The sequence below is a fragment of the Megalobrama amblycephala genome, linkage group LG17 (genome assembly GCF_018812025.1).
Source record: "Megalobrama amblycephala isolate DHTTF-2021 linkage group LG17, ASM1881202v1, whole genome shotgun sequence".
Classification (NCBI taxonomy): Eukaryota; Metazoa; Chordata; class Actinopteri; order Cypriniformes; family Xenocyprididae; genus Megalobrama; species Megalobrama amblycephala.
The window spans coordinates 11,508,427-11,632,514 of NC_063060.1; the positions used below are offsets into that span (position 1 = coordinate 11,508,427).

At 37.5% G+C, this 124,088-nt stretch overlaps 9 protein-coding genes and 2 pseudogenes across 23 annotated transcripts; 6 read left to right on the forward strand and 5 right to left on the reverse strand.

Annotated features, from left to right (window-relative positions):
- The first annotated feature begins 2,531 nt into the window (after nucleotides 1-2,531).
- LOC125250945 lies at nucleotides 2,532-5,491 on the forward strand (annotated as a pseudogene).
- A 9,022-nt stretch (nucleotides 5,492-14,513) lies between these two features.
- Nucleotides 14,514-34,038, reverse strand: cspp1b (centrosome and spindle pole associated protein 1b). Of its 10 annotated transcripts, XM_048163412.1 has the most exons (28): nucleotides 33,572-34,038; nucleotides 32,675-32,773; nucleotides 32,536-32,593; nucleotides 32,355-32,449; nucleotides 32,178-32,205; nucleotides 30,291-30,350; nucleotides 26,014-26,165; nucleotides 25,766-25,825; nucleotides 25,549-25,637; nucleotides 25,156-25,283; nucleotides 24,953-25,077; nucleotides 24,755-24,852; nucleotides 24,403-24,493; nucleotides 22,354-22,456; nucleotides 22,039-22,186; nucleotides 21,892-21,954; nucleotides 21,677-21,789; nucleotides 20,130-20,279; nucleotides 19,276-19,422; nucleotides 18,655-18,723; nucleotides 18,500-18,560; nucleotides 18,013-18,139; nucleotides 17,048-17,160; nucleotides 16,801-16,835; nucleotides 16,557-16,617; nucleotides 16,161-16,255; nucleotides 14,914-15,025; nucleotides 14,514-14,842 (listed from the first exon to the last, which is right to left on the reverse strand). In XM_048163412.1, exons 4-28 carry the CDS (start codon nucleotides 32,417-32,419, stop codon nucleotides 14,679-14,681), a joined length of 2,457 nt encoding a protein of 818 aa, XP_048019369.1. In that variant the 5' UTR covers nucleotides 32,420-32,449; nucleotides 32,536-32,593; nucleotides 32,675-32,773; nucleotides 33,572-34,038; the 3' UTR covers nucleotides 14,514-14,678. The 10 variants fall into 10 exon arrangements, 9 of the variants coding, with proteins under 9 accessions (XP_048019369.1, XP_048019367.1, XP_048019368.1 ...); XR_007180842.1 differs by lacking the exon at nucleotides 32,178-32,205 and having other exon boundaries at nucleotides 14,914-16,034; nucleotides 33,572-34,037; XM_048163410.1 differs by lacking the exon at nucleotides 32,178-32,205 and having other exon boundaries at nucleotides 25,766-25,822.
- Nucleotides 34,039-35,182: 1,144 nt separating this feature from the next.
- vcpip1 (valosin containing protein (p97)/p47 complex interacting protein 1) lies at nucleotides 35,183-43,038 on the forward strand. 2 transcript variants are annotated; one of them, XM_048162901.1, is made up of 4 exons: nucleotides 35,183-37,958; nucleotides 38,268-38,354; nucleotides 40,300-40,972; nucleotides 42,455-43,038. In XM_048162901.1, the coding sequence occupies exons 1-3, from the start codon at nucleotides 35,369-35,371 to the stop codon at nucleotides 40,947-40,949; spliced, it is 3,327 nt and encodes a 1,108-aa protein (XP_048018858.1). In that variant the 5' UTR covers nucleotides 35,183-35,368; the 3' UTR covers nucleotides 40,950-40,972; nucleotides 42,455-43,038. The 2 variants fall into 2 exon arrangements, with proteins under 2 accessions (XP_048018858.1, XP_048018857.1); XM_048162900.1 differs by having other exon boundaries at nucleotides 35,184-37,958; nucleotides 40,300-43,038.
- Nucleotides 43,039-46,355: 3,317 nt separating this feature from the next.
- Nucleotides 46,356-55,194, reverse strand: si:dkey-97a13.12 (jouberin). The gene is made up of 5 exons (XM_048164948.1): nucleotides 52,339-55,194; nucleotides 52,215-52,255; nucleotides 51,952-52,110; nucleotides 47,335-47,420; nucleotides 46,356-47,257 (listed from the first exon to the last, which is right to left on the reverse strand). The coding sequence occupies exons 1-5, from the start codon at nucleotides 52,403-52,405 to the stop codon at nucleotides 47,107-47,109; spliced, it is 504 nt and encodes a 167-aa protein (XP_048020905.1). The 5' UTR covers nucleotides 52,406-55,194; the 3' UTR covers nucleotides 46,356-47,106.
- Nucleotides 55,195-58,035: 2,841 nt separating this feature from the next.
- adhfe1 (alcohol dehydrogenase iron containing 1) lies at nucleotides 58,036-76,216 on the reverse strand. 2 transcript variants are annotated; one of them, XM_048163209.1, is made up of 15 exons: nucleotides 76,099-76,216; nucleotides 68,708-68,843; nucleotides 68,167-68,216; nucleotides 68,042-68,094; nucleotides 67,670-67,723; nucleotides 67,289-67,443; nucleotides 66,989-67,185; nucleotides 65,875-65,952; nucleotides 65,578-65,683; nucleotides 64,960-65,112; nucleotides 64,715-64,813; nucleotides 63,258-63,336; nucleotides 62,510-62,606; nucleotides 62,037-62,194; nucleotides 58,036-58,718 (listed from the first exon to the last, which is right to left on the reverse strand). In XM_048163209.1, the coding sequence occupies exons 2-15, from the start codon at nucleotides 68,758-68,760 to the stop codon at nucleotides 58,635-58,637; spliced, it is 1,416 nt and encodes a 471-aa protein (XP_048019166.1). In that variant the 5' UTR covers nucleotides 68,761-68,843; nucleotides 76,099-76,216; the 3' UTR covers nucleotides 58,036-58,634. The 2 variants fall into 2 exon arrangements, with proteins under 2 accessions (XP_048019166.1, XP_048019165.1); XM_048163208.1 differs by having other exon boundaries at nucleotides 68,708-68,880; nucleotides 76,099-76,205.
- LOC125250948 lies at nucleotides 70,298-71,693 on the forward strand. The gene is made up of 2 exons (XM_048163796.1): nucleotides 70,298-71,628; nucleotides 71,681-71,693. Exons 1-2 carry the CDS (start codon nucleotides 70,571-70,573, stop codon nucleotides 71,691-71,693), a joined length of 1,071 nt encoding a protein of 356 aa, XP_048019753.1. The 5' UTR covers nucleotides 70,298-70,570.
- LOC125250572 lies at nucleotides 71,639-74,640 on the forward strand (annotated as a pseudogene).
- Nucleotides 76,129-76,862, forward strand: LOC125250575 (corticoliberin-2). The gene has a single exon (XM_048163212.1). It carries the CDS (start codon nucleotides 76,129-76,131, stop codon nucleotides 76,543-76,545), a length of 417 nt encoding a protein of 138 aa, XP_048019169.1. The 3' UTR covers nucleotides 76,546-76,862.
- Nucleotides 76,707-83,396, reverse strand: trim55a (tripartite motif containing 55a). 2 transcript variants are annotated; one of them, XM_048163211.1, is made up of 10 exons: nucleotides 82,966-83,396; nucleotides 81,930-82,102; nucleotides 80,444-80,621; nucleotides 80,236-80,331; nucleotides 79,953-80,098; nucleotides 78,442-78,529; nucleotides 78,248-78,270; nucleotides 78,025-78,149; nucleotides 77,676-77,935; nucleotides 76,707-77,002 (listed from the first exon to the last, which is right to left on the reverse strand). In XM_048163211.1, the coding sequence occupies exons 1-10, from the start codon at nucleotides 83,128-83,130 to the stop codon at nucleotides 76,922-76,924; spliced, it is 1,335 nt and encodes a 444-aa protein (XP_048019168.1). In that variant the 5' UTR covers nucleotides 83,131-83,396; the 3' UTR covers nucleotides 76,707-76,921. The 2 variants fall into 2 exon arrangements, with proteins under 2 accessions (XP_048019168.1, XP_048019167.1); XM_048163210.1 differs by having other exon boundaries at nucleotides 80,444-80,624.
- An 8,355-nt stretch (nucleotides 83,397-91,751) lies between these two features.
- LOC125250943 (cytochrome P450 7B1) lies at nucleotides 91,752-106,315 on the forward strand. Its single transcript, XM_048163787.1, has 6 exons — nucleotides 91,752-92,059; nucleotides 93,883-94,019; nucleotides 94,769-95,371; nucleotides 102,906-103,112; nucleotides 103,359-103,537; nucleotides 105,498-106,315. Exons 1-6 carry the CDS (start codon nucleotides 91,983-91,985, stop codon nucleotides 105,813-105,815), a joined length of 1,521 nt encoding a protein of 506 aa, XP_048019744.1. The 5' UTR covers nucleotides 91,752-91,982; the 3' UTR covers nucleotides 105,816-106,315.
- Nucleotides 106,316-108,935: 2,620 nt separating this feature from the next.
- Nucleotides 108,936-118,735, reverse strand: slc39a6 (solute carrier family 39 member 6). 3 transcript variants are annotated; one of them, XM_048163689.1, is made up of 11 exons: nucleotides 118,588-118,735; nucleotides 115,656-116,348; nucleotides 115,428-115,572; nucleotides 115,219-115,326; nucleotides 114,159-114,328; nucleotides 113,050-113,226; nucleotides 112,781-112,868; nucleotides 112,363-112,704; nucleotides 111,969-112,049; nucleotides 111,627-111,817; nucleotides 108,936-109,437 (listed from the first exon to the last, which is right to left on the reverse strand). In XM_048163689.1, exons 2-11 carry the CDS (start codon nucleotides 116,337-116,339, stop codon nucleotides 109,285-109,287), a joined length of 2,139 nt encoding a protein of 712 aa, XP_048019646.1. In that variant the 5' UTR covers nucleotides 116,340-116,348; nucleotides 118,588-118,735; the 3' UTR covers nucleotides 108,936-109,284. The 3 variants fall into 3 exon arrangements, with proteins under 3 accessions (XP_048019646.1, XP_048019644.1, XP_048019645.1); XM_048163687.1 differs by having other exon boundaries at nucleotides 113,011-113,226; XM_048163688.1 differs by lacking the exon at nucleotides 118,588-118,735 and adding an exon at nucleotides 118,367-118,535 and having other exon boundaries at nucleotides 113,011-113,226.
- Between the last annotated feature and the right edge of the window lie 5,353 nt (nucleotides 118,736-124,088).

Genomic DNA, 124,088 nt, shown 5'->3' on the forward strand with positions numbered 1-124,088 from the left:
CTGAGAGTCTCTGACCCAGTTTGTTTGCTGGTTTCCATGGCTGCAATAAGTGGTGTTTTCCGCCAACTATTGGATAAACTGGCAGCAAGTGGTTTTGTACAGACCAAAACAAAGACAGACATTCCGACACGGAACGCACATTTCAAAGTAGAATATCTGGCTGTATCATTGTTTTTCTGAGAAACAAGTAGGTGAACTTAGCATGTTTCCTAAATATCTGCAAACATATTGGGGTATTTTTATGCTTTATTAAAGTAAAAATCTTACATATAGCCCCTTTAACAATACTAGCCCGATGCTAGCGGACAACTCCACTGTTAAACAGGATCAAATTACACTCAGAAAGATCGCGAAGCATAAAGGGCATAAAGGCAGGGCCGCGTTATCCTAATGGGCAACATGGGCTGCAGCCCAGGGCCCCGAACGCTGGGGGGGCCCCGAGACAATCCTCTTTTGCGTTTTAAAACGAATCGTCGTCACACACCTGAATCAAGAGTCACGGGCGCAGCGGACACGCACGCAGGAATACAACCAGGGGTGCGTTTCCCAAAGCTAACTATGGTCGCAAGTTCCGTCGTTACCAATAGAGTTCAATGGGACTTACGACCATGGTTCACCAACGATGCTTTCGGGAAACTCACCCCAGGACAGTGTCGTGGCGTCTGGGTATGCACGTGCATATGGGCCTGGGTGGATTGGTGCCCCGCTATTACAGGCTTAACACCAAGGTATACTTCGGGCGTTCGCATCGCGTAATTTTCGTCATCAGGAGAGTTCGCGGTCGTCCGAACTCCCCGTCCGCGTGCAGCCCAATTTTCGTGATGGCACGGACCGTGTGTGTACTCTACAACAGCCCATGCGAGAGTGAATTGAGTGATTGAAAACAAAAGTCCACTAGATAGTGCGCAGTGTACACGCCGAACGCATCTTTCCGCAGCCACATACTTTTAAAGGCTCACACGCGTCTGTGCGCGACACAGAAGCCGTGTGCGTGTTCATAAAAATGAAGCATAATAGAAATAATGTTGTCAATAACTTGCTAAAGCCTATCTATGTTAAATGTTACTACTAAAATCATTAAGAAGCTGAATAAATTGACAAAAAAAGGGTCCATACAATGTCTTAACGATGATCTATTGCATGACCGTCATTTTTAAAGTGGGTTTCTGAAACGTATGCATGCAGTAATGTAAGTAGTACAGAATTTTAAATGAGTCATATTGGTTTTCAGAAAAAGAAAAAGAAAAGAAAAAACGCTACATCTGCACATTTTAAGATACAAGATGTGAATAAATGTAACTTGTACACTCGTTGGGGTGGATACGTTTTATTCAACGAAATAAAATGCACATAAAATGTGATGGAAACATATTTAGAGAAGAAACTAACAGTACATTTATTAGGTATAAAACGTGCATTAAAAAAAGTCTGTGACAATAATTAATCAACTAGAATAATCTTCAGACACATCGCATCTGAAATGATGATATGACCATTCTGAAATTCCAAAGCCAAAGTCGAATCGGTCGAATTTAAACTTGGACTTGTTAAAAAGCCTTTTTTAATTTTAATTTTATTTTTTACATTTTTAGATCAGCAATGCAAAGTCATAATGATGGAGGAGCGCACATGAGCCTACTGTAGTAGACTACAGTTGTTGTCAATCATAGAAAAGTTTTTACCATTTTTGTCTGCATGTTTTAAATTGATAATATCTTATTCATATTAAAATCTTCAGACTCATTCGCATAAGACGCGCGATTATGGATGTCGAGGGGGAGGGGGGCCTTGCGATCGTTAGCCCAGGGCCCCGCAAAGGCTTAACGCGGCAAATGACATGAACACTGTGAAAGCTAATACTGCTGCAATACAGTGTAACAATATGCATTAACAACAATATACATTGAGTTAAAACTTACTTGTCATTAATTCTCTTGCACATAAATGCTGCACTTTAGCGAGAGCATGTGATCTGACTGCTCCGCTGGAGTGATAGTGAATAAGCAGTCACGCTAAGCTCGTACATGCTGGAAACACTGCCCTACGTTACTTACGCAAGTCATAACTTAAAACGTCACACACATAGCGAACTTTAAACTTAAAAGGAGAGAATTCACAAAAGACTAATTGTTTGATTTAGCTTATGTTATAGCATGCAATCACAAGAACCCCCCCAAACATAGCGGTGTGTTGTTGCTTGGATTGTTTTGCTATTGTGTTATTTGAACCCTTATTTTTTATTTTTTATTTTTTGTTATTTTTCGGGAACATCCTAAGAACAGTGGGGCGACTAATGAGAACGTTTTAATAGAAGGTCACAATGTTTGCGATTTGAAAGCCAAAACGCATTATAACGATCAGATGAACGTTTAAATATTGCTACTTTTCATTGCTGGAAATGTTAAACATATTGTCTATTCAGAACACACGTAACTACAACCATAAAGTAGCTAGCCTACCGACTTATTGATTACATCTGTTTATCAATTTCTTTAATAAATGAGCTTTAGATTTAAATATGGGTTGTAAAAGCTATTTTAGAAACGCTTCACATTTGAGACTTTTGAACTTAAAGCAGTGTTTAATTGTTCAGCAACATAAAAATACTATTTTTACACGCTGTAAGAATCTCTGCTTTTAGAGTCATGGCGTGTGGCGGCTTCATATCCGCTCCGGTGTGTCTCATTGAAAACGATGAAAATCAGAAGTTGCTTGTGAGGAAAGAGGCGAAAGACATTTTGGATGGGATCAAGGAGCCGCTGGTTGTGGTGTCTGTGGTGGGACTCTATCGTTCAGGGTAGTCTAACCTTATGAACCGCCTTCAGGACAACAGTCCGGTCAGAGAAACTGATGAAATGTCCAGAACATGCTGATATGATATAATGAGGGCAGTGTGAATGAGTGTGTATCTGTTAATATTTGAAAACAGTAACTCTAAAAATAACATAAAACAATATAATAATAAAACAATATTGGTAGGCTAATAGGCTAATTAAAGTAATATAATAATTAAACAATAAAAGAAGATTGGTAAATTGGCTACTTGATGTGTGTGTGTGTGTGTGTGTGTTTAGAATGAATGCTACTATATCTTGAACTTCATACAGACAAGCATACATTTTCATACATCTTGCCTCTGATTTTTCACTATCACGTTTAAAAGGTTAGTTCACCCAAAAATGAAAATTATGTCATTTATTACTCACCCTCATGTCGTTCTACACCCGTAAGACCTTTATTCATCTTCTTAATACAAAGTAAGATATTTTTGATGAAATTTGATGGCTCAGTGAGGAAATGTCACTGAAACTCTCAAGATCCAGAAAGGTAGCCTACTAAAGATGTTTTAAACAGTTCATATGAGTAGGCTACAGTGGTTCTTAACCCTTTAACACGTACGATCACACCGGTGTGATTAGAACGTTCAGTGCATTACGTGATCAACTGCCAAATTCAAATGTGCGTGCGCGCTTTAACTGGCGCTAAACCAGAGACGGACACGCGCAGCGCTTTTCATATATCACATATATGCAGTGTTTTCAACCAAATAATGTTCATTTCAGGTTTCAGACATTTAAATACACATGAGTACTAACAAAACAATATATTTAGAGTTTGTAAAATACACAATGATGTCTATAGAAGCGGAAATAACAACCCTTTCCATTATAACTTGACCACACGTTTAATTCATATCAGACACATTGTGAAAGTAACTTAAAAGCTTACTCTATTTTTCCCCAGTTCACCGGCACACTTACTTTCATGTATTTCGGGAGAAGTGGAAAAATTCACGGGTTGTAAATCCAACAGATCCGATTCTCTGCGCGGTGCAAACTAACATGGCGGCGCCCATCGCTCATATGGCTCAACTAACGCGATCGTTATAAAGGTGTTTAAACAACAAAACACATCCACTTGCACATATTTGTCAATCGGAATATTAGATATTTCATGCTATAGTTAACAAATTTGTGAATATTTTGAATAAAAAAAGAAAAATTAAATGAAAGCAGATCATCATTCATACAGTGCTGCGGTGTGTCACGTAACAAGCAATGACGCGTCACCATGGAAACCATAAAGTGATATGTTCTAAATAACGGTCGCCTTAAAAAACTCACGCTGGGGGGTCAGCCAGAATATTTTAAACTTACGTGCGAAAGGGTTAAAGTACAGATGAAATCAAAGTCGACTCTATTTACTTTGTTAGTGCATATTACTAGTCTTGTGGTGAACAAGTAAGTTAAAACACAGAAAAAAATTGTTTGTCGTGGTAATCTTTAATCAAAATCTGAAAAGTTACTTCCGGTCTGGAATGATGTTCCTTCTCTGATAACGTCAGTTTGACGGCTTGGGTTGAAAATTCAAAAACCACTCCTCTGCAACCGTTCGTCTGCTATGAGTGAGAGATGGAGAGGAGGAGAGCTAATGTAAAACTCTGCCCTCTATTCAATATTCTGTTTCACTTGGAAATACGTCACAACACTGGAGAAAAGTCGTTTGCCACTTCCGGGTGACACGGACTTTAATAATAAAAAGTGACGAGAATACTTTTTGTGCAGAAAAAAAAAACAAAATAATGACTTTTCAACAATATCTAGTGACGGCCGATTTCAAAAGCTTCAAAGTTTTACAAATCTTTTGTTTTGAATCAGTGGTTCAGATCGCGTAAACGAAGCTGCATTTACTGAAATCAGTGAATTCTCTGAAGCACTCTGAAGCAGTGTTTTGAAATTGGCCATCACGAGATATTGTTAAAAATTCTTTTTGGTGCACAAAAAGTATTCTCGTTGCTTAAATATTAAGGTAGAACCACTGTAGTCACATGCACTGTTTTAAATATGTTTTAGTACCTTTCTAGATCATGAGAGGTTCAGTGACCGTTGCCTCACTGAGCCATCGGATTTCATCAAAAATATCTTCATTTGTATTTAGAAGATGAATGAAGCTCTTACGGGTGTAGAACGACATGAGGGTGAGTAATAAATGATATTACTTTCATTTTTGGATAAACTAACCCTTTAAGTACTACTTTCTTCTTATATTTATTTTTGAGATATATATGTATTTGTAATCTTTGACATCCTTATATGTCATTGTGATTGTCTCAGGCTTTAATCTCGGCAGCACTATAGAATCAAAGACCCTATAAAAAAGGACACACTTTGGTGCTGCTGGACACAGAAGGCCTGGGTGATGTAAAGAAGGTGACCATCCAGCAACCGCAGTAATGTTTCCATAGCAAAAACCTCCATTGCAACAACATGTACTATCATTTCAGCACAAGTAATTTTACATTCGTGTGAAGGCAGAAGTGAGTCGAGACGAGGATGAGTCAGCAGATTTAATGCGTGTTTTCCCATCGTTTGTCTGGGCTGTTCGTGACTTCACTCTGGAACTGAAAATGGGGAATAAACCAATAACATCAGACGAGTATCTATAGAGTGCATTGACATTCAAACCAGGTGAGAAAAAGAGTTGGCATTAAACATAAACGGTGCACACAATATACACACATTACCTACATGCAAGGCCCCCCTTTGTTCAAAAAAAATATTCACAGGCCCTCCAATCTAAGTTGATATATATTTCTCATACTTTTGTAATAATAATTATTTTTTTTTTATTGCAATTTTTAGTGTTTTCTGTCCTCTTGGTTGAGAGCTTTAGCAGATTCTGAAGAATAGAGCAGAATTAGCTGGTCTAACCAGTGAGGATTAGAAATTGTTGTATGTATAATATGCTATAACAGTTTCATTTATTACAGCTTTTATATATATATATATATATATATATATATATATATATTTATATTTATTTTTTTATTTTTTTGCGTCATTTCTTTGCGGTGAGAAAGTGCTTTGTGTTCCCTCGGCCGGCTAGTACACAAAACATGAGGAGAATGGAGGAACTGACTGAGGAAGAACTGGAGTCAGAGTTCCTTGAGCAGGTAAATACCTTCTGCCATTACATTTATGACAATGCAAATACAAAAACTGTCAGAGAGTGTGAAGCTGTTCTGCTTAATCTGTTTGATGAACTGGAAAAAAGCATTTCTGACAGATCATACCTGAAACTAGGAGGATACCGACAGTACAGAGACATGCTCAGACAGATTGCTGAGGAGTACAGAGCAAGAACAGTCACAAATTATGGTACAGAACACACATGCATGCTCTGCTTGTGCTTTATTGTTTTAGGTAGCTTGACAGCACGAACAGCACTGATCAATAACCTTTAATACTCATAAATATTCAAAATAACATGCAGTTTTGAAACAAACTGTTTCACAATGATTGGAATAATTTATTCCATTGGGTGAGATATAGACAATGTTCGCAGGAACTCTTAGTGATCACTCTTGCAGCACTATTCTATTGTTCAAAAATGTCCAAAAAAATCCTACCATAAAAGTGGTCCATACACCTCAAGTGCTATATTAGCCTACACAAAGACATAAGATAACTTTGCATGAAGATAGCCGTTTCTCAATATGCGTTCTTATCTTTACTTCTGTTCTTGTGGACTTGTGAATTGTCATCAGTTGCTGCCCAAGTACTGTTCTAATTCAAAGTTTACATCTAGCCAAGTACAGTTCAAACCCCCGAATGTGTTCTTGATCCGCCTCTTTTATTGAGGATACATCGAGAGGTGACTTGTGCAGACTTGAGACAGCCAGATATCCCAGAATGCATCTTGCACTAACCAGCACGCGTCAATAGTAAATGAGAAAACCCACTTAATTTAAACATATTACTGTTATTATGTCATGATATTTAGTTTTAAGAGTTTTCAGGTGAGAATGTACTGGTTTGAAGCTCAAATTTGTGGTTTATTGATAAAGATAGCGCCTTTCTGAAAATTTTGTTCTAAAATTTTATTGTGAGATCCAGGCGATCACCGGCACTTAGCGCTCATGTGCCCAGCCAAGAACAGCCTTACCTCAGCGAGTCCTTCTGATGTTTGCCGCTGGCTCTGATGTCTCTGTAGCGGTTAAACATGCATAACAAAATTCGCAATTAACAGGCCATCTTTGGTCTCTTTGGAATCTATAATTTGTTCCATGGCAAATTGTTTTGGCTGAGGGCAGTGACGTTTCATAACTTTATATACAGGTGCTGGTCATATAATTAGAATATCGTGAAAAAGTTCATTTTTTTATTGTAAATTATTTTTAAAAATGAAACTTTCATATATTCTAGATTCCCTACATGTAAAGTAAAACATTTCAAAATTTTTTTTTTTTTTAATTTTGATGATTAGAGCGTACAGCTCATGAAAGTCCGAAATCCACTATCTCAAAATATTAGAATATTTCCTAAGATCAATCAAAAAATGGATTTTCAAGTTCAAGTTCTTTAAAGTATGTTCATTTGTGCACTCAATACTTGGTCGGCAGCACGTATTACAGCAAATGACTTGCTCCTAGCACAAATTACAGCATCAGTGAAGTGTGGCATGGAAGTGATCAGCCTGTGGCACTGCTGAGGCACTATTGAGCCTTCAGATCATCTGTATATTGTTGGATCGACTGTTTCTCATCTTTCTCTTGAAAATATCCCATAGATTCAGGGGTCAGGCACGTTGGCTGGCCAATAAAGCACAGTAATATCATGGTCAGCAAACCACTTGGAAGTGGTTTTTACACTGTGGGCAGGTGCTAAAGTCCTGCTGGAAAATGAAATCAGCATCTCCATAAAGCTTGTCAGCAGATGGAAGCATAAAGTGCTCCAAAATCTCCTGGAAGATGGCTGCATTGACTTTGCACTTGATAAAACACAATGGACCAACACCAGCAGACGTCACGGCCCCCCAAATCATTACTAACTTCAGAAACTTCACACTAGACTTCAAGCAGCTTGGATTCTGTGCCTTTCCAGTCTTCCTTTAGACTCTGGGACCATGATTTCAACATGAAATGCAAAATTTACTTTTATCTGAAAAGAGGACTTTCGACCACTGTTCACTGTCCAGTTTTTTTGCTCCTTAGCCCAGGTAAGAAGCTTCTGACGTTGTTTCTGTTTCAGAAGTGGCTTGGTAGTCCTTTTCTTGAAGATGTCTGAGTGTGGTGACTCTTGATGCGCTGACTCCGGCTTCATTTGACTCATTGTGAAGCTCTCCCAAGTGTTTGAATCGGCTTTACTTGACAGTATTCTCAAGGTTGTGGTCAACCCTGTTGCTTGTGCACCTTTGCCTACCCAATTTCTTCCTTCTAGTCAACTTTGCATTTAATATGCTTTGATACATCACTCTGTAAACAGCCACCACATTCAGTAATGACCTTCTGTGACTTACTCTCTTTGTGGAGGGTGTCAGTGATTGTCTCCTAAACCATTGCCAAGTCAGCAGTCTTCCCCATTAGTGTGGTTTCAAAGAACAAGAGATACCTGGAATTTATACTGTAGGGATGGTCATTTAATGAAACTCAAATGTAAATATTCTAATATTTTGAGATACTGGATTTTGGACTTTCATTAGCTGTATGCTCTAATCAACAAATTTAAAAAAAAAAATTTTTTTTGAAATGTTTTACTTTACATGTAGGGAATCTAGTATAAATGAAAGTTTCATTTTTAAAAATAATTTACAATAAAAAAAATTACTTTTTCACGATATTCTAATTATATGACCAGCACCTGTATTTAGGTTGTTTAACTTTACCGTTGTGTAAAGCGATGATTTTGTACGCTTGACTGAATTGTTTGCTTTATTTCTTATTGTATATTCTTATACCTTTTATAATGGATATTATTGATCATTAAAACTGACATTTAACAAAAAGAGATGGGGTTGTGTTTTATATTTCATTTTATCACAGTAAAGATAATCAGATTATGCATATATATTATTATTTTTTAATATTTTTTAAATGAAAACGAAAAGAGGCAGGGTTGTTTAATATTTCGTTTTGTTATAAATACTATACATGCAGACATTGAAGATAATCAATGAACGCTTTGCCTAAACATTTGTGAGTATGTAGAGTATGTGAATCGTATGTAGAGATAAATCGTATTGCAGAGGTGTTGTGCGCTGTGTGAACATGATGGTTATTGTAGTTCTAGACTAAATGTAAGCATTTACTCATCTCACTTGCACAAAAACAGATTCAGTATTTCTCAAAATTATTAAAAACGGTGAAATGCAATCTCAGAATATTGCACAAATCTGCAAAAATTAAATATATTAAAGGTCCCCTATTATGCCAATTTTTTAAAGATAGAATGTGTCTGTGAAGTTTCAGCTTAAAATACCTCACATTCCCTTCAAAAATAAAACTAATCTGCTGCATTCAGTGGCTCAGATGTATAATAAATGAAGACTGTTATGTTCACTCTTACATCCAACAACAAAACATCTTAATTACTTACCAGACATTGTTGTCACTACAGCTGCTCGACCGTGAAGAAAATGGCGGACAGAGTACAGCTAACAGAGGGCGGAAACTATGGTAATACAGGACTGTCAATCAGCGGCCGTGTGACCTCACTCAGATAAAGGTTTAATGGAGATTTTTAAAAAAGTAGTGGGTTGATTTTTATAATTGTGGGGTGGTTGTGTTGCCAACACACATTTATATCCAAACACCTTGTAGAAGTGGATTTAACATAATGGGTAACCTTTAAATTAAACAAATATACTTTATGTATTTAAAGGATTAGTTCACTTTCAAATGAAAATTACCCCAAGCTTTACTCACCCTCAAGTCGTCCTAGGTGTGTATGACTTTCTTCTTTCTGATGAACACAATCAGAGAAATATTAGTCAAGTCAAGTCACCTTTATTTATATAGCGCTTTTTACAATGCAGATTGTGTCAAAGCAGCTTTACAGTGATAACTGGTACATAATTTTGGCTGCACAGCAGCTCTTAAAGAATAGTGTCAGTGCAGGCAGATCAAAGCACTGTTGAATATCAAATGTCAAGTCAAATGTCAAGTGTCCCCAACTAAGCAAGCCAAAGGCGGCAAGGAACCTAAACTCCAACAGGTGACATCAGGTGGCAAATAGGTGTTAAAATGGAGAGAAAAAAACCTTGGGAGAAACCAGGCTTAGTCGGGGGGCCAGTTCTCCTCTGGCGAACAGTGCTTTGTTACGATTTAGGTTGCTATCATAAGTCCGATAGGATCGCAACATTCAAAGTATTTATTTCAGTTCCATCCAGTTAAGGATCGTATTTGGTCAACAAATACAATCCGGTATGGATGGTTTGTTGAGGAACTGTGCTACTGGCTGTGGAGTCGATGAGGCCTTCAGGATGGATGATCTAGTTGACTCGATCTCTGCTGATACTTCAGGGCTGCGTTGTGGTCGTGTCCAGTTGAGGATCGTATTCATCACGCCGGTATGGACGGTTATTTTATTAAAATATAATAAATATTATAAGTAATATTAAATTATAATTTATAATATAAAAAATATTTATTAAATATTAATAAATATCCTGACGTATCCGAGCTTTATAATGATGGTGAACAGGGTTCAGTATGAACTGAAGAAAGTGTTTCCATCTACATCCATCCATTATAAATGTGTACTCCACATGGCTCCGGGGGGTTAAATAAAGTCCTTCTGAAGTGAACTGATGTGTTTGTGTAAAAAATATATATATCCATATTTAACAAGTTATGAAGTAAAATATGTAGTTTCCACCAGACTAAAGCTTGGATGTGTCAGGATATTTATTAATATTTCTCAGATTATGTTAATCAGAAAGAATAGTCATATACACCTAGGATGGCTTGAGGGTGAGTAAAGCTTGGGCTAATTTTCATTTGAAGGTGAACTAATCCTTTAATCTCACTTTATTACCAATGTCTTTGTTGCTGACCAATTCAACCATTCTAATAAGCAAAAAATGACTTTAGATAAACACACACATTGTTATTAAAAACAAACAAACAAGCAAGCCCAGCCCAGGTGAGAAAAAGTAACGCAAAAGTAATGTAACGCATTTTTAGGGAGTAACACAATATTGTAATGTAAAAGTAAAAGTAACTTTCCCCAACACTGGTTATGGCAACTGATTATCCACATGTCTTGAAGTAAATTTACATTACAATGATGTATTAAAAGTTTCTTTCATGTTTTTTTGTGTACAGACAACAACATTATCAAAACGATCCCCATTCACACAGATCCATGAAAACTACTAAAAATGCTATATTATGAATTTCAAGCTAGTAGTTGGCGATGTTACTAAAGAAACACTACGCACCTACAGACTAAACACTTAATATGCATCAACACTTAATATGCGTCAACATGACGTCACCGTTTTCACAAATTTGCATTTTTCATTTTCACAGAGTTGATAATGGTATTGTTTTCAAAAATTTGCATTTTGAAACCTGTTTTCATAAGTTTGTATTTTTTTGGGGCCCCTAAAACTCCGTACTTGTATAAATGAATGGGCAAAACAAAAAAAGTTTTTTAGTTTTTAAAACCAAGTTGTGTAAACACCCCCTAAAATGCATACATACACACTTGCATACATCAGGCTGGCAGTGTATGTGGTGATAATTTGTGCAGCTGTTATTCAAGAATGAGTTTATTAAATATCTCTCTTTCTCTATACAGTGCAGAGATTAAGGAATGAGGTCTTAGAGCAGCGGCAAAGAGGCCTAGAGGAACAGAACCGGTTACAGGAGCAGGTGTTTCAAAACATGCAGAGAACCCATAAGGAGCATGTTGATCAGATCATTCCTCAGATGGAGACAGAGCACGAGAGAATGAGGAGAGACAATGAATGAGTCTTGGAAGCCAAACTGAGGGTAAAAACTGTACACTACACTTTCTTTCAAAAAATGTTCTTTGTTGTGCTCCAGAGAATTTAAAAGTCAAGGATAGCAATTTTTTAAAGGTGCCCTAGAATCAAAAATTGAATTTACCTTGGCATAGTTGAATAACAAGAGTTCAGTACATGGAAGAACATACACTGAGTTTCAAACTCTATTGCTTCCTCCTTCTTATGTAAATCTCATTTGTTTAAAAGACCTCCGGAAAACAGGTGAATCCCAACATAACACAGAGTGTTACATAACAGTCGGGATCATTAATATGTATGACCCCAATATTTGCATATGCCAGCTCATGTTCAAGGCATTAGACAAGGGCAGGACGTCTGGATCTGTGCACAGCTGAATCATCAGACTAGGTAAGCAAGCAAGAACAGCGAAAAATGGCAAATTGAGCAATAATAACTGATATGATCCATGATATCATGATATTTTTAGTGATATTTGTAAATTGTCTTTCTAAACGTTTCGTTAGCATGTTGCTAATGTACTGTTGGTTAAAGTTACCATCGTTTATTACTGTATTCGCGGAGACAAGAGCCGTCGCTATTTTCATTATTAAACACTTGCAGTCTGTATAATACATAAACACAACTTCATTATTTATAAATCTCTCCAACAGTGTGTAATGTTAGCTTTAGCCATGGAGCACAGCCTCAAACTCATTCAGAATCAAATGTAAACATCCAAATAAATACTATACTCACATGATCCAAAGCATGCATGCAGCATGCATGACGAACATCTTGTAAAGATCCATTTGAGGGTTATATTACCTGTGTGAACTTTGTTTATGCACTGTACGAGATTTAAAGGGGCCGCAGCCTGAATCAGTGCATAGTTAATGATGCCCCAAAATAGGCAGTTAAAAAAATTAATTTTTAATATTTTGAGCTGAAACTTCACAGACACATTCAGGGGACACCTTAGACTTATATTACATCTTGTGAAAGAACGTTCTAGGGCACCTTTAATTTGTGACCGTTTGTGTTGTATTGCAGGAGAAATATACTTTTAAAATTATATACTTTTAAACCACAAATGCTCATCTTGCATTAGTTCTCTTCTTCTCCTTATTACTATTCCGGCAGTGTAGATGCTGCTAAGTGTATTACTGCCCTCCACAGGTCAAAGTTTGAACTAAATCTTATATACTTTCACTAGCATAGTATAAGAATTTAGTTAGACCTTTGATTGACTTTGACCTGTGCAGAGCAGTAATACACTTAGAATTGTAAAAGAAGAAGAGAGCTAGCGCAAGATAATAATTTTTATATATTTTTTTTTTTTTTTTTAAATGACCAATCGTTTCGCTAGATAAGACCCTTATTCCTCGTCCGGGATTGTGTAGAGCCCTTTGAAGCTGCACTGAAACTGCAATTTGGACCACTAACTCAGTGGTAACTGTTGAAGTCCACTATATTGACAAATCATGCAATGTTTTCTTCAAAAACCTTAAAAGGGACCTATTATGCCCCATTTTACAAGATGTAAAATAAGTCTCTGATGTCTCCAGAGTGTATATGTGAAGTTTTAGCTCTAAATACCCCACAGATAATTTTTTATAGCATGTTAAAATTGCCACTTTTAGTGGTTGAGCAAAAATGCGCCATTTCAGCGTTGGCCCTTTAAATGCAAATGAGCTGCTGCGCTTGTATATCCTTGACGTATCACAGTTTTAGCACAACCTCTGTTTTGTATTGTCCTTTTGTATTGATATTCGTTCACTAAGCAGTCCAGTGTGATGATGATCAGACATAAACAAATTTCGGCAGAATTTTCCTGGAAAACCAAGTTAATCCACCTCGTTTTCAGCAGCTCAGATTTAGGTAGTAAATGAAGAGAGATATGTGGATTAACCCATCCAGCTACAGAACACCTAAAACGCTTGGGAGTCATTCTCATCAGTGCAGCCATGGCGGACTCGCTGTGAACGCGCTCAGGGCGGTTCTATGTTCAAACTTCAGTGTCTGTCAACATTCGTGAGCGGGGCCTGTGGCTTTTGTGACCTCACACTGCCAGGGATCTGGAAACGGCTTGTTCTGAGACACTGCTTATGATTTATGGGGATTAAAAAAAAAAAAGGAGTGGGTGGATTTTTATCTCTATAGGGTGGTTGCTCTATAAATTTTGCATAATAGGTCCCCTTTAATTTCTTTTCGACTGAAGAAAGACAAACATCTTGGATGACATGGGGGTGAGTAAATTATCAAGAAATTTTAATTTGAAATTGAACTAATCCTTTAAGGGACTGTTTATACAACACCATTTTCAACTAAAAACGGAAAACTTTATGCGTTTTGGCTGCTAATGTACACAACAGCGCCGCTTTGGGGGCCTGAAAATGGAAACTTTTGAAAGTGCAAGTTTATGAAAACAATACCATTATCATCTCAGTGTAAACTACAAAAACATGAATTTGTGAAAACGTTTGACATCATGCGCTTGCATATTACGTGTTAAGTCTGTGCAAACTATTGGTCTGGCATTCATACTACAGTGATTTTAGTCGTTTTGCGGATTGTGTTGACAACGCTGTCGTCTATATGCAAAACTTTTCAAAAAAGGAAAGGGAAAAACGTTTCAGTTTTTAGTACATCGTTGTTGTGTAAACATACCCTAAAAATTTACTTTTTTTTTTTTTTTTTGTTAGAAAAAAAAAACCTCTTCACTTGATATCATGATTCCACCAATCAATTTACAGGACAGATTCTGTAATTCAGTCAAGCAGTTGATCTCATAGAGATTCTGCTGATCAGTCTTTATTTGCTCAAGAGATCTGAACATTACATAAAATATATACTGTTTTACAATAATGCGCACACACTCTGAGTGTGTGTTATTGTAAAGCAGTCATGTATGTTACATGACATCCATCTTAGTGTTCAGAGCCAGACATCAGCCTAATGAGCGTGTCTGACGACTCCGCTCGAATCCAGGGCTCTGTAGCTGCTGTATCAATGGAACTGGGCCTGCCAGGAGACGGCAGGGTAAAACGCTCATCACGACGACCATCTTCATCTTCATCATCAGAGCAGCCTCCTAAACACATCATTGAAATAAGTTCTGCATCTTAAAAGAATTACAGAACATACACAGAGACAAACACAAACCTGCTGTGGTATGATGACCAAAGGCTTGTGATCTCTTCATCCTGAGAGTGTTTGTGTCTCTGAGTTTCCTCATGCTGAAGGACTGCTGGTGCATCGGCTGCTTTTCTGCAGCCTAAACACACACATATACACTTATACTGAAGTCATCATATGCAAAACAAAAGAACTGGTATCATGCAGTGACAAAATCTAAACTTATATAAAGTAAGTTACTTCAAAGTCATAACACATTACCTAGATTAGCCAAAATTGCATAATCTTCTGAGTAGGTACTTATTTTGAATAAGTAATTACTTCACAACCACTTAAAATGTATGTTCTATATAGTATGAATGTAATCTAGTCATACTACATTTGTCATGTTGTCATTATGTGACCTACAGTACCATTGTCTGTTGTGTCGCTTCACTGCCATTCACAAATCCTCTCTCGTGGCCTCATGGGATAGTAAAGTGTTCATAGTATGCACACTTCAGAATCTTGGCAGAAGCAGTAGGTCATCCAGGTACATTTTGCTTAATCTTTTATGAGTACTGTGAATTTGGACATAATTCTTTTGTCACATACTGTTTCTCACCTAGTAGGAAAGTATGCGATTTTGGATGCAGCCAGCCCCTCATCTGACTTCATGAGGTACATTCTGGGATGCCATCAGTATTAAAAAGTACTCAAACAAATTTATTTAAAAACAACAAAACTAAGCAAATATAAATTGTGAACAATATTTTTTGTGTATCATTTCCAATCAAGCTGTAATTTTGAATTTTATTTAAAAATACTTCAAACTAAAACAAATTATTCAAAAATATTTATTTGTATTTGGGGTACATAAAATGCTGACTATAAAACAGCAAAAGAGTCTGACACTTGCACAGTGTTCACAGTGTTATTTTCAGCAACGTCAATTCAACCACAGAATCCTTTCTCAGAAAATATAATGCAAGACGCGGTTGATGTTGGTTGAGAAAAATTATGGTTCAGCAAAACAAAACAAAAAAACAATTTTGAGTGTCAGAGTGTTTAACATTTACTTATCATGAGTTGTGTGAAATGTAGTTGAGGTCTTTTTAGGTATCAGACAATTCACATGCTTTTCCAAAATATCTGGAATAATGAATCCACTGACATGTGAAGAAAAAACATTTGACAATAAAAATCGCATGCAATTTTGTCAGTATAAATTGTACTGTCTATATGAGTTTGAAGTCATGTACAGACATATGTTTAGCTGTTTCAATGTGAATTACCTGAAGGTTTGCTAGTCTGCGTCGCTCTCGTGCAGATGGCTTAGCCGATTTCCTCTCGACATCTGGAGGAAGTGGGAATGCAACCCCATTCTGATCTAAAAATAAATAATAAGACATCTGTACACCAGTAGAAAGTGATCAACAGTGTGTATGAGAAAGTGGTATTTAACTCTTAAAAAAAAAAAAAAAAAACCTTGTCAGATGTCATAAAATTGTGTTCATATTTTTCTTTAAAATAAATATCACTTGGTTCGATATTTTGTTGTACTGTATAATGCAAAAACATGCATACATTTTTAAATGTGCCTTAAGTATCAAAATAAACTTTGGGGCCACTAAAAAATAACTTTTATGTTTATACTCATCAAACAATTAAAGAAATGTGTGTAATCCCACCAATAAATTCACTCTCTGACAGAAGCACAGATCCTCGTCCCCCCTCAACATCTCGGTTCCTCTGTGAGAAACAGAATAGAAAAATAGAACTGCCATGTTACACATCATTTAGTCTTAATTCATGATTTAAAGGGCATCACAAGTACTGCTTGGGCTGCTTCTGGTACTCCAGAATACAACGGAAATAACAAGCACAGGAAGCAGCAAACACGTCTTACATTTGTAGTAAGAGAAGTAGACTTACAGACTGCCGTGTTCTAGGAAGAAGCATAAAGGCATCTGAGAAATATTAAAAAAAAAAAGTGTGTCAGAATTTACATAAGACCAATATATTATAGTGAGCTCTCATTTCAGACAATATTTGACCTGCTTTATAGTAAAGGAAATACCAACACGTCCACGTACACGAACACTCGCAAACTAATATTCATTTCAGTAATTACAATCCTCATAGCTCAGATTTATATATTAGTATAACAGCCAATTCTTACCCCTGTACATGATGTCATCAGTTTTCTTTGAGCTGATTGGCTCAGTGCCACGGGAAGAGGGGCCTCGAACAGGCATACGCAAACGAGCCATGTCAAACACATCCACCCTGGACCTATAAACAAACACACACACAATGCTATACTGTGAAAATAGTCAAAGTTATTCACAATGCTGCTTATATAAAACAGCAAGTGCTGATAAAAAATATTATAGACAATTAATTAAAGTGTTAAATTCATTAAAAGTAAACCTTTCTAGAGGATATAAAAAATTATGTTTCTAAGTGTTGCACAGTGACAATGTAGTGAAGAGTTTTACTAGGCTGAAATGTCATATTGTATTACTGTAGCCATACTAACCAATCAGCGTCCAGGACCAGAACTATTCTTTAAAGTTAAATCATTTTTGTGAATATGATACTTTTGGATACTTTAAGCATTTCTGAATGAAAACAGAATGAAAACCTTTGGCTACAACCAGAATACATGAACAACATGCAGCCTACTTGTGTCAGCTAAGCTGCCATTTTAATTATTTGTATTTATGTGTTTATCTTTTAGATCAGTTCTGTACTCATGAAATCCTACAATTCATTGGGCGTATTTCTGTCACGTAAAAAAAATAAATAAATAAATAAAAATTACGCAACACATTTTATACAGCATACTTCCTAAGTATCATTTCCTTCCAGACAGCCATATTATAAACCATTAGTTTGAGAGATCACAGACAATTACGGATTCTCATTAACTACCGGAAAAACAGCTCATTTAGTAGAACCAGTCAAAACCAGCCAAGACTGGAAAAGACTGATGCTTATGCCTCTGACACAGTACAACTGTAGTGACCTGCTGTATTCATGTACAGTAGGTTGATAAGGTCATGTGTGGCAAATGATTAAAACATTCATTTAGTTTCAGACTTAAATATTAAACATTATTTCACAACACACTGTATGTATCACCTGTCAGTGAAGGGGGAGGGGAGAGGCTCCCACTCTGTGTGCAAGAGCTGCTCCTCCAGACGCCGTTGTTCACTGCGTAGACGTCTTCTTAACACACTCAGCTCATTAAAAACCTCACTCCTGTCCTCTGAAGAGAAGACCAACAAATACAGTAAGTCCTCAAAAATGGACTTGTGAGGATGACATTAGCTAATTTATAAGCAGACCAAACAAATATTCTAAAAAGTTAATAACCAGATCAAAGTTATAATCTAAAAATGAAATGTATTTTAACTTACTCTATAAACTAAATTTAATACCTAAAATCATCTGCACTGTAGGGATTTTCCATAATTAATAATGGCTTTACAACGGACTAAATAACTCAAATCTAAAATTTACATATGATTTCTGTAAGGGTCAGGTTTAGGGTTAGGGTATAGCAAATTTTATTAGCTTAATATAAAAAACAATAAAAGTCAATAGGATTTTCTCATCATGATATTACTCTCTGTTCTCTGATGGTTTCTGTGTTCTGGAGATGGAGGCGCCCGAAATGGAGAGAAATCCTGAGAAATATACAGAAATAAATAGGTGAGAAGTGAACATGAGTTTTTGCAATATTTGTTTGTTCAAGTAAATGTTTAATGGAGTGTTAGTTACTATAGCGTTTGAAGGGTTGCGGTGTTTATTCTGTAAGGTAGGGATGGGAGGGGATGGTGCACGTTGAACCTAAAAAAATCAATAAAAAAAATCAGTGGTGACAGTGGTCACACGCACTCACTACATACATGGACATTTTTCTGTCATGGCAACTCTTAGAGTGTTTGGCATGGTAATGTACAATATATGACAATGTTTGTATGTTTGGTTTTGGTGGAATAGATCTGCTACGCTGCTGCTGCAGAGCAAGTACGGGACTTGCTACTGCCAATGCATACACAACATGCTTCTGTGAGCAAATAAGACATGCTGCTGCTGTACAATACAGCAAACAGTAGCAGATTTATACAGGTGGAACTGGGGAAGGTGGAGGGATTCTGAAAATGCATTGCAACTGCCACAGAAAATGCAGACCAAGTATTTGAAGGTTGAGCAACAAGCTCATTGGCTACTGATACAGCAGGAACCATACAGTCATAGAGAATGATGTGATTGCAGCATGCTGAGTTAAGCCTGTGCCATCTAGAGCTTCATGACAGAACTTTGTATCTATGCTTAAACACACATATACAGCTGCAAACTGCAGTAAATTCACATCCACACTCAGAGAAAACCACACACCTGTTGCAGCCGTATTTGTCTCTCTCGCTCTTCTTGTTTTTGGAGAGCTGCTCTCTCTTTTTCTTTTTCTTCTTCTTTTTTCTTTTTCTCTGCATCCCTCCGTCTCTCTTCCGCCAGACGAGCAAGTTCTTCATTCTTCAGTTTTTGCTGCAAAAAATATCATAAGTTTGCTTAAAGTCAGCAGTGCTGGTCACTGAGATGGCCTTAGATTGTTAGGAGTGATCATGCACTGGAAAATGAGACACGACAACATGCATTTGATGCCATTTCTTTAAGCACTTAAATTTCCTTAAATTTAAATCCACTTAAAGTGTGATTTAAAGTTAAATAATCATGATTAAATCAATTGTTTAGATTAGACTGTTAATAATTATTTTCATGTTATTAAATATATACTGAAAAACCAACAGAGGAATCCGCACACCAAACAAATTCAGTTTACACACCTATAGAATACTTTTCATATATTTGTGCAGAATCTTTTCATATTTTTTGCAAAGAAATATATATTAAATTCTATAACATACTATAGTAAATCCAGTTCTATAATATAAATCTAAATATATTAAAAATAAAACACTAAAAACTAAAAATCAATCATTTTTAATTGAAAAGCAAATTTCATTTCAACGGACATTCATTTTTTCAGTACATTTAACGGTTATTAATTTATTATTGTTTTTTTTTACATTAACTTTCATTACAAAAGGTAATCTAAACATGAAAAAAAATTACCATGCACAATTTAATATCTAATATTCACTAATACTGAAATTGACTCCTAACTGATTTGGGACTGATACATTGTGCATCCCTAAAAATACGACAGGCAGGAATGTATGTGTCAGTCTGACCTCCATCTCTCTGCGTTTCCTGTTCTCCTGCTCCTCTTCATACTCTCTCCTGATTTTTTCTCTCTGTTCTGCCAGTCGTCTGTCCTCCCTCTCCTCCTCTGCCTTCATCCGCTCTCTCTCCTCTGCTTGCTTCCTTCGCTTCTCTTCCATCTAATGCCACACAGAAAAACACACACAAAGATCGTTATAATTATGATGTTTATATACAAGTACAGTGGGGTCCATTTTTTTTTAAAGGAGCCATCGAACGTTTTTTTACAAGATGTAATATAAGTCTAAGGTGTCCCCTGAATGTGTCTGTTAAGTTTCAGCTCAAAATACCCCATAGATTTTTTTTAAATAATTTTTTTAACTGCCTATTTTGGGGCATAATTAGAAATGCGCCGTTTCAGGCTGCGGCCCCTTTAATTGCTCGCGCTCTCCGCCCCCCCAGAGCTCTCGACTCTATCATTGCATAAACAAAGTTTACATTCAAAATGGATCTTTACAAAGTGTCCGTCATGCAGCATGTCTAATCGCGTAAGTACAGTGTTTATTTGGATGTTTATATTTGATTCTGAATGAGTTTGATAGTGCTCCATGGCTAACGGCTAATGCTACACTGTTGGAGAGATTTATAAAGAATGAAGTTGTGTTTATGAATTATACAGACTGCAAGTGTTTAAAAATTAAAATAGTGACGGCTCTTGTCTCTGTGAATAAAGTAATAAACGATGGTAACTTTAACCACATTTAACAGTACATTAGCAACATGCTAACGAAACATTTAGAAAGACAATTTACAAATATCACTAAAAATATCATGATATCATGGATCAGTTATTATTGCTCCATCTGCCATTTTTCACTATTGTCCTTGCTTGCTTACCTAGTCTGATGATTCAGCTGTGCACAGATCCAGACATTAATACTGGCTGCCCTTGTGTAATGCCTTTCATAATGTTGGGAACATGGGCTGGCATATGCAAATATTGGGGTCATACATATTAATGATCCCGACTGTTACGTAACAGTCGCTGTTATGTTGAGATTCGCCTGTTCTTCGGAGGTCTTTTAAACAAATGAGATTTATTTAAGAAGGAGGAAACAATGGAGTTTGAGACTCACTGTATGTCATTTCTATGTACTGAACTCTTGTTATTCAACTATGCCGTGGTAAATTCAATTTTCAATTCGATGGCACCTTTAAATTAATGCATTTAATGATCAAAACAGTATACAGTTAAAAATAAAGTTTCTATTTAAATGTATTTTAAAATGTAATTTATTCCTGTGATGGCAAAGCTGAATTTTCAGCAGCCATTATTTCAAGTGTCGCATGATCCTTTAGAAATCATTCTAATAATCTGATTTGGTGCTCATTTCTTATTATTATCAATGTTGAAAACATTTGTAAAGAATTTTTAAAGAATAGAATCTTCAAAAGAAAAGCATTTATGTGAAAAATAATTTTGTTGAAATGTAAAATAAATTTCATGTGTCCTTGCTGAATGAAAGTAATAATTTCTTATTTAAAAAAATCCTAGAGACCCCAAACTTGTGTGTACCTGGAGTCTCAGGCAAGCTTTGTATTGGTCTTTCTCCAGTAGTTGCTGGGGTGACAGCATCTGATTGAACACATTTCCTCTTGAAAACTGTGGAGTGTGTGTCTCAACAAAACCTTCAGATACACACATATACAACTTAGTTAAGAATGTAGACATTTGCTAAAAACACATCATACTCATTTGTACGTAAACTAAAACGTGTGCTAGCATGTTACCTGGCCTCTCCGTTCTTTGTGCTCCTGCTGCTGCATTCAAAAGGTGCATCTGCTTCAGATCAGCTACACACACAAACACATCATTTCTATAGCCAAACATTCCATAACTAACAGCTAGAGATCTAAGTCATAGTAAATAAGTCATACTGATTAGATTTCCAGTGCTGTCTCTGAGTGGTGCACCAGCTCCACCCCTTCCCCAGGGTTCATATGCTCTCATATCGGCTTCAAGTTCCGCATCCAGTCTTCTCTTCTCCTCTCTGTCCACTCTCCTCTGTGCAGCCCGCTCCTCTATCTACTCACAGGGCACACACACAAATAAATAAACTAATAAGCTGGAAGCCTTCATTAAGAAGTGTTCTAATGCACTTTTCCAAGAAGAAAGTTAGACTAAACAGATAAATGCACACCCATATTTTAAGGACCTTATTGCACATTTAATATGGAATAAGGAGGACACACCTGCTTTCTGAGCTCCTCTTTATAGCTGAGTCTGTTCTTCTGTGCATGATGTGCAGGAAACACTGAAAGACCTGAACCCACACCTTCATTCTCACCCAGAAACCTCCAGAAACACACACAAGCACAAATTAAGATGTGTATTAACTGTCTGCATACAGACATATGGTTTAAAAATGTATCTTTGATGGTGCAAAAAAAAAAAAAAAAAGAAGCTGAAGAAAGGACCATTAAAAGAACAAGTTTTTGGCTGAGGGTTTGGTGGTAAATGCTTTTCAATTAAGGTTACAAGTTGTAGAGATATTGGTGGCACTTTGTTGGGTAGCACCAGCTCACACCAGATAGTTCACCCAAAAATAGAAATTCTGTCATCATTTACTCATTCTGATGTTATTCCAAACCTGTACAACTCTCTCTCTTCTGTGGAACACAAAAGAAGATATTTTGAAGAATGTTGGTAACCAAACAGTATTGGAGCCCCTTGACTTTCATTGTAAGGACAAGAGAAAAAAGAGAGACACTTCTCTGTTCCAAAAAAGAAAACATTTTTATGGTGAACTACCCCTTTAGGTTGAGATGTTTTGATGTACAGTACACAACTAACTAACTTGTACCTAATGTGTTTGTATTAGCTGTTTCTGACACACGATCTTCATAAAGAAAGCAAGTAGAAGAGTTGATGCCATTGGTTTGCTGCCATTGTTGTCAGCTGGAATCTTAATTGTCAGCTCTTTTAATACATGTCACAAAGTGGCTCTGGAGAAACTGGATATTGTTTGTGTCTAATACTAAGTTAAGTTCCAGATTACTCGGACTTTGGATTTTTTCCCACCTCCTACTTGGAAATAAAGCCTGAAATACCGGACATCTTCAGTGTGGCAAAATAAGAGACACCCATTCACGGACCCCCCGTGAATGATACCTTTTTTCCTATTCAGCTCTATATCTGGAGAGCCTCTTGCATTCAAAGGGTGTATGTGAGCTCGACATGTTTTTATAAAACCGCACAGGTTTACATCACCTGTTCTCGAGACTCTGTCGCTATGGAAACAGAGCCGCTAAAATGAAATGAGCTTCTCTACTATTTATTTGTGAAACTGATTTCTTTATATTTGCTATTAGTATTCTCCACACTGCAAAATCCTTATGCGTTTATTCAACTATGTGTGGGTCTAAAATCGCGTCCCGTAATGATTTGATATGGGACGCATCATTTTACCTGTAAATATGGGACGCTTCCGTATTCCACGGGACGGGTGGCAACCCTACCTTCGTTCATCTTAGGAACACAAAGTAAGATATTTTTGATGGAAATACATAGAACCCGGAAGCTTGCACTGTCTATACAACAACAGCATTGGACAATGACGGGGAGAGAAGAAATTATTGAATAAAATCGTTATTTCTGTTTTGTTTTTGCGCACAAAAAAGTATTGTCACTTAATAACATTAAGATTGAACCCCTGTAGTCACGTGGACTATTTTAAAAATGTCGTTGTTCCTTTCTATGGGATAAAAAACCTAAAAATAAATCTGAACGAATATGAACGAAGGTCTTATGGGTGTGGAACAACATGAGGGTGAGTAATTAATGACAGAAATATCCTTTTTGGGTGAACTAACCCTTTAAGTTTATGCAGTGATACATTAATTATTGCTTTTTCATCAGCTGTCAAAGCAAACTGCAGCATTTGGGTTTTTTTTCCGTTTGTTTTTGCCATATATTTGACACAAAAACACGAAATGCTCTTGTTGTGTCATGGCGACATCGTGTGGTCAACGTGAACAAGATGTGTGACTAACTGGAACTCATTGATGTCAGAAGTGGGATTTTGCCACTTCCAACCTCGTCGCAAACGTGGCATTATACATGATACATTGTTATGGAAAGAAATTATTTGCCAATCTTAGGAAGGGACAAACAGAAAGCTGGAAACACTCAGACTGATGCTGGTGTTAATGCCTGCTTCTAAACAACCACAAATTACAACAAGTAATAATGTGTCTGGAAAATTGCATTTGTGTGAGTGTCTGTGTCAGCTGAGCTCTTACGGTCTGTGAATGTTTCTGCTGTGCTCATGCGGACTGAGTGGGTGTGGCTCTGCTGATGATGCTGGAAAAGAAACTTCCGCTATTGGGCCATCTGTGAAAACACAAACACTCATGATGTAGCACCAGTGGGAATCCTATGTTGAACGTATTTAAAAACTGGTTTTCCTGCTGAATAGATTTATCTGGTTTTGCTGCAATCAAAAATGTCCCCTGAAATGCATTATTCAGTTCATAAGTATTGATGTTTCATGCTCTCATCAGCCAATAATTCACTGCACAAAACCATGTTTATCCTCATTGCAATGAAAACTTATATTTAATGTAGTCATAATGGGTCATAATTGTGTCTTACAGGCTCTGCTGGGGCTCGGCAAACTCTCAGAATCATTATTTCGAGGCTTATAGGCATCTGCAAGGAATGGGAGGTGGGTAGGGACAAAAGGCATCCTGCTGAAAAGGAAAAAAAAAAAAAAAACATGTTTGGGAGTTTAAAGTACAGCATGTGTGGATACGTGTTTGTGTGTGTGCACTTGTGTATATCCAGGCATACCTGCATGGAGACAGAGGGTCTGTCCTGTATTGCAGAAGACCCTCAGGAGGCTCAGCAGTGTCCAGGCGGGTGATGTCATCCCTAGGTTGCTTTCTGTATGCAGATGCCTCACTCGCAAAGAGCTGCTTTAAAGGAACAGGCCAGAAAATTAACACAAGAACAGCACCAAATATGTACACATTTACAAACGCACACCTCGTTACCTTTTTATCAGCATCCGTTACTCTCGGAACTCTCAGGTCCAGTTCTTTATCCCTAAAGACAGTTGATTTACAGGGATATCTGTAACGCTCTTTTCTCATCTTCTGCGTCACCTCCAGATCTGTTTCACCTGTCAATCAACATCAGCCATGTCAGAAGCCTAAGCCTCAGTTAATGTCAGTTAAAGGGATAGTTCACTCAAAAATTACAATTCTTTCATCATTTAACCAAATAGTTTTGGGAACAACATGAGGATGAGTAAATGATCATTTTTGGGTGAACTATCCCTTTAAAATCAAGTCAGAATCATTCTCTATCATTTCTCCAGATATTGAGCCAGTCAAAACAGTAACAAGGACCTTTAACCAATAAGAATCGCAATACTGAACTCTTACCTATTAAGAGTCCAGTGGTGCAAACTGTGTCCTGACTGGCCGCAGATACAGATCTTTCATTGGCTTGGGTGGCAACGGATGTTGACATTCTACAACAGTGAAGGAGTGGTGATAAATGCGGGTTCAAAGCATTTTGCCATTCAAAATACTAATAAATAAAAGCTGCCAGCTTGCCAATACTGTAAAAGAAGAAATTTAATCAGTGTATGTCTTTTACCTGTTTCTGTGCTGTAGTTTGCTTATGTGATGCCCTGTCTCTGTGTACACTTCTTCTCTTCTTATGAAAAAGACAGAGATAAAGATAATACAATTAATACCTATATTATAATATATATTAATATATAATATATACAAACTAAATAAATAATATACACAAAAAAGGGATTTCAAAACCAGCCCTTAGAGAACACGAAATGGGTTCATGAGTCACCATTTATAAACATCTCTCCCTCTCTCTATCCTCACCTGTTTGCTGTCCTGATGTCTCTCTCTTTCTGATGCCGCCTCCCTTGTAAAAGCATGAGTTCTTCATCACTGCAGTCTTCCTCTGAGCTACACACACCCCATCCCAGACCACACACATCTGTAAGGGTGGCCACATGCCTCACACGGACCGTCTGAAAAAGAGAGCAAGCGTTTTGTGAGTGAGAGACTTCTTGCCCTTAAAAAAAAAACAGTACTCTGACAGAACCATGGTACAGTCAAAATGGTAATATCATGATAATTTATGATACAGTGGCAGATGATGAGGATTTTCTAATGGGCAGACAGATATCAGAAGAATGGGACAGTGGGGATTTGGGTAGCATCAAAAATATAGTATTACTATTTTGGTATATAAAATGAAAATACATTTTGCTTTACTGTGTATCAAAAGATTCCGGCATGACAGCAGATATAACCAACAGCAAGAGGTGAGAGCGACAGACATGGAAGTGAAATCTTAACCTCACAGAACAGTAAATGTGTAGTCCCTTGTGAAAAAGAAGTACACTTTAGCATATTTTTAAAAAAAGTACTTATTGTGGAAATAATATCCCTAAAAAGAATATACTGTGTGAAACTGAATGTAATGTTTTCTGACACTTAACTGCATGTTATTTGCAATTAAATGAGAATGTATTATAGTTTAAATTTATACTAACTGCAATTAGTTATTTAATTAGTTACTTAAGGGTTTTTGACATACCTAAGAAGGACTTAATGCATCTTTATATAAAATTTCCTAATTACTTCTATTGTCTTTGAAATATGGTTAAAGGTGCCCTTGATTCAAAAATTGAATTTACCTTGGCATAGTTAAATAACAAGAGTTCAGTACATGGAAAAGACATACAGTGAGTCTCAAACCCCATCGTTTCCTCCTTCTTATATAAATCTCATTTGTTTAAACGACCTCCGAAGAACAGGCGAATCTCAACATAACACCGACTGTTACGTAACAGTCGGGGTGTACGCCCCAATATTTGCATAATGCCAGCCCATGATGTTCCCAACATTATAAAAGGCATTAGACAAGGGCAGCCAGTTAACGTCTGGAGCTGCACACAGCCGAATCATCAGACTAGGTAAGCAAGAACAACAGATGGAGCAATAATAACTGACATAATCCATGATAGCATGATATTTTTACTGATATTTGTAAATTGTCTTTCTAAAAGTTTCGTTAGCATGTTGCTAATGTACTGTTAAATGTGGTTAAAGTTACCATCGTTTCTTACTGTATTCACGGAGACAAGAGCCGTCGCTATTTTCATTTTTTAAACACTTGCAGTCTGTATAATTCATAAACACAACTTCATTCTTTATAAATCTCTCCAACAGTGTAGCATTAGCCGTTAGCCACAGAGCATATAGCCTCAAACTCATACAGAATCAAACGTAAACATCAAAATAAATACTTTACTCACATAATTCGAAGCATGCATGACGAACATCTTGTAAAGATCCATTTGAGGGTTATATTAGCTGTGTGAACTTTGTAAATGCGCTGTAATATAGTCGACAGCTGGTGTGGCAGGCAGCACGCCATTTAAGGGGGCGGCACCAAGTGTAAATCAGTGCATTGTTAATGATGCCCCAAAATAGGCAGTTAAAAAAATTAATAAAAAAAAATCTATGGGGTATTTTGAGCTGAAACTTCACAGACACATTCAGGAGACACCTTAGACTTATATTACATCTTGTGAAAGAACGTTCTTGGGCACCTTTAAAACGTACTGCCAAATGTACTGACAACAAGAATTTATGGTAAACTACAATTTAATGTAATTTCTATTGAAACTTGTATGTCATGTATTTAAAGCTGCAGTCCACGATTTTTCCTCTTTGTCGCCATCTCTGTTTGAAACATGCGATTGCAGTCATATGCGGAACAGTTATCTGTACGTGCATTGTGCCTCGGCACAGCTCGTCAGCGCAGATGAATCTAATGTTTACTGTCAGTCACCGCACCGGTGTGGATACTGTACTTCAGAATCACAGATTCTACGTCTTGAAAGTATGACCAAAATAAGAATTTTCACTGGAAAATATCATCTGAACAAGTAAGTAATGATGATTAAATCTAACGATGGCTTAGCTCGGATCATGCCAAACCGTGCAAATCATTATTACTGTTATATTGTTCTCAAATTGTTAATGTTAACAACATCAGCATTGCGTGACTGTGTATTTAGTGTATATTAGCGTTACCTGTAGATTTCAATTTCTGTAGCCACTCCACAGTCCAAAGTCTTTTGCTTTTTGGCTACGAGTGAATCTCCAGTTTTCACTGATGATTGTCATTTGGATCTTTCTGGATTACAATCCACCATCAAAATGATAAGTTTAATTATTTCAGCTGCTGTGAGAAAAGGCTATAAATGTGCTGCTACCAGCAGCATCCTCACATGATATAACTGACTAGCCTCTCGAAGGGACTCCTTCCTTTCTGTTTACAGACATGATGTAATGACGCACAGAGGAACTGCTGCATGCTCGAATTTCCCGCGGAAATCCACCATATCGCTCTTATTATAAAACATTATTACAAGCTTACCGTTGTGAATCGAGACAAGATAATGAGATTGTTTTGAACACTGGCTGGTTATGTACTTGCTCAAAAATTGATTTTGGATCATTTTTAACCAAAAAAAGTTGTGGACTGCAGCTTTAAATATATTTGTAATTACACATTTTTTTAATGTGCTATTTAAGACATTTAAAACATATTTACTTTACAATATTTATAATGAATATCACACTACAGTTAAAATTAAAACAAGTAATTTAGTATGTTAGTCACATAATTCTTTAAAGCATGACAAACAATTTTTAGAACATAATGATTTAAAATATACTTTATACCTTTTAATTTTACATTATTACAAAGTGCACTTTATAAGTGTAACTGTGTAAGTATACTTGAAGGCACAATATGTAAGATTTTTGGATTAAAATATCCAAAAAACACTAGAACAATGTTATATATTTTGTTGACTTGTGTACTTACATTATCCTAAATGTTTCCAATAAGCAATTTTAACCAGGACAGTGTCCGTGCGTCACCTATCAATGACATCATACCCGCGTTACCCTCTGTTTCCGTTTTTATTTTGTAGAAATCATGGAAACACCAAAGACACTTTAATATATTATGTGTTTTACTAGACAGGAGTGCAACTGTTTGGATACATTCATCAACAGAAAACGAATCATGTTATATAGCTCAAAAAAGTAAGTCTTATTGTTAAAATCTCATTTTCTTGATTTACCGTGAGTACCATGTTTACCATGCCTAATATCAATCTAGCTTACTGCAGTGTATGTCTCACTGTAGCCGCAGAGCGAACACAGAGTAGCACTATAACAACTTTAAACACACTCTAATGTATCTAATATGATAAAACAGAGCTGTTTTACTCCACATACGCTTGACTGGAAGAAGCGGAAGCGGCATAATAAAAGTTCTACTGCTCTCGAGACGTGTGTCGCATTCGTCTCTCATTAGCAATCGCTCCAGTGGCCTCATTTCTGTTCGCACAGCACTCGGCCCTGCTCTGCTTCATACTACAGTAACGTTAATAATCTTATCCATGAACATGATTTCTGCCCAAGTCCTGTACCAATTCTTTTCCGCCAGCTGTAGACGTGAAGACAACACCTCCCATGATTCTGCAAAATCAAGGCGTCATCAAGCTACGCCTTTGTTTTGAATAAGCGACCTCTAGCAGCGAAATTTTACATAGTGTGCCTTTAAGTGTGTTAAGAAATGTCCTCACTCCAAGTTCACTTAAATGGCCTTTTCTTTTATTAATATTATATTATCTGCGAGTGCAGTTTTTAAAAAACCAAATACTTTAAAGATTTGAAGTACACTACTAGTGCACATTCAATATAATTAAGTGCACTTCTTTTTCACAATGGGTTCAGACCTTATCCACCAGGGAATCAAGTGCTCAGTTAGAATTTTGTGTTTGAACTTCCGTTTTTGCGGTAGCTCTGTATATTTCAGTGGCATCAATGTTGAAGAGGAATTAGCTGGTGAAGTAACTTTACTTATTGTAGAGTAAACAAAAGCTATCATGAGCATATCATTAACGAACGGCTCATTCATAAATCTGTAAGATCTTACCTTCATGCTGTGGAAATACAAACCGGAAGACAGAACACAACGAGCGCAGCTCTGAAAAGGGGCGGGGCTACATAAGGTCTATACAAGGAGGGAAACAAACAATCAGGCTTTTGATCCAGTACTGTACCCTGGGTATTCTTCTTCTCTCTGGAACTGTGTGAATGTCACCAGCATCCCAGTGATCTTTCTGCAAAAGACACAAAGACAGTGAGAAATGAAGATTGGGTCTCATTCACTAAGTGTGCGTACACACAAATTTGTTTGTGAAATCTGCATATGCATGTTTTCACAAACAAATCATGAGTCACCAATAACATCTGTACTAAAAAAATTATTCTACATATCCAAAAAAATGTAGGAACAACAGAAACAACACATACTTGCAAATCACATACTCTAGGTGGCCTCATAATTGTGTTAAGATGAAATATTATACATGGATATTTCTTCTTATAGGGTTAGTTCACCCAAAAATTTCTGTCATTAGGGTGCTTAGTAAGACCTTTGTTCATCTTCGGAACACAAATTAAGATATTTTTGTTGATATCCAAGGGTTTCTGAACCACACATAGGCATCAACATCATTGCACCTTATAAAGGGTTAGTTCACCCAAAAAATTCTGTCATTTATTACTCGCGTTCATGCCGTTCCAGACCTGTAAGACCTTCGTTAATCTTCGGAACGCAAATTGAGATATTTTAGTTGAAATCCGATGGCTCATTGAGGCCTGCATAAGGAGCAATGACACTTCCTCTCTCAAGAGCCATTAATGCACTAAAACATATTTAAATCGGTTCATGTGAGTACAGTGGTTCAATATTAATATTATAAAGCGACGAGAATATTTTTGGTGCACCAAAAAAACAAAATAACGAATTATTTAGTGATGGCCGATTTCAAAACACTGCTTCAGGAAGCTTCGGAGCATAATGAATCAGTGTGTCGAATCAGCGGTTCGGAGCGCCAAAGTCACGTGATTTCAGCAGTTTGGCGGTTTGACACACGATCCGAATCATGATTCGATACACTGATTCATTTATGCTCCGAAGCTTCCTGAAGGAGTGTTTTGAAATCGGCCATCACTAGATAAGTCCTTATTTTGGTTTTTTTTGGCGCACCAAAAATCTTCTCGTCGCTTTATAATATTAATATTGAACCACTGTACTCACATGAACTGATGTAAATATATTTTTAGTACCTTTATGGATCTTGAGAGAGGAAATGTCATTGCTGGCTATGGAGGCCTCACTGAGCCATCGTATTTCAACCAAAATATCTTAATTTGTGTTCCGAAGATCAACGAAGGTCTTACGGGTGTAAAACGACACGAGGGTGAGTAATTAATGACAGAATTTTCATTTTTGGGTGAACTAACCCTTTAAGGTCACCTTTTGAGCCACTGTAGTCACGTTGACTATTTTAACAATGTCTTTAATACCTTTCTGGACCTCAGAAGGTGCAATGATGTTGCTGCCTATGTGTGGTTCAGATACCCTTGGATTTCATCAAAAATATATTCATTTGTGTTCCGAATATGAACCAAGGTCTTACGGGTTTGGGACGACATGAGGGTGAGTACTTAATGAAATTTCATTTTTGGGTGAACTAACCCTTTAAATATATTCCACCATATACAGTGAAGAGTAAAAAAGCTACGTTAAAGCTCAAGCACTGAGGTTTCTCTGTATAACAATGTAGAAGCGTACATGTACAGCTATCTAAGACATCTATAATCTGGGTATGTATAAAAGGTGTTCAATGTGTATGAAGTGATTTTGAGGCACACAGTGATTTCTGTGTGTGCTCTCAGACAAGACCACATATTTAGAGTTATATGTTTGCTGAAAGTGACAAAGGCTGGAAAGGGAAGGTTGTACAGAAAGCCCTTATATGGAAATGATTTGGGAATGTTTATACAAATGACTAACCTCAAACATGCAGCGGCTCATTTAGAAAACTCCAAATTCATTAATATTACAATGAGGTTAAGAACAAATGAATGTTCTTACATACATTGTGAGATTTTTCAAGAGAAGTTCTCCTGTGTGTACAAATATGAAATTATCCATAAAATTATTACTGAATAAGACCCACTGTCTTTGAATATTGACATTTTAAGATCTTAATGGGCCTCAATAAGGGCATTTAGGACAGGGCCCAAGTGTGCATGTATGTATTAGTGTGTCTCACCTCTGCCATGTATTTCCTGTAATCTTTCCTGAGCTCTTCTTGCAGTTTGTGTTTCTTTCTCTCATATTCCTCTCCGAGCGGCAGACTCACTCCATCTACATGATGAAATTACACCAACACACCTTTAGAACCAAGTATGTATATAACAGAAATTAAATTACAACCATATTAACAGCTGTACCTTGCTGACTTGTACGTGGAGGGATGTTCTCTTTCTGTAGAACGTGGCCTGTCCGCCTCTGATAAATCAGAAAAATTAAACAACATTACAATGATGACAAATCAAACATGCTTTCATTAACCCCATCACCAACTCTCACCCTCATCTCCATGTAAGGGAGCTCCTGTTCCAGACAGGCCTTCTCTTCTGCTATCTTCATCTTCTGATCTTCCAGAAACTTCTCCAATACCTCATCCATCTGAAATACATACAAATATTAAAGCAAAGCACATCAAACATAAACAGCGCCAAATGTGGATGCATATAGCTTATTCATAAACAATATAGGTACACTTTACAATAAGATCCCACTAGTTTGTTAATGCATTAACTAACATCAACTAACAGCGAGCAATACATTTGTTACAGTATTTATTCACCTTTGTCACTGTTAGTAAATAAAGGTACTTTTTGTTAGTTCATGTTAGCTCAACTGCATAAAACAATATTAACAGATAAAACTTTTGATTTTACTGTCATATTAGTAAATGTTGAAACTGAAACTTTAACTAATATTAATAAATGCTTTAGAAGTATTTTACATTGTTAGTTCATGTTAACTGATGTAGTTAACTAATGTTTACAAATGGAACATTACTGTAAAGTGTTACTACAATATCTATAAAAAACTAAAGTAACAGTAAATAAAGCTTTATTTATAACAGTATTGTTTACACATGATATGAAAGTAGAAACAAGAAAATATAATATTATTAACAATGAAAAAAAAAGAAAAACACAATAAGCAAATAAAAGTTAAATAAAAAGTTTAGATAAAGTCTATAACAGATTAACACTGCGTAGAATTTGGCATACTTATAATTGTATTTTTAGTCATTTAATCCAATTCAGTGACATTGAGTCATCTTTAGCTAAGGCTTGGGTGTCCAAATGCTTATGAACCAGCCTTACAAACAAGTAGCCTACTATGGTAACTATTTATGCCTTGCATAAACCTCTATGCACACATTCACAAAGTGCAGGAAAGGTTACACACCTCTCGGAGCTCCTCCTGGTGCTGAAACTCACTTTAATCTTCGGTTGGCACGACTTTGAATCGGAATACATCTGTTCTTCCACCCCACAAAAGAACCATTTGATCAGATCGCACCGATATCAGACATGTTAATAAACTTACTTAAACTGTGTTGTTTATTTACTAAATCTGATGTGTTAGCTGATACAAACTCTATAGCGAACTAACAATCTCAGATAATGTACTAGTTTAATTGGATAAAGGGAATAAATGTGTCACTTGTTATCTGGATCTATTTATATGTTGGAAATAATCAATGTTTTAAATAAACGGCATATTTAGCTTGTGTGACTGCACTGATCTATGGACACCGGTCACACTCGAAAGACAACAGCGTTATCCCTCTCCTCCAGTCTTCCTGTCTTTCACTTCCTCTGTTTTCCTCTCGCTGCTGCTGATCTATATAACGCTAGGACGGGCAGAAGCGGAAAAACGCTGTTCGGTCGTGACGTTTTCTAGGCCAACCCGGAAGAGGCCATGGATTTAGAATAAAGGTTTTGAATTTATGAGGAAATTTTTTTGAATTTACTTCATACCCTCTCTCTCTGTTCATTGCACACAAGCATCGTTTTATTTATTTATTTATTGGTCATTTCTTAACTGTCATTTCTAAACATAATTTATATTATCTATGTGGATTTTTAGAAAATAAATTCTCTTCATGGTTTTAATGGTTTATTCAATGTTTAAAGTACATCACAGGAGTTTTTATTTCTAAAAGTCATTGAATTTCCTCCATATTATGTATTATGATTTATGTATTATAAGTCGTTCCGTAGTCTAATGGAAATTAGATTTTTTTACTTTTTTGGAATAAACTGACCAACACCTTTGTGAGACTAATTTTATAGCTTGCAATTTTTTTGTGTACTTTTTTATGGACACTTCGTACGAAATTAATGACTGATTGTAAATTACGTACATTATGAAGATTATCTATTAAAAGGTGGCAGGCAGTTCAGTCATTTGTTTGAATATTTCCACCGCATAGCAAATTATGTATTAGATTTAATAGCATTCTGTAATGTAAATTACAATTTAAACTAGCCAACTTCTTTGTAAAGGTTTTTTTTTTTTTTTTTTTTTACTATTTTCTTAGGCTAATAATGATCTAAATTAGAAAAGAATTTAATTTATAAATATTACATCATATTATAATAGCTAATTATTATTTGCCATAGCCTATATATCTCAGCATTTTGTTTTAATTCTTCAGCCAGTGAACTTTAAGCATTCGTCTGTCAAAGAGAAAGAAACCATTTATGTTTATTTCAGTGATCCCGTTGTATCTAAAACAACTGCAGTTTATTCTCACGCCCATATAAAGACTGCTGAACTCATCAACAACACAACGTTTGGCCTTCTTCGTATTGTGGATATTGTAGTTTTGTTAAAGTCACTTGTTTTAATATGTATTCGTCGTATGCTACGTCCCGACGGTATTAAATAAATAGGACATTTAATAAATAAAAGACAACTCAATAATTTTTTGTATAATATCAGAATGTATTTTACTTGTCATTTTTTAAAAATAATGCCGTTGCAAGACCTCTAGACCTGTGACGATTGTGAACAACAATTCCCAGCATGCCTTGTGCCGCCCATAGGGTCACACTGTGTTACAGAACCGCTTCCGTGTTGTGTTTGTTACTGGAAAACAGAAGCTGCGTGAGCTGACATAATTTTCTATCGCCCGTCACTGAATAGACAGCGATGATTTTGTAAACGGCTGCGTCAGAAGAGATTTCAGATTGGACTATGTCGTTGATTCCGGGCTCAAAGCAGAAGGACAGGCGCATTTTATGCGGGATGTGCCCGGACCCGCAGTGCCAGGCGAAGCTCTTCTTCCCCGCACACACCTCCATGAGCATCGAGTGCACGGAGTGCGGCCAGAGACACGAGCAGAAGAATCTCGCGAATGTGGAGGAAGTGACTGACCCAGATGTAGTGCTTCACAATTTGCTGAGAAATGCTTTGCTGGGCGTGCCAGGCCCTCCCAAAAAGGGCTCAGAGCTGGTGAAAGTGATGGGACTGTCCAACTATCACTGCAAGCTGCTGTCACCCATCCTCACTCGCTATGGCATGGACAAACAGACGGGCACTGCCAAACTTTTGAAGGAAATGAACCAGGGAGACATCTTCGACTGCTCGCTTCTTGGTGACCGTGCATTTCTCATCGAGCAAGAGCATGTGTCAACTGTTGGGTATGGACGTGATCGGTCAGGGAGCCTGATCTACCTGCATGACACTTTGGAGGAGATCAAGAAAGCAAACTTGAATAGAGAGTGTCTTATTCCCGTGCATGTGGATGGAGATGGACACTGCCTGGTCCATGCCGTGTCCAGGGCTTTAGTTGGACGTGAGCTGTTCTGGCATGCCCTTCGAGAGAACCTAAAACTCAATTTCAAGCAGAACCTCAACCACTACAAAGCTCTTTTCCAGGACTTTATAGATGCCGCAGAATGGGAAGACATCATTAACGAGTGTGACCCGTTGTTTGTACCTCCAGAAGGCGTTCCATTGGGCCTGAGGAACATCCACATTTTCGGCTTGGCAAATGTACTGCACAGACCCATAATCCTATTGGACTCACTGAGCGGCATGCGCAGCCCAGGCGATTACTCCGCCACCTTCCTGCCGGGCTTGGTTCCAGAGGAGCGTTGCCGAGGAAAAGATGGCACTCTGAACAAACCCATCTGCATCGCCTGGAGCAGCTCTGGGAGAAATCACTATCTGCCCCTAGTGGGAATCAAGGGCTTGCCTTTGCCCCGTTTGCCTGCTGCGCTGCTCCCGAAAGCTTGGGGTGTTCCTCAAGAGCTGATTCGCAAATACGTGAGCTTGGACTCCAGTGGAAGCTGTGTGATCGGGGGGGACCGGAGCCTGCAGGATAAATACCTACTGCGGCTTGTAGGCGCAATGGAGGATGTCTTCATGGACAAGTACGGCATCCACCCCGCTCTTGTCGCTGACGTCCACCAGTACATATATCGACGCACTGGAGTGATCGGCGTGCAGCCGGAGGAGGTCACAGAAGCAGCGAAGAAATCCGTTCAGGAGGGCCGTCTCCACCGCTGCCTTGTCTGCAATGCCCTTTCAGAGCTCCACGCACCAGCAGAGTGGCTCATTCCGGGAGGGAAACTCTACAACTTGGCCAAGTCGACTCATGGGACGCTGCGAGCGGACAAGAACTACAGCTTTCCTTTGAATAGTTTGGTTTGTTCCTATAACCCAGAAAAAGATGTGCTCGTGCCTGACTACAAACTCAGCTCGCTCACAGCCTGCACCTGGTGTCACGGAACCTCAGTGCGACGCGTTCAGGGCGACGGCTCTGTAGTCTATTTGGACGGAGACCGTACCAACACTCGCTCGCAGGGTGGGAAGTGCGGCTGTGGGTTCAAGCACTTCTGGGAGGGGAAGGAGTATGACAATCTTCCCGAAGCCTTCCCCATCACTCTGGAGTGGGGCGGCCGTGTGGTGCGAGAGACCGTTTATTGGTTCCAGTACGAAACGGATCCGACGCTCAACAGTAACGTTTACGACGTGACAATGCGGCTCGTCACGAAGCACTTCCCCGGTGAGTTTGGCAGCGAGATCCTAGTCCAAAAAGTTGTGAACACCATTTTGCATCACACCGCCAAGCGGAGCCAAGACGAATACAATCCAGTTGCCATAGAAGGTGCTCACGTGCAGGATGGGGGAATCGGGAGTGAATCGTCCACTCGCCCTCCAACTAAAATCATCCTGACTGGACAGAAGGGCAAAACCCTGCATAAGGAGGAGCTGGTGATGAGCAGAACTGAGAGGGTCTTGCAGCACAGCATCAGCGAGCAGGCAGCCCTCTCACAGCGCCGCAGCACGGACCGCGTGCGCCAGCAGGATCCTCGCCCGTCATCCCCTTCCTCTTCATCATCTTCTGCACCTCCCACTCCCACCAAAGTGCCACCCACCAGTGGAGAGAAGAAGATACGTGTAACAACCAGCGATGGCCGGCAGGCCATGCTTACGCTGCAACCGCACACCACCTACAGTGATCTCCAGAACTCCATCATCCAGGTCTTCAACTTGTCACCCGGACAGCTGTGCATCCGACATGGCTTCCCGCCTAGAGAGCTGCCCCCACCACGTCCCGAGGACCAGAACCAGCCAGTGGCACTCCAGCATGGTGACCGCATCTCTGTGGAAGCGCTGAAAGAGAGCTCACCCGATACTCACATGACCCAGACGCACACTCACGCGCCTCAAACGCACGCTCACTCTGACCCACACCTCAGTCGCACCAGTAGCAGGGAACTTCAGGACAACATTGACCTTGAGATGTCATCACTCTGTCTCCTGGCAGCACTTATGGGTAAGACGCTCCCGTCTGTAAGTGATATGCTTTATGAAATTAGAGTAAGACTGATTGTCTCATACTAGATTCAGCATCTACATAAGCATGTTTGTGTGTGTGTGTGCTCTTTTTGTCTGTCTGACTGTGGATTGTATGATACAAACTTATCACTGTAATTTACACATCAGAATTCTAATTCTATAATTTGATATTTTGCCCTCTTTCATCAGTAATTATTGATTAGAAGATAAAAGTTAAACTCTGTATTATGGCTAAACGTATGTGAGGCCTGAATCTTTTGTCTTTTCCTATTTCTGTTTCTCTTAGGTGAAGATGTCTGGTCTTATGCTAAGAAACTGCCTCACCTGTTCCAGCAAGGAGGAGTCTTCTACAATATTGTGAAGAAAGACATGGGTATTCTGTTATTTTTCCTCTTTCTCACTCACAGTTTCAATTCAGTTTACACAATTCCAAATTGTGCTTTATTGGCACACAGACTATTGCCAAAAGTGTTTGCAAAAGCACTATCGCCAATAGGATGGGATTTGAGAAATGGTTCTTATTAAAACTGGTTCTGTTTTCCAAAAAATACAGAATAATTTTCAATTGTGGAACTGACCCTCTGTTAACCCAGATTCTTGTTGTTCTGCCACTGGCTGAGAGATGCAATGCAGCCGAGTTAAACATAATAAAATTTTGATTAAACTTTAATTTCTATATATTGTACTAATTATATACATTGGGACCCTATAGTCTGAGACCAGTAGTGAAAAGCTTATGCTTTTTTCTAATTTAATACTTTTTTTTTCACATTACAAATCAGCATATTTTCAGCATAACAATTGTAAAACCCCCTCTCATTTTTGGGGAACAGACCCCAACTTAAATAGTTTTAAATCTTGAATACTTTTGAGCACAGATTTAAGTTTGGTCTCCTTAAAAAAGGGTTTTATTTTAGAAGTGAAAGAAAGAATATGAAAGTGAAATAAAATAAAAAATAGTTATTGAAATTTTACTTTAGGAAAATGTAAAATATAAAAATATGATTTCTTATAATTTATATAAAATATATATTTTACAAAACTGTTTTACTCTAAAACTGCAAGAAAATCAAAGCCAAAATCTAAAATCTAATTCAGTCGCTTTTTAAATTTTAGGTTGATATTTCAAAAATTGAGCTTTCAGTAAGATTTTGTTTGGGCGCAGTACCAAACTTTTCCACTAGATACCATCCAGGCTCCATTGGTGGCCACATAAGGACTCTTCCATTTCCATATAGCCTATAGAGACAGAGCGACGCGTGTCATAATCTGAAAATCACGTCCACCGGGGGGGGGAAACAATCCAACAGTCCCCATTGGCTTTATATAGCATGAGGCTGCCTCTTTGTCATTTCTTTGTTATAACAAAAAAATAGAACCATGTCTAAAAGCTGCTATGTGACATGGTGTACAGCAAACAAGCTAAAAAACCCAGAACTAAGTTTTATAAGCGGTCGACGCCAAAAAAACAATGTTTAAGGACACAAAAGTGGATACAGGCAGAGAGACAGAGTGCAACGGGTCATATTTACTATAAGAAATACACTGGAGGGGAACATATTCGGCGACAAGTGAAATAATTCTTTGACATGGTTAAAAATAATGATTTTTTTTTTTTCTTTGTTTGTTTAGCATACCCTGTCGCTGAGTAATATGACCCGTTGCGCTCTGTCTCACTGCCTGTTTCCACTTTTGTGTCCTTAAACATTCATTTTTTGGGGTCAACAGCTTATAAAATCTTACTTCTGGGTTTTTTAGCTTTTTTTGCTATACACCATGTCACATACACATACACATGCGCTCTGTCTCCATGGTTTGAGTGACCTGAACCATTTATTCCCATAATGTTCATACAGTTCATGAAACAGACATCCAATTCAGAAGTATTATGGGCAGAATGGCAAAATTTGGTTTGAATTCATCCTTTAACAAACACATAAAAGACATGTAAAAAGATTTTTTATTTTCAATTGCTATTTCAAAATAAATGTCTGAACACGCCTTATGAGTCTGTAAATATTGTTGCAGCGAATTAATAAATTACTGTTCCTCTGTCATTTGTCTTGAAAATCAGAACTACAAATTACAAATCAGAAAACTACAATTTGTAAGCTTTCAAATGATATATATAGTTTGTCAATTTTATTTTAGGTTTACACTAAGATTAACATTAGACTACATTATTGTTTCTTGTTTTCTAGTTCTTGGGGGGGGTGGGATATTGTTGTTCCACAAAAATGTGTATATGTGATACATATTGTTATTGTATCGTATCATTTTTTGTGTATGAAGCTAACATTCTCTTTTTCTGTGTTAAGGTCTGTTGGACGGGAAACACTGCACACTGCCCCACTTGTCTGGAAAGACATTTGTGTTCAATGCATCAGAGGAGCGTTTGGAGCTGTGTGTGGACACAGCCGGTCATTTTCCAGTGGGCCCTGACGTAGAGGAGCTCGTCCAGGAGGCACTTTCTCAACTCCGCTCAGACGCAGCCTCCCGTAGCCGCGAAGGAAGCCCCGCCCACAGCCTGCGATTGGGCACCGGCGGCGCAGTGCGCAAGAAAGAGCAAAACGTCACTGTCTTCCAGGGCAAAGGCCACTCATTGGGTTCCGCCCCTCCTGAACACCCACCAATCAGGAGGCAACACAGCAGTGGTGTGGATCTCAGCAGCAGCGTTCGCGAAGAAGGGTTAACGTTGTCGGGGGAGGATTTGGTGCGCGTGGCCCCGGGCATGCTCACTTTACGCGAGGGCCGCGGCATGGGGCTGGAGCCCGCTGTGATCGAGGCCCAGCGGCAGCGCCTGCAGGAGATGGTCTCAAGCATACAGGCGTCCATGGACAAACACTTGCGCCAGCACGCAGCAGCAAGGCATGATGGGGAGGAAGAAGAGACTCCTGAGAAACAGGAGGAGATGGAGGGTCATGGGGCGGAGCCTCCCAACACCTTTGAGCCCATGGACCAATCCTGATGCTTCATTACCCTTACAGCAGAGTGAGCTTCCCGGCATAACACACATACACACACACTGTGATCCAACTAACAATTAAGGGTGCAGCCGATTTACAGACATATGCGTCTTTTTAGTGTAAAACGCATTCCTTAAATATTCTCTCAGTCTTAAGATGTGAAATTTGGAGTGATTATTTACGGTATTGAGTGTCGGCTTTCATCCACTTAAAATATATACATGGTGCACACTAATTTATTGCAAGAGATAGTTCAGCCAAAAGTGAAAATTCTGTTATTCTTTTACTCATCCTCATGCCATTCCAAACCTGTACAACTTAATTTCTTCTGTGGAACACAAAAGAAGATATTTTTGGTCCATATAACATTGGACCCTATTGGCTTTCATAGTATGGACAAAATAAATAGGAAGCACTTTTTAAAAATATATTTTTCACAGAACAAAGTCAGAATGACATGAGGGTGAGTAAATTATGACAGAATTTTCATTTTCGGGTTAACTATCCCTTTAAGATCACCCTTGAGCTTTGCTAGTAGATACATAGTACTTATATAATCAAAGTGCACTTTGACCCTCATTGCTGGATTCACAATCTAATTATTCACAATCCAATTTGTAACTTTGACTGTCTCACTGAGTCTAAACTTCAGCCCTGTGTGCACTTAGTAGTGGCCTGTGGAACAAACCAGGTGTCAGCTCAGTGATGTAGTCATCTTTTGCACATCTCTACCCTGTATTACCCACAATGCATTGCTGTCTATCCAAAGAACACTACATGGTAAAAGCCTGGCAAAGAGTTCCAGCAGCATTTCACATTTACTTAAAAGTCCCAGAGCTCTGAAACCTCTCTCAGCAGGTTAGCATGGAGTATCCGTAGATCTGAGAGCAAGTTTTTTGTTCTGAAATCTCCGATTGGCCTTTGAACTCTTGACAATGTTGCCTTTAATGCGGCCCAAAGTCATTCAGGCTTAATATTTGGTTTTGTTGTGCCCTTTTGCATGTCATTTCTTTTTTGAACACTGTTGAGTACAAGACAATTCCTACAAGTTTACTTGCTGTTGGAATGTAATGTAGATTTTGGCTAAATCTAAATGGAGAGTAGCAGAGTTGGTGACATTTTCAGGATATATTGATTTCAGCGCTATAGTAATATTGTTAGCTGTGATAGGACATAATAAAATGCACAGGGCAATGTGTGTCAAGGACGGTTTAAGTGTTTTTGTTTGAGTTCAGAAAGAATGATATTCGCATTCTGTTCTAAACAGATTTTTCTTGTCACCTTGGCAACTGATTCATATAAACCAAAAAAAATTGGATTACTAGAGCTGTTGATCTTTGTGCTTTAGTCACCGGGTAGAACATAAAACAGATGGAAAATCCTAGAGAGAACTCCGTTCATATCTATTGAAACTTTGCTGAGCTGTTGCATTTAACATGGTGTTGCCAAAAAAACAGGTGGTCAAACCTGTTATTTACAGCCTTAACAAGTCTTCTACCCTCCCCAGCTCTGATCTGCGTTGTTTGTGCTTGACACTTCTCCCAATGGTGCCGTATGACAGACGATCCGGTTCTGAGAAGGATAAACTGGAGTTTTGAACGAGGCCTGACTTTGGTCAAAGGCCAAGTGAAGCATGATGCTGTTAGAGGCCTGATGAGCTTTTGCTTTTGAAAAGATTGTTTTATTTTGGGGTTATTTTTTTAAGTCGGCGACATCTTTACCAGAGCACTTTTCTGTGTGGGCGTGTTTATTAGCTCTTGAACATAATTGATATTGTTGGTGTAAAGAAGAGCAGCACAAAAGAGATGTTTTACTGCTTTATGTAACACAGACTCAAGCGCAGGTTGTTTCTCTGTGACTGCTGCCCTCCTGATATATTGTATTCCAGTGTACAATAGTGGTATATATTGTATTATACTTTCATCTGTACAGATATTGAATCTGGGTTTTTTTTTCCCTCCCTTCTGGATTGTTTCTCCTCTGTTTTTCAATAAAACAGTTGGATGTTTCTACACAGCTGAGGAATCTGCTGTTTGCATGCTTGATTACTTTTCAGCCTAACAACAATAAAGTTATTCCATCTGTATGAAATGATGTGGTCACTGTTTCTGAATCACTTTCTTACACAACGCTAGTGGTGTTTCTGCAATAGGTCACAAATGGACCACATCAGTTTTAATTAGTGGTAACACCTAAGGATTAGTCCACTTTTAAATAAACTTTTCCTGATAATTTACTCACCCCCATGTCATCCAAGATGTCCATGTCTTTCTTTCTTCAGTCGAAAAGAAATGAAAGTTTTTGATGAAAACATTCCAGGATTTTTCTCCATATAGTAGACTTCAATGGGCACCAAACAGTTGAAGGTCAAAATTAGTTTCACTGCAGCTTCAAATTGTTCAACACGATCCCAGATGAGAAATAAGGGTCTTATCTAGTGAAACCATTGCTCATTTTCTGAAAAAAATGGAAAATTAGATAAGTTTTAACCAGAAATGTTCATCTTGAACTAGCTCTCTTCTTCTCCTCTATTAGAATTCCAGCAGTGTAGACGCTGCTAAGCCTATTACTGCCCTCCACAGGCCAAAGTTTGAACTAATTTTTCTATGCAATATGCTAGTTCAATAGTATATAACAATTAGTTTAAACTTTGACCTGTGGAGGGCAGTAATACGCTTAGCAGTGTCTACACTGCTGGAATTCTAATAGAGAAGAAGAGAGCTAGTTCAAGATGAGCATTTAAGGTTAAAACGTATATAATTTTCAATTTTTTTCAGAAAATGAGCGATGGTTTCACTAGATAAGACCCTTATTTCTCATCTGGGATCGTGTTGAACAATTTGAAGCTGCAGTGAAACTAATTTTGACCTTCAACTATAAGGAGAAAAATCCTGGAATGTTTTCATTAAAAACTTTAATTTCTTTTCGACTGAAGAAAGAAAGACATGGACATCTTGGATGACATGGGGGTGAGTAAATTATCAGGAAAAGTTTATTTAAAAGTGGACTAATCCTTTAACTATTTGGTTTCAGGTAACACTGAATTTTATACTAACATTAAAAAAATCATCTTGGTTTATTTTAAAATTTACATACACTGCTGTTCAAATGTTTGACAGAATTTTTTTATTGTTTTGAAAGAAGACTCATGCTCAACAAGGCTGAGTTTATCAGAAAACTGTAATGTGCAAAATTATTGCACATTAGTTTAAAATGTAATTTATTGCTGAATTATTGCGGCAACAGTCTTTGTCACGTGATCCTTCGGAAATTATCCTAATATGCTGATTTGATGCTCAAGAAACATTTATTATTATTATCAGTGTCGAAATCGGTTAACATTTTTGATGAACAAAAAGTTCAAAAGAACCACATTTATTTGACATTTAAATCTTTTGTAACATGTCTTTACTGCCAGTTTTGTTACAATTTCTTACTGATCCCAAACTTTTGAATAGTAGTGTATACTAAAAAATTTTTAATTTTTAAGGTTGTAAAAATTAACATTAATGTACTGTGAACAATGTTAAATATAGGTTACATTTATTAAAATTAACCTTAAAGAGTTCACCCAAAAATGAAAATTCTGTAATAATTTACTCAAGCTCACGTTGTTCTGAATCTGAAAGAAAAACAAAATACTATATAAGTCAATGGAGCCCATCAACTGTTTGGTTACCAACATTATTCAAAATATCTTCTTTTGTGTTCAGCAGAAGAAAGAAATTCATACAGATTCGGAACAACGTAAGCGTGAGTAAATTATGACAGAATTTTCACTTTTGGGTGAACTATCAGTTTAATGCTGTAAAAATCTCATTGTTAGTTCATGATACCTAATGCATTCACAAATTGAACCTAATTGTAATGTATTACCCATTTAGTGTTAATATATTTTTGTCCTTGTTATGTCTGATAAAGTGATAATGATTATAGCCAGACTGTGAATTACAAAATGACTTTTCATTTCATGAAATTTTGCAGGAGTCAGAGCTGTATGTCAACATTCTACAAATAAAAGCTAAAAAGCCCATAATAATTGAAAAAGGGTAAGCATAATCATTTAACAGTATTCATACCAGGGTAAAATAAAACTGTAGTGACTATTTCACAACATTTATTTGTTCCTAAATTAAGACATTGTTGCAAGGAAAAAAATCCAGTGATTATACGATCAGTGTTGGGTAAGTTACTCTAAAAAAGTAATTCATTACTAGCAACTAATTATGTCTTCAACAATGTAATTAAATTACCATATTAATTAGTCTCTCTAAAAAAATTGCACTTTTTATTCTTTCAAATAAACAAAATACAATTGCATAAATTATTCTTATACTGACCAAAGTGTGTAAAGAGAAAATATATATTTTAACATCAAAATTTGATGTTAAATCCACTATTGTTTTAGAATTGTTCTATAGTATTTAATGCAATTACATCAGAAGTGTAATAAAATTACAGAAAAAATTGAAGCTACAATATGTAGATTTTCACCACTAGAGGTCGCCTATTCAAAACAAAGGCATAGCTTCATGACGTTTCCGCTTTTCCGGTCATGAGTATGAGGTAACGCAGCTCTGTTTATCATATTAGATACATTTGAGTGTGTTGAAAATGATGTTACCTTACTCTGCGTTTGCTCGCGACTGCTGCGAGACACTTGTTGCACACTGCAGTAAGATAGATCGATTTTAGAATATCATAATAATAAATGCTGGGTGGTTTGTGTTGATAAATGGCATGCAATTAATTTTAAAATGTATTGTATGATGGAGAAAATGCTGTATTACTTAGCTACTTGACAAAATAGTGTTTTTCTCTGAGGCACGGTAAAAGCATGGTACTCTCGTAAAATCAAGATAATTAGATTTAAACAGTAAGACTAAACATGTTGAGCTGTATAACAAAAAATAGTTTTCTGTCTATAAATTCCTGGACACGTCCCGTATCCTTGGTTAAAAATCACCGGCTCTGTTATAATTGATAACACATTAAAATTAATTCTTCTTCTTGGGAAGTTTCATATACATAAAGCTAAAGTAATATTTATTACACCCTCATTTTTTTTTTTTTTTTTTCTGTAAAGAACTTAAAATATTTTATGACTCACTGAACTCAATTAATAGAAATAAGAAGTGTATAAAAACATCTCTCATACTGGTAAAAGTAATTTGCAGAATTTAAGGCTCTAACCTGTATCATGTAAGATCTGTTATGTGTATCCCCAATTTTTATTTGGTTGGTTGTTTTTTGTCATTGTATGTTTTTCTGAAAGTTGAAAAAAAAATTAAGTAATTAAAAATAATTAAGTAATTAAAAATCGTGATTTTCTCATGATTTACAAATAGTTGGAAAGATTTGGGATATTGTAAGTACTCAACGGAACAAAATATATAACACTGGCCTAGTGGTTTTTGGATATTTTACTGCAAAAAATCTTACATATTGTGTCTTTTAAGAGTAATCCCTTACTTTTTCAAGGGAAAAGTAATTATTACAATGAATACAATGATTATTTTATTCCACGTGAATTCTCCAAAAATAATGCAAAGGGAAGCATTCCATTTTTATAAACAACAAAAATTAAACTGGCAACAACTGAAACCTTTTGTCAGCTGGCATCTTCCACTTCCACATATCAATTTGAGTCTTTTACATCATATATATATATATATATATATATATATATATATATATACACACACATACACACACACACACACACACACACACACACAGACATACACGTTTAAAATTTAAATTAACGTTCTCATTCATTGTAGTCTTTGTGCATTATTAGACAAAACAAATACATATTCAAACAAATATATTCCTAGGCGAAGGGTGTGATGTTTACATTAAAACTGCAGTGTAATGATATTCAAATGTCTCTTAAGTTCAAATCACAATATTTACATCAAGTATTTACATGTGGGGCAGTAACCTAATATTAAAGACTCCTGACACCAGTTGCAGGTTCAGCCCCACAAGCTTGCAAGTTCCTGAGACCCCAACCCCTAATCAGGACACCGAACTTTCATTTTTTCCTCCACAAGAAGGAACTGCGTACGGACTGAACTTTTAGTGTCATGCTGTCCTAGTTTCTGCTGCTCTGTGACCCATTTAAAAGGGAAAAGTGGAGCTCTTAGGGTGGATGCATCAGTCAGGATTGAATGCTGGATTTATGGAGCCGATCGAACGAACTGCATGTCCATCACTACGTCGACGAGACAGCAGCCGGCGAAGTAATCGAGGTGAACCCGGCACTCCTGACAGAGACGCCCGCCGCAGAAGTTTCAGAGAGCGCCCTCTAGGGATACAAACACCAATGATGCCACAGTACAACAAAAAAGCAAATCAGAGTTACAAGACATCACAAACTCTCACCCAGCAGAGCCACTGTGATTATTAGACGCCTCCTGCACGGAGCTCTGCGGCGCCTGAGTCATGATGGGTCTCAATGGCTCCTGCTTCTGCACACACATGAACACATACAGTACTGTGCACACATCTTAGGCATGTTAGATGCTTTACAAAAACATTTGTTTTAAGACAGGCAATTATATATTTAGCTTTACTGTATGAGTAGGAAATATCAATTTTAGGTTACTAGTTTGTTTTTAATGTTGTTTCAAGCAACTTGGAGAAGTTGCCACAGTTTTTTTATGAACTTCTCATTTAAGGCCATCTCAGTTTGCAAAAGTAATGTCTGGAAATATAAAATTAATATTTCCTACTTGCACACTAAATCAAAAGATATAAACATCCATGTTAAAAAAAAATACACAAATGCTGACAATGGAATAGAAAGCCTTTCTAGAAGAAGCTTTAAACAGCAGCAATGGGAGCATCTCCCTATTAACCATTGTGAAAATTAAGTACACTTAATTGTATTGAATGTGCACATGTAGTGTACTTCAAATCTTAAAAGAATATTTTTAAAAAACTCCACTTTTAAAGGTCCTGTTCTTTGTGATCCCATGTTTCAAACTTTAGTTAGTGTGTAATGTTGTTGTTAGAGTATAAATAAAATCTATAAAATTTTAAAGCTCAAAGTTCAATGCCAAGCGAGATATTTTATTTAACAGAAGTCGCCTACATCGAACGGCCAGTTTGGACTACATCCCTCTACTTCCTTCTTTAATGACGTCACTAAAACAGTTTTTTGACTAACCTCCGCCCACAGGAATATACGTTTGTAGAGTGTGTTTGTCGCCATGTCGTCGAAACGCTGTTATTTTCATCCCGCAGTCCAATCGCTGGGTCTGATTCCGGCTCAGATTGATAGGGTAAAATTAAAGACATGTTTACAATAACACTGAGCGCGTGCATCTCCACGTTATGGTAAGAGGCGTGACCTTTCCGGGCAAGATGCGCTAAACTGCTGTCGAATCACAACACAGGAACCGCTGGCACAATCAGAACTCGTTACGTATTTCTGAAGGAGGGACTTCATAGAACAAGGAAGTCATCAGCCCGTTTTTATGACAGTGGAAACAGCGGTATACAGATAAGTAAATTATGTGAAAAATACTGGGTTTTTTTACATGTGAAACATGAACACATGTTATATTGCACACTATAAACACAATCAAAGCTTCAAAAACCCACGAAAAACGGGACCTTTAAATATTAATGAAATACAAGTCCACTTAAGTGTACACTTTTATGACTGTTTCTTAACACACTTAAGTACACTTTTAAAAAGTGCCCTTTGTAATAATTTTAAATTAAAAGTTTTACTTTAAAGTACATTTTAAATCATTTTAATAATCTGTTAAAAAAGTACACTTATGTTGGCTAATAAAGCACATAAAATACTTGATTATAATGTCACTGTAGAGTTATTCGATATATTAAAAATTAATATATTTTAAGGCAGCGGGTATTTGCACTAAGTGAAAAGAGAAATATATTCTATTTACACTAAGTCACAATAGCAGCATTTTCTTAGTGTTATGCTATTTACACTAGGGCTGGGCGATATATCGCATGCGATTCTCACGCGCATTTCGTCAGTAAAGCCAGTTCCCTGATTACCGCTAAATCGCCATCACCTGCTTTCAAATGGAGCAGCATTTAATAGACAGAGCCGTAGATCACTGATAAGCCACGCAATATCACGTTCATTATCGGAGGCGATTCATCTGCGATAATGAACGCGATATTGCGTAGCTTGTCAGTGATCTACGGCTCTGTCTATTAAATGCCGCTCCATTTGAAAGCAGGTGATGGCGATTTAGCGGTAATCAGGGAACCGGCTTTACTGACGAAATGCGCGTGAGAATCGCATGCGATATATCGCCCAGCCCTAATTTACACTAGGTGAAAATATTCAAAAATTCTATTTACACCATGTAAAAGTATCAGTTCTTTGCAATAAGAGTAAATAGTAGGCTAATTAGATGCTATCTATACTTTATATTGACAGATACTATTTTCACCTCGGCATTTTTGTACATTAACAGGATTTAATAATATCATAGAGTGTAAATGATTATATTTATTAAAATTATTAAATGGATGCTGCCTTATTGGGAGAAACAAAACCTTCCCTACACCTTCCCCTAACCCTACCCAATAAAGTTTTACTATTATTAAACACTCGTTCATAGTTTATTTCCACTTTTAGAACATTATTTTCATTTTTACTGAAAATAAATGCAAGCTCAGCAAAAGGTGGATTCGAACCCGCGCCGATCGCGTTAAAAGCTTGATTTGCAAGCATTACTCGCTACTGTTGCACCACTGAAAACGTTGAGTTCTGAGTCATTTTTAAAACTTGAGTGGCCCAACCAGACATTGGTGGGCGGAGCTAGTGTAAATAGCATTTGCCAACAAGGGACACTATTTGCACTTAGTGTACATAGACACTCTGATATTTTAAATGTACTAAATTGCAACGTCATCATTACAAAAGTATAAATATATTTAAATACATGATATACAAAACTGACATTAAAGTACATTTTAGTTTACCATAAATGCTCTTCGGTACAGCTTATTTTAACCATATTTCAAAGACAATAGAAGCAACTATGAAATTACATATAAGGATGTACTTAAGTGTGTTTACTATGAATCAATCTGAATTGTAAACTTTTCATTTAATTGCAAAAAACATGCAATTAAGTGTCAGAAAACTTTACATTCAGTTTGCACTTAAAGGATTAGTTCATTTTTAAATTAAAATTTCCTGATAATTTACTCACCCCAGTGTCTTTCAAGATGTTCATGTCTTTCCTTCTTCAGTTGAAAAGAAATTAAGGTTTTTGATGAAAACATTCCAGGATTTTTCTCCATATAGTGGACTTCAGTGGAGCCCAAATGGATGAGGGTCAAAATTACAGTTTACAGCGATCCCAGATGAGAAATAAGGATCTTATCTAGAGAAACCATCGCTCATTTACAAAATTAAAAATTTTATACATTTTAACCATAAATGTTCATCTTGAACTAGCTCTCTTCTTCTTCTGTATTTGAATTCCAGCAGCGTAGATTCTGCTAAGTGTATTACTGCCCTCCACAGGTCAAAGTTTGAACTAAATTGTCATATACAATATGATAGTGCAAGTATATAACAGTTAGTTCAAACTTTGACCTGTGGAGGGCAGTAATACATTTAGCAGCGTCTACACTGCCAGAATTCTAATAGAGAAGAAGACAGCTAGTTCAAGATGAGCATTTATGGTTAAAACATATATATATATATATATATATATATATATATATATATATATATATTATTATAACATTATTTCTCGTCTGGTATCGTTTAAAGCTCCTTGAAGCTGCACTGAAACTGTTTTGGAGGCCACTGAAGTCCACTATATGGAGAAAAATCCTGGAATGTTTTCCTCAAAAACCTTCATTTCTTTTCAACTGAAGAAAGAAAGACATGAACATCTTGGATGACATGGGGGTGAGTAAATTATCAGGAAATTTTAATTTGAAAGTGAACTTATCCTTTAAGTATTTTAAGTACGGGAGAGTGGGGCACAACCTAACACTTTTTGACTTTCTCAGTTTGTGTAAATCCACTTGGGGTTCAAAGTATTTATTTTTTCCCACATTAAATTTTGAACACATGTCTAGTATAATTACATGGTTTTGTTACATTAATACAGTGTATACTTTTTTCTTTATTTACCCCAAAAGAATATATGGGGCATGTTGTAACTTGTAACATGACTATATGACAGCTTAAAATGTTATCTGATCTAATAAAAACATATGAGACAAACTATAATATTTTGTTAATAAAATACAATTAATAAAACTTTTTCACATAAAATAATGGCATTTTTTTAAGAATTAAAAGTAAACTAATTTACAGCTATACAGCATAGTTCAAACATAATAATAATTAAAAAATTCTGAAAGTTGACTCTCAGTCGTTATTCACCTCTTTCTCATGGTTTCTCAACAGAATTCATAAAATTTGTTAATGTGAATTATATCGCTAACATCATAGAATAGCATATGTCTAATATAGGGCACATTGTAACAGTGCTAAAATATGACCCACCTGCTTAACTTGAACTTAAACCCAGCTAGTGTCTTCTGCTGGTTAGATAAAGCATTAAATCTAAACTGCTAAATAACAGATTGAAGATTAAAATAATAGATTTGTCACATTTTATATAAATACTAAAAACTGCCATGAGAAATTTACTTTTGCTATGGTTGAATAAATGTTCAATGATATCTTCCAAAGATTTAGAATTTTGGTGTTTTTTCGCCTCTATATAGTGTTGATATGGCAACTAGTAAATACACTACATTTTGTCATGCTGGCATGTGTGAAACCTTTAAACCATGTGTGTTACAACTATCCCCACGTCGGGTTGTGTCCCGCTCATCCCTACTCTTAAAAAGTATGCTAAAGAACTTCTTTTTCACAAGGGAACACCCATGGTTTTAAAATTAAATGCTCAACTAGCACATACAGGTGTACTGTAGTGTATAATTTGTGCATTGAAAGTGTTTTGTGTGCATGAATACCAGAGTGAAGCAGGCTGTAGGCAGGTATCCCTCCTTTCCGTTCTGAAGTCGGATGTAACACCAGTCAGCATTCTCTTGATACAGCAGCAACACAACCTCACCAGCACGGACACACACCTCTTCATCACTGTCTGCACTGTAGTCTGCTGCCACAACCATCTCATGCACACACACAAAAAAAAAACATAATTTGATCTCACCATCAGCTCTGTAGCATAAAAACTGCTGTATCAAATGATGCTGCAGCTGAGAAAATGTGTTACCATTTCTCCTTGGTGCTTGAATATCACTCTCTTTCGACAAACTGCAAGATTCAATCGTTTCACTTTAATTTTAATTCTAAATTAAACAGAAATTATAAAAGGCAAGCATGAAAAGATGACTAACCTTGAGGAGACAGCACAGTAGTGAACACTTCAAACTCTTCATGGCTCTGCGTGTAGATTTGCTGCATGATGAAGTCAGACAACACACAAACTCTAAATGCAACAACAGTGAAAGAAGAGCTGAGACACTTTATCGATTCATTCAGAATCACTGCTATTGCCAAACCTTCTCCTCTCTTTAAATACTCTCAGACGCACACACATTAGGAGATCTTGGTTAGGTTCTTTTCTAGGAAACATCAGCACTCTTAAATCTATTTAAATCTGTTCCACTTCAGTTGTTTAAATGCTGCAGGTCACAGCTCTGATCAGCCAATCACACGCTTCTAAAAGTCAGCTCTCTGCACTTACAGAAACTCACTCAAAGCCTTAACACACGACACTACACTTCACAATATATACCCAGTCCTTAAACAAAACAAATCACTAAATAGATAACCTCACATCATGTCAAAAAAAAAAAAAGTACAGCAAAATGTTAATATTGTCAATTTCTAAGCACTAATTTAATGCTTTTTACAATTTATTTTAATAAGTTGTCTCTTAATAAGCACTTACATTATTCACACACGTCCATATTGGTTGTCATAATAACAGCACTTACATGCGGTGGTTCAGCGCATATATAAGGTGAATAGACCTTATTCACAGCAGCGCCATCTTTGATTTTTAAAAGGTGTGAAAGCGAGGCTGTGAGGGATAGAAATACATCTCTTCATTGGGTTGTACTGTCATTTAATGTGTTTTTGGATTGTTCTGCTGATGAAAGTCAGGAAAAATATCTAAGAAATTCCAGCAGAAATCTGATCTAGGAGCTTTATACAGCTTTTTACAGCAAATGCCATTGAAAACACGAGAAGTCTATCCCTCACAGCCTCACTTTCATACCTGTGATTGCTGCTCTGAATAAGGTCTTTTCAGGTTGATAAGGACATTTTTTGCCACTGAGAAGATTGGGAAAAGTGTCCCAATCAACTTGAAGTAACCCTATATATACAGCTTAGTTAGATAACAATGAAATTTTCACAGGTTTTGAGTGCACAGTATGCAAATCTAAACACATTGGTTGTAAATTTTCCAGTTTACTTTGTACAATACAATATACAATTACAATATACTTTATTGTCCTGGGCTTTGTGAATGCTGCATTTCCGAATCACACAATAACACAACAAATAAATAAGTCAATCAATCACATGTATCTCACTTAAAAAATCGAAACATGGGGACAAAACATGTAGACAGGCATCGCATTGCACAGCTAAACTGCTATTATTCCTCAAATAACTTCTGCGTATATCATAAAACTAGCAATAAATAACAATAACCAACAATAAGAATAAATAGTATAAAACAGTAATACTATAGGGTAATCAGTGCTAACCAGGGACAATCATTGGCCTTTGTCCTTGCCATTCAATATCCTAATGGAGGCAGGCACAAAAGAGTTTTTAAACTGGTTAAGTCGACATTTAGGCACTCTATACCTTCTTCCTGAAGGCAGAAGCACATACTCAGGGTGTAGAATGTGAGAAAGGTCAGTCAGTATCCTATGTGCCCCTCTGTACACAGACTGCTTATATAATGTTTGGAGTGATGGATGGTCTTTCCACTCCACAATTTTTTTGGCAGTCTGGACAATAATAAAAAAGTCTGTTTTGTTGTTTAATTGTGCAGAGAGGTTACCATACCAAGCTTGAATCCCATACCTGATTAGTTTCTCCAGAACAGCCTGATTTTTTTGCTGACACCAAACGGTCTTAGTATCCTCAGAAAGTACAGTCTTTGTTGGAGTTTAGTATATAAAATATCAACATGAATCTGCCATGTGAGCATGTTATCAATGTAGATGCAGAGGTACTTATAGGAACACACCTGTTTAATTTGATTATCTTCAATAACAGGACTGTGGGCACCGACTGCTCTGGGGTCAAACATCTCTTCCATTTTTCTAAAATTTAAAATCAATTTATTGGCATCACACCACTGTTCAAAGTTCTTTATCTCAGAATGATCGCCAGATGGATAACAGTCTTTATGCAGTAGGCTCAGGATTGCTGTGTCATCTGAGAACTTAAAGATGAAATTTCCTGCATGTGAACTTAGACAGTCATTAGTGTAGAGTGTAAAGAGCACAGACGAGCTTACACAGCCCCGAGGAGCACCTACGTGCATTATTTTTTAAGTCTAAAAGGGTGTTATCGATCCTCACAACCTGAGTATGGCTAGTTAAGAAAGAGTGGTACCATTTGATCAGGAAAGGGTTAACATTCAACTGGCTCATTTTCTGGATCAGAAGGAGCGGGTGAACCGTATTAAAAGCGGAACTGAAACCTATGAAGAGCAATTGTGCGTAAGCTTTGCTGTCCTCTAGATGAAATCTATGTTTTTAATGTAACCTCCTCTAAATACTTTGGTCTGAATAATTTATGCAATTTTATATTATTTATTTGTAAGAATTAAAAGAGCAGTTTCATGTCCATCCTTGTACGGTTCAACTGGCCAAGGTTGATATGTGACTTATAAAGCAATCAGCAATAAGTAATGCAATACATTTTAGAGAGTAAATAGTACAGTCATCTAATTACTATTGAAGATGTATTTAGTAGCAAGTAATTAATTACTTTTTTTTTTAGAGTAACTTGCCCAACACTGCCCATCACTAATAAAAAAATCCTTGCTCCAATTTACTCCCTGTCAAAATTATTTTTGTATTCTGCTAAATAATGCCGATCTCTAGACACACAATGTATTAGATGAAAAATTAATGGACAATCTTTGTCAATTTATAATAAAATAAGAAATAACGACATTATCAGTATGTTACATAAACTGTTTTAAAGGTGCCATCAAATTGAAGATTGAATTTATCTCGGCATAGTTAAATAACAAGAGTTCAGTACATGGAAATGAAATACAGTGAGTCTCAAACTCCATTGTTTACTCCTTCTTATATAAATCTCATTTGTTTAAAAGACCTCCGAAGAACAGGCGAATCTCAACATAACACCGACTGTTACGTAACAGTCGGGATCATTAATATGTATGACCCCAATATTTGCATATGCCAGCCCATGTTCAATGCATTACACAAGGGCAGCCAGTATTAACGTCTGGATGTGCACAGCTGAATCATCAGACTAGGTAAGCAAGCAAGAACAATAGCGAAAAATGGCAGATGGAGCGATAATAACTGACATGATCCATGATTACATATTTTTAGTGATATTTGTAAAGTGTCTTTCTAAATGTTTCGTTAGCATGTTGCTAATGTACTGTTAAATGTGGTTAAAGTTACCATCGTTTTTACTGTATTCACGGAGATAAGAGCCATCGCTATTTTTATTATTAAACACTTGCAGTCTGTATAATGCATAAACACAACTTCATTCTTTATAAATCTCTCCAACAGTGTAGCATTAGCCGTTAGCCACGGAGCACTATCAAACTCATTCAGAATCAAATGTAAACATCCAAATAAATACTGTACTTACGCGATTAGACATGCTGCATGACGAACACTTTGTAAAGATCCATTTTGAGGGTTATATTAGCTGCGTGAACTTTGTTTATGCAGTGATAGAGTCGAGAGCTTGGGAGGGGGCGGAGAGCACGCAATTTAAAGGGGCCGCAGCATAAATCGGTGCATTTCTAATTATGCCTCAAAATAGGCAGTTAAAAAATGAATTTAAAAAAATCTATGGGGTATTTTGAGCTGCAACTTCACAGACACATTCAGGGGACACCTTAGACTTATATTACATCTTGTAAAAAACGTTCGACGGCACCTTTAAGAGTTAAATTCAATTTACGGGATAATACATATAATACAGATGGTGACTGATGCAGTCGATTAGAAAAATTATATATGTTTTCTGGACAAATTTGGTCGTAACCAACCCAACACTTGCATTATTGTCACTGTTGCAACCATTCATTTTTTAAATAGGCCTATATATTCTTAATATACACAAAATATTTGGATATCTGATCACTGACTTTCTAATTACATTTTAAAAACTATATCTTTCTTATGCTAATATTCAGCTGCTTAAATGCACTTAACATGAATTTTAGGTGTTGAGTGAATTTTGGGCCTAATGGGTGGAGCTAGAATATCCAACCACACCCTAACCCTACCCACAACTCTATCCCTCCACCCCATTGGACCTCCAGAGAGGAGGAGCTGGCTTTGACTCTGCAGTGAGTACCACTTGCATTCAACCGCACCAGACACATCGGTGCACCCGCCATCTTGGAATGGTCAGAGTGTCGTCACTCACAGTAAGAATCAATGATGCCACAACATTGCACAGCTTCTGGTTGTGAAACCACCGAGATTTAAATTCCCGAAGAAATGGGATAACCTTTCACAGGTGAGAATGTGTTGATTTGTGTATTTATATGTATTAAAGGTGCCCTAGAATTGAAAATTGAATTTACCTCAGCATAGTTAAATAATTAGAGTACTGTACATGGAAATGACATACAGTGAGTCTCAAACACCATTGTGTCCTCCTTCTTATGTAAATTTGATTTGTGCAAAAGACCTCTGAAGAACAGGCGAATCTCAACATAACAGACTGTGATGCAACAGTCGGGATCATTAATATGTACGCCCCCAAATTTTGAATATACCAGCCCATGTTCAAAGCATTAGACAAGGCAGTATTAACGTCTGGATCTGTGCACAGCCGAATCAACAGACTTTATGCAGGTAAGCAAGCAAGGACAATAGAGAAAAATGGCAGATGGAGCAATAATAACTGACATGATCCATGATATGATATTTTCAGTGATATTTGTAAATTGACTTTCTAAATGTTTTGTTAGCATGTTGCTAATGTAAGTTACTGTTAAATGTGGTTAAAGTTACCTTGTTTCTTACTGTATTCACAGAGACTGGAGCCATCGTTATTTTCATTATTAAACAGTTGCAGTCTGTATTATTTATAAACACAACTTCATTCTTTATAAATCTCTCCAACAGTGTAGCATTAGCCGTTAGCCACGGAGCACTATCAAACTCATTCAGAATCAAATGTAAACATCCAAATAAATACTATACTTACTATATCCGATATGCTGCATGACGAACACTTTGTAAAGATCCATTCTGAGGGTTATATTAGCTGTGTGAACTTTGTTTATGCAATGTATTATAGAGTTGCGAGCTGGGGGCGGGGAGCGCGAGCATTTAAAGGGGAAGCGCACTGAATTGGCGCATATTTAATTATGCCCCAAAATAGGCAGTTAAAAAACTGAATAATAAAAAATCTATGGGGTATTTTAAGCTGAAACTTCACAGACACATTCAGGGGACACCTTAGACTTATATTACATCTAGCAGCCCATAGTACAGCAGCTATTGAAGCATCTATGTGTATATATATATATACATATGGTTGAGGCGCTCATTGGCACCCCCTCCAGCTGGTGATGTCCTAGGCCAGTGGTTCTCAAACCTGTCCTGTGGACCCCCCACCACTGCACATTTTGCATGTCTCCCTCATCTAACACACCCAATTCAACTCTTGCAGTCTCTACTAATTAGCTGATGACTTGAATCAGGTGTGTTAGATGAGGGTGACATGCAAAATGTGCAGTGGTGGGGGGTCCCTAGGACAGGTTTGAGAACCACTGTCCTAGGCAACTACCTAGTTTGCCAATGTGCCAAAAAACGGCCTTAATCATCATAAAGTATTATGGCATTTGCATTTTATTGCATGTATTGATATTTCTATCATATTCAAAATCATATAAGGGCTCCTCAATTCAGATGAACATTTCAAGACAGCATGAATGAATTCATTAATCAGTCTTTCTGATTTGCTGCATAGCCATTCAGGGAAAACAATAACAAAAAAACAACTCGACCAAAAAAACAAATGCAATTAAAAGTCTAATCCTAATTCTTAGATTAGAGTCATTTAAATCCAACCTGCCTAAATCACTCTGATTAACAAATCAGCCTAAGAGTTACAGTGAATGGAGAGCATCCGTACTGTGTGTGTATACAGGTTGGTTTAAATATGATTACTATGATGATTGTGTTATGTTGATGACACATGAAACACAAACATATGTGTCATATTTAGAATGGTGTACAGAATAGAGTATCTGATTGTGAGTGTGTTATAGTCTTAAGTCTGTGACATCAGTGTGAAAGGATTAAAGTCCAGTGAGGTCAATGTGTGTTCAGATCAGTGTCTCTTCTTACATAATGAAATCAGCACAGCTAATCTGAGGCTGTGAACTTCTGCGAACACCAACCATGTTAAAATGTCCTTTAAGAGCTCAGTAGAGCTTCATGGACGCAGCAAATAGAGTGGTCAGATCTTCTTCAGTGTGAGCTCGAGGAGACAGTTTAGTTACCCTCTCCTGTGAAAAATACACAACAATAAACTCAGTTAATCCCTCTGAGATAATTTTAACACATAAAATAATATAATTATTTTATTTACCAAATTATAATAGTAATTGGTATGTTATATGCACCAGAGTGTTGCATTTTAAGCCGGGGCTATAAAACATGCATAAATACCATATTAATGTATTTAAAATACTTTGTTATGATGCTAAAATTGCCTTTAAAATAAGCATTAATGATGCAGCTTATACATTGCATAATTTTACTTCATACACTTTAATGCGGGAGGGACAATTGGAGCTCCTGTTGAAGACCCCTGAATGATATAATAACATTTTTTTAATGTTATATACACACGCTGAACAAAATTATAAATGCAACACTTTTGTTTTTGCCCCCATTTTTCATGAGCTGAACTTAAAGATCTAAGACTTTTTCTATGTACACAAAAGGCCTATTTCTCTCAAATATTGTTCACAAATCTGTCTAAACCTGTGTTAGTGAGCACTTCTCCTTTGCTAAGATAATTCATCCACCTCACAGGTGTGGCATATCAAGATGCTGATTAGACAGCATGATTATTGCACAGGTGTGCCTTAGGCTGGCCACTATAAAAGGCCACTCTAAAATGTGCAGTTTTACTGTATTGGGGGGTCCGGGGGGGTCCGGAGGGGTCCGAAAACGAGTCAGTATCTGGTGTGACCACCATTTGCCTCACGCAGTGCAACACATCTCCTTTGCATATAGTTGATCAGGTTGTTGATTGTGGCCTGTGGAATGTTGGTCCACTCCTCTTCAGATATTGTTGCTAGATATTGGCAGGACCTGGAACACGCTGTCATATACGCCATCCAGAGCATCCCAAACATGCTCAATCGGTGACATGTCCAGTGAGTATGCTGGCCATGCAAGAACTGGGATGTTTTCAGCTTCCAGGAATTGTGTCAGATCCTTGCAACATTGGGCCGTGCATTATCATGCTGCAACATGAGGTGATGGTCGTGGATGAATTGCACAACAATGGGGCTCAGGATCTCGTCACAGTATCTCTGTGCATTCAAAATGCCATCACTAAAATGCACCTGTGTTCGTTGTCCATAACATACACCTGCCTATACCATAACCCCACCGTCACCATGGGCCACTCGATCCACAACGTTGACATCAGCAAACCGCTCACCCACACGACACCATACACGCTATCTGCCCTGTACAGTGAAAACCGGGATTCATCCGTGAAGAGAACACCTCTCCAAAGTGCCAGACGCCATTGAATGTGAGAATTTGCCCGCTCAAGTCGGTTACGATGACGAACTGCAGTCAGGTCGAGACCCCGATGAGGAGCATGCAGATGAGCTTCCCTGAGACGGTTTCTGACAGTTTGTGCAGAAATTCTTTGCTTATGCAAACCAATTGTTGCAGCAGCTGTCCAGGTGGCTGGTCTCGGACGATCTTGGAGGTGAAGATGCTGGATGTGGAGGTCCTGGGCTGGTGTGGTTACACGTGGTCTGCGGTTGTGAGGCCGGCTGGATGTACTGCCAAATTCTCTGAAACGCATTTGGAGACGGCTTATGGTAGAGAAATGAACATTCAATTCACAGGCAACAGCTCTGGTAGTCATTCCTGCAGTCAGCATGCCAATAGAGGGTATGCACGTGACGTCATCGTCGACCGTTACGACTGCGGTCACGCCCGCTGAGTGGCACAAAGACTGAGTGGCAGCATTGGTTTTCAGCGTGAATGCAGTGAAAAACACACAAAACACATCCAAAATGGGAAAGAGCTTTGTGATTGACTGTACAAATAGCTTTGACACAAACCCTGAGGTATATATTTAAAAACTGCAGAAAGCAACAGGAAAAAAAGCGAATGGATCACTGCAATTCACAGAATCAGCTGGACTCCAGGCAGAGAAACATGGATTTACAGTTATCATTTTGTGTCAAATTGTTGGATTTTGAGGTAAAATCATACCGTATATATTGTATTGTTATATATTATGTTGACAACTCATCAATTAAATATTTTCCATCTTATATTCTGCATAATTGGGTGTTTTTAAATAAACAACACTGACAAAAACTATACTATAAAACTATATATGTTTTAGGGCTGGACAATATGACGATATAACATTGATATAAGTGATTACGTGGATTTAAACCTACCTATATTGTAGTTATATAAAATATTCACAGGCAGATTTGCTTTATGTATTTCCCTGCCGTCGAAATCAGGCACATATAAATGTCAGGAAACACGATTCCTGGCTGCATTTCAATATCCATGGATTAGGTTTATTTGACAAATTGTAAGAAACACATTCAATTCCAACCTTTAGTGTAATCATTTGTTTTACTCTCGTTTTCACAGTTTCCCCTATTAAATACAGTCACGCATCAGGTTCTTTTGCCACTCAGTCCAGCTGAGGGAGCGCGCTTTCGGCGGGAAAGTGACGTCGATGCATACCCTCTATTGCACGCTCCCTCAAAACTTGCAACATCTGTGGCATTGTGCTGTGTGATAAAACTGGACATTTTAGAGTGGCCTTTTATTGTGGCCAGCCTAAGGCACACGTGTGCAATAATCATGCTGTCTAATCAGCATCTTGATATGCCACACCTTTGAGCTAGATGGATTATCTCAGCAATGGAGAAGTGCTCACTAACACAGATTTAGACAGATTTGTGAACAATATTTGAGAGAAATAGGCCTTTTGTGTACATAGAAAAAGTCTTAGATCTTTGAGGTCAGCTCATGAAAAATGGGGGCAAAACAAAAGTGTTGCATTTATAATTTTGTTCAGTGTATATATGGTTGAGGTGCTCATTGGCACCCCCTCCAGCTGGTGACGTCCTAGGCAACTACCTAGTTTTCCTATATGCCAAGAAATGGCCTTAATCTTCATAACAATATAATAATAATGGGTTACACTTTATTTTAATGTGTCCTTGTAAGAGTATAATTGTACATTTAAGTACTGAGTAACATTAATTAACAATGTGTACTTACTATAGGGTTAGGATTAGGGTTTGGTTAGGCTTAGTTGCATGTAAATATGCATAAATTACTGTTATTACTATAGTACATGTACATGTACTATTACAATAGTCACTAAGTACATGTGACATGTAAAAAGGACACTGTAAAATAAAGTGTTACCTAATAATAATAATAATGATTATGAAAAGTCATTTTAGCTGAAGGAGCCATATTTCTCTCTTATTTTCAGGCGTTGGGTGATTTTTGATGGAGCAGAATTTCAGCTTTCAGCAAAAAATGATCTCTGTAGCACTTTTTAGTACAGGGACGTAACGTGATTTGTTGACCTGAGGGATGGTGCCCTTCACCAAAGATGGTATGTCCTCTTTGGTGTAGCCAATTGCAGACAAGCCATCCTCCACTTCCAGGTCATACAGAAACGATCTGAGAGTGTCCGCCAACACACGGCCAGCATCCTCTTTCTTGACGTTCCTCACATCAGTACCTTATAAAACACATACACAATCTGTAACATAAACCTCCATCCATCATCAATTAAATCAAACAGTAGCATCAATTAAATTAAAAGTAGCATTATCTATAAAATAATCCACAAAAATGACAGTGAAAAACATATAATCAATGCACCCCAAATAAGTTTTACACAATAAATATTTAACTTTCCAATACAGCAACACAACTGAGTACATTTCTTTAATAACTTTTCTGAAAGTTAAGTTTTAAATCTTTATAAGCATTACATCACATTACAGTGCTAATATTTGACACAATGTTGAGATTAGCTTTCTATGTGTGTTACCTAGTATTTGTGCTGCCTCCAGGTGGCGCTCAGGACACATGTTTGCAGTAAAAGTAAAAACAGCGGGTGAAGTAAGAACTACAGAGAGTCCATGAGGCTGAAAGAAAAAGGGACAGTAAAACTATAGCATGAAAAACACTGGGAATCTGCCATGAAGAAAAACACATGAAAATTATTGTGAGATCCCATCAATATTGGAAGTACTAGTGTTAGTACTAGAATTAGTATTATTATGTATTACAGAATATATAATGTGTGATATTTCATGCATTAGGCTAGAAACACACTATCAATAAAAGTTTGGGGTCAATAGAATTTTTTAATGTTTTTGAAACACTTATTTTATCCAAATACAGTAATACTGTAAAATAATACTATAAATTAAATGTTTTCTGTTTTAATATATTTTAAAATGCAATCTATTCCTTTGATGGCAATACTGAATATTCAGCAGACATAACTTCAGAAATCATTCTGATTTGGTGCTCAAGAAACATTTATTATCATTAACTAATTGTATTGTATCTTAATTCTTTTTATTTTGGAAACAGTGATACATATTTTCAGGATTCTTCTATGAATAGACAATTCAAAAGAATAACATTTATTTAAAATAGAAATTGTTTGTAACATTATGTCTTTACTGTCACTTCATAAATGTATTTAATCCTGACTACATAAAAGAATTTCATAATAAAAAATAAAACAAAATCCGAACCCCAAACCTTTGAATGAAGTTTATATTTACCACTATAGGATGTTCTACATTGTAGCCTTTAGCCCTGTGAGTTTTGACATTCCCGGCAATAGGATATGACATTCCATGACTTGAACATAGAAAAAGAACAATCAACAAGGCATTATCAGATAATTTCCACAAATACATACACAATAGAACTATTGGAAGCACATCACTGTCAATGTGATTTTCCTTTGCATACTGGATTTAAAGGTGCCCTAGATTCAAAAATTGAATTTATCTTGGCATAGTTAAATAACAAGAGTTCAGTACATGGAAATGACATACAGTGAGTCTCAAACTCCATTGTTTCCTCCTTCTTATATAAATCTCATTTGTTTAAAAGACCTCACAAGAACAGGCGAATCTCAACATAACACCGACTGTTACGTAACAGTCGGGGTGTACGCCCCCGATATTTGCATATGCCAGCCCATGTTCCCAACATTATGAAAGGCATTAGACAAGGGCAGAACGTCTGGATCTGTGCAGAGCTGAATCAACAGACTAGGTAAGCAAGCAAGGACAATAGCAAAAAATGGCAGATGGAGCAATAATAACTGACATGATTCATGATAACATGATATTTTTAGTGATATTTGTAAATTTTCTTTCTAAATGTTTTGTTAGCATGTTGCTAATGTACTGTTAAATGTGGTTACCATCAAAAATTACCATCGTTTCTTACTGTATTCACGGAGACAAGAGCCGCCGCTATTTTCATTTTTAAACACTTGCAGTCTGTATAATGCATAAACAAAACTTCATTCTTTATAAATCTCTCCAACAGCGTAGCATTAGCCGTTAGCCACGGAGCATAGCCTCAAACTCATTCAGAATCAATGTAAACATCAAAATAAACACTGTACTTACGCGATTAGACATGCTGCATGATGAACACTTTGTAAAGATCCATTTTGAGGGTTATATTAGCTGTTTGAACTTTTTTTTATGTTGTTTAAGGCAAGCGCGAGCTCTGTGGGCGTGGAGCACCAGATTTAAAGGGCCACACACCCTGAATCGGCTCATTTCTAATTATGCCCCAAAACATGCAGTTAAAAAAATGAATTTTAAAAAAAAAAAACTTCACAGACACATTCAGGGGACACCTTAGACTTATATCACATCTTTAAAAAAAAAAGTTCTAGGGCACCTTTAAATGAAAGTTGTGTTATCATAAAAGTCGCATATTGTCACAAAGGTAAATGTTTGTGTCACTAACTATCCATTACTAACTTTCAACCAAAGCTGCGAGATCTCTATGCCTTTCCCTAAACTCTCACAGCAATAAATTCAGTCCACCTGCGCTGTCTGTTCTGATATGTGCAAATATGGAAAATTGTGACATTGCAGCACTAGCGATTCCATTAGCAGTCTCTTAAGGGTGTTGTGATTCGATGCTGCCAAACTCATTACCAGAATCAACTCTTTTGTGTGTTCATTTAATGTTAGTTCTATTTAATTACCATAAATGGACTCCTGCATTGCCAAAGCCAATTCCTGCAAACACACTGGCCAGGTGCATGCTGGAGCGAGCCTCCACATCTCCCGCATCACACACCGCCCTACAACACACATGTCTTCATATCTTGCCAATATTACATTTAAATATAATACTTTTAAAATTGCTAAACATCAAAAATCTAATTTTTTGAGAAGTATCCAAATATTCAATAAACAACAAATAATCACATGACCTCGCTCAACATACCGTTTCAAGTATTTGGCAACGATCTTGAGAGCGTGTCTCGCCCAAACATCACTGATTGGATTGCTGCCCTGGTAAGCGGGGCGATTAATGGGATTGGGTGGGCAGGGACTTCTCAGGTTATACGGCAATGCAGTGAATGACTCTAATGCATGACTATAAAGAGAAAGATTTAAACCAAACACAATGAATATCATAATCTAAATGAATATCATAATCTTTTTTAAAGAAACTAATACTTTTATTTAGCAAGAATGCATAAACTAATAAAAAATTACCTTTATAAGGTTACTAAAGTTTTTTAAAAAATGTGTCAGCACGACTGTTATCGACATTGATTATAATAATAATAATAAATGTTTCTTCAGCACAAAATCAGGAGATTAGAAGGGTCATGTGTCACTGAAGACTGGAGTAATGATGCTGAAAATTCAGCTTTGCCATCACATGAACCAAATGGGAAGTTACTAAAGCAGGTTTGCACAGAATGAGCAAAACCTGGAATCATCAGATTGGTTCTTTCTGTCAATAAACTTACATTTTCTTGCTGTACAGTAAAGGAATTTGGTGATTGCCTTGGTTTGAATGTGGTTAATAAATAAAGTATTCATGTAAACACACCAGAGCACATCAAACCCGCTGTTAGCTGCCACTCTGGATGGCATGTGAAGAGTATGTAGGGGATCCACCATTCCTAAAGTAGGCTTTAAGGCTCGATTTGCAATACCTGAAAAGATACACACATTAAAGTGCTAAACTTACACAACAAACACAGTACAAAGATCTAAACCTTTACCATTACACCTTAACTATTTAACCATTATCTCATCTTAAACCTCAACACTTAATTCAGAATTCACTGTTTACGCACACTGAGAACAGAGACGAAACGTTAATGAGTAAAATGTTTCTGCGAACCAGTTTTGGCCTTCATGTCCTCAAAGTCAAAGATCGCCACTCCTGTGGTTTCACTCCCCGTTCCAGCTGTTGTAGGAACTTACACATGCACAGACATACAGTCACACAAAATGGAAATAAAAATATATATATATGTAAGTATAATGTATCAGCATATTAATGAAGGTTGATCTATGGTCAATGTTTGGCCTCTTGAGCTGTGGTCTGTAGTTATCTGCATATGCTAAATGGTGACCATTAAAAAATTAGTTCACTTCAGAATTAAAATTTACTCACCCCCATGTCAACCAAGATGTTCATGTCTTTCTTTCTTCAGTCGAAAAGAAATTAAGGTTTTTGAGGGAAAACATTCCAGGATTTTTCTCCATATAGTGGACTTCAATGGGGTACAATGGGTTGAAGGTCCAAATTGTTGTGTCAGTGCTGCTTCAAAGGGCTCTACATGATCCCAGCCAAGGAATAAGGGTCTTATCTAGCAAAACAATCAGTCATTTTCTAAAAAAAAAAAAAAAATGTATATACTTTTTAACCACAAATGCTCATCTTACAATGCTCTGTGAGCCATCACGCATGATATAATCACATTAGAAAGGTCATGCGTGACATAGGCGGAAGTACCAGAGCGAAAAACTCCTCCAACTTCAAAATCGTCCGATATCATTTTTTTTACCTTTTTTTGTAAAGGGTGTTTGGCCTTAATCTTTGAACGTTCACTTTGTCTACACTGGATCTGTACTTCCATCTACGTCACACATGACTTTTCTAATGCAATTACGTCATGCGTGATGGATCGCAGAGCTAGTGCAAGGTGAGCATTTGTGGTTAAAAAGAAAATGACTGATCGTTTTGCTAGATAAGGCCCTTATTCCTCGGCTGGGATCGTATAGAATGCTTTGAAGCTGCACTGTAACTACAATTTGGACCTTCAACCCGTTGTACCCCACTGAAGTCCACTATATGGACAAAAATCCTGGAATGTTTTCCTCAAAAACTTTAATTTCTTTTCGACTAAAACAGAAATACATGAACATCTTGTTTTCATTCAGAAGTGAACTAATCCTTTAACAAGAGAGAGAAACAGAAAGGAAGAAAATGTCTTTGCATGTCTTTGTACCAGCAATCAGTGGCTTCAGTGTGGCTGTGATGGGTTTTCCTTTTCCAATTGGTGCATTGACAAAGTCTAGAAATTCTGCCTCTGGATGAGATGCATAGAGATTGGCTGCTTTACAGGTGTCAATCACAGAGCCTCCGCCCACAGCAACATACACATCAAAATGTCCTTTTTTGGCAAACTCAATCGCTGCTTTAAAGCTGAAAAGTGAAAGAGAAGTTGCTTTCACACACTTCCGTTTATAATCAGAAACACTTAGATGATCATCAGCAAAAACTGACAATAATTAGCCCATTTTTTGACCTTTTGTCAGTTGGTTCTACTCGCACGTCCTCAAAGATCTTATATTTGACTCCATGTTTTGTCAGTGAGTCCAGCACTGCTGCAACAGGCGGCAGCTGAGACAGGGTTCTATCTGTCATCAGACACACATTACGTGCTCCCATGTTCTGCAAATCCTGTTCAAATCAGCCAAAACAGCACAACTAATGACAAATGCAAAACTGTACTGACATGAAGTGAACAGACTTTAAGATAAAGAGCAATAAGATGAGCATTAATAGAACCTAATCAGTTCAATGCTTACAAACAGTGCTCATAAAAATACATGAACAACATGACTGTGAGTATATGATGATGATGATAAAACTGTAATTTTTGGGTGGAAAAAAAAAGGTCCTTTACCATGCCAATTTCTCTGGTAACTCCTGCTCCAAATCTGATATTTGAACAAGCCATCTGAAACAGAACAACAAAAAAATTAAATGAATAACCACGATAATGATAAAAAACTTCTATTATTATTATTATTATTATTATTATTATTATTATTATTGTAAAGACCTAATGTTATAATGTAACTCCTGGATATTCACAGACTCACAATTATAAACTGAAATCTCTTTGCCTGACTGACTGACATTCATTAAGATTAAAGTATTTCACTATAAATATATGTAAATTATATAACACTGTATTAAAAACTATACTATAAGTGGTGAAACTTTATTCCACAATGCATAACTATTACATAATAAATGAATGTTGTGCGCTTACTTCAAATGCGTAGTCTGTTTTCCGCTCACAAATATGAGCCTCACCTGCAGAAACTACACACAAAATCTCTCACATATTGCAAAGTTCATTTATTCAGAAAAAAAGCACTGACTGAAATATCTTACCTTGGTTATAAGTGTGGGAATACGCTTGAGAATGTGCGGGACATCTGCATCTATAAAACATAATATGGCATGCAAAAAATACTGCTGATATATCAGTTGCTACTATTCCATATTACTTTATTCTGTGTATAACAAAAGGGAGGTGCTTGGCAGGAAGACTCGGTAACAATTCTGAAAAATAATATGCAATAAAGTAAATAGAGACTAAAGCTGACATTCTGCCAAATATCTTATTTTGTGTTCCACATAAAAAAGTCATGCAGGTCTATATGGAACAACATGAGTGTGACTAAATTATATATATATGTATATTTATATATGTATATGTATATGTATATATGTATTTTTTTTTTTTTTTTTTTTTTTTTTTGAACTATCCCTTTAAGGGGTTGTTTGCAACTCTCGGGTCACTGAGTAGAGACAACATAGCCTATACACATACCCATAACTAAGCCTATACAAAAATTTCAAATAAAAAAATCCACATACTAAAAACACACTTTAATACCATAACGATATGAACTGAAATACTGAAACTTACGCCGCGCTCGCGAGCTGGCGCATCAGATGAGCGACTCTCTCACCGCCTGCCATGATTTCTGCTCGTGCCCTCTATCGCGCGCCCAGTATAGCTGACCGTGTCCGTCCGCCACCTGCTGACAGGTATGCGCTCATGACTGAGGCGGAAACATGATTGTGTGTGTTGGTAAATGTCTGAAATAGAATCAACTCAAATTACCTTTATTGTCGCACAACTAAAACACACAAGTGTAGTGATAGGTTAAAATCTTTGGTACATCCTCCGAACACTACAAGGCATGACATTACATAAATAAACAAAAATAATACCATGTCATAGATTATGACATGCTTATGTTGAATATCAAAGTATTTTTGTGTCTATTTGTTAATTATGGATTTGTGGACACATTAATGTTTTTAGATTTGTGGAGTAAAAGTTATAGCTTTCATTTTGAAGTAAAAAAATTATAATTAGACCCTTGGGGTAAGATGACTCTTCCCCCTACCCCCCAGAATTGGCACGGAAGGCCCCAAGTGGCATGTTGTTTCTTGTGTTATTATTTTTAAATGTAATAGTTACTGTAATTAATGGGGTTTTTATTTAGTACTTCCATGGATTATTCAGCCAACTTTGCTTTAAAATCTATAGGTTAGTTGAGTGAAATCATTAATTTTGCATTCATAGTGTTGCTGTTATGACATATCTTCAATTAAAATATGGGCAATTAAGTGAGTAAATAATCATATGCCTAGTGTAAATAAGTCGTAGAATAATTGTACCTTTCAGATGAATCTCTTTTACTGAGATTCTGCTTCGTCTGTCAACAGCTATTCAATTATTATCAACTAAATTGTCAAAATAAAATTTTAAATACAATTATGTATTAAGTATTTTACATTAATGATTAAACTTATATAAATATTAATAAGAATTATATCAAAAGTCATTTATACGTTCTGTAAAGTTTTCCTCCAATATATTTTTTACATTTTTTACATTGTTTTATAGGCCTACAACAATTACTTTTAATTTGAACTGTTTGTTGTGGAGCAGCTGTTTGTGTTTTACTGACTTAATCAGAACACTTTTTATAATGAACTTTGAGATAGGCTAACAAACTAATCTGTCAGTAATTATACAGAATAATAGAAATTATTAGGAACATACACACACACACAAACGTTTTATTTTTATCTAAATAAGGGAAACTAATTACTTGCAGTTATAAAACACTAATCTAATCCAAGTTATAAAATAAAGCTTTTCAAACACTTGTCAAATTTCTGAGAATGACGTGAGTTGTGTAACGTAAGTGACGTAAGTTGCCCTCCCGCGGCGTCATCAGCAGAGTCTCTTAATTACCGGCGGTTGAATCTGATTGATTCATTAACAATTAAGAAAAGCCCGGTAAATTCAGAAGATACTGACTCTCGATTCAATCTACGGTGTGATACTAAACACAGGACAGAATGCAAGAGCATTTTCATTTTTTACTGAACCGCAGCCAATTATTCTGTCATACTCGTTCTGGTGATTCTGTCATGCTCAATCTGGTGAGTCTGCCATCTCGCGTTATATAAATAAACCTGTTATAGCCTGAGCTATGGTTTATTGACCTGCAGGGGGCAATCTATTCCCGGTTGACTTGGCTTAAATACAGCAAAGAAGAAGATGTTAGTTGTAGATTTAATCCACCTGTGACTCTGTGACATGTGTGTGTGTACTGGTTGCTGATAGTTCCTCCTGAGTAAAAGTCTTCATCTTGCCCAGATTCATCTTGTCTCTCTCTCAAGTTATTACATTTTGGCGACGAGGATGAAAACAAGGAAAAGGAAGTTTTGAAAAGCTGGATCCATACAAGTGGGAGCTTTGGAAAAGAAGATGGCCAATATGGTAGGAACAGTCACACCATTTGATAGTCAGTCGCAGTCTTGGGAAGAGTATTGTGAAATCTTGCAACATTTCTTCGAGGCAAATGAGATTACAGAAGCAGCCAAGCAAAAAGCTATACTGTTAAGCACTGTAGGAAGTCAAACATACAGTCTACTGAGGAATTTATTGAGTCCAGTTAAACCAGGAACAAAGACTTTTGAGGAATTAGTGGATTTACTGAAAGAGCATTTCAATCCAAAACCCAGTGAAATTGTACAACGGTTTAAATTCAATTCAAGATCAAGAGAAGAAGGGGAAAGTGTTCTTGAATATGTGGCAGTATTGAGGAAATTGGCACATGATTGTAATTACGGAGAAAAATTAACAGAGATGCTACGGGATAGACTGGTATGTGGAATAAATGATGACCGTATTCAACGTAGACTGCTGGCAGAATCAGAGTTAACGTTTGAGAAGGCGTTGAAAATAGCGCAAGCATTGGAAACAGCCAATAAAGATGTAAAGGATTTGCAAGCTCAACGTTCAGAAACATCTACTGCAATGAGAGTGCATAAAACCTCAGTAAAACAAGATAGTCAAGGTAGAGCTTGTTACAGATGTGGGAATTTGCAACATTTGGCCAATGAGTGCAGATTTATTTCAGAGAAATGCCACAAATGTGGGAAACAAGGACATATAATGAAAGTATGTAGATCAACAAGTTCCATCAGAGAAACAACATTTCAAGGGGGAGAAAGACGCAAGCAAGTTGTGGCCAGAGGAGGACAGAGATCACATTATGTCAGCAGAGAGGAAAAAAGTGAATCTGATGAAGAAGGTATTTTTACAGTGCACAGTTTGAAAGAAACAGAGATTCCTAAGGTCGCTCCTCTGACTATCACATTGGCTGTAAATGATTTCAAGATACCTTTTGAAGTGGATACAGGCTGTGGTGTGACCGTAATTAATGGATCAAATTTTTCCAAATTGTGGGAAGAACATAAAAAGCCAGAATTAAAGACCTGTTCTTTGAAGTTAAAAACTTATACTGGCCAAGCCTTACCAGTGTTAGTGTTGGGTTCTGTGCAAGTGGTCGTCAGACACAAGGGAACTGTGAAGGAATTGCCAGTAGTGGTAGTGCCTGGAACAGGACCCAATTTATTGGGCAGAGGGTGGATCAAGGAATTGGGCATGAAATGGGAGGCCATACACAAGATTCAAGGGGTTGAAAAGTTAACCTTGCCTGATGTACTTAGCCACCATACAGAATTGTTCAAGGAGGAGTTGGGTGAATTGAAAGGTCCACCAGCCAAGATTTATGTGGACAAAGAAGCCACTCCCAGATTTTTCAAAGCCAGACCAGTTCCTTATGCAATGAAAGCAAAGGTAGAAGTTGAAATAGAACGCCTGCTAAGAAACAACATCATAGAACCTGTTAAACATTCTGAATGGGCTGCACCTGTAGTGCCAGTTTTAAAGCCTGATAATACAGTACGACTGTGTGCGGCGATTACAAGCTAACAGTAAATCGAGTTTCAAAGTTGGAACAGTACCCCATCCCTCGATTAGATGATCTGTTTGCGACATTGTCAGGAGGACAGAAGTTCACTAAACTGGATATGAGTCACGCTTACCATCAGATTGCATTAGATGAAGAGTCTAAGAAATATGTCACAGTGAATACCCATAAAGGGCTGTTTACTTACCGTGTTTTACCCTTTGGAGTTTCTTCTAGTCCTGCTATCTTCCAAAGGACCATTGAGGGAGTACTGCAAGGTCTTCCTTATGTGGCAGTTTTCCTGGATGACATCTTGGTGACCGGTCGCAATGATGAGGAGCATCTCCAAACGCTGGCCAGGGTATTGGAAAGGTTGCAGGAAGCAGGACTGCGTTTGAAACGGAGTAAATGTACTTTCATGGAAAAAGAGGTAATGTTTTTGGGTCATAAAGTAGATGAGACCGGCCTACACCCAGTACCAGAAAAAGTGACTGCTATTCAAAATGCTCCCTCGCCAAAGACTGTGACTGAGTTGAAGGCCTATTTGGGACTGGTAAACTATTATAACAAATTTTTGCCCAACCTGTCTACTGTGTTAGCCCCAGTGCATATGATGCTGCGAAAAAATGCAAAATGGAAATGGGGTGAAGAACAAGAAGCTGCTTTTGTGCAATCTAAAAAAATGATCCAATCAGTACAAGTTCTGGTCCATTATGATCCCCAGAAGGATGTGATTTTATCATGTGATGCTTCTCCTTATGGCTTAGGTGCAGTTCTTTCGCATAAGATGACCGATGGTAGCGAAAGACCCATTGGATTTATGTCACGGACATTGAATCAAGCTGAGCGGAATTATTCGCAGTTGGACAAGGAAGGATTGGCTGTAATGTTCGGCTTACAACGCTTCCATAAGTATTTGTATGGTCGGAAGTTTACCATCGTTACAGATCATAAACCCTTGTTGTCTTTGTTTAACGAGTTAAAATCTGTTCCCCAAATGTCATCTCCTAGGATTCAGCGATGGGCTGTGACATTAAGAGCATATGAATACAACATAATCTACAAACCTGGCAAGGATCATGCAAATGCAGATGCTCTAAGTCGGTTACCCTTGCCAACAGAATCTGTCCCTGAACAGGAGGAAAGAGTACTGATGCTGGAGAATGCAGACATAACCTTGATTACAGCAGAACAAGTGAGAAGTTGGACCCAAAAAGATCCAGTAGTATCTAGAGTGAGAGAAATGGTGCAACGAGGATCCCTGCAGGAATTAATAGGAGTAGAGTTTGACCCATTCACCTCAAGAAAAGATGAATTAAGTGTCCAGGATGGTTGTGTGCTTTGGGGGGCTCGCGTAATCATTCCCAGTGTGGGTAGATCAGAGGTCCTGAACCAGCTGCATCAGTGTCACCCCGGAGTGTCTAGGATGAAAGCGTTAGCCCGGAGTTATGTGTGGTGGCCTAAATTGGACCAGGATGTGGAAAGGTTAGTTAAAACCTGTTGTATTTGTCAAGAACACAGAAACGTTCCAGCTGTAGCTCCACTGCATCCTTGGAATTGGCCAGAAAAACCATGGCAAAGATTGCATGTGGATTATGCAGGACCCTTCATGGGAAAAATGTTCTTGGTCTTGATTGATGCACATTCAAAATGGATGGATGTGTATCCTGTGAACTCAGCTACCTCTGCTGCAACCATTGAATGCTTACGTACTAGCTTCAGTAACCATGGACTACCTGAACTGATTGTATCAGATAATGCTACTTGTTTTGTTAGTGCTGAATTCAAAGAGTTCCTGAAAAAAAATGGAGTAAGACCTGTTACTTCGGCACCTTATCATGCTTCCAGTAATGGGTTAGTAGAACGAGCTGTACAAATTGTTAAAGGCATGTTAAAAAAATGTGTTGAAGGAACAATTGCAACTAAATTGGCTCGAGTGTTATTCAGTTACAGGATTACTCCTCAGACCACCACAGGACTTTCTCCAGCTGAACTGTTGCATGGACGGAAATTGCGATGTTCTTTGGACTTTATACACCCTGATTTAACTGGAAAGATTCAGGAGCAACAACAAAAGCAAAAAGTCCATCATGACAAAAAGGCCCATGAACGTAGCTTGGGTGTTGGAGATCCAGTACTTGTTCGGAATTTTACTTATGGACCGAAATGGATTCCAGGGCATATTGAGACTGTGACTGGACCACTTTCTTATAAGGTGATTCTGGGTGATGGGAGAGTGGTCCGAAGACATGTGGATCAAATTCATGCCCGACAAAAATTGCTTGTACACCTTCCAGAGGAGGTTATGGACTGTAAATATCCTGATTTGGACTTCTCTGATAACTCGGCTCCTGTACCGAGGCTAAAGAGACTGAGGAAATAGAGACTGAGGACATTTCTAGTGAGACTAATCCCCCTGAATTAATTGGGGGTTCTGCTCAACCTGGTGAGATAACCACTGAATCACTGACCAAATCCTTTAGCCCTGTTGTGAGACGGTCACAGAGAACCAAGAAATTGCCTGGTCATTTAAAAGATTATGAACTGAAGTAAAAAAAAAAAAAAAAAAAAAAAATTGTAACATGATTGTTGAATGAAATTTATTGTATTGTGATTTATGAAGAAATATTGTAAACTTGGGGGGAAGGGAGATGTTATAGCCTGAGCTATGGTTTATTGACCTGCAGGGGGCAATCTATTCCCGGTTGACTTGGCTTAAATACAGCAAAGAAGAAGATGTTAGTTGTAGATTTAATCCACCTGTGACTCTGTGACATGTGTGTGTGTACTGGTTGCTGATAGTTCCTCCTGAGTAAAAGTCTTCATCTTGCCCAGATTCATCTTGTCTCTCTCTCAAGTTATTACAAAACCCCAGGCAGCGATGCTCGCGCTGCACCCACAACAGACTCACAAACATCCGGAGAGCACCTGAGGTGAGCATGAACTCAATACATGCCTTCTACGCAATGACATAAATGATAACTTTAGCTATTCTAATGAGTGTATGTGCTACTTGATGTTTTTTTATTTATTTAATTAATAAATGACTGTTTTAAAATGAAAAGGAATCAGCGCGAAGTTTCTTAGCCACACCGGATCAGGGGTCCAAAAGTATTAGATCACATAAAAAATCTGTGATTTCTTTGTTGTTTGTTTCAAAGCCTGAAAGAAACAAAGGTATGCAATAGAGTTGTGAAGGAAAAATGTTATTTTTCGACGTAAAACTACACTGCAAAAACAATAGCCTATACATTAAACATTAAAAACAGTATAGCTACAAAAGGTCAGATGTTCTTCCACTGCTCTTTGGAGCAAGGGTAACACTTTTCAATAAGGTCTTATTTGTTAACAGTAGTTAATGTATTAGCTAACATAACAATGAGCAATACATTTGTTACAGTATTAATCTTTGTTAATGTTAGATAATAAGAAAAAGCTGTCGTTCATTGTTGGCTCATGCTACAGTGGTTTACAGTGTATTAATGTTAACAAATACAACTTTTGTTTTTAATAATGTAGCCTATTAGTAGCCTAAATTTTGAAATTAACATTAACAAGATTAATAAATGCTGTATAAGTATTGTTCATTCTTAGTTCATCTAAAGTAGTTAATGTTAACTAATGAAACTTTATTGTAAAGTTACTAAACATACACCATTAGTGCTGCTGTCATTTAAAGAAAAATACAAAATAAATGGCAAATTCCTTAAACTTTTATCTAATTTGTCAGGAAAAGCTTTGTATTAAATAAGAACAATGTGGAAAAATAAGAATTTTCACTATATACCTTAGGAATACTTTAGGATCCCATATATGGGTATGTATTAGTCTAATTTAATTATTTAATTAAAGTATTAATTTTTATTAATTTGACTGGGGTGGCCTATTGTCATTAGCGATATATAGGCCTATAAGAATAATTGTAATGCATAAGGCATACATTAAAGAAAAATCATGCAGTCTCAAACAAATCCTGGGAACGATTTTATCGCCTATTGTACTACTGCCTACTGTATTGTACTCGCCAACTGTATATTACGTTTATTCAGATTCCAGGGAATTTCCCTCAATGAAGCTGCACGTGCTACTTGCTGCGGTGACTCTCGGTGTCCACGTCTCGCTGTCTGAGTCCGCTCCAGGACACACGGACACTCAGCTGCCTTTTCTGATGCGTTTAGGAGAGGAGTACTTCTTCAGGATGGACAACACCGCTCACAGCCCGCGCGCGCCCGACCGGAGATCCCCGTCACGTACCGAGGCACTTCAGCTGCAGCTCACGCAGCGGCTGTTAGGAGGCAAAGTCGGTAGTGTCGGTAACGAGATCATGAACAGCTTCTTGGAACGCGAGCGCCGGTCTGAGGACCCGCCAATCTCGCTGGATCTGACTTTTCACCTGTTGCGCGAGGTGCTGCAGATGGCGCGAGCCGAACAACTGGCCCAGCGCGCGAGCAACAACCGCAAAATTATGGACGATTTAGGGAAATAAATAATGAATTACACAAAAAATGCTTTTAATTCCATTTCTAAAGTAATATAAGACATGTTTACGGTTTACCCATGTGAATACTTTGAGTTTAGTGTCTTTTCCCATCTCTTTTCATGTATTCAGAAACAGGCATATTTGACATATACAAAAGAGACTGTTTATACATTTATTCATAATTCTTTATTTTGTATTTTATTCAGCAGTAAAGATTATCATTTAATATTTAACAGTTGTGGATTATACCTGTTCAAATTTCTAACTATTAATGTAGGCCTAGTCTATGATTGTCAAAGTAACAAAATATTAGTTATGAAGTACAACAGTTTTTTTCTGGAACGTCACTGGGATGTTGCAGGTTTACCAATTTAGTCTGATTTTATTTTGGCACATTTAACCAGGAAAAAGAGAAAACATGGCGTGGTCCATCCTCAGATGTCTGGCTGGGACCGGCATTTACCTAAATGTATGGAAAAGATGAGAAAGTGAGATGGAGAGACCGATGGAGATGGATAGACAGATAAATGGAGACCGTGAGAAAGACAGACAGAGCAAACTGATTTGTGGTTAGAACAATCTACAGCATCTATCATGAAATAATGTTGAACTGACTTGAAAGGTCAAGAAGGGACAGGTCAGAGTTTGGCTGCCAAACCTCTTTCTGATTTTAAAATTAACTGAATTTAGCACATGAGATTGATATTGTGAAATAATATGGCCATAAGACATGAAATCAATGTATGTTCAAAATTATAATTTTGCAATATAATTCACTGAATTTTACTGAAATATTTATTTTACAAAAAAGTATATCAATCGCCACTAATATCACAATTTAAACACATGACCCCAAAATATGGACGCTTTTATCATTTATATAACATATATTTATGAAAAGGAGAATAAATTATAAAAGCGTCCATATTTTGGGGTCAATCGTAAGGTATAATCTCAGCAAAATGTAAGCTGATCCCAACTCAGTAGAAGCTGATTTATGATCCATAATGTCCTCAGATTCCAATTGTGTCTTTCAGTATCTTAACTTTAAACATTACTGACCCATCCTAAAAAAGTATGTAATTCCAAGGAATTACAAATATGGATAAGAGATTAGAGGAGGGAGAATCCCGTACCTGAGCTGGCGCATCTGTAGAAGGGTTGAGACTGGAGTCTGGAGCGGGCGTAAATAAGGGCGTGTTCTCTGCCGGGTTGATGTTCACTGATTGGTTGGGTTTTGATGACATTTGGGAGGTGTCTGCTGTCGTTGCTGGGGGGTTCGGTACAGGTGTTTGTCTCTGCGGGATGGGTGTTGTCCTTGAAGATGCTTGAGTCTCAGGAATAACAGTACCTGCTAATTCTTCTTCATCATCATCCTCTTCATTGTCGTCACCATCTATAATAAGAGAAAGATCTCTTATAAAGAGACAGATTCCAAAAAAAACCTTACCTGACACCTTAGGTTAGGATTAGAGTTAGTTTTACCCCTGATGAAGTCTATACTGAGTATTGCTCTTCGTTCAGGCTGGAAGTTTGCAGTGAAATGATCCATATTCTCATATCCACGCTCCACCTTTTCTAAATGAGACACATTCCTGCCTTCTGCGATCCTAACATGAGACAGAATGAATTAGATGGCATAAAACGCAAGTGTCTGAAAGTTTAAATATTTTTATAATCAGTAAAATGGTGATTATTTGAATCTTACTTCTGTAGTAGAGGCTTTGTATTCTGTTAGAGAGACATTTTGATTAGAGACTTCATTGCTTAAGAAAAATGTGCTTTCTTTTCTATTTCTTTTCTATTTTCTTTTCTTTCTTTTTCTATAATTATATTACATTAAGTGTTTGTTGGTTTGTTTTTAAGAAAAGAAAAAAGCATGCAATAAAGAACTTTGTAGACCTGCAGGAAGATGGCCATCTCAGATTCCTCCATTGTCTGAATTCCTGTCTCCACTAGTTTGGCTGCGTTATCCAAGTGCTCTCTGTACCTGCACGGGTCATTACTGTGATTAGCAGATTTTGTAAACATGCACATGCATAAACATACTTAGTATGGGAAAATAGAGAAATCGTGATGAGAGCATTATTTGAAATTAAGCAGATAACTACAACAAATAAATATGGATATATTATTTATGGATACCATTCAAAATTTTGGGGTCAGTAAGATTTTTTAATGTTTTGAAAGACGCCTCTTATGCTTTGTAATATATTTTAAAATGTAATTTAGTCTGGTGATGGCAAAGCTGAATTTTCGGCAGCCAGTCTTCAGTGTCACACAATCCTTTAGAAATCATTCTATCATTTTTGTGCAAACTATGATACATTTTTTCAAAAGTACTGCATTTATTTGAAATAGAAATCTTTTGTAACATAAAGGTCTTTACTGTCACTTTTGATCAAATTTAATGCATCTTTGCTGAATAAAAATAATAATAATTTCTTACCCCATACTTTTGAATGGTATATAATGTTACGCATAACAATAAAGTATATTTTAAGGGTTAGATCACCTAAAAATGAAACTTCTGTCATTAATTACTCACCCTCATGTTGTTCCACACCCATAGGACCTTCATTCATCTTTGGAACACAAATTAAGATATTTTTGATGAAATCTGAGAGGTATATGACTCGTCCATAGACAGCAATATAATCAACACTTTCAAGGTCCAGAAAGGTACTAAAGACATCGTTAAAACATGACTGCAGTGGTTCAACCTTAATTTTATGAAGCAATGAGAATATAAAACAAAAATTATGACTTTATTCAACAATATCTTCTCTTCTGTGTCATTCTCATTCGTTGTTTACGTTCAGCACTTCCAGGTTCTACGTCAGAATGCCGATTCATTATTGGCCGACTCCTGCGTCAGCATCAGACGTATGCGTCGTGCTGCTCACGTGTGCAGCTTTGGCTAATATGGAGCTGGCATTCGGATGTAAACACGGAAACCTTCACTGTGCTTACTGCATCACCTGGGTAAGGATAATGACAGGGAAGAGAAGAGTTTTGTTTTTGCGCACAAAAAAAGTATTCTCGTCACTTCATGAAATTAAGGTTGAACCACTGCAGTCACATTGACTGTTTTAACGATGTCTTTAGTACCTTTCCGGGCCTTGAAAATGGTGATTATATTCTCCGTCAAGTCATATACCTCTTGGATTTCATCAAAAATATCTTAATTTGTATTTGTATTTGTATGAACAAAGGTTTTACAGGGTGAGGGTGATTAAATAATGACAGAAATTCAATTTTTGGGTGATCTAACCCTTCAAATTAAATTAAATTAAAATAATTTTTATCAGAATAGCAGCTGTTGTTCATGATTATTTGTCACATGTTACAGACCTGTCATCAGAAATGTGACCTTCGATATTATTTTTGTGTGTTTGTGTGTGTGCATGTACTTGCGCTGTAGGCCACTGATGTAATCGAGTTTCTCCTGCTGTTCTGCAGTGATCTTTAGTGTGAGGTCTCCTCTGCGCTCTTCCAAAAGAGCGTACAGACGATCAAACCACTCGCATACACGAGACTTCTGCCTACGGCCATTTTCCTACACAAACACACATGCACTGGCATCATTACTAGGACCGTAATGTAAGAAATCAACCTGAGAGTTATGATGCAATGGAATTGGTCAACAAAAAAAAGGATCAGTCATTGATAATGATAATACACACAGACACTGACCTCCACAGATCTGCAGCTTTCCTCTAGCTGACTGATGATGCCCTGAATTCTGTCATTGTTGCCAACCAACACAGCAACGCCATCAGACAACTCTGTCTGCACACATAATCACAGATATATAAACTGATCAATCATCATGAGATAAAGAATACAGAGGTGCAGAGAGATGATAATAAGAAAAGCCGAACGATAGACAAAAAAGTCTCACTTTCTGGGTCTCGTAGACAGATTTGAGTGGAGCAACCTCACAGGACTGATGACTCCCAAACACTTTACATAAGGAACAAGTGGGAACGGAGCAGGTCACACAGTATATATTAATCTTCTCTTCCTGATGCTCCTCACACATCAACTCATCATTCTTCACATCTGGCTCAGGCTTACTGCTGCTGACAGAGAATCAGACAGATTTTTACTTAAATTGTCTATCTTTATGCCTACCAGTGTTTTTAAAAAATGTACACCGATCAGGTATATCATTATGTGCACCTTCCTAATATTGTATTGGTTGTGACGCACATGTACCCGGCCATCCACGTGATGTAAAAGAAAACGTGATTCATCAGACCAAGACACCTTCTTCCATTGCTCCGTGGTCCAGTTCTGATGCTCATGTGCCCACTGCTGGCGCTTTCGGCAGTGGACAGGGGTGAGCATGGCCACCCTGACTGATCCGCGGCTATGCAGCCCCATACACAACAAACTGCGATGCACTGTGTATTCTGACACCTTTCTATCAGAACCTACATTAACTTCTTGAGCAATTTGAGCTATAGTAGCTCGTCTGTTGGATCGGACCACACAGGCCAGCCTTCGATCTCCACATGCATCAATGAGCCTTGGCCACCAATGACCCTGTCGCCGGTTCACCACTGTTCCTTCCTTGGACAACTTTTGATAGATAATGACCACTGCAGACCGGGAACACCCCACATAAGCTGCAGTTTTGGAGATGCTCTGACCCAGTCGTCAAGCCATCACAATTTGGCCCTTGTCAAACTCGCTCAAATCCTTACACTTGCTAATTTTTCCTGCTTCTAACACATCAACTTTGAGGACAAAATGTTCACTTGCTTTCTAATATATCCCACCCACTTATAGGTGCCGTGATGAAGAGATAATCACTGTTATTTACTTCACCTGTCAGTGGTCATAATGTTATGCCTGATCGGTGTATATAAATGTATAGAGAATAAAACAAGAATGAATAATGAATAAAAAATAACAAAGAGAAACACACCAAATTTCCAAGCAATGAAATACTCACCTCCCTATAAAAGTAATACAATCACTGCTGTGATGATATCAATTTTGTTTAGTTTAATTTCCCATTAGTTTGCATTAGAAGTGCACAGTGAGTCAAAGTAACAGTCTAACTGCTGTTGCTCATGTTGATGTGTTTCCAAATGTGTGTGTGGTGGCGGTGGGGGGGGGCTGATAAACACAGAAGATGTGTCTGAAATAGCTCCTGTCACATTGGCCTATTTATAAATATAGTCCAGCACACACACAAATGACCATGTGCTGGAATATAATATAATAGAATAGAATAGAATAGAATAGAATAGAATAGAATAGAATAGAATAGAATAGAATAGAATGTCTGAGTTGCAACAGGATTCCAAATGATTAGACATTATAAATGATTAGAGAAAGTGAAATGAAGCTGTAAGTCTTAGTTATAGTAATAATACCTGCTGGATTCCTGTTTGTACATATCTATGATGTTCTCCACCAGCAGGTTCCTCTGTAGGCCATACACCCCGTGTCTATCCAGAACCACTTCATGCCTACAGGATGGGCAGCGGAACCGGCCGCCTGAGCCCAAGGAAGAACCTCCTCGTGTGGGCAAGTAGGGGTTTGAGGCCTGAAACACACACAAATGCTTTTGTCATATATATTTTGGCTTTTCAAATTTTCCTTACAAAGGATTGGTACTGTACAATCTCAGACATTAAATGTAAATAAAACAACATTGTAAATATGTTGACAGAAGAAATACTACTTTACCAGTAATAATAATGAGCAAAAAAAATCAATTATGATGCCATTACTAATGATAAAAATAAAATAATAGTAACAATAATAAAATCTTTTTTTGTGTGTGTGATTCAATAGTTTCAGTTCTGCACTTATTACTCTTTAAAATATTTTGTCTAGCTTAGTACCAAATCCAGCATGTTTCTTTTTACACTCTTGTTTTAACTGTATAGGACTTGAGGATGTAACATATGTTCCCAATTCTGATATTTTAATGACTCTGAAAATGTTACCTCTTTAACCATTTTTCTTTTCATAACCTTAATTCTTGAACAAAATCCCACTCTCTTTTGCTACTTAGTACATCTGGTTTCTGTGAAAGAATAAAATCAACCCATTTTGCCCATAACTTATAGCCTATATATAATATATATATCCCACATAAATTTTATAATATATAAGTTATCAATATAAAGCTGCTGATTTTAAATCACTGTTGGAAAATCCAGTTTAAGATGGTAGTTTTGAAACATGTCTAGCTAGTCTAAACTGGTTACTAGCTGTTTCAAGCTAGCCATTCCAAGCAATAGACAATCTGGGATGGACCAGTAATATAGGCCTACCAGCTGGTCATACCAGCTTCTCAAGCAAGTTTTTGAATTATAGTGTTATGGAATAAAACATTCCAAAACACTATTGTATTAAACATTATTAACTTTAAAATTTTTCGTTTCATTTTAAGTATGGTACCTGAAAGATGTCATTGGCACATTTGCGGCAGAGGTTGTGCTGGCACGGTAAGATTACCACCGGCTTGGTGAAGATCTCAAGACAAATGGGGCATATCAGCTGCCTCTCTAAACTCTCCATGGTCTCGCGCGTTCTAGGGCACCAATAATCCAAACCCACGCTCATCACGCGGAGCGCACGCGCCTGGCGAACACACTCCGGTGTGTGTTGTTCTGTTTATTTTATTATTTTCTTTCCGAAGAAATACAGTTGTAATGCTGTCTCGCCGTGTGGTACTTCTAGGCCGCTCCGTCACCTTCCTCCACGCGCTCGTGTAGTGTCTGGTCTGTTTTTAGCATGGGTACGTAAAGGTTGCCATGATTACGTGACCATATATGAAAACGGCTGCGCGAGACTGGGCAGCTGTCTGCCCCCACCACAAGCTCGCAATCCTCCCCTATCCGGGAATCACACGCGCACCCCTGGAAACCAGCCTGCGGCGTGAGAACCACTAAACTCTGGTCATCCAGACCACTCATCTTTTCCAGTACAAGCTTAAATGTTAAGTCCGATTTTAACATTTCATTAGATGATTTTCTTGTTAAATTTGGAGTTAAGTCTACCATATGATGTAAAGGACGTACCACTGACATAAAGTAGGCTACCTTAGCACTTCCATGTTTTTTGTACCATGTTACAGTGGAATACAATGTCAATACCATAGAACTCAAATCATTGTAACACCATAATTTAAAACTTTGGGGAGACTTGACTGAGTTTGTTTCTTATGGTCTCACAAATTGGTATGCTTCAGTTTAAGGTTTTGTAGACAAATGTGCAATTAGGCCTATTATTACTAATACTGACATTATATTTGTTTATTTATTATGGGGGGAAAGCATTCATTCATAAATATTTATTTATTTATGAATGAAAAGCATTTTACAAGTGGTCATATATACAGTATCCCTCTGATAACACAAACATCTAATGTTTTAAAAATGTTTATTGAGCCCCCATCACTCAAGACAGTCAGAATGTCTACTGAAGGTTTCAGCTTACTATTACTTCAGGAATAAAAAGTTTTTGAAGTTTTGAGTTCCCTTGTTTGATGCTTTTCATTCATTAGGTCTATATGGTCCATCTCATCCTATGAATATATATATACACACACTAGTTTGGAAACATTACTATTTTTAATGTTTTTTTGAAAGAAGTCTCTTATGCTCATCAAGCCTGCATTTATTTGATCAAAAATACAGAAAAAAAAACAGTAATATTGTGAAATATGATTACAATTTAAAATAATAGTTTTCTATTTTAATATACTTTAAAATATTTTTTTTTTCTGTAATGCAAAGCTGAATTTTCATCAGCCATTACTCCAGTCTTTTGTGTCACATGATCCTTCAGAAATCATTCTAATTGATAGATTGAACTGATTTGATACTCAGTTATTATCAAAGTTGGAAACAGTTGTGTTGCTTAATATTTTTTGGAAACTGTGATACTTTTTTCAGGATTCATTGATGAATAAATAGTCAAAAAGAACAGTATTTATTCAAAATAGAAATATTTTCTAACAATATAAATCTTTACTATCACTTTTCATCAATTTAACACATCCTTTCTGAAAAAATTTATTAATTTCTTCCAAAAAAGAAAAAATACTGACCCCAAACTTTTGAACAGTAGTGTATATTGTTACAAAATATTTAATTTAAATAAATGCTGCTTTTTTAAAACTTTTTATTCATCAAAGAATCCTGAAAAAAAGTGTCACGTTATAAAAAAATATTAAGCAGCACAACATTTGTTCATCAATCAGCATATTAGAATGATTTCGGAAGGATCATATGACACTGAAGACTGGATTTAATGATGCTGAAAATTCAGCTTTGCATCACAGACATAAATTATATTTTAAAGTATATTATAATAGAAAACCATTATTTTAAATTGTAATAATATTTTACAATATTACTGTTTTTTTCTGTATTTATGATCAAATAAATGCAGGCTTGATGAGTAGAAGAGTCTTCTTACGAAAACATTAAAAACAGTAATGTTTCCAAACTTTTAAATGGTAGTGTGTATATATATATATATATATATATATATATATATATATATATATATATACATATACATATATATATATATATATATATATATATATATATATATATACTAGATGTTGTGTTAAAAGCATATTAGATTAACTTGAATACTCATATAGCAGGGGTCTCAAACTCAAATTGTCGGGGGGCCGTTTCTGTGATTGACACCTCATAGGAGGGCCATATTATCGTTCAAGCGCAAGAAAGCGCAACATTTCAGAAAATTTACTTTCCTTTGCATTATTTCTCATTTAGCCTACTTCAAATTTCATTAGGCCTACTAAAATATTTTTTATACCTATACTATAAATATCTTATTTACCATACTAAATGTAAACAGCAGTGTCTCTAGACTATATATATATAGAAAGAGAGAGAGAGAGAGAGATGGCAGTACACAATTATTCAATTTTACATTCACAGATCACAAAAGGATGTTGTGCAAGGGACATCTTTTTTAACGGGTTAAGGCAGCCTATATTAATCACTACTAGACATTAGCTCACAATTACTGAAAAACAGTGTTAGAGCGCCATCTAGTTGTTATGCTTTACATTCTCTAAACTTGTGGACCTTTTTATTATGAACAGTTTCTAGATAATGCATGTGTATCACACTAAGGGACACACCAGTATTAAACGTGTCTCGCTTAACAAAAAACAAAACAGGAAGTATAACAGTTATTGTGTCTACACACAGTGAAATGGCAGAATCCAGTGTTTCTTTGGCTCAGGATCAGTTCAGCTGTTCAATCTGTCTAGATCTATTGAAGGATCCAGTGACCATTCAGTGAACACAGTTACTGTATGAACTGTATTACAGGCTGCTGGGATCAGGATGATCAGAAGAGAGTCCAGGGGCGGACTGGCCATCTGTGTGATCTGGAGAATCACAGAACGGCCGGTACTCCAGGACGGCCGGCGGGCCGGCCCACCACCCGCCACGTACGCAGTCATCATCCGTCCCACTAATCTGTTTCACACTCCAGTACTGTAGGTGGCAGCAATGCACCTTTAAGTTGGATGCCAGCTGCACCCAATAGGGTCTAGCTGCAGCCTGAGGGGGCGAGTGGAGCTCCACTCTCGAACAGGAAATACGTCACCTCCAATAGTTTAATTACTGTATTTGCATTATTTGTAAGGGTAGGTTTAGGGTTGGGGTAGGTGTAGACGTTAGTAAAACAAGTATTTGCATTACTGTAAAGGGTAGGTTTAGGGTTGGGTTAGGTGTAGATGTAAGTAAAACGCAAGTGGAGGTGACGTATTTCCTGTTCGAGAATGGAGCTCCACTCGTCCATGGTCTGCAGCCAGACCCTTCTCGCTGCACTGGCCGTGGCCGCCAAGTAAGCAGCAAAGACGTTAGATCAGTGGTCTCAAACCAGTGCCCAAGGAAGTCGACCGGAAGTTGAAGTCGGCCGCGTGCCGCCATCTTGTAGCAGAACTTCACTTGCGTTAGCATCCCATTGACTCCCATTCATTTTGGCGTCACTTTGACAGCGAATAACTTTACATCTGAGGCGTTTAAAGACTCCATTTGTCCATTATTTATTTCTAAAGATACACGACAATGTATAAAGGGCTCCATTACCTTCTATGTTACATTATGGCCCCGTAGAAACAGTTTTTGTAAAAATAGGCTAACGATTGCGTCATAACCACTCGACTCTCTGTCGCACAGTAGAGAAATTACCGTACAGACAGGAGGAGAAGCTCGCAGGCAATAGTATGCATTAACTTAATATGGCGTACTGGCGTTACATTTTAAAATACTATACAAAATAATTAATCAGAATACTTACTCCTGCTCATTCACGCCAAAGAACTCCCCGCTCAAGCTCGCCGTCTCTGCAAGATTAACGATGGCAGTTTGCACGCACAGCTACTAGAAGATTTACATCTGTCAGACAGGTTGCTGACGTCATCAAGCTTAGTTTGAGTCTGCGCGTCAGAAACGGAAGTGCTAAAAATCGCTAAAAATGGGCTTCACTTGTCTCAATTGAGTTCCAATGGGGTCGCTGTGTCCATTTCTTTTACTGTCTATGTCTCAAACTGCCGGCCCACGGGCCATTTACGGCACGCCTACCACCTCTACCCGGCCCGCAACTGATCTCAAAAATAAAACATAATCCGGCCCGCTAAATTATTATTATTATTATTATTATTATTATTATTATTATTCTCTAGTTGCTACCTGTCTGATATGCAAAGAAAAAGTCGCCGTTCTAAGGGGCATTCACATATCGCGTCACATAAGCGGCCGCGCCGCATTCTCCTTTCCAATGCGCTTTCGCTCCAGTGGCGTCTGTCGTTGCTATGCAACCATGAGCCGCGCTCTCAATCGCTTCTATTATGAGCGCGCTTGCCTAAATTACAGTAAAAGCACTCGACTTTAAGTCATGAAACGCGTCCGATGCAGCCATTAAACGTTACCGATGCTCAAACGGCATCTTGGACAAATGTGGCCCAGCTGTGTGAGCACAAGCGCTGCAGGTGTCTGTCAAGAAACAAAGTGTACAAATGTATTCAGGGATTGTATTTGTTCAGTACAGTGTTGTTCAGTGCAAGATTTTAATGTTATTTAAGCTAACATAAAGTAAGGGAAAATACTTCCACTAGATGTTAAAAACTAATAATGTATGTAACAATGAGAGATTTTTATTTTTTTGGCAAAATAAAGTTGATGTATAGCTCCAGTTTTTTTGTTTATTTCTGACCCCTCCACGCCACAAGTGTTGCTGGTTTTGCTCCTAAATTACTGATTTTTTATTCCATATATCTTGTTGGATGTGAGTCGCACCAGACTATTTCAATTAATAGTATTATATTTGTAATAGTATTATATAATTATATTACACTCTGTAACAATGAAAGAGACACTGCTGTTTACATTTAGTATGGTAAATAAGATATTTATAGTATAGGTATAAAAAATATTTTAGTAGGCCTAATGAAATTTGAAGTAGGCTAAATGAGAAATAATGCAAAGGAAAGTAAATTTTCTGAAATGTTGCGCTTTCTTGCGCTTGAAGGATAATATGGCCCTCCTATGAGGTGTCAATCACAGAAACGGCCCCCCGACAATTTGAGTTTGAGACCCCTGCTATATGAGTATTCAAGTTAATCTAATATGCTTTTAACACAACATCTAGTCAACATCAGTGCTATTGCTATAATTTGGATGGTATAGTATCATGAACCACAATTAAAGTCTTGTGACACTCATGCCAGGCGTAATTGTTGTTGTCGTCGAGTTTCCGCACGCCGATTGCTTTGGGCCGGGCCTAGTCAAAGTCCAGAGCCGTTTTTTAGTCCCAGTCCGTCCCTGAGAGAGTCTACAGCTGCTCTCAGTGCAGACAAGACCTGTTTTAGGTAAAAGGTGAGTCTTGAGCAGAAGAACAACTGCTGACTGCTGGAAGAGCTGTTCAGTTAGGACTCTCCTCCAATCCAATCGTAGAGGTAGTATACTCATATATGAATCTAATTTTCTGGTTTTCTTGTTGTTTGTGTTTGTGTAAAGTTTTCAGTCTCTCTCTGTCCCTCCTGGATCTACAGACTCACCCAGAATCACTCTCTGTTCTCGTCTCTTTTGATGAAGTTGGTAAATCTGTGTCTCATCTGAGAGCCAAACTGGAGGAGTTCTGCAGAGAAGAGATAGAAATTATATCTAGCAGAAGAAAAATACTGGAGACACATCATTTTTGAAAGAAGTCAAATCAATTAAAATTGACATGGAATTGTTTAGAGTTTTCACAGAGAATATCTGTTGGTTTTCTAAGTGAGATACATCTAGATCATTTCCACTCCTGAACAATAGACCCCCACCGAAACGCGATTTCGGCCGAGGGAGAAGCCCACCTCTCAGCACATGGCTGTCTTTGTTTGTGTTGGCCATGTGCTCCTCTAGTCCTGCCTCCATGTTTCCTGTTACTACGCCCTCTTCCTTAGTCCTCGTTAGCTGATTGTGCCTCTTTCTCTAATGTCTTTGCTGTTTTTTTTTTGCATGCTTTCATTGTGCATTGTTATGTGTTTCTGTTGTTTATCCTTGCTATAGTCCTAGTCTTGTTATTTATCTTGATTTCAGTTCTAGTTAAGTTGTTTCCTTTGTGCATTCAAGTCTTCAAGTCTTGTTTTTGTTGTCTCTTTGTGTCTTGTTTTGTTATTGTAAGTCTTTTGTTTGTGTCCTAAGTGTCCTGTATCCTAAGACTTCATGGCCACAGATGTTCACTGCCTGGCAGCAAGACCGGTGCTTCATCTAAAATATCATTCAAGTTTCTGGTTCCTTGGGTTCCTGCCTGGTATTCAGGACCCAGCAGGATGAGCATCAGGGTAGTTCCCCCTGCTACTGGCCGGGAGAGAAGGGCTCGCCAGCAGGGGCTGGGATCAGCAAGGACAGGATGTTGGATCCTTCGGCCAGTTTTTCTGGACTATGGCAGGGGCATTGAGTGTCAAGCCGCGGCTCTCAAGTACATCTTCAACCTCTGTCTGGATGACCCGTTACCTTAGTGGGAGATGAAACTGCTGAGGAGTATAGATTTCTAGAACTTCTCCACATATCTGCATCTTCGCAAGGAGGGGAAGGTGAATCACTACCATCAGAACCTGCCTGCAGGGACCATCCCACTCCTCCCTCCCTTGTCAAGTCCAGGACCCTGTACTGACTCCCACATTCAAGCAAAGGTTGAGAAGTGGGCAGTTAAGTCTGTTCCAAAGTCCGCTCCTGTCATTCCAGAGCCAGTCAAGCTTGTTTCAGTTATTCCAGAGCCAGTCAAGTTTGCTCCAGCCACTCCTGCGCCAGTCGAGCCCGCTCCAGTCATTCCAGAGTCAGTCAAGCCTGTTCCAGTCATTCCTATCCCACCCTCTGTGTTTCCTAGCCAGTACGGGGGTTCCATGTTTTCTCACCATCTGCCATCTGTTTGTACCCTCCTGGGACTTAGTGTGACTGTTTCCACCTGATCCTCATGTGCTGTTCCCTTTATATTTTGCCTCTTTCCCTCATGTCTTTGCTGGTTCATTGCGTGCGTTCATTGTGGTGTGTTCCTGTTTCTGCCAATTATCCTTGCTCTAGTCCTGGTCTAGTCCTGGTCTTCATCACCATCTTTCATCTGGTGCTGCCTTTTTCTCTACAGTCCACAAGCCCATTGCCACTCTGGACTGGTCTCAGTAGTCATCCTACCTGCCACCCTGGTCAGACAGGGGCCATACTTGACACTGAGCCATTGATGTTGCCATTGATTTCTCAAACAATACCACAATTCCATAGTCTTTACACTTGACCTTATTAAATCAATTACCAGCAACAGTCTTTTGAGTCAGGGTGTGTTGGGAATAGTGAAAGCTGGTTTGGTGTTTTTTTGCTGGCAGCACTGAAAAAAGGACCACAGAACAGGCAAACAGAGAGACCTTTATGTTTGGAGCAGTAGGGCTTGCTGCTGGCATACTTACACACACACACACACACACACACACACACACACACACAGTGAGTCACAGACTGAGAGAAAAGAGAGATTATTTTGTATGGAGAGAGAATCCATCCGTTTTCAAATAGGAACTGTAGGAATTACAGCTGGTGTAGTTTATTTTTTCTGCATTAACTCCCCAAAACACATACACAAATATAAACTGGCCTGTGTCTGATCTCACACATATTGTGGGAGTGTGGGGAAGCTGTTTCAAATGGTTATAGGTTCAAACCTGCAAAGGTGTTTTTCCCTGAGCAAAGAACAAAATGGTTTAAAAGGGTTTGTCCCTGTAATAAATGTACTGTAAAAGTGTTTCTCATCCCTGCTCCAGGAGGCCTCCCAACACTGCACGTTTTGGATAATTTGGTTAAAAGCAGTTGGCCAGCAGACTACCCACTAGAGGGCCTCAGTAAACATCCAAAGAGGCCACAAGATGACTTACAATTATTTTACTATGGTAAAATATATTTTAAATAATAGTTTAAATATATACAAAACAATAACCCATTAATAATCAATTTTATATTTTCATTTAGTCCCTGAAGAACATTATTATTATTATTATTATTATTATTATTATTATTATTATTAAAGAGCATACAGCTCTTCTGGAAACATGAAATTAATTATAGGTAAAGCTTATTAAAATATATTAATTGTTCTAGATTTTGGTTGATAGGAAAGTTTGTTATGATTACAGCAGAAGCACCAGATGAATCATCCTACATGTAAAGATCTTCAAATATTGTCTTGGAAAATGGAGGGGCTTGAAGTCAACATTTAGCCAATTTATTTATACAGAAACAAATCGCTTATTTTTCCATGTTAAAAGAAGGATGTATATCGCCACGCCATTAATGCACACTACATGTATTATCATATAAATTAGTCTTTATTTATTGTTTACAATATACACTTTTTTATTTTGTAAACTGAGCATATCACTTTTTGCACTATTTATTTATTCATTTATACATATTTTTGTGTGTGTGTGTGTGTGTGTGTGTGTTAGCAGGACTGAGTCAAAAAGATTATGCCTGCGTCTCAATGTGCATGCTATCCATCCTAAATAGTATGTTACAGTTGGCTAATATTCTATACTATTTAGAGCGGATAGGGTGGATAGTATGCACACTAGGATGCAGGGTTTGTCTCAAAGGCTTGAATGGGCCAAGTAGGTTTGTAGTGTAAACATGCAGGCTGTTGCTTAATTTTCATTTGAGCGACCTCCACTGGGCGTGACTTTCTGAAAATCTTGAACACTCGCTTGTGCTTGTTGTTATCTCCTCATTACATGCCATATCTCTCATTGGACTCTGGTATTTCATTTGTGCGATGATGATAATAAGCGCTCTTTCACTTTTAAAGTGACCTTCGCAAAACCTGGACATATCGCGTGAAGTGCTTTGTAAACCGGACCACTCTTCTCTGTTTTTCACTCAGAGGCTCTTTTGATAATGTTGGAGTATTTATTGACGATCTTTCTGGGCTTTATCTCCGTTCTGCTGTTGTGCGTGTTCTGCGGACGGAGGCGGTGAGTTTTTATTAATGTATTTTGCTGCTGGTTGAAAATGTAACATGTAGCCGATTTTATTTATTGTAATAACTGATGAATTCATTGTTTAAATGGATCATTGTGTTCAGTTGTGATTATGCTGCCTATTTGTAGTGTCTTTATCATTAAGCATACGTCTTTTGATTTAAAGTGACTTGTGTTTTGTTATAAATCAGCACATTCCTGATTAGGAATTGCAAGCAAGATTAAACTGAACGTTAGAATCGTAATTTAACACTTAAAATACATTTTAAGCCGATTTGGCAAGGAAGTGTCTGCTAAGACCATATGAATAATTCACAGCAGGGCTGGTATCTTGTTTACTCATAGTTCACCTCAGTTTGAAATTGAACCTTCCATTGATGGGTAGTCCAGCTCATGGTCGGGAATCGGTTCTTTAGAACAATTCGAGTTGATTCAGTGAACACATTACGTCATCGCGTTGTTCCTGACACGCCAACCTGGCCACTGGTCTGTCAATATAGAGATCTAGGTAGCATATCATGTACGTACATACACTCTCTAAAATATTCTAATAAAGACATATGCAGTAGAGACATACATTCTCATTTTATTTATTACACAGTTTTATGTTTATAATGTGTTCCAGTTCAGATTGTTGTAGTAGCCATTATTTGGTTTATAAAAACTTGAAGTAATGAAAAACTCTGGCGGGGTTCAGAATTTGGCACACCTGTTTTGTGAACTGGTTTAAATCAGGGGTGTCCAACTCTGTTACTGGAGATCTACCTGCAAAGTTTAGTTCCCAACCCCTGAATCAGTTAATTAAGATCTCCAGAAGCACTTGATAATTCCAGACAGGAGTGTTTGAGCAGGGCTGGAGCTGAACTCTGCAGGAAGGTCACCAGGAACAGGGTTGGGCACTCATGGGTTTAAATGATTCATTGAAAAGATTCATTCGACTCAAAAGAACGATTCATTCTCTAATCGGATATTGCAACCCAAACCCAAACGCTTTATTTGCATGTTAAAACAAGGATGTGCATTACCACATTATTAATGCACTACATGTATTACAACACGTGTGTTCTGTTAATTTGAAAATTAAAATCTTTACCAAATTTGTGTGTACTTGAGGAATAAGGTCAAAAGGTGGTGGTCTTTTTTTCTTCTTTTTTTTAACCTGGTTTCCCTTATTTTGTTTGCCAGGTAATCTATGTTTGCCTGTCTCTGCAATAAGGCTATGTACTTTGCACAGTGTTTTCACTGTATGTCAGGACTTAACAGGTTGTCAGAAGTTCTATTATTTTATATTCCTTGTTTATTGGTAAATATCATGCCAGTTTACCCACCTATGATATTGTGGGGGTTTTTTTTTTTGTTTTTGTTTTTTTTTTTGTTTTTTGCATGTATATTTTGTTCTAGGGCTTTCAGTTAGATGCCCTTTGTTCAGTTAATCAGTTGCAACCTCAGAAGGAAGTTTGGAGAATAAATTCCCAAAGGACTCTCCATCCTTTTCTGGTCAGCCTTGAAAAGTAGGTCATGGGTAGATATACATGAACTGTAGATCACTGAGATCATTAAAACGTATTCTCAGTTAATGAATCCTGGCTTTGTCATTTAAAAGAATACTAGCAGAAAAACAAACTGAAAAGCAATGAAGGATTTTGTTCAGCACAATTATGTCACCGCTTTCCCACAAAGACATTATCAAGAGAACAGAGTGGGAAGAGTTTGTTTGAGTTTGTGTGTTTGTCTAGGAGAGCTGTTGACACTGACATACAATGGCAGTCTCTCAGGCGTCGAAAACATAACTGATGCATTGGCTGTGCATGTTACAGGAAGGACTGTGAACCCCCACTGATTAAAGGCTGGATTCCATTCCTGGGAAAAGCTCTAGAATTCAGAAAAAACTCTCAACAGTTCCTTACACAACTACAGCAGGAACATGGAGATGTTTTTACGGTGCTTATTGCAGGTATACTTGACACACATTTATTTAACATAACTTACACAAATTAGGTAATTTTTTTTTCAAATGAGGACTTCTTCTGACAAAATTTTGTTATATTTAGCTAACTTGTAGTTTCCTTTTGCTCTTCCTCTGAGACACACTGTTATTGTGCAACACATGCTCACACATATTTATGCTAATAAAAAAGATGGTTATGAAAGATGTTGTCAGAATAGCATTTGGATAGCTGGCAAATAACATGGCTTTTATTTTAACATTAGTTTTTATAAATGTGAAAGGGAAAGTGTATATTTTAGATGTTGCAATTCATCACCATTTTAGTTTTTTCAACATTTTTAATTACTTGTTTTTGTTGTTCATTTCAGTGGTCCAGTAGTTTCTTAATTAATTTGAGGTGATTAAAAGATTTCAGTTGCAGTTGCTAGGTAATTTTTTTACTGATCCAAGTCCAGAGAGACCACTTAGCAAGTCTGATTTTATGAAACAGTATCAATATTTGCTTTCCTTGAAGTTTAAATTATTATTTTATTTCATTTTATTTATTTTATTAAGAAATTAAGCCTGCAACACCAATTGCAAGTTACATGTTAATGGAATATTTAATGTTAGCTCTGAGTATGTAATAGTAATAGAGATGTTAGCAAACACATTATATATATTTTTTTTTCTTTTTTTTTTTTGTCTGAAGCAAAGCATATCACACTGATGTGATGTCATGACATCTACCCATTCATGTTTGTGTGTTTCTTTAGGGAGATACATAACATTTATAATGAACCCTCTCCTGTACCCGTCTGTGATCAAACATGGGAAACAGTTGGATTTCCACACATTTGCAGACAGCGCAGCATCCAGGACGTTCGATTACCCATCAGTACAGAGCGGCCAGTTCCCTGGAATGAGTGACAGCCTCCAGAGGTGCTACACTCTGCTGCAGGGTCCTGCCCTCGACCCACTCACGTTCAGCATGATGGGAAACCTGCAGCAGGTCCTGCGACGCCGTTTTCTGTCCAGTGAAGAGTCTGGGCCTGATGCCGATTGGAAAGAGGCAGATCTATATGAGTTCTGTAAATGCGTAATGTTTCAGACCACGTTTAACACGCTATACGGACATTCGTCAAATCTGCGTCTGGATCAGCTGCGAGAGGATTTTGAGAAGTTTGATGCCTCTTTCCCTTTACTAATAGCCCATGTGCCCATTGGCTTGCTGGGGAAAACCAAAGAAATTAGAAAGAAGCTGACAAGATTTTTTTACCCTCAAAAAATGGCAGAATGGGAGGCTCCAAGTGAGTTCATACAGAGCCGAACAGCCCTGTTTCAGCAGTATGATACGCTTCAGGACAGAGATAAAGCAGGTGACTCACTCACATGCATGCACACACACACACACACACACACACACACACACACACACACACACACACACAGTACACAATCAGAGATCCTTCTTGTGGGGCCCGTATATGACTGTTGAAGGTTTTGTTGATGATAAATGTCTCGCCTACAGAAAGATATTAATATTCCCATGATGACATGCAGAACCCTGGTCTTTGGTTTTTGTGCTGAAGTTTTTATGCACCAAAAGAGATTCTTTAAATACTAAATAAATGTAAACAAAATTTCACAAAAGGTGCTTACACAGCCTTTTTAATGACTCTTTATCAGAGGCAGCATAAATGCAGACCTTAAATATGCATTAAACAACAACATTAAACAAATTAAATCATTTCTATTTTGTTTGTTTATATGTATATTTATGTCCATAGTATTAAAGGGTTAGTTCACCCAAGAATGGAAATTCTGTCATTAATTACTCACCCTCATGTCGTTCCACACCCGTAAAGGCCTGTACACACCAGGACGAATATCACACCCGTTTATCGCCAGCGTTTTTCGAGATGTTTTTTGTGTTCATACCCAAGCGATTTTCACTGGCGATGCGCAGAGTGGACGTGCAAATTCACTCCCTGCCAGTATGTGGCGCTTGTGCTAACGGTAGTGCAAATAAACATATGTATGATATTAATAAAGTTAAAGAAGATAAAAATGCAGATATAAAATGGGATATACATTTACATTGCATATAAGTCGCAATGACAAATGATTCTAGCTGCTTGCTCAGTTTATTTAAATAAAATAAGCTGAACCAACACAAATCTTTAGTTTTTTACTTAATTGGCATTTGCACTCAATTGTATTATGTTAAATGAAATTAAATTTGCAAAATGTTAGGTTAACCTAAACTATTTGTGTTGGGACTACACAAATCATTTATGTTGCATTGATTGAAACTGGGCAGTGGATTTCTAGTTCCCAGCATGCTTTGCGTAGGGATAGATCGGGACAGTAAATGTTGAAATTAAGTGCTGTTTAATGTGTTTTTTAAGAAAGGGAAATACCTTTTAAAGTTTGATGTTCAGTTATATTTGACATTTAAAAGAGTTTATGTTATGTCGATTTTTATGAGGTTACCATTAAGCTGAAGTGTAGACCTTGTGGTTAGGCTATGGGTGGCTGGCTACATGAATTAAATCTATGTTGTTCTCAACAAGCTTTAACTGTGCTAAAGTCAGTGATAAGATGTTTTTTACCTGATCATTACTTGCATGCTATAAATGTTTTGCAGAAAACTTGAGCAACTCTGCACAAGGGCACCAGTCTCAATTGCAATAGCACTGGTTGGATCAACAAGAGTGAATTATGTTCAGGAAACATTTACAGAATACGTCAAATGAAACTGGTGTAATCTCATTCAATTAGGATGAATTTTACTCATCAGTACAGTTAACCTAGCTTAAGTTCAAATAAATAAGTTTAACTGTGTGGAAATAGGTGTCATAATTGAATTAAGTTAGACCAACAAGTTATTTTGAGTGAGTGAACGGTAGTGCAAATAAACATATTTATGAAACAGACATTCTCAACTATATTTCGTGAATGTAAAAGAAAAAAACAAACTGTAAAAATACACAAAGAATACATATCTATTGGTGTGGCCAAGAAGTGGCAGAGCACTCATAGCGTGCGTCTCAATCAGCTCCCTAGTTCACTAGTCAGGGCACTGATCAGGGAGTTGGCCACATTCATTTACACGGTATACTGATACACGACCTAAGAAGCTAGAGAGCTGTTTGAGATGCAGGGATAGTTTGTAGGGGTTTTTCTCGACTACTTACTTTCTCTTCGTCGTCTTGGTATCAGTGTTTGCTCGGCAAGACCGTTTTGTGCTGAAGCGCCACCAAGTCATGTTTTACTGTAACTTCAGCAGCTCCAGGCACGTGAACAAAGGCGCCACTCTCATTGGTCTGCCAGTTTTCAACGCGGCGCGTCAAACCAAAAAAACGAACCCGAGGCGTTTTTTTAAAAATGACGCTTTTATGCCTTGCGTTTTTCGCGTTGGTGTGCACACTCACATTGGCGCCCTTTGTTTAGTCACGAGACGTTAAACTTCGGCGATAATCGCACGCGATATTCGTCCCGGTGTGTACAGGCCTTAAGTCCTTCTTTCATCTTCAGAACACAAAGATATTTTTTATTAAATCCAAGAGCTCTCTGACTCATCCATAGACCGCAATATAATCAGCATTTTCAAGGCCCAGAAAGGTACTAAAGAAATCGTTAAAATCAGTCTCTTACGCAGTTGACGTAGTGAACGCAGTGCAGCGCTTCAGTGTTCAAAGTCAGAACGCTGACTCATCATTGGCCAGCTCCTGCGTCAGCATCTCACGCATGCGTCATGCTGCTCACAAGTACAGCGTCACCCAATACTGAGCCGGCGTTCGGATGTAAACACGGAAGCATGCACTATGTTCACTACATCAACTGCGTAGGACACTGACATGGGAGAGAAGAAATTCTTGAATAAAGTTGTTTACTTTTCATGAGAAAAAAAAATTCTTGTCGCTTCATAAAATTAAGGTTGAACCACTGTAGCCACGTGGACTATTTTAATGATGTCTTTACTACTTGTCTGGACCTTGAATGATGGTAATTACGTTGCTTTCTATGGGGGATAAAAAAAAAACCTCTTGGATTTAATGAAAAATATCTTAATTTGTGTTCCGGGTGTGGAACGACATGAGGGTGAGTAATGACAGAATTTTCATTTTTGGGTGAACTAACCCTTTAATTCAGGGGTTCCCTAACACATTCCTGGATCCTCCCCAGCACTGCACATTTTGCATGTCTCCTTTGTCTGACACACCCATTTCAGGTCTTGGAGCAGGGGTGGGGAACGTTGACTCTGGAGGGCCACTGTCCTGCAGAGTTTAGCTCCAACCCTAATTAAACACATATGAAGCTAATCAAGGTCTTCAGGATTACTAAAGTTACAGGCAGGTGAGTGTGTTTTTCAGGGTTGGAGCTAAACTCTGCAGGACAATGGCCCTCCAGGATCAACGTTTCCCACTCCTGTCTTGCGGTGCGTTCCAAACAAGATATATCACCCTCCAAATGGCACTTCGGAGTGAAAACAATCATTGATGCCATATTGAAGGGTCATTCCAAACAGAAGTGCTCAAAACTGGCCACTTCAAAGGGCCCTTCGGAATGAAGAATTTTGAAGGGTACAACTGTTGGACACTTTGAGCCCCTATGATCCTTTGCACAGGGAAGTTGTTTGATGTCACAGAATGGGTACAGGAGGTTAGGAGTTCTATTTTATCTATAAATGTATGTATAGAATTTTTCTATACTACTGTAATATTTATATGAGTTAGATTTGGTACATTATTATGGTCAAAATGAAATTGTTCTTCAACAAAAATACTTTACAGCTCCCTTTATCTGTCCATTCAAATGTTTAAATGCTCCTCATTTAAAGAACAACTTGTTTAACAAGAAATAGACTACTTCTCGACTCACGAAACATACTATTTTTCTTTCTCACTATGAGCCACAAGAGAAATATTAAGAAAATAAATTAGATTCATCTGTCATTGTCTCTAAGAGAATATGCGCCTTTATTGCAGCGTCGGATGCCAAAAGCTCAGTCCGTTTTTACTTTCAGTTTCTTCACATATCGTCCACGTCATTTACCATGATAATAAACCCTCTACTGCACACATGTTGATGGCACATGAAAATAAAAAAAATATTCCACATAATTTTTTGGTTAATTTGGGAACATTTTATTGATAAAAAAAAAAAATTGCCCCCCCACCCCAAAATATTGTTGTGCGACAATGGAACAGAGTCATAGAGAAAATTATCATCAAAATCAAATCAAGAAAAAAAAATCAAGAAATCATTAAGTAAAAAGGGAAAAACACTTGAAAGACATTGATATATTGAATTTGATACATGCACAGGTCTGTATCATGTAGTGTGTTATGCCATATAATGTACTTCATGTAATAAGATTTAATTCCGTACGAAACTTCAAAAAGCACTTCTTCTCTGCTGTGACATAGTGGTGTATGTTACAATTTTTGCACATCACTTTGGGTGTTCCTGCCCACCCAGGAACCCTGTATCTTCCCTTCTTATAATACATTGTTGCCAATGTGAGGTACTGTCCAAAACCTCCTCGAAAAGTACCCCTTATCGCACAACGTTGCCCTGAGGCAACAAAAAGAAAAACTGAATTTCTGAACATGCAAAATAAAAATAAAAACTTTATAAAACCTGACAAAGGGCTTCTCTACACCTTCATACACACACACATATTTTTTATGTACAGTTCATGTCGTTTTAAATAAGATTACTAAAGCAAATAATATTGCCTTCTTCTCACACCATGTACTCCTGTGACCATGTGTCAGAACAGGACGTCCCACCTTTTGAATGGTGCTTGATATTGACTCCAACGCTGTGCTGTAGAGGGTTAAGTGAATTATTAACTTAAACTTGTTTGCTTAAAATTTCTGTGAATAATTTGCTCAGGCAGTTACAAAAAACGTTTTGTAGGCCTACTTGCAAAAAAAAAAAAAATTCTTCCCCCCCCCCCCCCCCAACCTTGAGAGTCAAATGTCGCCCATGGACACAATATACATTATATTTAAAGTAAAAGACCGGCAGTAGCTTATAATGTTACTACAGTAAATGAATGTGTATTTATACAAAGAGTAAACCAGGGGAAAAAGATGAAGGTGCCTCCTTGATTTTTCACGTTAAGAAAATCATTCAAGAAAATCGAAGTGCATTCCAAAAAAGTGTTTTTTTGACCCTTACACCCTACATCTCTTCAAAGCTCTCACTCCGGAGGGTAAACCCTTTGAAGGGATTAACACATAGGGATGAGCCCTTCCGAATGGAACACAGGGTGAGAGTCTCGACTAATGAGCTGATGATCTGAATCAGGTGTGTTTGATTAAGGATACATGGAAAACTTGCAGTGTTAGGGAGGCTCCAGGAATGTGTTTGGAAACCCCTGCTTTAATGTATATTGTATTAAATATACATATCAAGTGTATATGTATATCTAACTACACTTTGTCATGAATAACAAATCAGTACACCGATTTAAGTCTCGCAGTTAGTTGTAATCTGCATAGTTTTGAGTCAATAAAAAGAATCGGATCATAAGAGTCATTCATTTGTTCAGGAATCAGACTACACTGCGTTCTAAATTATTATGCAAGAGACAAATCAGTAAGATTTCTGTACAATAAACATTCAGATTTTAGTCTTTCTAAGAAAATGTTTGTTCGTTTATTTATCCATGTCTTTTTAGATAACTGGTATCAATCTCAGACTAATTAATTTGCCAGATCTATGGAAACCCTACTTAGAGGTTGTTCCACATTATTAAGCAAGTCACAGTTCTCATGCAATATGGGGAGGAAGAAAGATATTTCTGAAGATGAAAAGCTTGAAATGGTGCAATGTTGTGCAAAAGGCATGAAAACAACTAATATTGTGTGAAACTGAATGGAGATTATCAAATTATCATAAGATTTGTGAGTCATTTAGAGCACAGCAGAACTCGGTCAGATAAAGGCTTATTGAGGAAAGTTCCTGTCAAAAAATTGAATTGTATTAAAAGGGCAGCTATAAAAAAGCCAGTGTTGAGCAGCAAACAGGTATTTGAAGCTGCTGGTGCCTCTGGAGTCTCAAGAAGCTCTACATGCAGGCTGTCAGTTGTGCATAAAGATGCATTTCAGCCACTCCAAACCAAACCTCACAAAGAGAAACATTTACAGTGGGTTTAGAAATACATGAAGACTCATTTTTAAATAGTTTTATGCACTGACTAATGCCGTACTACAATGGATGGTCTAAATGGATGGATTTCTGGATGGTTGGTGAATGGCCACCACGTTCCAACAAGACTGCGACGTCAGCAAGGAGCTGGCGGGTGATGATTTGGGCTGGAATACTGGGAAGTGAGATGGAGGGTATTAAAATTACTTTTGCAAGATATGTGGAGCTCATAACTGGCCATTTTCAGCTATGGTATAAAAAGGAGGATAGTGCATAGTACAATGCACTATTTGTACAATGCACTATGCACTATCCCATGCTGAAAAAAAAACACCACAGCAATAAAACTGTTTGAAAATGTATTTCTACACCCACTGTAAATGTTTCTCTTTGTTAGGTTTGGTTAGTGGTGTCTAAAATGCATCTTTACGCACAACTGCCAGCCTGTATGGTGAGGCTCTCAAGACTCCAGAGGCACCAGCAGCTTCAAATACCTGTTTGCTGCTCAACACTGGCTTTTTTTATAGCTGCCCTTTTAATACAATAAATTTTTTTGATAGGAACTTTAATTAATAAGCCTTTATCTGACCGAGTTCTGCTGTGCTCTAAATCACTCACAAATCTTATGATAATTTGATAATCTCCATTCAGTTTCACACAATATTAGTTGTTTTCATGCCTTTTGCACAACATTGCACCATTTCATGCTTTTCATCTTCAGAAAGATCTTTCTTCCTCCCCATATTGCATGAGAACTGTGACTTGGTTAATAATGTGGAACAACCTCTAAGTAGGGTTTCCATAGATCTGACAAATTATTTTGTCTGAGATTGATACCAGTTATCTAAAAAGACATGGATAAATAAACAAACAAACATTTTCTTAGAAAAACTAAAATCTGAATGTTTATTGTACTGAAATCTTACTGATATGTCAATTGCATAATAATTTGGAACGCAGTGTTCACTAGTCGCTAATCTGTTTTACACTGAAGCTTGACAATAATACATGATGACTATAATAATATTGGTAGCCTAATATTGGTCTATAAAAACCAATATAGCATTCTCCCAGTCTTCCAATGTTTATGCTTCAGCTTATTTCAGTTAGTAGCCAGGGTTAAACCTATTCTAAGTTTCATTAAAATGTTTAATCTAAAATTCATTTTTTATTTCAGTTAATTCAGTTGATTTTTAATAGTTTAAGTTTTAACACCGTTACAGTTGCAAATGTTTCAAAACCATGGTTTGAAACAGTGAGAGGTAAGGATACACCCTCCAAACCACTGATTTCAAACAAAAGATTTCGAAAGGTTTTGAAGCTTTCATGAGGCAGTTTCGAAAGTGCCTATCATTAGTGCCACCAGTTTTGTGATAGTGGTTATCTGTGCATGCAGTGAAGGTTAGTTAAGGTTTTAGCAGAATTTAGTGCTGATTTGACTATTGTTATTGAAACATAACTGTTGTGTTGACAGACTAAGAGATTTTGGCGTTTCCCCATTCAAGTAGAAAGGACTTGCATAGAAAATTCCTGTCCTGGGGTTTTGCCAAGATGACTGCTAACTTGTTGAGTCTGGGCTTTTTGACCTCACTTTCTTTTCAGTATGCTGGAATGCTGGAAGCAGGATGTGACTGTACAAATAAAGAACTGGCTCACAGTGAAAGCTCATCATGACTGTGCTGTATTGTTTCATAACTTCTCATGCTTTTCATCACACTCATAACTTCTTACTTTCTCTATCCATAGCACATCATTTTGCCATGCTGTGGGCATCAGTGGGAAACACTATCCCAGCGGCCTTCTGGTGTCTTTACTACCTCATCTCCTGCCCAGAAGCTCTTGCAGCAGTACGAGCAGAGATTGTGAATGTGGTTGGAGAGGAGAACATGCAGTTGATCTTCAAAGAGGACATCACAATTACACGACAACAGCTAGAACAGATGGTTTACCTGGGTAACAACACATTTTTAAACAGTAACCCATCATCACGCATAATAATACTGTAACTGAATGAGCATTGCATATATGATCATTACAGAGACCGCATCAATTTTTTTATGAACTTGCATTGTTTTTAGAAGAGAATTCAGTGGTTGTGTAACTCCCGTGTAGATAAAGAAACAATAAATGAATAGTGCTATCATTTTGGAGTTACTATTCCAGCTTTCAGTGATTCAGGCTGTCTTTTTCTCTGCGCAGAAAGTTCAGTAAATGAGAGTTTACGTCTCTCCTCTGTATCGATGAACATCCGTGTTGTTCAGGAAGATTTCTGTTTGCGTCTGGATGCCCAGAATTCAATCAGCCTGAGGAAAGATGACATCATTGCTCTTTACCCACAAAGCACACACCTTGACCCAGAAATATATGAACAGCCTCAGGTAACGCATACTGTACCTACAGCTCTCTAGATTAGTGATTCTCAACCAAGATGACTTAAAATATTACAAGACATGGCATGTATTAAAATAAGTCAAAACCGCAAAAACAACAACAACATAAAAAAAACAAGGTATTTCTTATTTTAATGTAACCAAGCTTTTTAAACAACTGACAGATTTTAAAGACAACATAAAGTTTGTCTTAACCCTCAACAACTTTCTTGGAAAAAAGGAAGCCTATGAAGAAGCCTAATTTTAGAAGTGGAATAGTAGACAAGTAAAATTGTATATATATTTTTTTGTGTGTGTGTGTACAGTGCTGCTTGAAAGTTTGTGAACCCTTTGCAGAATCTGCAAAATGTTAATTATTTTAACAAAATAAAAGGATCATACAAAATGCATGTTATTTTTCGTTTAGTACTGTCCTGAATAAGATTTTACTTTACATAAAAGATGTTTGCATATAGTCCACAAGACAAAAAAAAAGCTGAATTTATAAAAAAAAAAGACCCCGCTTAAAAGTTTATGTATGAAATAAGAACATTTTGGACATCCTGTTCAAAAGTTTTCACCCCTGGCTCTTAATGCATCGTGTTTCCTTCTGGAGCATCAGAGAATGTTTGAACCTTTTTTCAATAGTTGTGTTTGAGTCCCTCTGTCGTCCTCAGTGTGAAAAGATGGATTTCAAAATCATACAGTCACTGCTGGAAAGGGTTCAAATATGCAAAAGATGCTGGAAAATCAAAGAATTTGAAGGAGCTGGAGATTTTTTTCTGGAGACCAACAAAGCTCGGTTTAACTACTCAGGACAAACAAGAGACTCATGAACAACCATCACAAAAAAACAGTCGTGGATCATCTAGGTAACCACACACAGTATTAAGAATCAAGGGTACATAAACTTTTGAGCAGGGTCATTTTTATAAATTCAGCTATCTTTTTTATTATTATTATTATTTTTTGTCTTGTGAAATTTAAAATATCTTAATCAGGACAGTATTTAAAAAAAACAAAACAAAAAAAAACATGCATTTTGTACGACCCCACTTATTTTGTTAAAATAATTAACATTTTGTCATTAACATCTGCCCCTCCATTGACAGCCTACACAACTACCACTTTGACACTTCAGAAAGTTTATAAAGAGATCATAAAACTAATCCATATGAATAAAGCGGTTTAGTCAATTTTCTGAAGAAAAAAAAAATGCTTTATATAATGAACAGATTAAATTTCACCTTTTATTCATATATAAACATTGATCAGCGAACATAAACAGAAGCTCAACCGAACCTGCTTGACGCGTGAGAACAAACATCATTGGTTCTGAGATGGTTCTCACTGCAGAACACTAGATACAGGGGGCGACTTTACATATCCCACTTTACATATCCCTAAACTTTACATATACCTGTCTCTGCCCCCTGGTTCTTACGGAAGCTCAAACATGTTGCGTAACACGAGAATGAACCTCATTGGTTCTCACAGGTCAAGCAAACATTCTTGAGCTACTAATGTGTGCGTTGATGAATGTTTATATGTGAATAAAAGTCTAAATTATATCTGTTCAGCAAAAAAGCAGAAAATTTGGACTAAACCGCTCAATTCATATGGATTCGTTTTACGATCTCTTTATGAACTTTTTGAAGCGTCAAAATGGCAGTTGCGTAAACTGTCAATGGAGTGACAGAAATCACTCCGATTTTATGGGTATGAAACATGACAGAATTTAAATTTTTGCGTGAAATAACTCTTTAAAAATCCTTATCCATAATCTTTATCCAGAAAATCACAAACAGCTCAAAGTCACAGGGCCTCTGGATATTATTATGGCCAATGAGAGTCAAAAAGGTTGAGAACCACTGCTCTAGTTCCACTCATTTTAACTGTACCTCTTTATTGTTAGAAAACTCATTTATTGAGATGTCTTGTGTGTGTGTGTGTGTGTGGTTTCTTGTAGCGCTTCCAATTTGACCGTTACGTGGAAGACGGGAAGGAGAAAACAGATTTTTATAAATGTGGCCAGAAGGTTCGGTACTATCGTATGCCTTTTGGCTCGGGAGCCACACAGTGTCCGGGGCGCTTTTTTGCGATGAATGAGATGAAGCAGTTTGTGTGTGTCACCCTGCTCATGTGTGAAATGCAGTTGCTGGACAACCAGCAGGAGGCGATGCTAGACAACAGCCGTGCTGGTCTGGGCATCATGCCACCGGCCAATCTAATCACTTTCAGATACAGAACCAGAAAGCCACAAGACAGAGCAGAGAGGGAGGAATGAACTAAATGAATACAGAATGAATGTAGTCTGTTCTTTTCATTGGTATTTTACTTTCATTTTCCACAGGGTTCACTCAAAGATTTTGTAAATAACGCAAGCTGCAGTATTCACACACAACACTGCCATGGAAAATCTCACGTTTGAGTTAACTAAGCATACAGTATACATTGCAATTTGAATCAGGGTTTGATGCGCTACAGTGAACAGCCGTCTATGTATAGGCTACTATTGCATGAAATAAGGGCAGCTTTTTAAACGTCTTACCTCTCAAAATTCAGTGTATCTTCTCACTGGGTGTAAATAATGCATCATAAAGTGCTGTCACATGCCAATCATATGGATTTCATGCACTGCAGCTCATTACCCAGACTAACTACTAACACTGTTGAACATTAAAATGTAAATGTTTTACTTTCATTAAAAATATATATAAAATTTGATCAGAATTAATCAACAGTCATGAAATGTATATGGAATAAAAAAAAAAATGGCATTCACAAGTTTGGGTTTGTTAAGTCACTTATGCTCATCATTGTGGAATAATGTATTTGGATACACTATCCTATGCAAGATGTGATCCATCAATCACTGATTTGGAATTCCAAGAAACAAACAATGTTAAAGATTGTTTTTTTTTTAAACACTAAGACATGGTTTCACTATTTTCCAGGCAGTGAAGTTGCATCTGAATTTGTGTTGAGTTTTTGACATTTTCAGATGTGAGTTCCAAATGAAGTATAATACAAGCTGTGCATATTGCCAAATTTGTCAAAAATTATTTACCCTAATAGGACAATGTTAGTTATAAATGATGAAATCCTACAAAAAAAAAAAAAGGTCAAAGGTCAAATGAAGAAAAAAATGATGTTGGAAAATGATTTTGGCCTTAAAAATATATGTAAAATATCAAGTCATTATTATTATTATTATTATTTTTATTATTTACAGTTTGTCTAACTGTGATTTCATAATTCGTCTTAAAGGGATAGTTCACCCAAAAATGAAAATGTGATGTTTATCTGCTTACCCCCAGCGCATCCAAGATGTAGGTGACTTTGTTTCTTCAGTAGAACACAAATGATGATTTTTAACTGCAACCACTGCCGTCTGTCAGTGGTATAATGCAAGTCAGCGGGAACTTGGACTATAAGAGTAAATAAAACACAACAGACAAATCCAAATTAAACCCTGCAGCTCGTGACGACACATTGATGTCTTAAGACACGAAACGATCGGTTTGTGTGAGAAACCGAACAGTATTTATATCATTATATATATATATGATATAAATACTGTTCGGTTTCTCGCACAAACCGATTGTTTCTTGTCTTAGGACATCAATGTGTCGTCACGAGCCGCAGGGTTTAATTTGGACTTGTCTAAGCAAGTTTTATTTACTGTTATTGTAGAAGTTCCCATCCACTAGCATTATTTGACTGACAGACAGCAACGGTTGGAGTTAAAAATCATAATTTGTGTTCTACTGAAGAAACAAAGACACCTACATCTTGGATGCTCTGGGGGTAAGCAGATAAACATCACATTTTCATTTTTGGGTGAACTATCCGTTTAATGTAAAGAATTCCTGTGAAGGCAAAGCTGAATTTTCAGCATCATTACTACAGTCTTCAGTGTCACATGATCCTTCAGAAATCATTCTAATACGCTGATTTGCTGCTTAAGAAACATTTGGGCTGCTTAATATTTTTGTGGAAACTGTGATACTTTTTTTTTTTTTTTCTTTTCAGGATTCAGCCTTTATTTAAAACAGAAATCTTTTGTAACATACCTTCATAATTAAAAGTATCAATTTCTTAAAAAAACATTTTAATGGTAATGTACACAAAGATTTTTTGTAAGATATTGGTCATTGATGTTTTATCATCCAGTGTTAGATATTTGTGCATGCTCATTTCCCTTCTATTTTTACATTTATATTACCTTTGCTGTCAGCTAACGCCCATTAAGTAACTTTAAAAACATCTAATCATTTAATATTAAATATAATCTCAAAATAAATATTTTTTTTATCCATGGGGTTGGTTTCTCAGTAACCCAACCCAATTATATCAACAGCTTCTATACTCTACTATAAACTCCACTGATATAGGCCTCATTCATGAAACACAAGCAGAACGATTTTTTTGTGTGTAAATCCTTCATAAAGCTGTTCTGACGTAAAGTTTCGGATTCACGAAAATGTTTGTATTTTCAAAACGTTACGAAAGAAATTTACACCTGCTCCCTACCACATGTAAGTGGTGCGTAAAACATTTGAACGTTCTGTATTTTAACTTGGTGCATCAAAATGCAATGTCATCAGTTTGCCTATGTACCATAATATTTCACGAGGGTGTTGATTTGCCCTGTCTTTACTTTTTAACTGTTCATCTTTGGGCAGTGCTCGTCACTGCCACTTTTTACCCAGCTGTCCAATCACAGAGGAGGGGCGGAACAAATACCAATCATCCTACTTGTACAACCATGTGGACAACGACTGAACAACAATGGAGAAGTTAATATTACTGGTTACTGCATTTTTGTATCAAGTGTTCTTCAGAATTAGATACTAGTAACGCATTACTGCCATGAATATTCTGTATCATAAAGTATCTCAGCTGGAAAAACACTGCGCTTGCAAAGCGCTTTCAAGCGCCACCAGCTGGCCGTTTTCAGAAGAGCACCAGACATTTTTAGCTGACTAAACGCTTTGGTGGACACACGATAATTGAATATTTATTGCTAGGCATATGGCCAATTGGTCTCTTTTGAATTTATGCAATATACTGGAGCCAAACCTGAGAAGGAAGTCCAGAGGATTCCACGCCGTTCCTGGACACGTAATTTGCGTAGACGTAACTCTTGGGCGGGGATTATGTTAATTATGAATGAGCGTGCACGCGGCCCTATTTACGAATGTTTGTAATTCATTAATATACACACACGTTTAATTACCAAATCCGTTGTATATGAAGCGTTTGTGAATCCGGAGGTGAGTTTTCGTAAAGGTCCATTTTACAAGCAAATTACTCCGAATTTGCTCGTATATTTACGAAAGTTTCATGAATGAGGCCCATTAAGTTCAAATACAGTACAGTCAGAAATCAGACAAAGGCAACATGGGACACTCAATACTTTACTGGAATGTTGGAGGAACATCATGTGCAAAATAAACAATGTAACTCATTTCAACAGCTACTGTACATCACTGTGTAACAAACAAATAAAAAAAACTCAAGTTTCTCTTTGATAATGAAATTGTAACAGTCAAGACTAACACTTTTTTTCTGGCACAAGCAACAAATAAGGTGACAATTATTCGTGCATATTAAGCAGCTGCCACTATTTTCACAGATTAAAATATCTCAGGCATTTCAACAGGTGGACACAAGGTGAGCAAGATCGTTGCTCTTTGACCTATGTTAGTAGATGTTTTTGTGGAGTGACGTCTTTAGATTATTGCATTAGTTCAGAAGCCAATGTCAAGTTGTATCTTGTGCTCAAAAACAGCAATGACAAGCATGATGCCAAAGCCCAGGAGTATCCCAGCATTCTGCAGGAGGAAGAAACCATAGTGACTGAAGCCCGCTTCACTTGCATCATTGTGTAACATCTCGGGTACCTACAAAAACAGTATAGACAGAATTTTAGAAATCACTGTTTCAGTTAGATAAGCACAAAGTACATGCTGGGAATTAACAATTAACAAAAAAGTTAATATTTTTTGTTAAAGGTGGGGTAAGCCAAAAACACTGTTTGGAAGTTAGTCGGACCGACACCAACAACAAACATGTAGCCAACCAGTGTTAGGGGGCGTATGACGGTTGAGGAGACAGAACGAGCAAGAAGGAGATCTGAAGAAAGACTGCAGAAAGAGACAATACAAAAGAGCACAAAAGAATATCACTGGAATGAAGGTTCATGACTGGGCAAGAACTTTATGACCCGCGTTATAAAAGCTTTCCAGCGCTGGAGAAAGCTAAGCAGGAAGGCCTGAAAACAGATGCGGAGGCTGCTTTGATTCTGCTTCACATGTGAGTAACACTGGGTTTAAGTGTCATTGATTGTCTGGAGCTGCTGTGTTGTTGGCGACTTACTGTGTGTTCACACCGCCGACGGCGAGAGCGGCGCGGCGCATCTTGGACGGTGAGAGCGTCAAGGAGAGTTGAAATCAGGTTAACTTCATGGTAATGAGCTATGACGCGGTTCGGCGGCAACCAATTGGAATGTAGAGGTCCTCGCTTGAGAGGCTTCCGATTGGTTGACGCGACTTGTCATTTACTTTGACCCTCCCGTCGGCGGCGGTTTGAACGAACAGTACAGCGTTGTTGGCAGGCCGGCCAAGGCGATTGTTGACGCTCTCGCCGGCGGCGGTGTGAACGCACGGTAACAACAAGCTCTTGTTTGTATTTACTCGTGTACTGTACGTTCATTTTTTGAGCTTCCTTGTCGTTCATTCGTTCATCATCTGCGCTTTATTTTTTCAGGAAGCATTATTTTGTTGCGCATAAACAGACATCCACTCGTGTGGCCAGATAGTGAGAGTTGTGCAGGTAAACCACTGCACACTGACAACCACTAGAGAATACAGTGTTTAGTGTCATTGTTAGTGCACTCGCCTCGCCTGCCAGCAGTGGTCGGGGTTCGAGACCGACTCGGTGCAGGGTGGTTAGAATTGGAGGGTGCGTTTTGGAGGCGGTTTGTTTAGGTTGATTTCAAATATGTATTACAGTGTAAAGCATGCCATTTCCTGTTGCCAGCAGGTGGCACTATGACTAAATGAATATTGGCATGTCTTTAGGCCAGGACTCTTATCACACGTGAAGTTTGGGGCAGATCAGACACCATATGCCTGAGTTACAACAGCTTCCTCTTTTATGGTGAAACATCAGACTTTATCAAGCCACCACAGATACTCCCTTCAACGAAAACTCAAGGTCTTTGCAATTTAACATCACTAAGGCCTTAAGATTAGACTGACCAAATATGATGTTGATCTGGTTAAATCTCTATGAGGAGTGTACATGTAATTTACTGTTACCCACAGGTGGCGCTATGACTGAATATTGTCATGTAGATGTCTTCAGGCCAGGACTCTAATAAAGCATGTGAAGATTGTGGCAGATCAGACATTGTATGCCTGTGTTACAACAACTTCCTGTTTCATGGCGAAACATCAAAATTTGTCAGGCCGCCACAGACACGCCCTTCAGCGAAAAGTCAAGATTTCCGCAATTTAATGTTGCAAAGGCCTTTTTTATTTGATTAAAGCTGTAGGAGGAGTTTGTTAACGTACAACGTCTGAAAATGGCAAAAACTGCACAAATTTTGCAGAGAAAATTCAAAATATCTCACTTTCTGTTGGGTTTTCAGGTTTTGCACCTAGGAGACTTTTTTTGTTGGTATTGGGTTGTTAGATGTGTCTACCGAATTTCATACCTGTACGTGAAACGTAGTGCGAAGGGTGCTGAATTGACATTTTGTAGTTGGTGCCATCGAGCTATTTTGCCACACCTAATTCAGAAACCCAAATCAGACGTACATTTTCACCACTTCTGCCGCGTGTGCAAAGTTTCATGAGTTTGAGCATGTTTAGGCCCCTCAAAAATGCAATTCATTTCGAAGAAGAATAACTGACTGAGCAATTGTCAGTTGGTGCTCGGCCCCTAACAATTTCTAACAGCGTTTTTGAAATATGGCTTACCTCACCTTTAATGATAATAACCCTGCTGAGGATGTAGTATTTCTAGTAGACAGCCTATTAAATCTGCCCACTTCAATCACAGCATCTCTTCTTTCTGTGCAACTCACCATGTCCACGAGAGCGACGTACAAGAATAACCCAGCTGTGAGAGCAAAGATCCACATGGCAACATTCTCGGCATAATGACCGATCAGAATGCCTGTGATCATGCCCAGATATCCCATCAGGGCCGACAGCAGATTGTACAGGATGGCCTGTCGTACTGACATACCCGCCTTCAGCAAGACCGCAAAATCTCCTGCATAAAAGAGGAAGATAAGGTGTGAGGTGAGTGACAACAGAAACATTTCTTCATAATGCAATAGACAACAACCTGACTTTTGGTTCCGTCCATATTCTGATACATTTCTAATGTCAAACAAACTGCCACCACGATGACAGAAAATTACCCAGCTCATGAGGAAGCTCGTGGCAGAACACAGCGACTGAAGTACTAAGACCGCTGGACAAACCTTCTGTGAATGCAGCCCCTGAAATACAAAACAGCACACAATCTGTAAATGCTGTTCCTAATGCCAAAAGCCTTAGTGTGTGTGTATATGTGTATATATGTCCTAAAACCTTCTTCTTAGGACAACTTAGTTCTTAGAACTTTGATTAACTTTTTTTTGATCCACTTCAAATGTTGACTACTATATATATATATATATATATATATATATATATATATATATATATATATATATATATATATATATATATATATAATTAAAAACACATGGTTTCAAAATTACAACAAATAGCCAGGTCCAAGGTTTCAATTGGTGTGTGTGTAAAATTTACCTATGGCAAGTCCGTCACTGAAGTTGTGAAGTCCGTCTCCCATGATGACCATCCACGCGAGCGTGGCCACACCAGCCTGCTGGAAGTGCTGTAGCGAGTAGGAGTGTGTGTGTCTGTGTGTGTGAGTGTGCGGGTGGTGGTTCTGGGAGTGGTGGTGATGCAGTATGTGGTGGTAGTCATGGTGATGATGATGCTGCTCATCTGACTGGCCAACAGTGTCATGGAAGTGGGAGTGGCATTTATTCTCACAGTCTATGTCAGAGTACAGCTCCGCCCCCAACATCACCTCTTCTTCCTCCGTCACGCCACGCCCACATGCGCTTCCGCCATTCGTTTCAACACCTGATGTTATAGAAATATCATGTAAGACGATTTCATTTTAAACCTAAAACATTAACAAGCATCAAAAAATAGTTACCGTCAAGTGTTTTGACGTCATTGTCTTGTAATGATGGCAACTTCTCAGATTCCAAGACTTCTGTGGTGAGATCAACCTTCTTCTGCACCTAAAACACAGAGATAATTCCTTAAACTACAGAAATTCAAGGAACACCTCCATGTTACAATGTTCAGGGAATTAATACTATGACTTACGGAATAGCTAAAGAATGTGAAACATGACTATAACATTAAATATGAGATCTTTACCTTGTATTTTGATTTTGTTTGTTTGTACATTTTGCTGACCTTCTGTTTTTTGTCTTTGTACATTTTGCCGAGGGTCAGGAAGTGTTCAATGAGGAACATGATGTAGACTCCACTCAGAGCTGTGAGCCCTGTCCACACAGGCCGAAGGGAATCCTCTTCCACCTCTTCACCGTGGTGATGGTGCTCTGTGTGGCCATGATGGTGATGACCCAGAGACTGACAGACGACAATCATAAGTCAATGAGAACACTTGAAAATTACAGAAAAAATGTGTATACACTACCATTCAAAAGTTTAGGCAAGTTTAGTTAAGCAAGGATACATTAAATGAATCAAAAGAAACAGTAAAGATTTTAAATGTTACAAAGATTCCTATTTAAAATAAAATGCTGTACTTCCTATTCATCTAAGAATTTAGTTTCCACAAAAATATTAGACAACAAGAGTTTTCAGCATCACTAATAATAAGAAATGTTTAAGCATCAAATCATCATATTTGAATGCTTTCCAAAGGATCATGTGACTAAAGACTGGAGTAATGATGCTGAAAATTCAGATTTGCCTCACAGGAATAAATTGTATTTTAAAATATTTACATAGAAAACAGTTATTTTATAGGGTTAGTTCACACAAAAATGAGGGTGTACTCACCCTCATGTCATTCCACACCTGTAAGACCTTCGTTCATCTTCAGAACACAAATTAAGATTTTTTGATGAAATCTGAGAGGTAAGGTTGAACCACAGCAGTCACGTCGACTTTAACAACATCTTTAGTACCTTTCTGGATCTTCAAAGAGGTGGCTAGATTGCGGTCTAGTGTGGAGTCAAAGCGCTCTCAGATTTCATCAAAAATATCTTAATTTGTGTTCCGAAGATGAACGAAGGTCTTGCAGGTGTGGAACGACATGAGGGTGAGTAATTAATGACAGAATTTTCATTTTTGGGTGAATTAACCCCTTAAAGTGCAATAATATTTCAAAATTTTGAATGGTAGTGTATGTTCATCCGTAAATATGCAAGCACAGCAAAGGTGACGACTATATCATATCAGTAACAAGTAAAACATAGACCAAAATAAGGAAGCAATAATTTTTGTGTTAGCTTAAAAACAATAGTGCTAAATCCAAATGCTAGTTTGTGTCTTACATGTGGTATGAGGTGTAGGAAAGCGTCTCCGCTGAGAGTGCCCACTGCAAGGGCCACCAGGAAGCTCAGCAGGAAGTTGAAGCAAACTCTGTTCATGAGTGGGATCAAAACCACACCGACTAATGCCAGTAAACTGATCAAGGTGATGGAGAGAAACCCTCCTACCCATGCTGTAACACAAACATACACTTATTGATCCAAACAAACCCCAAAGACCCATTATTTTCATGTCAGGACTTTTTTTTTTTTTTTTTTTCCCGGTATCGGTAGATATGTATGGAAGCTTGTTTCTGTCACAAAAAAGATTTACAACTTTATATCTTGCAATTCTGACTTTTTCCCTCGCAATTGCGAGTTTGTATCTCACAATTCTGACTTTATAACACGCAACTGCAACTTTATATTATTCAATTCTGACTTTATAACTGGCATTTACGAGTTTATATAAAACAATTATGAGAAAAAAAAGTCAGAATTGTGAGATAAAAATTTGCAATTACCTTTTTTATTTTTTATTCATTGACGGAAACAAGCTTCCATAGATATGGGATATTTAAATGTGCACATTTCCTCTGATTTTACATTTAGATTATCTTTGCTCACTTAAAAGTTAATCTTTATACACACTTATAAATGTAATCTTTAGCAAATTTCATAATGAATATCCATTTTTTATACTGTACATTATAACGCTGTGAATTCATTTGTAGTATTTAATACTGATTAATTTAATTTTTTAGAATTTTAATAGTGTCATCCCCAAGTTTATGTATTTTAATTAAACCAAGAGGACTCCAACAGATATAATGCTATGATTTCATTGGCTGAACCTACTCACTCAGGTGGCTGGCTGTTTATCTAATATAACGTAATTTGTATAAATGGACCATAAAAAATATAATGAATATTAGGGCTGGGACAATATATTGACGCGTCGCAAATCGAGAAATGATTCTGGATCAATTATGATGATTTCTGAATGTATCGCGTTTCTCTAATAGATTCTGAGCTTTATTAATTAGCCTTGTTATATTTAAAAACCATAAGTAACAATACTTACCAATGTTAATTGAAGCATTCCTTGGGCTTCTGTCATCGGTTTGATTATGCGGAGGATGATGATGATGATGATGATGATGGTGGTGGTGGTTGTGATGATGGGAATGATCTGGGGAGGGAAGCAAATTGTTATACAGATTATGCAAATCAACCATTACAACTTTGATTCAACAATACAACTGTATGTAAATTACAGGCACAAAATCTCACCTGGATGGTCATCCTTGTGCAGGAGGCAAGACTTGGAATCAATCTGCATGAGAAGGGCAGGGCACAGGTAACTGAAGTCCTTGACAGAGAGACCCATTTCCTTTGTCATGCCATGTGACTTCAGGATTGTGGAGGCATTTTGACACTGACAAAAGACAGGATTTATGTGAGTGAGGTGTGTCAGGGATTTTCAAGGGGAGAACTAGGGGGTTTTGTGTGTTTGTATACCTCTAGACTGCTATGGTCGTGTTCATGTTCATCGTGGTCATCGTGCACATGGGTGGGTGTGTCCTCAGGCTGGTGGGTGTGGTTAGACTGTGTTGCATTGGGCTGGGTGTGGTTATAGGAGTCGTGGTCCTGCGTTAAATCATAGTCAGCACTACGATTGGTCCGCCGTGATTTTGTGACGTAAGACGGCGTAGTCAAAGGTGTGGTCAGTTCCTGATTCATTTTCATATAGAGATTGTGGTGAGCATCCGACTGGCTTTTCTTCCCAGAGGCATTATCAGGCTGCACGTTTGGGATGGGGTCACTCTTCTCCACATTATGATCAATACCTCCCTTCTTGCTGGTGACGTGATGCGTGTGTGTGGTGAGTTTGTCCACATGAGCGTGCTCGTGAGTATGCGAGTGTGTATGATTATGTTCGTTTCCACGGTGATGGACCATCACTTTCCGGATGCGGTCAAGCCCCACCCCCTTTAGTAGGTTGTACAGGCCTTCTAAAGAGATACTCCCATTCTGGCCATACTTGTCAAACAGAGCATGTAGGTGGCGCTGCTGTGCCTGTTCTGCTACTCGAACATCAGTCTCAGTGGGCATAGATGTGCAGTCTGAACCTGCCCCCACTGAACACGCCCACAGCAATGTCAGTGACATCACTGGCAAGAGGCGTGGCCACCAGCCAATCATACTGGCATCCTAAAACAGAGAAAAATATTCTGGTTATTGTCACAATGCTGTAACAGCACAATGTCAGCATTACAATTCTGAAACAGAGAATAAAAAATTATTTTTTAACTCCCCGCCAGTTTCCTTACAATGTGAGAAAATGAAAAGAATCATTTTAATTACCAAAAACAAGTAGTTAACAACTAAAAATAATTCATTTTTGAACTGCAATTAATTGAAAACTAATTCAATAGATCAATTCAAAATAATGGATCTCACTCACTAACTTCATCAATAACTTTTGTACCAAAATGTATTCTAAATTACGGGAAAAATATAGAAACTAGGGATGCACCAACATGAAAATTGTGGCTGATAATAATAACCGATAATTCTTTATACTTGAAAGCCGATAACCAATATATTAGCAGATAAATCTAATTTTTTATATAACTTGAGTGCCTGATTACAAAAACAAAAGTCTCACCATTAAAAGCCATGTTCCAAGCATGTTCTCATTATAATATTATGAAGCCTAAATGACAGACTTGTGCTGTACATTGCACTGTATTTTCCCTTTTTAAGTAATTTCAAACATAATTCAAAACCATAATGGCAAACAGTGCACATCTCAAGTGTCTCAGCTGAAGGAAATAATCAATTATATATCGGCCAAATTTTCTTATCGGGCCAATAACGGTAACATTGAAAATTAACATATCAGCCAATACCCATATGGTGGCTGATATATCGTTGTGCATCCCTAATAGAGACAACTGATATCACACATATGTAAAACACACTTTGGGTGGTACTATAAACGTGTTAAGACTAATTTAACAGATATTTCATCTTAAATACATACTTCATCAAAGAAAGGAAGGCTGTAAAAGAAAGGTTGCGCAGATGACCCTTATATGGATATAGATGGGCGTGTTCTATGCAAATTACTAAATTGGGTAGGCATCTTATTTAAAATACTCCAAATTCATTAACATTATAGCGAGCTTAAGAACAAATTTATGCGAGTTCGCAAAACTTTTTTACAAGGAAATCTTTCGTGAGAATGTCCGTGCGTAAAAATAATTATTAAAAACAAAACAACCCACGCAATTATTGATAGAGAAGTACAGAAGCTCAGACTTGGGTAAAGTTGGTTTTATATGCGCACATTCGGACTTCTGATAAATTCAGACTTTCCAATAAATGTGCAATAAATTAATGTTTGTGAATTTTAAGCAGCGACATGATATTGACAACCAACGATTGTCAACTTACAACATTTTTCACAGTCGATCAAAATAGGCAAGTATTGTTTTAATGGCATTTACTTGTGAATGTCCAATGTAGTGTGATCAACAAGGCTATTGAATACGGATGTCCGAATGTGCGAATATAAAACCAACTTTACCCAAGTGAAGCTCAAGACCTCAGAGGTAGAACAGTCCAAAAATCATTTTAAGGGGAATTGGCATACATGTAGATTTAAAACTAGCTACAAAAAAAAAAAATCAAGTCTCACAACAACAACAAAAAATCATAGTATTTGTGGCTCTAATAGGCCTACTGTGAAGCAAAAAAAAGTAATGGTGGGACACCGTATTCATAAAATATGCCATAGCAAACGACTCCATATGCTTCTGAAAAGACCTGGAAGAAACAGCAGCACACATCGGAATCAGGTGAATTTCGCCCTAATGCATTTCCATCACTGGGGTTTCTGACATACTTTATCATCTAAACACGCCGCGCATCACAAACAGCTGTTTACACACACTGCGACAACAATAATAATGACATGTATATAATAATGAGTTTGACAATAACAATGACGTTTCTTTATTGGATTGCAGAGTCGATTTCATTTATATTTTTGAGATCTATGAAATCACTACTTGCAAATTTAACAGATGCAACAAAACTGATGAGGAAGAACAGGCGTCACGCGGCCTAGTTGATGCTTTCCTGCACGCCGAATTTCTCCCGCCCTAACATTATTTTTACACGCGTAACGGACTGACCATACAGCAACACTATTTACTGCTTACCGGGAGTCCACACGCGCACCACGCTCGAAATTAAGCGCGTTCTGGACGGCGATTCTGCACACAACACCACAAGCACCTCAACCAGACCGTGTGCAAAAGAGCGTCATCGTAAAACCGGAAATAGAGCGCGTGTCTTTTGTTTCAGAGAGGAGCGCGCGGCAACACCTCTTCCCTGCCATTCCCGAACCAACGGCGACTAACGAAACAAACAGCAGACTTACCGATTCAATGTGGTTGTTGTAGACCTCTTTATATGGATCAAAAAGCGAGACGCTCCGTGATAGAGCCTGATGATTTTAGAGAAGTGTCAGAAACTGATGTCATTGGTTTAGATGTAGTCACATGACTGTTAGTCAAACTTCCACTGTCCACACAAACCAACATTTAGCCTATGGTAAATATTTGTAAGGGAGGGCTTCATTTTTTACTGACTTTTAATCATGTTAATTATTCTGGAAACCTGACCCTGTTCAGGGTGACCTATAGCCTAGTTTAAACGGCCACATTACAACAGGGGTAACTCACCTGTACCCATCCAGATGAAGATAACGTTTACATGTTGTACACATGGACTCATGATGTGGCTGAACATAATCCCTAAACGCACACACACACCCAGCAACAAATCTCAAACACAGAAGAGTTTATTTAGCTATTTATACAGACTAACCCAAAAAGAGAACCTTTTGTTTTTTTTAGAATTGAAAAGGGAACAGAGCTCTGTCAAGGTTTTTTATATGTGCTCTAAGAGATACTTTGAGAGATAAAATGTTTTTATTTTTTTATTATTATTATTATTATAGGGCTGTCAAGAAATTGGCTGTCTTGAATTTCATAGTGAAAAGCACCATAACATTTTGAATTTAAAATTGAATCTTAAAGTATACTACATTAAAGCTGCAGTCCGTAACTTTTTTTGGTTAAACATTTTTGAACAAGTACATAACCAGCCAGTGTTCAAAACTATCTCCTTACCTTATGGTAAGCTTATAATTTTATAATTCAGGTGGTACTGGTGGGTTTTCACAGGGAATTCGAGCATGCGGGCGTTCATCTTTGCATCATTACATCACGTCTGTTTACATAAAGGAGTCCCAGCTAGTAGGCTATGTCGTATGTGAGGATGCTGCAGGCGGCAGATAATTTATTGCCTTTTCTCACAGCAGCTGCAATAATTAAACTTATAATTTTGATGGATTGTAATCCAGAAAGGTCCAAATGACAGTCCTCAGTGACAATTGGAGATTCACCCGTAGTCAAAAGCAAAAGACTTAGCCCTCTACAGCACAGCGTTGCCCTCAGGCAACGGAAAGTTTTCTTAAGCCCTATGTTTTGTACATTTTTCTTTAAATGATTGCAACCAATTAGAAAGGTCGAGAAAGTACCAAAGAACAGTCCAGTAAGGTGTGGGACTCACTATCAAGCACCATTTAAAGGTTCCCTAGAATCAAAAATTGAATTTATCTTGGCATAGTTGAATAACAAGAGTTCAGTACATGGAAATGACACACAGTGAGTCTCAAACTCCATTGTTTCCTCCTTCTTGTGTAAATCTCATTTGTTTAAAAGACCTCCGAAGAACAGGCGAATCTCAATATAACACCGACTGTTACGTAACAGTCAGGATCATTAATATGTATGACCCCAATATTTGCATATGCCAGCTCATGTTCAAGGCATTAGACAAGGGCAGCCAGTATTAACGTCTGGATCTGTGCACCGCTGAATCATCAGACTAGGTAAGCAAGGACAATAGCGAAAAATGGCAGATGGAGCAATAATAACTGACATGATCCATGATAACATGATATTTTTAGTGATATTTGTAAATTGTCTTTATAAATGTTTCGTTAGCATGTTGCTAATGTACTGTTAAATGTGGTTAAAGTTACCATCGTTTCTTACTGTATTCACGGAGACAAGAGAGTCATCGCTATTTTCATTTTTACACACTTGCAGTTTGTATAATGCATAAACACATCTTCATTCTTTATAAATCTCTCCAACAGTGTGTAATGTTAGCTTTAACCATGGAGCACTATCAAACTCATTCAGAATCAAATGTAAACATCCAAATAAATACTATACTCACATGATCCGACACATGCATGACGAACATCTTGTAAAGATGCATTTGAGGGTTATATTATATAGTGTGAACTTTGTTAATGCACTGTATTATAGTCAAGAGCTCGGGGGGCAGGGAGTGCGTGATTTAAAGGGGCCGCGCGCTGAATCGGTGCATAGTTAATGATGCCCCAAAATAGGCAGTTAAAAAAATTAATTAAAAAAGATCTATGGGGTATTTTGAGCTGAAACTTCACAGACACATTCAGGGGACACCTAAGACTTATATTACATCTTGTAAAAACTGGTTCTAGGGCACCTTTAAAGGTGGGACGTCCTGTTCTGACACATGGTCACAGGAGCACATGGTGTGAGGAGAAGGCAAGATTATTTGCTTTAGTAATCTTATTTAAAATGACATGAACTGTACATAAAAATATCTGTGTGTGTATGAAGGAATAGAGAAGTCTTTTGTCAGGTTTTTCGAAGTTTTCTTTATTTTGCATGTTCAGAAATTCAGTTTCTCTTTTTGTTGCTTCAGGGCAACGTTGTCGATAAGGGGTACTTTTCGAGGATGTTTTGGACAATACCTCACATTGGCCATAATGTATTATAAGAAGGGAAGATAAAGGGTTCCTGGGTGTGCAGGAACACCCAAAGTGATGTGCAAAAATTGTAACATACACCACTATGTCACAGCAGAGAAGAACTGCTTTTTGAAGTTTCTTACGGAGTGAAATCTTATCACATGAAGTACATTATATGGCATAGAACACTATATGATACAGACCTATGCATGTATCAAATTCAATATATCAATGTCTTTCAAATGTTGAATTTTTTTTTTAAATGTTTTTTATTTTGATGATAATTTTCTCTATGATTCTGTACCATTGTCACACAAAAATATTTTGGGGTTGGGGGAGGGTGGGGGAATTTTTTTTTTTTATCAATAAAATGTTCCCAAATGAACCAAAGAATGATGTGGAATATTTTTTTTTCATGTGCCATCAACATGTGTGCAGTAGAGGGTTAAGACAGCAGAGTGGCTACAGAAACTGAAAACTACAGGTACCACTAACAATACACATAGTCACGTAATGCTGACATTGTTAACATTAACAATTTGAGAACAAAGTATAACAGTAATTATAATTTGCATGGTTTGATGTGATCTGAGCTAAGCAGTCATTAGATAAAATCACCATTGGCAGCGCGATTTATTGTAATGATTTTTTCTAAGTTGGTCAGAAACACTTCAGGAGTATCGAAGTCGTCATCTGGTTGGTTGAATTCTACAGGATGTCTGGGAGACGTGTGTTGCGTTCTTTAATGGTCCGTCTGGTAACAAATGTCGTGATGCAAAATCCCCTCATAGAAGAAGAACACCGCCATGTTTACAACTGTGACAATGAGCGCTTATCAGGATCAACTAAACGCTGGATTTTCAAAAGTATGTGAAGTTCGTGGCTCAATTGTTGCGGTAAACTTGAATGAATGAATAATTTATTAGATGCACACCGGTCTGTTATTGTTGGTACATCAACTTTCATTTCCACGCCCCTAAACCTGAACATTTAAATTTAAAGTCGATGTCCATGCATTAACAGGCCGGTGTGCATCTAGGGCCTATAAATTATTAATTCAAGAACGTTGTTTATGATTGAAAGCAGTTGTTTAATAAACGTTGTTTATTGTTGAAAGCAGTTTCTTCTTCTACGAGGGGGTTTGGTGTCATGGCATTTGTTCCCAGGCGGACCATTAAAAAACGTGACACACACGTCTCCCGTAGAAGTCAATCAACCAGATGACGACTTCAAAACTCCTGAAGTGTTTCCAGATAAGTTCAGCCAACGATCTGTGGGCATGACGTCTGAGGCTGAGACTATGAGGAGCCGTGCCGATACGCAACCCACGTAAAGATGATAATTCCGCAAATAACTGCAATTGCAGGTTTCAAACAGAGATGGCGACAAAGAGGCAAAACTTACGGACTGCAGCGTTAACATTAACCATAGTGTTTAGAGAAAATATAGGCCTACCATATATCTATAGGCCTATACCATACCATACCAAGTTATAATAGGCCTAGGTCTTTATAATATTTTTCAGTTTACACATTAGAAAAGGCCTAATGGTCTGTCATTAATAGGTAACTATGCAGGAAGTAATGCAGTACAAATGAGTACTAACACCTCAGCTACTACTAATAACTAATTTGTAAACAAGATTAATCAGTATGTAATATCAAATAGTACTGATATAGTTCCTTGTTAGGTTATCAATAATTACTGATTGAGATTAGCCTCATCAAAAAACTATTAACTAACTATGACAAATTATAAAGAATTACCAATTAATTATTAATCACAACATTAACCTGTGTCTGAGACGTAAGCAATTGTCTTTTTTACTGTGAACATGTTTTTTACTTTAAAGCTGCAGTCCGCGATTTTTCCTCTTTGTCGCAATCTCTTGTTTGAAACCTGCAATTGCAGTCATATGCGGATATGCAGTTGTGCCTCGGCACAGCTCATCAGCGCGGATGAATCTAATGCTTGCTGTCAGTCACCGCACCGGTGTGGATACTGTACTTCAGAATCACACATTCTACATCTTGAAAGTATGACCAAAATAAGAATTTTCACTGGAAAATATCATCTGAACAAGTAAGTAACATGTTTGCCACTTTTGTTCTGACCAACTGAGGAAAAAAGCATTAGGCCTACAATAAATCGCGCTGCCAATAATGATTAAATCTAACGATCGCTTAGCTCTGATCATGACAAACCGTGCAAATTATTATTACTGTTATATTGTTTTCAAATTGTTAATGTTAACAACATCAGCATTGCATGACTATGTATTTAGTGTGTATTAGTGTTACCTGTAGATTTCAATTTCTGTAGCCACTCGACAGTCCAAAGTCTTTTGCTTTTTGACTACGAGTGAATCTCCAGTTGTCACTGATGATTGTCATTTGGACCCTTCTGGATTACAATCTGCCATCAAAATGATAAGTTTAATTATTTCAGCTGCTGTGAGAACAGGCTATAAATGATCCACTACCAGCTGCGTCCTCACGTGATAAAACCGATTAGACAGGACTCCTTCCTTTCTGTTTACGGACGTGACGTAATGACGCACAGAGGAACTGCTGCATGCTCAAATTTCCCGCGGAAATCCACCATGTCACTCTTTTTATAAAACATTATCACAAGCTTACCGTTGTGAATCGAGCTAAGATAATGAGATAGTTTTGAACACTGGCTGGTTATGTACTTGCTCAAAAATTGATTTTGGATAATTTTTAACCAAAAAAAGTAACAGACTGCAGCTTTAAAGGGGACCTATTATGCCCATTTTTACAACATGTAATTTAAGTCTCCGGTTGTCCCCAGAATGTGTTTGTGAAGTTTCAGCTTAAAATGTCACAGATCATTTATAAATCCATGTTGTAAATACCCATTTCTGACTACAGTCAAGAACAGGCTGTTTTCGTGCATGTGCCTTTAAATGCAAATGAGCTGCTGTGCCCCGCCCCCTCTCCATGATCACTGGGATTCTCTGACAAATATTAACAAGACATCTGCTTGGTTTTGATTATCATCTATATCGCAATCACGGATTCACGGATAGCATAGTTTATCTTTCA

Excerpts from the sequence above, each read along its gene's own strand:
- si:dkey-97a13.12 (XM_048164948.1), bottom strand. The coding sequence starts at position 52,405 with ATGCAGCAAATCTACACGCAGAGCCATGAAGAGTTTGAAGTGTTCACT. Across the intron at positions 47,421-51,951 it reads CTACAGCCTGCTTCACTCTG|AAGCAGGAGCCATTGAGACC; the intron begins GTATTCATGCAC and ends ATGTGTGTGCAG. Across the intron at positions 47,258-47,334 it reads AATCACAGTGGCTCTGCTGG|AGGGCGCTCTCTGAAACTTC; the intron begins GTGAGAGTTTGT and ends TTGTATCCCTAG.
- cspp1b (XM_048163407.1), bottom strand. The coding sequence starts at position 32,773 with ATGGATGAGGTATTGGAGAAGTTTCTGGAAGATCAGAAGATGAAGATA. Across the intron at positions 24,494-24,754 it reads GCCGAGCCCCAGCAGAGCCT|ATGGCCCAATAGCGGAAGTT; the intron begins GTAAGACACAAT and ends GTGTTTTCACAG. Across the intron at positions 16,256-16,556 it reads GTCAGAGAGTGAATTTATTG|ATCAGAATGGGGTTGCATTC; the intron begins GTGGGATTACAC and ends ATTTATTTTTAG.
- LOC125250575 (XM_048163212.1), top strand. The coding sequence starts at position 76,129 with ATGAAGCTGCACGTGCTACTTGCTGCGGTGACTCTCGGTGTCCACGTC.
- trim55a (XM_048163210.1), bottom strand. The coding sequence starts at position 83,130 with ATGAGCGTGGGTTTGGATTATTGGTGCCCTAGAACGCGCGAGACCATG. Across the intron at positions 80,099-80,235 it reads AAAGCTGCAGATCTGTGGAG|GAAAATGGCCGTAGGCAGAA; the intron begins GTCAGTGTCTGT and ends GTGTTTGTGTAG. Across the intron at positions 77,003-77,675 it reads CTACAGATGCGCCAGCTCAG|GTAAATGCCGGTCCCAGCCA; the intron begins GTACGGGATTCT and ends CCATACATTTAG.
- slc39a6 (XM_048163687.1), bottom strand. The coding sequence starts at position 116,339 with ATGATTGGCTGGTGGCCACGCCTCTTGCCAGTGATGTCACTGACATTG. Across the intron at positions 112,705-112,780 it reads TGACGTCAAAACACTTGACG|GTGTTGAAACGAATGGCGGA; the intron begins GTAACTATTTTT and ends CTATAACATCAG. Across the intron at positions 111,818-111,968 it reads CGAGCTTCCTCATGAGCTGG|GAGATTTTGCGGTCTTGCTG; the intron begins GTAATTTTCTGT and ends TCTTTTATGCAG.
- adhfe1 (XM_048163209.1), bottom strand. The coding sequence starts at position 68,760 with ATGGCAGGCGGTGAGAGAGTCGCTCATCTGATGCGCCAGCTCGCGAGC. Across the intron at positions 68,217-68,707 it reads CGCCAGCTCGCGAGCGCGGC|ATGCAGATGTCCCGCACATT; the intron begins GTAAGTTTCAGT and ends TATGTTTTATAG. Across the intron at positions 62,607-63,257 it reads ATGTAGAACATCCTATAGTG|CCTCATGGACTCTCTGTAGT; the intron begins GTAAATATAAAC and ends TTTTTCTTTCAG.
- LOC125250943 (XM_048163787.1), top strand. The coding sequence starts at position 91,983 with ATGTTGGAGTATTTATTGACGATCTTTCTGGGCTTTATCTCCGTTCTG. Across the intron at positions 92,060-93,882 it reads GTGTTCTGCGGACGGAGGCG|GAAGGACTGTGAACCCCCAC; the intron begins GTGAGTTTTTAT and ends TGCATGTTACAG. Across the intron at positions 94,020-94,768 it reads TTTTACGGTGCTTATTGCAG|GGAGATACATAACATTTATA; the intron begins GTATACTTGACA and ends GTGTTTCTTTAG.
- LOC125250948 (XM_048163796.1), top strand. The coding sequence starts at position 70,571 with ATGGCCAATATGGTAGGAACAGTCACACCATTTGATAGTCAGTCGCAG.
- vcpip1 (XM_048162901.1), top strand. The coding sequence starts at position 35,369 with ATGTCGTTGATTCCGGGCTCAAAGCAGAAGGACAGGCGCATTTTATGC. Across the intron at positions 37,959-38,267 it reads TCTCCTGGCAGCACTTATGG|GTGAAGATGTCTGGTCTTAT; the intron begins GTAAGACGCTCC and ends TGTTTCTCTTAG. Across the intron at positions 38,355-40,299 it reads TATTGTGAAGAAAGACATGG|GTCTGTTGGACGGGAAACAC; the intron begins GTATTCTGTTAT and ends TTCTGTGTTAAG.